Source organism: Salvelinus alpinus, chromosome 11 (genome assembly GCF_045679555.1).
Source record: "Salvelinus alpinus chromosome 11, SLU_Salpinus.1, whole genome shotgun sequence".
Taxonomy (NCBI): domain Eukaryota; kingdom Metazoa; phylum Chordata; class Actinopteri; order Salmoniformes; family Salmonidae; genus Salvelinus; species Salvelinus alpinus.
Window position 1 is genome coordinate 28,834,120 of NC_092096.1, and position 110,887 is coordinate 28,945,006.

Here is a 110,887-nt window from a genome sequence, read left to right on the forward strand (position 1 = left end):
ATGGAGGAGCAAAAACATCAAATAAAAGGCCCTGACCGCACCTCCCCCACTTGTACTATGTCATACCTGGACCACCTGTTGAGATGTGCCTTTTGTTAATTAAGTAAATTAGGTGATAAATTATGTGAAAAGGAGACTGGCGTGCCACTTTTACAAGATCTTTAGGGTATTCTGAATGCAGAAGAAGGATACTTATAATATTTAATCTAAGTAGATGTTGTTCAACTAGTCTATTTCAGAAATATATTCAAGCAAAAGGATCATAAAGAAGTCTAGAGAGAAAGTTCCTCACCTGGAAGAAATGCTCCCTCTCAGAAGGGTCTTCCAGCAGGGTTTGGACCAGCTCCACAAAGTTACACTCTGCAGCCTCCAATTCATCACCATGACTCTGTCATTAGGTGCAAACAAAACATCAGACAAATGTACAGGAGTTTATCCCTCAGAAATAATGTTCTCCAGTGTCTCATTCATAATGTGTTGCCTATTTAACTAACCTCTTTGTGTAAAGACTTTTCTGTCAACGTGTGGATTATGTCCAGGTGGGCCTGGATGGTCAGCAGGTCAGCTGTGTCCTTACTGCGACACAACTCTAAAACCAGCTGGAACAGAGGTGGATATGTGAAAAGCAGGACTAGGGACAGACGTGCAGTAATTGCCGCCAGTAGCTGCCCATCGTTCGTTCCATCATAAGACTCTTCCCATCCCAACCCTCAACATGTCCCCCTCTCTCACCCTTGCTCTCAGTCCCAGAATGAGCTGGGTCCTCTGCCTGGAACTCAGCAGCTCTGGAACCATCTCTGTCACCAAAGTAACAAATTCCTCCAGCTTCCCATACTGCATCACATTACGCTGTTGAGTCACTTGCCACATGAAAGCGCACATCAGGCGTAGAGGTGGAACCAGGAGACGCAAGGAGAACAGAGGGAGATCTGCCAGCGAATTGAAGAGAGCAATTAACAATTAAACAGATAAACAAATAATAAATGCAAAATCGACTGATCCCATAACTCAGCTAGTTAGTAATATTACAAGCTATGTGTAGTTAGACTATAGGACATATTTGAATGATCCATGTAAAAAACAAAAGAAAAATGTAATGAGTCATGACATATCATTTTCTACATTTAACTACTGCTATGTGATAAGCAATGCATGACAAAGCAGCAAACTAACCTTGTTCTGATGCTGGATCAATAATGTTATCCATAGCTAGTTTGCAAAGCAAAAAGCCCTCGAAACAAGCTCGCTAAAGAGTTTGATGTTAACGTTAGATAGTGCGACCAAGCTTAGAATATAGGTTATATTAAAGCGATTGCAACGTAAATAAAAAGGTTGACATATGTACTCACGCTAACAATACCCTAGTTAGCTAAGATAAATAAAACCGTTTTGTACAGAGGTTGCTATATCCAGCGTCTCGACAGCAACACTAAAAAGGTACTTCCAGGTCATGGATTTCGAAATTCTTTCTAAATAAAAGTCCCCCACGTTACGTAATAGTAGAAATGCGTCAATAACCAGTGATTATTAATGATATATGAAAAATAGTTGTCTGAACATGAACAATGATTAAAAAAAAATCATAATTAAGGGACATTTTGATTAAAAGTGGGTTTTAAAACATTGCGGATCACTGTATAAGGAATACATATTGGCTTATATAACAAAAACTATTCAGTAAAAGTAATGTAGGTATTGTAGGGAATACTCCCTTCAATACCCTACGGAGTATTCCCTACAATACTTTTACTGAATAGTTTTTGTTATATAAGCCAATATGTATTCCTTATACAGTGATCCGCAATGTTTAAAAACAGTGTATTTCATGAGACTCTGAATAATACGGAGTGTTGCTGGCTTTTTACTGTGTTCAAACAGCTTAAGGTGGGTTGCCTGGACAATATATATTGTACAAATATAGCACTGTACAGGAAAAACGATTTATTGTGTGTCCATACAACCAGGGTCCAGACAACTCACTTGAGTCCCTAGAATACAAAACAGGTGAGTTTGAACAAAAAGCTAGGTCATAGGAAGCTTTATGTTGACATTTGAACAGTGATACACATAAAAGCTCCATGGACAGCTATCCTTTTAGAATGTTATGTTGTCACTGTCAGCCTAGCTCCAAACATGTGGCAAATATATGTCTCAAAAGCATATGAATATAATTAAAGATTTTAGTCAGTGCAAGACCACACACTGGTTAAGAAAAAACGTTACTACTGGTGTCAAATAAACTGGGGTGGAAAATACTTAGTTGGGATTCTACTAACCAAATATGTTCCGTTTTTGAGGGGTTCTGTGTCAAACAGCCTGCTGGTTATTTCTCTGTCTTTCTTGTCATGCATACATTTAATGCTGCATGCTATATTAATTGCTACATGCTATATTAACCTCAACAATTTGTTTTTTCTTACCCTGGTGTGAAGTAAAATAATTCCATACATGACTTTCATGCACTCTTGCTTTGCGCTAATGGAGTTGCCAAATACCAATTATTAGCAAGTGATTAGTTATTAAGAAGCCGACTGCAACAACGATGGAGTGTCATACCTGTATGACTGACATATTTATACATTGTATTGCTAGTGACAACAAGGTGAAATGAAACAAAATGGTACAAACAGAGAATGTAAATGAGGCTCAGGTTCAAAACCTCTGGCCGCTGGAGAGTTTAAATGAGGGAATATCAACTGCTCAGCAAAGACCCTCAGACATACTTTTGAGGATAAAGAACATGGTTCTAATTTTCATCCTGATGTAGCCAAGAGTTCATATGAGGAAGTGTCAGTGGTGCAGCTCAATCAAATCTCAGACACCCAAGATATTGGGAATGAATACTACCACTTACAGACAGCAAGTTATGGTAGTGGTTTATTGGTTGAGGAAATCGTAAGCTCTATGACAACTAGCATGTAACTGCAGAGGTTGACGTGGAAATATGCGAGGATACACTGAAATGTGTTTTGTCAGACGCTTTTATGGCCTACCACAACTGATGTTGTATTGCAGCCACCAATTGAACGGGGGTGAAATAAATTCCATTACGGATAAAGGAAAAAAAGCTCTGACGAAGGCCGTGAGGCCGAAATGTAAGCTTCTTAAAGATCAGTGATGCTATCGAGAGCAGTGTGCGGTTTCCTTTTTCCCTCATCTTGTCCAACTGTTGCCATGCACCTGCAACAAAGATTGCTCAGATGTGCGAGTGCCTTTTGAATGTTGAATTACGGATAAAGGAAAAAAGTACTTTGTTCACAATAAAGAGAAAGATGCAAACCTCAAATATGAATCTCTTTGTATCTAGTCATTCCAATATATAATTTAGTTTAATTGAGGGTTTATAATATTGCACAGACAAATCACAACAAGAAATGACACATTACAGACATAAGAAATGTAAGAGACGAACAATGGTTTCCTAACTGTTGGATAGCTCCACTTCAGTAATTCAAAAATAATTATAACGAATTAAATATTAATGTTTATTTCTCAAATGTCAACAAAAGTACCATTACTCTCATCCTGCCATCTTACCAAGAAAGTTAGAGCGCTCATCATTGTGCTATAGGCTTGTCCAGACTGCTTACCTTGTCAGACGGAGGTCAAAGTCATCTGCAGTTTTCTGGGGACACAATAGGGGAGCTGTCTCTCAACCATCAACATTAATTAATAGGGATGATAATGTCTGACCTGCGGCGACATCTGCCTATTATTCCCTCAAGCCGAGAGAAAACAGGGTCCCTCATATTTCAGCAGCTGATTAATGTTCTCAATGACATTTAGATATGCTGTCTCTTGGCAAATGGAGAATGATCATACATCAGTCTGTTACACAAATTAATAATGAACAGTGGGCACACACGTGAGTGGGTATGCAACTTCCGAGCTAATTCTTTTAATAGTATGTGGTAACTTGCCACAATGGAAATATTCAATAACCTAGCTGCATACAAGCAATGTATTATTATGTAAATGAATGAAGCAACAAGCCCTGCATACTCAAGCCCAGGTATGTGCTGTAATCAACACTGATAGATAGCACATAGAATGTCCCAGCCAATGTCTGCTGTTTGGGAGCATCCCTGTAGTGGATAGGAAAATAATTGAATGGAACAGGGACTTTAGTTTTGGTAGGATATGCCTACAGTATACTGTAGCGTGAACATTTTCTCAGAGCGTATAGGAGCTGGCCCAGCAACAGTGAGACCGATGCTGTTCTGTTTGTTGATTGGTTTTTGCTGTGGCCCTCCAGCTGCTGGGACACAGTTTGGCATGAGTTGTGTGGTGTCACATGCTGCCAAGTGAGCTGGCCAGATGGAGACAGCTGGACTGGCAGCCCACCATCCCTATAGCCTCTTCTTTTGGAGTGGGGAGGGACACTGTGAGTCTCAGAGAGGATGTGATGGGTGTGTGTGTATGTGTTCGCGCTTGCGTGCGTGTGTGTGTGAGAGACACAGAGAGACAAAGAGAGACACAGAGAGAAAGAGATAATGAGAGAGAGCAAGAGAGAGAGAGAGAGTGGGAGAGAGAGGAGAGAGAGAGAGAATGAGAGATTTTATGTGTGTGGAGGGTCTACCAAACAGAACCATGTTCATAGCCCAAATCCAAACCCAAGCCTGTGTAAGTTACCCTGATTTTTCCTCTCTGCAACTTGTGTCTTCTTATTTTCCTTTAACCTACTAAATCAATGGCTCCATCTTTCCATTTTGACCTGCCTAATACAGTTTTCGACTGAGAGCTATGACAGACCTATGGAACCATGTCCAGGTGGTCATTGGGTTTAGCAGAAGGGAAGCTGGTTGCTGCTGGCCTGGTCTCTGATTGGCAGTTTAGGCCCAGTGCAGCTGCTACCACCACCATCTGCTGTCAGGATATATTGATCATCTAATGAAAAAATTGGGTTTAGAATGAATCTCAGTGAAATCAACCCCCTTCCTTTCAAAGGGCAGTGACTTTAATCAAGTCCCTACAGGGAAGCCGAAACTCATCAACTGAGCCCCCTCCTACCCTCCCCCCTCCCCCACAATTGCAGGAGATAGATGGAAAACTACGGGTCACTGATCCCCCGGTAAAATCTCTGCTAGATTTGGCCACAGCTCCAGCATTTTTAGGGTGCCACAGCGGACCTCTTAACTCTCTATCTTAACGATGTCTTCATGTAAATGTAGTACTGTAAGTAAAAACAACTTCATGGAAATATAAGGCTGGGATTCAATCAAACCTGCACTATGGGGTGGAACAGAGGATCAAAAGCTGGCAGTGTTTTAAATGATATGTTTACATGAACATGAATATGGTTGGTATTGTCCTCTTCTGACTGCTGCTTTACAAGCTTCCCCACTGCAGTTGATATATTGAAAGTTATTTTCTTGGGTATTGATATTTTTGGGCTTTATTCAAAACATGCCTCAGAACTCACTACAGTGAAATACATTTCAGACTCTATGAAAAGGGTATGTGTCAACACCAAGAAGGACAGCCTCTGGCAAGACATCTGGACATTTGAATATCAAAGTATTCCTCTGCTCATTGAAGTGCCCATAACCCATTCAGTATCTCTGCATATTCTAATCAACAATTAGAAGGTTTGGTGTGACAACAACGTCAAGGCCTTAGTCAATAACAACTGGTATCCAGCAACTGGTTGAGTCTGGTTATTAAAGCGCATGTATTTTTATACTCCACAGACATGTTTGAGCCAGGAGGCCTTTTCTCACAATAAAACATTTTGATCTCCATAATTCAAACTATTATTGACTTGGAAACCTCATAAACAAAGTCTGCAGTTTAAATGTTTATCTTGGTGCATCTATTAATCATCTGGCTGCCATGTTTTGACCCCCAACCACTTCCTCCATACCATAGGTCACCTGTATGGATTCAACTATTGCGTTATAAAATGTTTCTTTATTTGTTCTGAGAGTGAACACTGCTTGCTGATGAATTACACAGAGAGACAGAAAGAAATGGGAATAGGGACAGACAGAAAGAAAGAAAGACAGATAGAGGGAGAGAGATGGAGATGGAGTTAGAGAGGTCCTAATTGACAGCTTGTCACTGCATCTTTTTTATCCTGGCGGTTTGCAGTTTGCAAAGTTAAATCATGTTTCCTGGATTGCAATTTGCAGAGGACAGGAGGCAGGTAGGATAATAGTGTCTGATTCCCTGGAGTCAAGGGATCTCTTAAATAAAATGTTATCGATCCTGCCCAGTTCTTTTGAACGGGACACACCGGTAACTATGGTTACGGGGCTACCCTCTCGCCGAAGAAATTGTTTCCTCAGGAGAGCTGAATGGCTGTCGGCGTGACAATTGGATGTGAAACAGCTTTCTAATAGAAAATGCGGTCCAAGGTGTCCATCTCACTGGACTACAGATAACATGGCACAGTCCTCTTCCTCAAGCCTGCTGAGTAGATCTCCTCAAGTGAACTCCTCACTTTGCTCAGGGACTGTCTGTGGCCTTGGCAACTTCCAAAGCCATTGTAAATCTGGATGGATAGGATAAACGATCAGAGATGGAAAAAGTCTAAAACAATGGGAATAAAATATAAACTATCCTTGTAGCACACTGTTCCCACTGGAGCAAGTTTTCCTTTTAAGTGTTTGAAGTTTTACAATTATGTCCACAGTTGGGGGGTGGGGGAGGAGCTGCCGGTCATCTTTCTTTAGAGTGAGTGTTTTATTAAAGGATCTTTAATAATAGGCAAATTAATCAACTGGAGATGTGGACGTCAAGCCAATCCCCTGTCAAGTTATAATGAGCTTTCTGTGAGTGGGTGGGTGGGTGTGTGTATGAGGGAGAGAGAGCTCGCGAGAAAGTGTTTGCGTGTGTTTCAGATATATATATATTTACATTGACAGAGAACTGTGCCTGTGAACACATTCCATTCGAATGGGATTATTTAGTTCTTCTGTATCTAGGTGGAATGTGCTTTTTGTGTTTGTTTGTATGTGTGTGTGTGTGTGTATGTACGCGTGAGCATGTATATGTGTGTGAGCTGCATGTGTAATTGCTTGTGAGAGAGATAGGGAATTTATATATGATGGCAGTCTTCCTTTTCATCTAATGAGTATACTGCTTCTCTAATAGAGGTCTAAATCTAATGATCCCTCACACCTCAGGGAAACAGAGTGGAACAACAGCCTGGCTGTTATCTTCATCTCACTACTTGATTGGCGGGAAGATATACTGTGCATTCAGTAGTACCATGCATAGCTGGAAATAGCATTCGGCACTATAGGCTGTGAGTTTTAGTCACAAAAGTCGTTTCGGCTTTTGGTAAGAATCCTGTGACACAAAAAGAGTGACAGTGAAAATATATCAATAGAAAATAGATCCTATGTTATTTTTTTAATAATACACGATTGGTATTTGGACATTATTCTATGAAGGGAAGTAAGCACTGTCATACTGTGACAAAGTTAGCATTTTCAGAGTCAATAGACATGGTTTAAGTGATTACATGAATACAAACATGCACTCTTGCAGTACAACAGGAATGCTTTCATACCCCACAAACCCAGACAACCCATTTTGTGAGAATATTGCCTCATAGGGAGCTGAAAGAGATCCAGATTTCTGGTCCTACCTAGTTCATCCTCTAGGGGGCAGGCTGGCCCAGCATAGGCACACACAATATACTATGCCAACACTATATACATATACTGTACCACAATTTTTACTTCAAGGTGGACTTTCTCTACCTGAAGTTAAAAGTCCCCAAACAGGAACACAATGTCACATCTCTAAACTCTGGTGTTGGGATAGTCTCTAATCCCTGGTGTTGGAATGGTCTCTAATCCCTGGTGTTGGAATGGTCTCTAAACCCTGGTGTTGGGATGGTCTCTAAACCCTGGTGTTGGAATGGTCTCTAAACCCTGGTGTTGGAATGGTATCTAAACCCTGGTGTTGGAATGGTCTCTAAACCCTGGTGTTGGAATGGTCTCTAAACCCTGGTGTTGGGATGGTCTCTAAACCCTGGTGTTGGAATGGTCTCTAAACCCTGGTGTTGTAATGGTCTCTAAACCCTGGTGTTGGGATGGTCTCTAAACCCTGGTGTTGGGATGGTCTCTAAACCCTGGTGTTGGAATGGTCTCTAAACCCTGGTGTTGTAATGGTCTCTAAACCCTGGTGTTGGAATGGTCTCTAAACCCTGGTGTTGGGATGGTCTCTAAACCCTGGTGTTGGAATGGTCTCTAAACCCTGGTGTTGTAATGGTCTCTAAACCCTGGTGTTGGGATGGTCTCTAAACCCTGGTGTTGGGATGGTCTCTAAACCCTGGTGTTGGAATGGTCTCTAAACCCTGGTGTTGGGATGGTCTCTAAACCCTGGTGTTGGAATGGTCTCTAAACCCTGGTGTTGTAATGGTCTCTAAACCCTGGTGTTGGGATGGTCTCTAAACCCTGGTGTTGGGATGGTCTCTAAACCCTGGTGTTGGAATGGTCTCTAAACCCTGGTGTTGTAATGGTCTCTAAACCCTGGTGTTGGAATGGTCTCTAAACCCTGGTGTTGGAATGGTCTCTAAACCCTGGTGTTGGGATGGTCTCTAAAACCTGGTGTTGGGATGGTCTCTAAAACCTGGTGTTGGGATAGTCTCTAAACTCTGGTGTTGGAATTGTCTCTAGTGCCTGGTGTTGGAATAGTCTCTAATGCCTGGTGTTTGATTAGTCTCTAAACCCTGGTGTTGGGATAGTCTCTAAACCCTGGTGTTGGGATAGTCTCTAAACCCTGGTGTTGGGATTGTCTCTAAACCCTGGTGTTGGGATTGTCTCTAATCCCTGGTGTTGGGATTGTCTCTAATCCCTGGTGTTGAGATTGTCTCTAATCCCTGGTGTGAGATTGTCTCTAATCCCTGGTGTTGGGATTGTCTCTAATCCCTGGTGTTGAGATTGTCTCTAATCCCTGGTGTTGGGATTGTCTCTAATCCCTGGTGTTGAGATTGTCTCTAATCCCTGGTGTTGGGATTGTCTCTAATCCCTGGTGTTGGGATTGTCTCTAATCCCTGGTGTTGGGATTGTCTTTAATCCCTGGTGTTGGGATAGCTAAATGAAAACAGGTAAGGGTTGACTAGGGTCCACTGAAACATACTAGACTTCAAACACAGGTCTGTTGCAGACAAAATTACTGAGACTACCCTACAGTCAGGGGACATGGGTCTATTGATTGGTCTGTGCAGTTTAATGAGAACAGGGAAGTAATGGGGTGGAGAGTTTAATGAAGTGCTATGGTACAGCCAGACCATTTCTATAGAGTTTAGACACGGTTCCAAAGCATCTAGCAGGTTTATGGTGGAGATGTGACAAACGTTGTCGTACAATGTCATACAATGTAAATTGTCATTACAGTAAAGTCAACTGTCAACTGTTGTTTAGGACAACCTTGTGTATAGATATGAGGACAAATTGAACATTCAAATAAAAGTGTCAAAGACACAGCTATACTCTAGAGTTTGGGTTTATCAGGAATAAACATAGGTACTGTATATATGTGTTGCTGCATGAGGATTTAACTTAGTAGACACCCTACACACAAATCTGACCATAGCAGTAGGTCTCCCAAAGGCGATGACTCAGCAAGACTCATTAAAGGCTATCTATTTCCCTTCGGGCTCAGTTGGAATAACTGTAGCATGGCTGTTTCCGCCAGGCTTTTATCTTAGCAGAGAGCTGGTGCATGGCTGTTTCCTCAGGGCTTTTATCTTAGCAGAGAGCTGGTGCATGGTTGTTTCCTCAGAGGGCTAAATTGGAGCAGCCAAAGCATTTCTCTTTCCATCAACATGAAAACCCCTCCAGAATGTAATTGAATTGATATACCCTAGCACTCTCTCTCTCTCTCTGTCGCTCGCTGTCTCCGGTTCTCGGCCACTGCCATTGTTTGCGCGAGGAGCAGGAAGCAGAGAGAACAGAGGTTAGCGTGAAGCACCTCATTTATATGGTAATGGAGGAAGAGTCCAGGTGGCTCGCTCAGTGTTCTGAGTCTTCTGACAGGAGAGAGAGAGAGAGAGAGAGAGAGCGAGTGAGAGAGAGAGAGAGAAAGCGAATAAGAGTCTGTGTGTGTGTGTGCGTGCGTGCGTGCGTGCGTGTGTGTGTGTGTGAGACAGAGAGACAGAAAGAGACTGAATGAGAGAGAGAGAATGAGAGACAGAGAGACAGAGACAGAGAGACAGAAAGAGACAGAGAAAGAGAGAGCAAGAGAAAGAGAGACACAGACAGACAGAGAAAGAGAGAGAGAGAGAGTATGCTGAGTGCTCACCCTCTGATATGGTGAGAATGTGGTCAGGTCCTCTTGAGTCACTCCAAAGGCTGATGTGGGATCAGAGCGCCTCAGTGTCCAAAGTCCTCACGGCTCATTACCTGTTGAAAGTGTAATGAAAAACACACCAACTGAACTGACCCCAGGCGACTGATTCATTAGTGCCCAGGGAGCAACTTCAAAAGCAACCCCTGAACTGTCTGTCTCATTATCTGTCTATATAATGCTCATACTGTGCATCTGTATCATCTATCTGTGTATCTTTCTGTGCAGCAAATTAAAATCACAGAGACTTTATGGTAACATTTCAGTCGGTGGGTTCTGTATATTTTTTTCATATCTCCAGTTGTTGACTAACAAGCACTTAGGAATTGTTGTGTTTTATTAATATGTCATGTATTGCTTACTAAATGTGTTAGTTCTAATGTAGGACCTCCTGCAGTAAAGCATAACGTATTCAGTGTGTTACGTGAGTGGTGTGTGTGTGTGTGTGTGTGTGTGTGTGTGTGTGTGTGTGTGTGTGTGTGTGTGTGTGTGTGTGTGTGTGTGTGTGTGTGTGTGTGTGTGTGTGTGTGTGTGTGTGTGTGTGTGTGTGTGTGTGTGTGTGTGTGTGTGTGTGTGCGTGCCTGCGTGTGTTAATCTATTCCTTGGTTAATAAGTATTTTTTTTGACTATCACAGCAACTTCGCTGAGAGAAGCTTTCTGCCCTAGGGTAAAGGTTCTCCTCACTAACAAGGCTAGATGGTGCTCTCCTATTGCATTTCTCCCTCGTTCCATTTCTCTATGCTTGTGCTGCAATATGTCTGCAATGGAATAAGGTTTTGCCCTAGGAAGTCTTATTGGAAAGGCTAGGGACAATGATGTAGCATGTGCCACATGATATGCCATAAATACTACATACAACTCCCTCTGACCTCTCCCTGAGGATTTAGCTTCTGTAATGTTTTGTAAAGACTTGAGTGCAACATCACACTTGGTCAAACCAAGGTCTCACAAAAAACACTTGTGGATACTGTCACAGATTGAACTTATTCTAACTTTAGATATATTCGCTGTGTGTACACTGTGCATGTAGCTCTGGCCTATTAGTGTTTTGGAGCAGTGTGCTCTGTTTCTTCACTGTTCAGTCCTTTTAGTTGGGCACAGATTGTACACACTTCCATAGCTGCAGTCGCGCCTCTCTTCTCCTCCCCTCTCAGCCCGCGCCTCATTTGTTTTGTGTTTCATCACAGAGTGAGATCTAAAGGGGACATATCTTTGATGTGTGATCACAACCCTCTGTCATCCCTTCCACAACCCTCCACCAACCCGCTGTCATCTCTTCCACAACCCTCTCACAGAGAAAAACGCCTAAATACACCCTATTTTCCCGCAGTGCTGCCATGGTTTCTACAGACACTTTGAGGAGTGATTCCTCACTCACTGAAAAGCCTCACAGGCAAATCCCATGTTGACAGGGAAAGTAGATTGAAGATCTTCAGATGGAAGGAGTCCTAGCGTTTCAAGCTGTAGTCTGACCAAAGACAAACAATCTTTCCTCTTTCTTGGGTCCTTTTCCATTATGTGTGTATCCTACTGTAGAATGAGGTTAAAGTTCCATAAAAAGCAAGCCTCTTCCAACACTTACTTTACGGAATTCAAAATTACAATGCTTGTCTTTCATAATTTGGTCAGATATACTTGGATGTGTAGTGTCAGCGTTTGTTGCTGGCATGTCATGCCTAAGTTTGCTAATCTTGCCTATGAACAAAATGATTAAAGTAGTTGGCAATATCAGTGGGTTTTGTGATGAATGAGCCATCTGATTCAATGAACGATGGAGCGGAGTTTGGTGCTCCAAAGCTTTTTACTATCATTCTTTATGTCATTTATCTTTGTTTCATAGTGTAGTTTCTTCTTCTTTTTATTCAGTTTAGTCACATGATTTCTCAATTTGCAGTATGTTTGCCAATCAGTTGTACAGTCAGACCTATTTGCTATCTCTTTTCCTCATCCCTCTCAACCATACAACTTTTTCAATTCCTTATCAAACCACAGGGATTTAACAGTTTTTACATTCATTTTCTTAATGGGTGCATGCTTATTAGTAACTAGGATAAGCAATTTCATAAACGTGTCAAGTGCAGCATCTGGTTGCTCGTCATTACACACCACGGACCAACAAATATTCTTCACATCAACAACATAGGAATCAATGCAAAACTTATTGTATGACCTCTTATACACAATATTAGGCCCAGCCTTTGGAACTTTGGGTTTTCTAGATATGGCTACTAAATTGTGATCACTACTGTACATCCGATGGATTAGGAAACTGCTTTCAAATAAATTTCTGCAGCATTAGTAAAGTTATAATCAATACATGTTGATGATTTCATTCCTCTACTGTTTCTAACTTCCCTGGTAGGTTGATTGATAACCTGAACAAGTTACAGTTTGAAGCTTTCTCTTGAGTGGGCAACCTGATGAAAGCCAGTCAATATTTAAATCACCCAGAAAGTATACCTCTGTATTGATATCACATACATTATCAAGCATTTCACATGTTATCCAGATACTGACTGTTAGCACCTTGTGGTCTATAGCAGCTTCCCACAAGAATGGGGTTTAGGTGAGGCAGGTGAAAAGTATTTAACATGAGATCCTTTCTAAGCTTTAGAGGAATGTGGTTCTGAATATAGACCACAATACCGCTCCCGTTGGCATTTCTGTCTTTTCCGTAAATGTATTGCTACCACTGTATCATCAAAAGGCATCATCTAAGTGAGTTTCAGAGATGGTCAGAATATGAATGTCATCTGTTACAAGCAAATTATTGATTTCATTAACCTTTTTTTCTTAAGCTACATATTTTAACTTGGGCTATTATTAACACTTTTCTGGAATGCTTGATTATTTTTATTGTTTTACTGGGAAGCTTAGCAAAGGTAGACATACTCTGGTTAGCTTTATTAGTGCAGGGTGAGCTGCACACAGTGGACTTCCTACTAGGGCACAACACCTCAGTGCTAACAGTATCTGTTTCATAGGCATATGATTACTGCATACAATAGCTGTAGGATCAGCAGAGGCATTCAGGGCAGTAAGAGGGACATAAATTATGTTATTTACATTGTGTCTTCCAACGCCCCTGGGATAATGTTCATTTGCTGAAGCATTATGACAACTCAGCGACACAATGGTAGGGATTAAATGAGCTGGACTTGGGTCATTGATAAGTCCTTGGTCTCAACACAACCCTATAATGCTGTGAAAGGATTCAGGAACCCAAACTAATTGGGTGGCCTGTCTTTCTGGTCCAGCAACCACAGGCTAGACGGTCGCTCTAGAAGGCTCTGGAGTGCTCATTCACCATTACCAGCATGGTACAGACAGCTGTCCAGTGAGGATGGAAGGCTGGTTTGGAGGCAACAGTCCCAGCCAACCAGAGCTAATCACAGCAGGACAGGTGATGGTCTTGTCCAGGAACAACCTCTGAGTGCAACTTTAGCATTATACATTAGTGGGTTAGACTCACAATATTAGATGAAGAGGAGGCTCATAGTTGATTCAACTGTGGATGACAGCTTACTAGTCAGACACAGCAGGAAAGCAGGGTTGTGTAACGGATGATTTTTACATACTGCACTAATAAAAACTGATTTAGCCAGGACACCTAAGGGAAGTCTATGTCTATGCAATTTTAATAGACTGACTAACATAAGGACCAATTACAAAAATACCTTACATTTACATTTACATTTAAGTCATTTAGCAGACGCTCTTATCCAGAGCGACTTACAAATTGGTGCATTCACCTTATGATATCCAGTGGAACAACCACTTTACAATAGTGCATCTAACTCTTTTAAGGGGGGGTTAGAAGGATTCCTTTATCCTATCCTAGGTATTCCTTAAAGAGGTGGGGTTTCAGGTGTCATTAATACCTCTCATTAATGATGCCATGTAGCCAAGTCAAGTCTCAGTTTATTTAAAGTGCATTGAACAATGTCTCAACACACTTCACAGAGAAAAGTAATAAATAAAAACAAGAAACATATTGCCTATATTTTCGCCCAAGAAGTTGATTTACCACCTGAAATGATCGACCGGTCTAGGCTTGTGGAAATTTACTTTGCTAATGTCATAGTACTACGCCTATATGATGTGGCCACACTCATATACGGCTCTCTCTCTCTCTCCCCCGATCCCAATCAAACGATCCATGACTTCCTCTCTGTACATTCTCATTATCTCACCCTTCTCATTATATTTCTATTGTATTGACATTTTGTCAGGCAATAGTGAAACCACCACACTGCATGCATGTTAATATGAGGAAATGCCAAAGATCACTGAAATGAGCCGTGCCTCTGCGGCCGATGCTGACAGTGATAATTGGGTTGTTGTCTGAACATGGTGCAGAGAAATGAATTGGCTGTTGTGGATAATGAGGGATGTTTGCACCCCCACCCCTACCCCCCTTGCTCTTAGACGGGAAGAATGGCCATCGGGGAATGCAGGGAATATGAATACACATCTCTCTGCTGGGAAGTAAGATCATTTTTATAATTATGTATCATGTCCCAAGATAGTTTAATGGTTAATGAGTATATGTTTGCTGTTTTCTCCCCTTAACGTTAACGTTGTTGTCTCAAGTGAATGTCGTGGGAACTATTACAAGGTTGGCATGGGACATTACAATTCTGTAAATGTTCTGTGAGTTCAGGAGGCAAGGGATTTCTACCTCTTTTCAGAAGGTAGATAGGCCTATAAGGCTCAAGGGGAAATAGCTCAGCCAAGCTATTTTATACAAAACCCATGTGTGTTTAGATCAGGGCAATTCAATTCCACTCCCTGAGGCCTGAACTGATGACATTTTATGTTCTACCTGGGAGTTAATACATAGATGTTCTTGAATGGCTAGAGAGTCCACTCACCTGGCGTCCCATGCAGGTCTGACTCAGTCCCTGAAAGGGAAAGAACGGTCACACTTATTTTGCATAGTACGGATTTTCCATCTGTAGATGCCCTACAGATGGTCATACTATTAACACATGATCTGTTGATAAGCAACCGCTTCCTAAGGTTAGGGTTGGGGTTAGGGTTAGAATAAGGGTTAGGGAAAGGGTTAGGGTTAGAGCTAGGGTTAGGTTTAGTAGATAGTTAGTTGAAATGTTACTGATAGTCTGTAGAGCAGGGACTTTCCAAATCAAGTGTTACTGAAAGTCAACAGTGAACAGGCCATGAACAGACTACTTTCTTCACAGCTCAGACCCATGTTCCTTTTTCCTCATCATTATATCACTTTCACTACTTCCTGCCTTTCACTACTTCCTAACCTGCCTCGCCACCAGTAGCACTATTTCTTTCAGTGAATCTACATCTATGTTAGTCGAGGCTGGTGACTTGAAAAATTGAGGAGGAGAGGAGACCCACGGTATAAGTGTGGCACGCACGGAGACGTCAAAGGGTGTTTAAAAAATATTAAAAGAGTAATTATTTTAACATAAAGCATTTAATAAAGACATTATAGTACAATATTATGGGGAATGGGAATGAGGGGGCTATTTACAGTACACAGTGTTGGGAAGGGATTGTGATTGAATGAGAGTATGATGCATGAGTTGAGGTGTTCAGAGGCTTGACTTCAGTGCAGGACAGGATTTGACTGGGAAGACAAAATACAATAACACAACACATTACACAGTTAGACAAAAGAGCTAAGAATGAGTTAGTCCAAGCAAATAGTAAAATCATTGATGTGTAATAATGTGATTGTGTTTGTGTATGTGATTGACTCTACATACAGTAATGAGAGAAAATTGATAGGGGTACTCACAGTGCTTGGAGGGGAAACATTCAATGTGCCAGTGGATGAGCGGCACATGAGACGTGGCTTCAGTTAATGTCAGGAGAGAGTTGACAATGATAGTGGAGTGGAGTAGTCATCACCTCTTAAATCAGGGAACATGAGGGGGCTTAGCTGGAAATACAAATAGCAGATACATTCCATTACAGCTGCGCCATAGTTGGTTTGAACAACATGTTTCTCCATGAAGTTAAACACAGACTGCTCATCTCCCCCACTTGACACATCAAGTAGCTCAAGAAATGTTCCTGAATAAAGCCCTGCTCATCCACATATCTGATGATAACTGACAACTGCAAGCAGACTGGTGGCACCATAGGTCCCAGAGTGGGGGGGTCAATTTTTACTCCCTGGGGCCTGGAGTTTTTCCTTATCTGTTAACCTAACCAGGAAAACCATGTCAAACTGCAGAAACCTGTTCATATGAATTATATTTAGACTAGATCAGGAGGGGGATTTCCTCTACCCAGACACAGAGACAACAACTGATAGACAAGCTCACAGGGCTGAGCTTGCTTCATGCATGTTTGCATCATGCAAGTCTAAGCAACTGTAGGCCTTGTAAAAAATGTACTCACATTTGTCTAGTTTTCATCCAATACAACATGTCAGATCTCTAATGGGGCAGAGCCCCACCTGTTTTGAGCACCACACTTTTAGGTACATTTAAAATATATATTTTTGCTTGTTATTTTGGCATTAATACATGTCACATTTAAGTTGGCAAACAATGTAAAAAAAAATGTCATTGAGTTAATAAAGCCGCATACAAACATGGTCTCTTTTTTACATTCTTGAGTAAGGCAGCTCCAAAATGCAGGTGTTTCAGCCTAGCTCAGTGTTTTCTGTGGTGGTGGGGCTAGCCAGCAGAAAATACAGAGCGTTGCGCCTGATAGGCTCAGTTTTCTGTCATGATTGGCTCATTTTTCTGTCAGTCATGGGACAGTACGTCATCCCCAATTCTAAGGTTAGAGCTCGAAAATGTTAGCCCCTTGGGTTCTTGTAAGGACCGACGCTGGAGAAGAGAAGCAGGTACGGGGAGTAGAACATTTAACATGGAACAGACATCAAACAGGACATAGACAGTGTCAGAACCGGGTATGCAAAGACAAACAAACATTAATCCTGAAGCAGGGAATAGAGCTTGGGAATAGACAGGTATAGGGGAGATAAGGACACAGGTGATTGAGTCCAGGTGAGTCCAATAATCGCTGATGCGCGTGACGGGGAAGGCAGGTGTGCGTACTAATGGTGGCAGGAGTGCATAATGCTGGGGAGCCTCGAGCGCCAGGGAGCTGGAGTGACAGTTCTGCCATAGAGTTATATTAGAAGTGCCCATCCAAGAAGGCTCAAGGCTCATTGGCCACAGATAGAATTACATTAAATCACGTTATTTCTACGGTAGCTTTGATTGGACTGATCATGTCAACATCTTACTTTCAAAGTCTTAGCTAGCAGTCATCATCAGTTGTCATGAAGTCGACAATCTACTGGCAAATCCTTTTTAGTCCTTGTCATATGAAGATAAATAACGAAGAGAAATTATAGATAAAACGTATCGGTGCTCATTGGCCATTGTACATAAAGATTACACGACAAGTTGGAAATCGCAAATTCAACAATGAGTCGTTTGGAAGGAATCAGTGGCTAACTGCAATCATTGCAAAGAAACCACTCGTTAGCCTGCTATTCAATGGAGTGGCTGTGTTTTTTCCCCCGAGTTCCCACCATAAATCCAGAGAATGCCAGACTTTGATGATGAAGTTTGATGACAAAATTTGCCAACAACGGACTGCTGCGCCACCTTCACAAGGTGAGTCCAAAAATGTGTTGTATGCTGCTGCATAAATTATGTAATATGCAAGGGAGAAATGTATACTGTAGCTAAGAACATAATACTAACTGTATGTTGTGTAGTAAGCTGTTAGTAGCCCATGTGCCTCAACCTAATAATTTGGTCTATTGTAAACACATAACGTTAGTAGTTGTGGTGCTTAGTGTAAGAAATTGTATTAGATATTGGTAACTTGTTTTAACAACTTCTCAACATTAGCTATAGTTGACACAACATGCACACAACCCCTCTTTCTCTTGGACATATGCTGGTCTCATTAGACATGACAACCATCGACACACACAACTCCCCTCCCCCATGACAAATCATAGACACACACAACTCAAGGTTGGAGCACAAGACAAAGGACTGAGGGAAGAGCCAATGGAATGTCGACATCAGGCCCGGACAGGACAACCCACGACCCAGATCAACCAATCGGAAGGCCAGACTTCAAGATCAACCTACTTTGCTAGTTGCCTATATAATCTGTATGTACTGTTTAGAGCGCTCTCTTCTCCGACGATTCCATAAGAATCAGACAGAAAGGGGCCGTGCTGCACGCTTTGCCTGATATCTTTACACTTGAATAAAACGGCCTTATTATAAAATTATCCACCTCGTCCTATGTCTCCACTTGGTCTCCTGTCTCCAGTAAACGTTTTATCAACATTAGCTTGCACGTGGAAATTCAGCACACACAACATTCTATAGTAGAATTGTGTTATTTGACATGTCAAATTTATAGCTTATTTAACACGTCAAATAGTGTTATATGACGTATCTTTTTTGACACGCAAAGACCCAAACGTAGCTCAATGTGCCTCACCCTAATAATTTGGTCGATTTTTCACCTCTTAATTTCATCTACTGTTCTAACTTGGTGGTGCACAAATAGGCTATCACCTGTTTTAGAGAAATGTAACCATTGAATATTGCAAGGGCTTTCATTGTCTGTTTATATGCCCTATTTAGGCTCCGCTGAAAGCCAGGTTTAGCAGTGGTAAGGTGTTAGGACTGCTGTTGGGACAGCTTTATGTAGGCCCTAACAGTTTGTGGGCACGGTTTGTCACCGTTATAGTCCAATTAATGTATTGTTTAGTGTTGTGTTGTGTAGTGGTTTTGGTGGCATGCATCCCACATTTTTGCTGCTGCAACATTCATGTAATGAGTTTTTGCTTGTGTCTGTCCGGAGTGATTATGTAATCATTTTTGCTAAATAAATACCGGAGGAAAGTGGAAAGCCTACTTGAGCGTGCACAAAAAATCTGCTGCGTCAACCTCTCGCTTTCAGTGTTGCCAACTTAGGGACTTTGTCGCTATATTTAGCGAGTATTCAGACCCCTCTAGCGACACATTTTCAAAAAAGCGACTAGCAACAAGTCTAGCGACTTTTTCTGGTGTTATTGGAGACTCTGACGTGAAAGCATGTATCGTTCTTACTCTTCTCAACGAGCAGCGGGTGTTCACCCCTCCGCGACCAGACTGCAAAGGAATCACGCATGCGGGAAGCCGCCGCTGGCTGATACCGCCCTGGCTTACATATATATATATTTTTTAACCTGAATTAGGGCCAGACTAGTTACCATAATTTTCTCACATTGCCATTGACAGTTTTTTCTATTGTCTCTTTATTGGTCCATTTAGATTGTTAATGTAGATTGTATACACATTTTCTTTTTAATGTTATGGTTAAAAATTTTCATGTTTTACTGAGACTTGTTGTAGGCTCCTAAGTGGACCATAAGGTTAAAAACCAAACCAAATTAACTTGTTTTGGATAGGGGGCAGCATTTTCACTTTTGGATGAATAGCGTGCCGAGAGTGAACTGCCTCCTACTCAGTCCCAGATGCTAATATATGCATATTATTATTAGTATTGGATAGAAAACACTCTGAAGTTTCTAAAACTGTTTGAATGACGTCTGTGAGTATAACAGAACTCATATGGCAGGCAAAAACCTGAGAAAAAAATCCAAACAGGAAGTGGGATATCTAAGGTTTGTAGTGGGATATGGGTTATTTTTCACTTCCTACGGCTTCCACTACATGTCAACCGTCTTTAGAACGTGGTTTCAGGCTTCTCATGTGAAGGGGGGCCGGATGGGAGATGTTTGAGTAAGGGGTCTGCCTACAGCCTAGGGAGGCGAGCAGGCCAGAGGTGGATGAATGCAGTGCCCTTGTTTGGGTGTAGGGCCTGATCAGAGCCTGAAGGTACGGAGGTGCCGTTCCCCTCACAGCTCCGTAGGCAAGCACCATGGTCTTGTAGCGGATGCGAGCTTCAACTGGAAGCCAGTGGAGAGAGCGGAGGAGCGGGGTGACGTGAGAGAACTTGGGAAGGTTGAACACCAGACGGGCTGCGGCGTTCTGGATGAGTTGTAGGGGTTTAATGGCACAGGCAGGGAGCCCAGCCAACAGCGAGTTGCAGTAATCCAGACGGGAGATGACAAGTGCCTGGATTAGGACCTGCGCCGCTTCCTGTGTGAGGCAGGGTCGTACTCTGCGAATGTTGTAGCGCATGAACCTACAGGAACGGGTCACCGCCTTGATGTTAGTTGAGAACGACAGGGTGTTGTCCAGGATCACGCCAAGGTTCTTAGCACTCTGAGAGGAGGACACAATGGAGTTGTCAACCGTGATGGCGAGATCATGGAACGGGCAGTCCTTCCCCGGGAGGAAGAGCAGCTCCGTCTTGCCAAGGTTCAGCTTGAGGTGGTGATCCGTCATCCACACTGATATGTCTGCCAGACATGCAGAGATGCGATTCGCCACCTGGTTATCAGAAGGGGGAAAGGAGAAGATTAATTGTGTGTCGTCTGCATAGCAATGATAGGAGAGACCATGTGAGGATATGACAGAGCCAAGTGACTTGGTGTATAGCGAGAATAGGAGAGGGCCTAGAACAGAGCCCTGGGGGACACCAGTGGTGAGAGCACGTGGTGCGGAGACAGATTCTCGCCACGCCACCTGGTAGGAGCGACCTGTCAGATAGGACGCAATCGAAGCGTGGGCCGCGCCGGAGATGCCCAACTCGGAGAGGGTGGAGAGGAGGATCTGATGGTTCACAGTATCAAAGGCAGCCGATAGGTCTAGAAGGATGAGAGCAGAGGAGAGAGAGTTAACTTTAGCAGTGCGGAGCGCCTCCGTGACACAGAGAAGAGCAGTCTCAGTTGAATGACTAGTCTTGAAACCTGACTGATTTGGATCAAGAAGGTCATTCTGAGAGAGATAGCAGGAGAGCTGGCCAAGGACGGCACGTTCAAGAGTTTTGGAGAGAAAAGAAAGAAGGGATACTGGTCTGTAGTTGTTGACATCGGAGGGATCGAATGTAGGTTTTTTCAGAAGGGGTGCAACTCTCGCTCTCTTGAAGACGGAAGGGACGTAGCCAGCGGTCAAGGATGAGTTGATGAGCGAGGTGAGGTAAGGGAGAAGGTCTCCGGAAATGGTCTGGAGAAGAGAGGAGGGGATAGGGTCAAGCGGGCAGGTTGTTGGGCGGCCGGCCGTCACAAGACGCGAGATTTCATCTGGAGAGAGAGGGGAGAAAGAGGTCAAAGCACAGGGTAGGGCAGTGTGAGCAGAACCAGCGGTGTCGTTTAACTTAGCAAACGAGGATCGGATGTCGCCGACCTTCTTTTCAAAATGGTTGACGAAGTCATCCGCAGAGAGGGAGGAGGGGGGGGAGGAGGATTCAGGAGGGAGGAGAAGGTGGCAAAGAGCTTCCTAGGGTTAGAGGCAGATGCTTGGAATTTAGAGTGGTAGAAAGTGGCTTTAGCAGCAGAGACAGAAGAGGAGAATGTAGAGAGGAGGGAGTGAAAGGATGCCAGGTCCGCAGGGAGGCGAGTTTTCCTCCATTTCCGCTCGGCTGCCCGGAGCCCTGTTCTGTGAGCTCGCAATGAGTCGTCGAGCCACGGAGCAGGAGGGGAGGACCGAGCCGGCCTGGAGGATAGGGGACATAGAGAGTCAAAGGATGCAGAAAGGGAGGAGAGGAGGGTTGAGGAGGCAGAATCAGGAGATAGGTTGGAGAAGGTTTGAGCAGAGGGAAGAGATGATAGGATGGAAGAGGAGAGAGTAGCGGGGGAGAGAGAGCGAAGGTTGGGACGGCGCGATACCATCCGAGTAGGGGCAGTGTGGGAAGTGTTGGATGAGAGCGAGAGGGAAAAGGATACAAGGTAGTGGTCGGAGACTTGGAGGGGAGTTGCAATGAGATTAGTGGAAGAACAGCATCTAGTAAAGATGAGGTCAAGCGTATTGCCTGCCTTGTGAGTAGGGGGGGAAGGTGAGACGGTGAGGTCAAAAGAGGAGAGGAGTGGAAAGAAGGAGGCAGAGAGGAATGAGTCAAAGGTAGACGTGGGGAGGTTAAAGTCACCCAGAACTGTGAGAGGTGAGCCATCCTCAGGAAAGGAACTTATCAAGGCGTCAAGCTCATTGATGAACTCTCCAAGGGAACCTGGAGGGCGATAAATGATAAGGATGTTAAGCTTGAAAGAGCTGGTAACTGTGACAGCATGGAATTCAAAGGAGGCAATAGACAGATGGGTCAGGGGAGAAAGAGAGAATGTCCACTTGGGAGAGATGAGGATCCCAGTGCCACCACCCCGCTGACCAGAAGCTCTCGGGGTGTGCAAGAACACGTGGGCAGACGAGGAGAGAGCAGTAGGAGTAGCAGTGTTATCTGTGGTAATCCATGTTTCCGTCAGTGCCAAGAAGTCGAGGGACTGGAGGGAAGCATAGGCTGAGATGAACTCTGCCTTGTTGGCCGCAGATCGGCAGTTCCAGAGGCTGCCGGAGACCTGGAACTCCACGTGGGTCGTGCGCGCTGGGACCACCAGGTTAGAGTGGCAGCGGCCACGCGGTGTGAAGCGTTTGTATGGTCTGTGCAGAGAGGAGAGAAGAGGGATAGACAGACACATAGTTGACAGGCTACAGAAGAGGCTACGCTAATGCAAAGGAGATTGGAATGACAAGTGGACTACACGTCTCGAATGTTCAGAAAGTTAAGCGTACGTTGCAAAAAATCTTATTGACTAAAATGATACAGTACTGCTGGCTGGTGGAGTAGGCTAGCTAGCAGTGGCTGCGTTGTTGACTTTGTTTGAAAGTGTAGCTGGCTAGGTAACCTCGATAACTGGCTAGGTAACCTCGATAACCTCGATAATTACTCTAAACTACACAATTATCTTGGATACAAAGACAGCAAAGACAACTATGTAGCTAGCTAACACTACACTAATCAAGTCGTTCCGTTGTAATGTAATAGTTTCTACAGTGCTGCTATTCGGTAGAAGTTGGCTAGCTGGCTAGCTAGCAGTGTTGACTACGTTAGAAGGACGAAAATAGCTGGCTAGCTAACCTCGATAATTACTCTAATTACTCTAAACTACACAATTATCTTTGATACAAAGACGGCTATGTAGCTAGCTAAGAAAAAATTGCTAAGATCAAACAAATCAAACCGTTGTACTGTAATGAAATGAAATGAAATGTAATACTACCTGTGGAGCGAAGCGAAATGCGACTACTCGCTCCAACCCGGAAGTTTTCAAAAGTTTTCAAAACAGTTTTCAAAACACCATAGTGCTACCCCAGAAAGTGTTGTTGAAGTTACTATAGACCTTCATTGCAAAACAGTGTGTTTTAATCAATTATTTGGTGACATATGAATATATTTAGTATAGTTGTATCTATAAAGGATAACTTTTTTAGTGTTTCACTATTTTTATGAAATTTCACTGAGGAGAATGGTCCTCCCCTTCCTTCTCTGAGGAGCCTCCACTGGTCTATGTCTATATCAAGGCCCCAGCTAATATATTGAAGAAGCCTTCTCCATAGAAATGGTCATACTGCAAGCTCAGTGACCAGGAACACCTGCATGCATTTTACTGGGTTGGTTGCTCTTGAATGGGATCAAAACTAATAACCAGAGAAGAGGACATGCTGTATGTGGGAGAGGTGTGAACGTAAAAACATATGCTTTGAATTCGCCCATGTTACCTATATCGCATATAAAAACCTGCTGTTCTCTCTCTTATTACAAGACAACACCCACCCACGACATCCCTACTTCCTGCTCTCTCTCACACCCTCCCTCTCTTCCTCTCCACCAACTCTTTCCGTCTTGTTCCCTCCTTCGCCTATCTCTCTTTATCTACGGAGAAGGCTGAGAGACAGGCAGGCAGACAGGTGCGAGATCTCTGAAAAGACTGCTTCATCTCCTTCCCCCACACAATTAAAACAGTGTTCCCTCCATTAAACCATGGCCTTCTGCAGGCCAGACGGGAGGGAGACCCCTTAACCCTGCGCCAATTATCTATAGGTGGCCCAATGTCCCAGTAACAAGCTTTGGGTTTGCAGTGGTCTGTGTGGCAGGTCATTTCTTTTGAGCTGCAAGTCTGACCTAAGCTCACCTTAAGTCCCAGTGATCCACTTGCCCTCTAAAAATAACGCCATAAGAAACACTGTGTGTATCTCTATGTGTAGGCTACAGTATCGTGTCCATGTCTGCAGGTGTTAGTATGTTTGTCTGTATGTTACGGCCCTGCTATGCCACGTTGCAGGCTACATGTTTCATACATGTGGCTTAACCAGATGCATTGTATGCTGACCGTTAGTGGAGAAGCTAAATGGAACGCTCACAGCCCTACAGTATAAAACAAAACAAAAAATACATTTTTCTACACTGCCATGTGTTTTGGTGAAACATTTATACTGCGTACATTTGCTGTTGCTGTGATACAGAAGCATAAAAACAGGTTTGTTGATTTGTTCAGGGTTCAGATTTTCACAAGTGTGTGTTGTCAGTCACGTCCATATGTGGGTGAGTTGGATATTATCTTTGTGTGTACAGTATGGGAGACATATGGAGATCCGTCTGAGAGTGACAGGAGGAATAGCTGAGGCTTTATTAGCTCATCCATCTCTATCTCTCTGTATGAAGATGGAACACACTCCCATCCCCCAAACCCTGCCAGCCCTGAGCCTGAAGATAACACAATAATGATGCAACGGTCTCAACGTACATTACACTAGTATTTCCACATGGGTGTACCTCACCAACCTCAATCCAAGGTTTTTATTCATGAGAAATGAGTGCAGATGATTGACTATGTTTCTTTGAGCAGGTGATTGTGTTCGCCAAATGTAATTGTGCGTGTGTTGGTGTGTGTGTGTGTTTAGGGGTTCCGGGGATTGAATGTTTGTAATGTGCATTTCTGTGTGTGTGTGTGTGTGTCTATGTGCTCGTGTGTGTGTGTGTGTGAGTGTCTATGCGCTCGTGCTTGTGTGTGTGTGTGTGTGTGTGTGTATGTGTGTGTCTATGCGCTCGTGTTTGTGTGTGTGTGTGTGTCTATGCGCTTGTGTTTGTGTGTGTCTGTGTGTGTGTGTCTATGCGCTCGTATTTGTGTGTGTGTGTCTATGCGCTCATGTGTGTGTGTGTCTATGCGCTCGTGTTTGTGTGTGTGTGTGTGTGTCTATGCGCTCGTGTGTGTGTGTCTATGCACTCGTGTTTGTGTGTGTGTGTGTGTGTGGTTGTTTCCTCTCTCTGAGTCTGGAGCTGTCAGTAAATGGCCCCTCAGCCCCACTCCTGTGTTTGTTTATTCTCTGCCGGGCACAGGGGTGGTGGCAAACAGATGGGCATCCATGAATTATGGAAATTCAGGGGTTTAATTAACCACTACACACACGGCTGGATCACAGAGCTTCGTCTGAGGGGTGCGGGCCGTCATGGGTTGTTGAGCCGTGGAGGGAACCGGGCTATAGTGATATCCCTGGGCTATGGAGCTGACTGAGAACGGGGGTAGAAACCCAATGGGGTGCCAGCTGCCGGGGCCGTGGGTTAAGACGTTAATACTCACAGTTCAACTCGGAAGAAGGGCATTGGGTCACACTTTATTTGGATAGTCCGGGTTTGTCATCTGTAGATGCTCTACAAATGGTCATACCATCAACAAACTAGTATCTGTTGATAAGCAACTTCTGTTAGGGTTAGGTTTAGAATAAGGGTTAGGGTAAGGGTTAAGATTAGGGTTAGGGCTAAGGTTAGGGTTAAGTTTAGGGTTAGGATAAGGTTAGGGCTAGGGTTAGTAGATCGTTGAAATGTTACTGATAGTCTGTAGAGCATCTACAGATGGACTATCCATATAAGGTGTTACACTGCATTGAGGGACCCAAAACAACCCCAGGTCATAGTATGTGCAGTATTAGGACACATGTCAAGTAACAATGGGTTTGTAGTATCTGATTGATGATGCTCTCTGACTTAAAATTATTGAGGACTTTCAGTAAAGTATTATCAAATACATTTGCATGTGCATAGTTAAAGTTCTTAATCGGACTGTTTATCCATACAGCAAGTGAAGGAATGATGTCTCTGAGCATTTTTCTCAGGCCCCGTCAGTGAACACTGATACACCCTCCATCCCTCCACCCCACCACCTATACCCATCCACCCTAGCTTCCTCCATCCTGAGAAATGAGAAGGGACAGCCTTAGTCAGGGACCAGCACAACAGGCAATTAAAAAGGAATTAAGAGCGTGCAGGGGAAATCAGATATGATACACAATGCCTCGTAAATGTCAGCGTTATTATTGTGTTGTTGATTCTCCATTTCTCCTGCTGCTGTTGCCGTTTCAGAAGCAGGGACGTATAATCCAGCAGACTTAATGAAGCTGCCGGCACCGGCGAGGGTCTTGGCGAGGGTCTCGACACCAGAGGCGAGCGCCCATGACCTTTCCCTTCCTCAGAGCCTTCTCTGGGATGCCTTGGCTCCGGAGAAGAGGCGAACGCTATTAGCCATGATGTATTACTGTCTGCCTACGTGTAGGATTTTTGTGTTGGTCTGTTTGCCATCATAAAGTCTGTTCTGACTGCTTGCTTGTCTATATGTCTGTTTGTCTGTGTGTGTTTTTTGTCTGGTTTTGTTAACTCTGTTTTCATGTTTTCCCCATTGTCAGTTGTCTGTAATGATAACAACATAATGGGCTTGTTTGACATTGCAGTTGACAGTGCAGGGGACTGCGAATGACTGATCTTCAAAGAACCTTGCATCATAAATACCTCATCATTATTATTTGTACATCAGTCAGTCAATTTACCCATGATACATTGTGGATTTGATCCTCTTGAACCGGGGCAATATATTTTTTTGTTTGTCTCATTGTGGTTGATTTTCAAACCTCTGTTTAGCAATTCCCCTTTTCATCTTTTATTTATTTAACCTTTATTTAACTTGGCAAGTCAGTTAAGAACAAATTCTTATTTACAATGACGGCCTAGGAACACTGGGTTAACTGCCTTGTTCAGGGGCAGAATGACAGATTTTTACCTTGTCAGCTCAGGGATTCGATCTAGCAACTTTTCGGTTACTAGTCCAACGCGCTAACCACTAGTCTACCTGCCACCCCAAAACTACTGTATGTTTGACAGTCTTTCTAGTCTAGTCTATTGCTTTTGGGCGACCAACCTGACTATCTGACGTGAAATATTTAACTATGGGCTTAAGGATTCATGATTTGTTCCCTCCAAATGAATTCCCTGCATTGGATACCGATTGGCTACCCCTGTGGCAGTCCCTGAACACCCTCTCCCCCACCGCCATCTATTCCATTTAGAGGAATAGCAGTCAAATAAGTCCAATGAACAGAGGAGAAAATAAAATGAAAAATTGTGAGGGCAAAATGAAAAGCAGGACAGGTCAAATGAACAGCCTTGGGTGGACAGTAGACACACAGATCACACCGTCCGAATATAGAACACTCAGATCCCTGGGCAGAAATAGAAAGGGATAGCCTCATCCACAGGTTATTACGTATGGCTTCAACATGACAGATATGCTATATTACATTCCCCAATGGGTTCTACACGGGCCAGGTAAACAAGGCTCTCTAATACATTCATCTCTTCATAGAGGCTTTTAGAGACAGAGCTATTGGAAGCATGTAGAAATCCATAAATCAATGTTGGGGCCGAATGGACTCTAAACTGAACAACGAGGAGCATTTTTCAAAAGTGAAATGTACATTGCAATGTTTCATGAATAACCTTCGTGTTATGTTAAGGTGTGAAAGGCTGTTATTTATGATAAATGTGAAAGGTATGCTGCCATTTTGTTTTTCTGCATAGTGTGTAGAGAGCGAGAGATGTTCACGAATCAAGGCTTATCAACTCCAGATAATGGCAAAGACATTCTGATATCACAGAGACATTGTGATGGTCATAAAGGCATTTTGAGGTCACAGAGACATTCTGAGGTAACAGAGACATTGTGATGGTCATAACCCCAATTGGTAGTTACAGTCTTGTCCCATCGCTGCAACTCCTGTACGGACTTGGTAGAGGCAAAGGTCGAGAGCCGTGCATCCCCCGAAAAACAACCCCTCCAAGCTGCACTGCTTCTTGACACAATGCACGCTTAACCCGGAAGCCAGCCGCACCAATGTGTCGGAGAAAACACCGTCCACCTGGCGACCGTGTCAGCGTGCATGTGCCCTCCCATAACCCTGACAACGCTAGGCCAGTTGTGTGTCTCCTGGTCCCGGCCAGCTGCGACACAGCCCGGTATCGAACCAGGATCTGTAGTAGCGGAGCTAGCCCTGCGATGCAGTGCCTTAGACCGCTGCTCCACTTGGGAGGCCCTATCACATAGACATTCTGAGGTCACATAGACATTCTGAGGTCACAGAGACATTCTGAGGTCACAGAGATGCAGCTCATCCACATTTACCTGGAAGAAGGTAAAACATTTCATTGAAGTTTCCCAGACAACAAATGAAGTAAACAAGCTTGGGATGCCCTTGCTTGACGCTTGCTTGACTGGCTTTCAAATTACCTGAGCGGTAACAAGAACAAATATAAGCTCTGTATCACACTGCACAAGAACATACTCACACGCGCATGCAAGTATACAGACACAGACACACACACACAGCAGTGATGTGTAGACAACACCCTGAGACACTAATTGTATCCTCTTCTGCCAGAACTGGAAAATAATATTGGAGAGAGCAAAGAAGAAAATGGTGTGTGGTCATACTGTAGGTGTGTGTGAGATGTGTGTAAGGTGTGTGGTCATACTGTAGGTGTGTGTGAGATGTGTGTAAGGTTTGTGGTCATACTGTAGGTGTGTGTGAGGTGTGCACTGTTTTTGTGTATGCATTCTAGCAGAAGTGTGTGTGCAGACAGTATGTGAGTCCTTAGGCATGAGTGTGTTCCCTTGTTCTCCATCTCTGTCTCTGAGTCAGTCCTCAGTTTGTCTTTGCTCATCTTCTGTATAACTGAATTGGATGACAGCCATCTGACATCAGGATGAAAGACACTATTACCAGCTGAGTTTCTGGCCTGTGACATGACCTGAATGAAGACTGGAGCACACACACATACACACACACACACACACACACACACACACACACACACACACACACACACACACACACACACACACACACACACACACACACACACACACACACACACACACACACACACACACACACACACACACACTCACCAAATGTCATATCCATATACAGTACCAGTCAAAAGTTTGGACACACCTACTCATTCCAGTTGAAATGTTTACTATTTTCTACATAGTAGAATAATAGTAAAGACATCAAAACTATGAAATAACACATATGGAATCGTGTAGTAACCAAAAAAGTGTTAAACAAATTTAAATATATTTTATATTTATATAAGTAGCCACCATTTGTCTTGATGACAGCTTTGCACACTCTTGACATTCTCTCAACCAGCTTCACCTTGAAGGAGTTCCCACATATGCTAAGCACTTGTTGGCTTTCCTTCACTCTGCGGTTCAACTCATCCCAAACCATCTCAATTGGGTTGAGGTCGGGTGATTGTGGAGGCCAGGTCATCTGATGCAGCACTTCATCCCTCTCCTTCTTGGTCAAATAGCCCTTACACAGCCTGGAGGTGTGTTGAGTCATTGTCCTGTTGAAAAACAAATGATAGTGCCACTAAGCGCAAACCAGATACGACGGCGTATCACTTCGGAATGTTGTGGTAGCCATGCTGGTAAAGTGTCTCAAATTTGGACTCATCAGAGCAAAGGACAGATTTCCACCGGTCTAATGTCCATTGCTTGTGTTTCTTGGCTCAAGCAAGTCTATTCTTCTTATTGGTGTCCTTCAGTAGTGTTTTCTTGAATTCTGTGAACCATTTACTTGGGCTGCAATTTCTGAGGCTGGTAACTGTAATGAACGTATCCTCTGCAGCAGAGTTGTCTCGGTCTTCCTTTCCTGTGGTGGTACTCATGAGAGCCAGTTTCATCATAGCACTTCATGACTTTCGTGACTGCACTTGAAGAATCTTTTAAAGTTATTGAAATTTTCCACATTGACTGATGGACTGTCGTTTCTCTTTGCTTACTTGAGCTGTTCTTGCCATAATATGGACTTGGTCTTTTACCAAATAGGGCTATCTTCTGTATACCACCCATACCTTGTCACAACACAACTGATTGGCTCAAACGTATTAAGAAGGAAATAAATTCCACAAATTAACTTTTAAGAAGGCACACCTGTTAATTTAAATGATTTCCAGGTGACTACCTCATGAAGCTGGTTGAGAGAATGTCAAGAGTGTGCAAAGATGTCATCAAAGAAAATGAAGAATCTCAAATCTAAAATATATTTTTATTTGTTTAACACTTTTTTGGTTACTATCTGATTCCATATGTGTTATTTCATAGTTTTGATGTGTTCACTATTATTCTACAATGTAGAAAATAATAAAAACTAAAGAAAAACCCTTGAATGGGTAGGTGTGTTCAAACTTTGGACTGGTACTGTGTGTATGTATTATACACACACGCACTCAAGTGCCTTCAAACACGCACACACTAGACGTAGATCGTTTTTTCACAGGGATTTGTCTTTTTTCACCTTCTTCAACGTTGTATCTGACTGTCCTTTTTATCTCTGTGCCTTGTTTTGTGTCTCCCGTCATCCCCTATCTCTGTGCCTGATTGTGCGTATCTACGTTTCTGTCCACCTTCTATCCTCGTTCACTGTGTTTGTGTGTTTGGTTGGTGTCTGTCCTCTGTTTCTCTGCACATCCCCCCTAACTGATATCTTCATAAAGCTGTTGTCTGACTCTCTCTCCATGTTGTGTCTGTGTACAACACAATATCCATCTCTCTCCGTCTGTAGTGCATTCTCTGTTCCTGTTTCAGGATCTCCCTGTGCTCTGTGATCTATGTGTCTCTGTCTCTGTGCGTGCCTGTGCACTGAGTGCGGGTGGCAGAGAGAAGCACCTGCACAGGCAGCATCCTTCCGTGCTCTGTCTCCATGCCCTTGAGCTGTAATTGGCTGAATCTCACCGATAACCAAGGCTTTAGGGCAGAGAAACCACAGCTCCCAATCAGCCAGCTGTCAATCATTCCTGCTGCCAAACTAATACCTGGGATAACAGCAGAAGAGTCCAACAAGTTCATCCTAGAGATAGAGTTGTGGTTATTCTCTCAGAGGCAGACAGGGTCTGGTACTCTGAGTACAGCACCGTGATACCGCCATAGACATACTCTGAGGGCTGGTTTCCAAGACACACATTAAGCTGAGATTAAGGAAGTGCTTTCAATGGAGAATCTTTAAAAAGAAAATGAAGGCAGGTGGGATATACAGTGCCTTGCAAAAGTATTAATCCCCCTTGGTGTGTTTCCTATTTTGTTGCATTACAACCTGTAACCTGTATTTTTATTGTGAAGTGAAAAAAAGGAAAATGGTACGTGCATATGTATTCACCCCCTTTGCTATGAATATTTTTTATTTATTTAACCTTTATTTAACCAGGTAGGCCAGTTGAGAACAAGTTCTCATTTACAACTGCGACCTGGCCAAGAGAAAGCAAAGCAGTGCGACACAAACAACAACACAGAGTTACACATGGGATAAACAAACATACAGTCAATAACACAATAGAAAAGTCTATATACAGTGTGTGCAAATGAGGTAAGATAAGGGAGGTAAGGCAATAAATAGGCCATAGTGGAGAAATAATTGCAATTTAGCAATTAAAACACTGGAGTGATAGATGTGCAGAAGATGAATGTGCAAGTAGAGATACTGGTGTGCAAAAGAGCAATTAATAAATAAATAAATAAATAAATAACAGCCCCTAAATAAGATCTGGTACAACCAATTACCTTCAGAAGTCACATAATTAGTTAAATTAAGTCAACCTGTGTGCAATCTAAGTCACATGATCTGTCATATGATCTCAGTGTGTATATATACACCTGTTCTGAAAGGACCTAGAGTCTGCAACACCACTAAGCAAGGGGCACCACCAAGCAAGCTGCACCATGAAGACCAAGGAGCTCTCCAAACAGGCCAGGGACAAAGTTGTGGAGAAGTACAGATCAGGGTTGGGTTATAAAAAAAATCAGAAACTTTGAGCACAATTACATCCATTATTAAAAAATGGAGGGAATATGGCACCACAACAAACCTGCCAAGAGAGGGACGCCCACCAAAACTCAGAAAAGGAGGGCATTAATCAGAAAGGCAACAAAGAGACCAAAGATAACCCTGAAGGAGCTGCAAAGCTCCACAGCGGAGATTGGAGTATCTGTCCATAAGACCACTTTAAGCCGTACACTCCACAGAGCTGGGCTTTACGGAAGTGTGGCCAGAAAAAAGCCATTGCTTAAAGAAAAAAATTAGCAAACACATTTGGTGTTCGCCAAAAGGCATGTGGGAGACTCCCCAAATATATGGAAGAAGGTACTCTGGTCAGATGAGACAAAAATTGAGCTTTTTGGCCATCAAGGAAAGAGCTATGTCTGGCGCAAACCCAACATCTCATCACCCCGAGAACACCATCCCCATCATGCTGTGGGGATGTTTTTCATCGGCAGGGAAACTGGTCAGAATTGAAGGAATGATGGATGGCGCTAAATACAGGGAAATTCTTGAGGGACTCCTGTTTCAGTCTTCCAGAGATTTGAGACTGGGACGGAGGCTCACCTTCCAGCAGGATAATGACCCTAAGCATACTGCTAAAGGAACACTCGAGTGGTTTAAGGGGAAACATTTAAATGTCTTGGAATGGTTGGAATAGTTACGCACACTCAAGTTTTCAGCTTTTTTGTTTTATTTCTTGTTTGTCTCACAAGAAAAAATATTTTGCATATTCAAAGCAGTAGGCATGTTGTGTAAATCAAAAGATACAAACTCCCCCAAAAACTATTTTAATTCCAGGTTGTAAGGCAACAAAATAGGAAAAATGCCAAGGGGGTGAATACTTTCGCAAGCCACTGTACCTTTAATGCCCACGGGCTTTAAATAAAAAAAGCTTTTGTGGGATTTCACATTTTTGATTATATGTTCCAGTTAGGAGTTTCAAAACGTCAAGATAAGATTGCGATCACTCTGATCCAGATTTTCTGGTGGTCGTCCAATCTGACAATCTGTCATAAATGCAGCAACTATTTATTTTTTCAGATTTCAAAAGTGGAGGTTGAGATCCTTTTGCTCCTGTATATTGGGATAATTAGGATCCAACTCAGGGAGAGGATTTGGACGTGTTAATGCTAAATCAACAGTTTATTTGACATAACTGGTATTGCATGTCTGTTTTCGTTACATTTGACATTGATGCCAGAGAAAATGCTATGACTAATTTAAAAGCAAATCTTTTTAACACAAGTCAAAACAATCTTTGCATACAGTATTTCTCAACTACATTCCCTTAGTTCCTTCACTCAACTACAAAATCCCTTCTCTTAGGTCTCTCTCCTTCCCCATCCCTCCCTCTCTTCTCTCTTTCCCTTTGCAACCAACTCTTTCCCTCCCCTTTCTTTCTCTTTCTCTCTAGCCTGTGTACTTATTCTCTCCCCTCTGCTTTTCCTATCTTCCTCCCTCATCTCTCTTCCTTTTTCCCTCTCTCTGCCCCCCTGCCACACTCCACTCCCCTCCCCACTCCTTTGCTCTTGATTATGCCGAGCCTGAGAGGGGGAAAGAGTCACTATGGAAACAGGGGATGAGGCAGTGTGTGAGAGCTCTCTTTCGTAGTGAAGGGAAGAGCACAAAACAGAGGGGGGTTGAAGGTGGAACACCGACTGCAGTCAGAGTCCAGGGATGATCTCACCCGCTCTCCCTCTGGCACTGATAATGGCAGGGAGAGCACTTCACCTTTTCTGCCATCATCAGCTCAATCCTCTGAGTGTGTTTCTGTGTATGTGAAGAGATCACTCCACTACTCTACCATTCAACTGCTACAGTGGCCATAAGCTTACCTGTGTGTGTAATGTTTGTATTTCCTCTTCCACAGTATATTGGAGCATTGGCAAAAAAATTAATGTTTTTGTGCGTGACAATCAATAGGCATTAAACAGCAGAGTTCACGGATGATGGCAAGAGCTCACACACACACACACACACACACACACTCACACTCACACTCACACTCACACTCACACTCACACTCACACACACACGGCACACCTCAACCTGTTTCTAGACTTAATTCATTGTTCCTAAACCACACACACTCAGGCTTGGACAAAGGGGTTCCATCCTACGTACGCAGATTGACAGGTGATACTTAGTCAACTCCCTCCATTCAGGACATCTAAATAATCCTCAAATATTCATAGAACATCAGAATTTCATTGGGATAAAAGCGATTCTAAAGATTGAGAGGAGTAGTGTTGTGTAGGGAGGGAGAGAGAGACAAGTAAAGAAAAAGGTGGGCAGAGTAGGAGAGAGAGAAAGAGTGGGTTAGAAAAGGGGGGGAATGTAGAGGGGGTAGAATGAGGGGAGGAGAGAACGAGGGGAGTAGGGGAAGGGAGGGAGCGAGACGTAAGGCAGAGAGAGTGGGGGAGCGAGTCAGAGAGAGGGAGGGAAGAGAGGAAACAGCTCCTCTCCCGTTAAAGGATGTCAAGTCTTCAGCTGAGAGCCGTTGAGGAGCACTGATCCATCCATCCTTCCTGCTCGTCCAGATGAATCTCACCACTGCGACTCCACAGCCTCGGCACAGCCTTGTAGGTATGTACCCCTCTGCTCTACTCTCTCCGCTCTACTCTCTCCTCTCTACTATCTCCCCTCTACTCTCTCCCCTCTACTCTCTCCCCTCTACTCTCTCCGCTCTACTCTCTCCGCTCTACTCTCTCCGCTCTACTCTCTCCGCTCTACTCTCTCCGCTCTACTCTCTCCCCTCTACTCTCTCCCCTCTACTCTCTCCGCTCTACTCTCTCCGCTCTACTCTCTCTGCTCTACTCTCTCCGCTCTACTCTCTCCGCTCTACTCTCTCCTCTCTACTCTCTCTGCAGTGTTCCCACCATGTCCCTCAGCTGTCCTGACTGCCTACACTTAGCTCAGATCAGACTGGCTCTTGTGTGCTTAGCTCTATAGCAAGGGAGTGACAAACTCTACAGAGTACAAAGCAGGCTAGTCAATGGCAGGTTTCGAGGAATGTGTGTGTGTGTGCGCACGCACGTGTGTGTGTGTGTGTGTGTGTGTGTGTGTGTGTGTGTGTGTGTGTGTGTGTGTGTGTGTGTGTGTGTGTGTGTGTGTGTGTGTGTGTGTGTGTGTGTGTGTGTGTGTGTGTGTGTGTGTGTGTGTGTGTGTGTGGGAAAGAGAAGGTGCTTTATGCAACCTGGAGTATTGTGCAACTATTATGTCTACTTCTGCATGAACCCCCAAAATGTGCTGTTGATAGTGACCCAAGTGAAGAAACTGTGTGTTTGTCCGCTTGTGCAAGTGTGTCATAAAGGAAAGTTTGCCAGGTGCGCTTTTTTAGGAGACAATTTGAGTCGGCTAATAAAAGAGAGCAGATTGTCTGTACTTTCTGCATTACCTCAACAACAAAGGAAACAGGTTTTACAGGTGGTTTACAGGAGTTTTACAGGAGGTTTACAGTAGGTTTTGTTGGTGTCTGCATCATTTTCAGCTATTGTGTTGGGTTGCGTTCAAGAGAGACATGGTAAGTTCGAACATTACGTCAGCGGTGTCTCTGCATCTCTAAGCCAAGAGAGAACTGATTTGACTTCTAACTGATATGCTTGCTGGTTTATAACCTGTGTGATTGTGGATATATTTTGTGTACATTTTAATATGAACAGGATGAATGCTGCTATATATAATACTAAACATATATTACTAAATAGTCCACGTGGTTGTTTCCTTTGTGGTCTTAGGTCAAACATATTGATAGATTTCATATAAAGTTGGTCGAGCAGTGACAAAAACATTTGTAAAAAAGATATGAACCAATGTGCATATTTGCGGAGTGAGGCTATTCACATAGCTAGCTCATTGACATTAACCGTCCTCCTGCGGCCAGGTTGCTATCCTTCCATGTTGTTCTACCTAAGTGTGGATGAATTTACGTACATGTATGCTCTATTCATCAGCTCTATTCTTTATTTGTATTCATCAGCTCCAGCTATATGTCCAAGAAAATCCTTGTGGCGGTTTCCAAATGGACAGTGATTGTACTTTGTGAAAAAAATATAATAATTGTCATAGCATTTTGTTCATGTTGTGGCAATATTGCAGTAGTTCAAGTTCCTATATCACAGTGAGAAATATGAAATGCAACTCTTATTTTAATATAGTCGTGATACCTTTCTATCAGTCGTTATGGAAACTGTTCTACAAGCGGTCAAATAATTTGCCAACACAATCCCACAGCCATCATAGGGCACAGTGTAATTCAGTGGGTGGACAAAACATCAAATCTCATAGTTTCCCTTTGAAATTCAACGTATTATGGATGAAAGTCTATTTTGTAAGCATTAATTCTGCGTGGGTACATGGGTTAATTCCGTGTGGTTACAGAGTTACAACAGAAACAACTCTAAGGTTAATAGTTTAGGCATTACTTCTGAGTGGTTAAGGTTAGGGCTATGGTTTGGAGCAGGAATAAAACAAAATAATAAATAACAATGCCCTGTTTCCATCAACTATCATCAAGTATTCTCACGGCCTGCTAGAGCATTGTGAACTGACCATTGTGAACTGACGCAGTGGTCGAAGCAGCGCGCTCCGGCTCTGAACATGGTGAGTTTGTGTCCATTGCTGGGCGAGCGCAGAAGAAGGCAGATATCCACGCTTTCAGGACCTTTTCACATCCAAGTCTATTTCTAGTGATCAGGCTGGGACAAAAGCACCTCATTAGTCTTGTGAAGGTCATGTAAACACTGAGGAATATGTTGAATATAGCTGTACGGAAAGGAATCAATTCACATATTTGAAGTTCAGAAGAGAGACAAGAGCACTGAAGATGCCAGTGCCTTGGGAGAGTATTATATATAGTGCTATAAAGGCCTTATCACATGAGTTACTGTTTGAACATAGTGAGAAACTAATTCAAAATCTAATTCTTTAAGAGGTATACTAAAACAGTGGAACGTTTAATATACATATATAGGAATTTGTGTCATTTTGTATCAGGCTCACATGTGGCTTATGTTTGTGTGAGTGTTTGTAACGAGTTTGTATTTAGGTATGTGTTTGTAGTCTGTGTGTAGATGTGTGTGTGTATTTAGGTGTGTGTTTGCTCAATCTGTTACGTCTGTTTCACTGCCCGTCTCTCGTAATGTGATCATGTGTAACTGTGGGTCCCTTGAGAAAGGTTTTCCTCGCTCTCTGTAGACAGCTCTCTTCATTAGCGCCAGTAGGAAGTGGCTAACGTTATTCTGAAGATTGGCTGTATCCATCTCCAACCTCTCCCTCTGGGAGCAATGGACGATGCAGCTGCTGATCTGAAAGCAGCTTTTCAGTAATTCTCGATTTAACATCTTAACAAACCAAGTGTCATATATTGTATTAATGAGTTAAGATGCTTTTAACACACTGATCAATTGGTAAGTTTAAAGAGTAGGACTGGGGTAGGGAGAGATTATCCTAGACATGTATTTAGGCATAACTTCCACCTGGGGTATATTCCTCAGAGCTGATCCTAGGTCTGTACTTAGGGCTAACTTCCAGCTGGGGTGTATTTCTCAGAGCTGACTCTTTCTTATCTCCTGTCGTTCTCCGGGGGATCATCCCTGGAGGGTTTCCCATGATTCACTGTAGCATCTCTAGAAAAACGATCGTTCCTAGCAGGCTGTATTATAGACCGAAAAAAAAGTGTGTGGTCAACACAGTATTCACATTTTTTGTAAACCTTGTATACTACTGTAGCCCCGCCTTCCCCCGCCTTGCCCTGCCCTGCCCTTATTTGTCCAACTCATGAGATCATCAGATTTACTCATACTACTTGGAACACAGGCCTGCACACCCAGTAGCTCTTCAGGACTTGTCATATGGAGAAACTCACCACATCGTAGAACCCATCTGGGTTATGCATGACAGCCATTTTGTGCCAGAACTCTCACCACATATCCACTGTCACAGTGAAGTGGTTATGCTAATTTGACACTGGAGACCAGGCTACATGGCCACGATGGAGTGAGGGGCCAGGTTTGGAATTTAACCAGGAAACGGATTAACAACGCTCTTGCGATAAGAGCGTTGTTAAGAACTTGCACTTGTCTTGTTTTCCATGAGCATTTCCAGTCGTAGATAAAATACATTTAATACTACCAGCATGGTTACCATAGCACTGTTGCAATGCCCTCTTTTTGAATAGGTCAAATGTGTTTTACAGCTCTCTACTTTGCTTCTGAGTGAATGGGACTGTGCAGTCAATATTACATGGGTGACCACAATTTGGTGAGCACTCCCTGTGAAAGATATGTTTTGACATACAAAGCACACTCAAGGTGCTATCAGAAACAATGAAAGAGCCATTTTGCATCGAGACCCATGATTTGTCCTTGAATTTCTCTTGAGAATGTAAGACATTTATCTAACTTCACATACAAGGCTGAAAATGGTGCATCGTATTACTTTAGCGAGCCAGGCCCAGGGGAAATAATTAGCTTATTCAATTTGACGAACTAACTAGACTTACTGAGGTTATTTGGTCACTGGAATAGGGTGTTCTCATAGGGTGTTCTCACAGGGTGTTCTCACAGGGTGTTCTCATAGGGTGTTCTCATAGGGTGTTCTCATAGGGTGTTCTCATAGGATGTTCTCACAGGGTGTTCTCACAGGGTGTTCTCACAGGATGTTCTCATAGGATGTTCTCATAGGGTGTTCTCATAGGATGTTCTCATAGGGTGTTCTCATAGGATGCTCTCATAGGGTGTTCTCATAGGGTGTTCTCATAAGGTGTTCTCATAGGGTGTTCTCATAGGGTGTTCTCATAGGGTGTTCTCATAGGGTGTTCTCATAGGATGCTCTCATAGGGTGTTTTCATAGGGTGTTCTCATAGGGTGTTCTCATAGGGTGTTCTCATAGGGTATTCTCAACTAAAACCTTGATTTGTTTCTAGGCTTGTCAAATTAGATTGACCTCTTATTTCTGTTCAGTCTTTGTGAAGCAATTCCAACCAACACCACAACCAATGGTTACAACAATGTGAAATATGTACATAGTCCATAACAATAATTTGCCAATGTGTATGTTATGAGGTATGACACGAGATATAAAGAGAGCATGAGAATGTACTGAGTATAAAATAAAATGGAGTCATGCAGAGGCTACAGTTAATGAGGTTTACAGGTTTATAAATGTCTGATAGTGGGTTATATTGATTACACCCCTTGGCCTGGATAATGTCATTCTAATGCACTGTAATAACTGATTGTATTGATATGACTAATTAGCCTGATTTCCAGATTGTATTTGACAATAAACCTTAATTTAATAGGATTATAATAGATGTATTATTTCAATCTTCATGTTTTTTTGTAGATGTTGTCATCATAGTTTGGGTTGGTTAGAATTACAAATGAAGTCAGAGACCTATTTCAATTCTAGGTTGAAATTTCTGCAAAATTGACTGCAATAGAGAGCAATAGTAATGGCGTCTTTTTGTAGGCACTAACTCTAACTGTAGGCATGACTTGTTGGTCAAAGCCTATGGGGAAATGAATGGAGTTTTTCTAGGGCTTTTGGATGAACACTGAAAATAAGGTCTGTGGTTAACACAGGCTTAAGAGATCTTATACGTTTTTGTTCTATGAGATAATCTTCATCAGCTAAAGTCACAGATTTTTTTAGCATTTTTGTAATAAAAAAAAGCACATAAAGGCTTCATTCATAATTCATAAAGTTCATGTTAACTGACTGATATTATCTCATAGAACAAAACGTAGAAGATCTCCTAAGCCTGTGTTTACCACAGACCTTATTTTTGATGTTTATCACAAAACCTTATTCTTTACTCATTCATTTCCCCCATAGGATTGGCTGAACAAACCTGAGGTGACTTATTTCTGTTTTTTAGCACTACAAGTCGGCGCTCTATTGAGAGTTAAAATAACCAATCACTGCAAATAAAAATGTACATTTACTCTTTCAAACCAATTAATGTTCAAATAAGCCAACTTCTTCCCATTTTTATTTCATTTAATTGCTAGATATTACGAAGTTGAAAGGGCATAAAGAAGTAAGTGAAATATAATATAATATATATAGATGTGGATCTGAATAATATCACTGATATTAACTAAACCGAAATTATTTACGAGCAACTAGTTTTCCTGCTTTTTCTTTACTGTGTTTAAATAAAGCAATGACCCCGCGCAACTACGGTAATTCGTTACCGTAAAGACTTGTTGATTAGTTCTTTGTGCCAATATGATGTAAGAGTAAATTAACAAGGCACTTGTCACAGCTGTACTGTTTCTATTACTATGTTTGGCATAGTGGGGTGTCTACATAGAGGTTGTTCACTTGTGTTTGATGTTTCATCACAGACTCAATCTACTTCATGCGTAGCTGTGCATGCCCGCGGGTGAGAATGAACGTATGTGTTCGTATGTGTTTCGTATGTGTTTTGTATGTGTTTTATATGTGTGTGGGGGTGCTGCAGAGAGAGAGAGTGTTTGGAGATCAATGTGAGCAGCTGTTCTCTCCTCACTTCAAACACCGCCTGTGTTGTTGGTGCGGCTGGGCTTCCGACAGCCTTCGCAGGGGGATCAAAGGGTAACGAGACAGGCAGCGCACACACGCCCGACAGCCCCATGAATATTGATACGGCTTGGGAGAGAGATGGAGGCAGAGTGTCTTCAATCGCTCATCAACCTCCACCGATGAACAGGAGAGGGGGGTCGTGGATAGGTGGGTAGGGGGTGGCGGTGGGGGCTGAGGTATGGGACAACATCTGCGAATAGCTCTATTTGGCCGACAGACTGACACACCCTTAACTTGGGCAGTCGAGTTAATTGAGGTGAGGGATATATTAATTCCTCCTTCCTGTTTACCCTTTAAAATGGAGTCTTCTTATCTGTCCTATGTGACGTCCATTCTAACACAGAAAATGACAGTTTGATTACTCAGACTCCTCCAGGGCAGGTACTTTAACCTGAGCTATGTTGCATATTAGCCTTGTTAAATGGCAGACAGACAGACACTGGAGGGTGGACAAGCGTGGAGATGGGGAGACTGGTGTGAGCATCAGGCTAAGCCCCACTGGAGGCAGGTCATTTGTGGGGGCGACTGTGGTGGATGGGGGTGCCTCAATCTTGGTACTCCTGTCATAAATCAAGCTACCTCTCCGGGGCTGTTATCGTCAGTCTCAGGCCCCAGGATGGCTTGTTCTGTGGACTGCGACCGAGGGCGAGGCGGATGCGGCGGTTGTCACAGTGGTTATCGATCGTGTGGGATGAGTGTTGCCATGGGATTCCTGTCCTGGCTCGGTCACTGACATATCTCCTATCTAGAGCCTAGTCGACACAGTCTAACGAATGCAAAGACACGAATACAATACAGACACGGGTCTGAGTGCTCACTCAGTTTAATTACGACATCAATCAAACATCAACCAAACACTATTTTGACTTGCATCTTAATTAACTGAACTTAACTTGATAGCCCAAGTTGCCAAAATTATTTTTCAGAAGAATTGACAGTGATGTTAGACCACCAGGATCTGGCATATTTTGTAGTTATTTGCGAGTCGAGGAGTTGAGGCTCATTGGAGGGAACCTCCCAGATGGTCGTGGTGACTTGGATTGCCTGCGTTGGTGTCAAGTGAAACATCAACCCGATCAAGCCGATATAAACTCAAACAAAGTCCCCCTCTTCAACAGCCATTTAAACCATCATCCTGTTAGGCATCATCAGAACCTCCTCGTTCTTTGTTCTCCAGCAGACAAGTTCAGGAGCATCACCTCATGTTGGGTATCTCTGACTGACAGAATAGTTTCTGAAACTCTACCTTTACCGCTGACAAGAGCTTTGCCACTCGGGGAGGCAGACCCTGAGAGCGTTAGAAAGCAATTTCCCTCTAATCAGGTTCACTACAAAGCCCTCACATCCAACCACCCTGGTATACCACCATTGTTGCCGCTGTTCTATTCCTCTAGGCTCATATTGTTTTTTTAATGAGCGTTGCATGGTGCAGACTGTCGATTGAAGTTATCAGAGATTTTTTTTCTCCCATTGCCTTTATGTTCACAGTTCTTTGAAGATGGGGATTAATGCCGGCGATTGACTTCATATAAAAACCGTGTTTCGCCGGATAGCGAGACCCCAGCAAGTCTTATCAAAATGACACACTGTTGAAGTCAATCGCTACAGTGATTCACTTCATAGCTGAAGATATTCCTGTTGTTGTTCGTCTCTGGGCTGTGGTGTTGACAGAGCACCACCTGACACTCTTGGAAACAAAAGTGCTATCTAGAACCTAAAATAGTTATTCAGGTGTCCCTATAGGAGAACCCTTTAAATAACCTTTTTTGGTTCTAAACAGAACCTTTTTGGTTCCGGGACAGGTATAACCCTTTTGGGTTCCATGTAGAATCCTTTCCAAAGAGGGTTCTACATGGAACCCAAAAGGGTTCTCCTATGGGGACAGCCAAAGAACCCTTTAGGAACCCTTTTTTCTAAGAGTACCACTGAGCCAGTGTCAAGTTGGTTTTAGGTTTGATGTTGAAGACCTCTATTGGTCATGTCATAAAAAAATTAGAAAGTGAAGAGAGAGAGCGTGAAGTTAAGCCTTCATTAATGTATTCTTTATGATTGTCCTTCAGGTGGAGGAGACGAGGAGCTGCTCTGTGTCATGAAGACGAAGGTGAAAACATTCTCCTGCCCCAGGCTGAGTGGAGTGCACTGCATACAAAGGTGTGCCATTCTCCCTCCTGTCAAATTCCCTAATCTCGTTGATGACTAGCTTCAGCCAGGATCGTCGGGTGTCATTGTGATGACTCCAGCCGATGTGTTACACAGCTACTACTGTTGGGCCTTTAACACTCCATTAAGGTGTGTGACTGACATGTTCCCAATGGGATTATAAAGCAGGGTTATCTGTGATCACCTGTTGGCCTGGGTTAGAGTGCATTACTGGGATGCCTCCTTTCCGTGGGTGTGATGTCACCACTTGTTCCATGCTGTATTGTTTTGCGCTTCCTTCCCCCCTGTTGCTCACTGGCCAGACTGCACTGCTAGTGTAAAATCTCACCCGTAGTGTGTTACTGAGACGGCCGTTGGCTGAGTCACACTGTGATATTTACCAAACCATTGCAGCAGTAGACATCACAAGACAGTGCTCTGATTCCCTGGCAGAAGGATGGAAGACCTTCACTTAGTGCTCCCTCTACTCATCTGCATGGGTTTCAGACCTCTCTCTCGCTCTCTCTCTCGCCTTCAGTAGTGCCAGTTGCTCTCTACGATCGACAGGCTCGCCGCCCCATTCTCGGTTTGTTTCGCAAATGTTAATTAAACCCTCTAATTAGCTTTCCTCGCTAAAAGGTTGAATTAAATCAGACCCAGAATGGCAAATGATTCCTGGCATTAGCATAATTGTGTTTTTGAAGTGTAAAGATCTAGGCATTAGGATGCCGGCAGCAGGCGTTGTGCAGTGATTTGTTGTGTTTGTGCTGAGGCCCCAGGGGATTGTGGGATGGCTAAGTGACATGGGAACGGTGCACTCTGACCCTGCAGGGGTCTTTAACGAGACCTGTTCCAAGACCTGTGTGTGTTTGTGTGTGTGCGCACTCAACAGTAGGTGACTAAAGCCCCAAGAACATATACCGCACTGCAGGTTTACTAAAAATGTTTGTCAAGATGTATTGTTAGGACTGATGTTGTTTTGCCTCAATATCCAATGACATTGTTGGTGGACAGCTTGCAGGGTATGCTGTCTGAATGCAGTCAACACCCCTGATATAGCATAAACATTCTAAGTGAACTTGCAGTGCGGTTTGCATCCACCTGGTAATTGATTGTCGTGTGCCTGAAAGAGGACGTGAAGTAGCAAGAAGCCAACAGCGGGGAGAAAAATAGAGAGATTGGTTTGTGAATAACGATTGGTGTGTGTGTGTGTGTGTGTGTGTCACAGGAGGTTGACTTAATTGAGAAGGATGGGCTCGTGGTAACGGCTGGAGCGGAAGTGGTGGAATGGTATCAAATACATTAAACACATCGGTTTCCATGCGTTTGATGCCATTCCATTCACTCCATTCCAGCCATTATTATGAGCCGTCCTCCTTTCAGCAGCCTCCTGTGGTGTGCATGTGAGTGTCTGTTTGTGTGTGTGTGTGTGTGTGTGTGTGTGTGTGTGTGTGTGTGTGTGTGTGTGTGTGTGTGTGTGTGTGTGTGTGTGTGTGTGTGTGTGTGTGTGTGTGTGTGTGTGTGTGTGTGTGTGTGTGTGTGTGTGTGTGTGTGTGTGTGTAAGTAACACAAGACTGGCTTCTCTGCTCTTTTTGGAATCCTGACATTCATTTGGTCAGTGTTCCCCACTGTTAGATTGGTGGCAGGAGTGCTCTAACAACAGAGAAACCAAGGGCAACGCCACAGAGCTGCAACTCCACTCTGAGAAAAGCAAACAGCACAGGACAGAGACTGAGAAAAGGTCAGAGAGGTCCAATAAAGACGACCGATGGAGAAAGTCAGCTGAGACGATAGAGAAGATTGGAGTGCGAAGACAAAAAATGAATCAAAGAACTAAACGAGCTGAAATGCAACAGGAAAAGGAACACGTTCATGTCCAAATCCATTCGCACCACTGACATTATAAGCATCGTAACAGCTGATCTGTATGACAACAATACTCCTCTAACACATGAACCCCCACACACATAATATACGGTGTCTTCAGAGGGTATTCAACGCCTTGACTTTTTCCACATTTTGTTGTGGTGAGAGACTATAAAAAAAGGTTTTCAGTAATTCAGTGGAACGTAAAGGAAATCACACTGCAAAACATCACCCTCATGCACTTAAGGAGATCACGAATATCATGGACACATTGGAACTAATGGTTATATTGTATGGAGGTTAAACGACCCTGACCTAGTCAGATATACAGTACTTTCAGAAAGTATTCACGCCCCTTCACTTTTTCCACATTTTGTTGTGTTACAGCCTGAATTTAAATTGAGATGTTTCATCACTGGTCTACACGCAATACCTTGTCATTTCAAAGTGTAATTATGTTTTTCAAAATGTTTACAAATTCGTAAAAAATTCAAAGCTGAAGTGTCTTCAGTCAATAAGTATTAAACCCCTTTGTTATGTAAGCCTAAATAAGTTCAGGAGTAACAATTTGCTTAACTAGTCACATACTAAGTTGCATGGACTCATTCTGTGTGCAATAATAGTGTTTAACATGATTTTTTAATGACTACCTCATCTCTGTACCCCACACATACAATTATCTATAAGTTCCCTCATTCGAGCAGTGAATTTCAAAAACAGAAATGCTCGAAAAACAGAAAATTCAACCACAAAGACCAGGGAGCTTTTCCAACGCCTCGCAAAGAAGGGCACCTATTGGTAGATGGCAACAACAACAAAAAGCAGACATTGAATATCCTTTTAAGCGTGGTGAAGTTATTAATTAGACTTTGGATGGTGTATCAATACACCCAGTCACTACAAAGATACAGGTGTCCTTCCTAATTCCAGAGAGGAAGGAAACCCCTCAGGGATTTCACCATGAGGCCAATGGTGACTTTAAAATAGTAAAAATGGCTGTGAAAGGAGAAAACTGAGGATGGATCAACAACATTCTAGTTACTACACAATACTAACCTAATTGACAGACTGAAAAGAAGGAAGCATGTACAGAATAAAACATATTCCAAAACATGCATCATGTTTGCAATAAGGCACTAAAGTAAAACTGCAAAAAAAGAGAAAAAAATAACTTTCTGTCCTGAATACAAAGTGTTAGGTTTGGGGGTAAATCCAACACAACACATCACTGAGTACCACTCATCATATTTTCAAGCATGGTGGTGGCTGCATCATGTTATGGGTATGCTTGTCATCGGCAAGGACTAGGACGTGTTTTTATGATAAAAATAAATGGAATAGAGCTCAATTCTAGAGGAAAACCTGGTTCAGTCTGCTTTTCACCAGACAGGACAATAACCTAAAACACAAGGGCAAATATACACTGGTTGCTTACCAAGATGACATTGAATGTTGCTGAGTGGCCTAGTTACAGTTTTGACTTAAATTGGTATGAAAATCTATGGCAAGACTTGAAAATGGCTGTCTAGCAATGATCAACAACCAGCTTGACAGAGCTTGAAGAATTTTTAAAAGAATAATGTGCAAATATTGCACTATCCAGGTGTGCAAAGCCCTTAGACTTAGAGACTTACTCAGAAAGACTCACAGCTGTAATCGCTGCCAAAGGCGATTCTTACATGTACAGTATTGACTCAGGGGGTTGAATACTCATCTAATCAAGATACAGTATATTAGTGTTTTATTTTTCATTCCACTTTGACATTAGTGACAAAAAATGGACAACTAAATCCATTATAATCCCACATTGTAACACAACAAAATGTGGAAAAAGTAAAGAGGTTTCTGACATTTTCTCACTACACACACACACACAACACACGCACAACGCACACAAGCATACATCTCCCCGAGGCCTGATTGAGTGTGAGTGTCTGCGCTGCTGGTCAAGGTCAGCTGATAATGGGAGTGATTGAGAACGGGGAGCAACAGTCTCAGGTAATGAGATTTACGACCCTGAGCCCCCCTCCACCTCCCCATGTCCACCCTCCACCTCCCCCTGTCCACCCTCCTCTCCCACTAACATGATTTATGGCTCTAATAGAAGTCTACGCTCCCCAGATGGAGGCTTCACTGCACACATTACCACTGAGGGAAACTCATCCTTCCACAATGAGTGGGGGACCAGAGAAACAACTCTACCAGAGGCAGAACTAGGTTAGAGCTGGCGAGGTGCTATAGCCAAAACCACACTGCGTAGCCTCTCTACCCTATGTTAACTACCAGTATAGCACACAGGAAGAGCTTGCCACCAGGATACTACACAAGTAGAACACCGACGTTGATATTTGCAATATCCCAAGTGTTTGGTGACCACATAATGTCAGCACATCTCGAGTTTGCTTTTATAGTGTATACTGTAGCATACATAGTCATAACTTACCAACGGCATACTGCTGTTACTGCCAGGCTATACCAGATTGCATCAGACATCAAAAGGACGTGTCCAGATTTATCTAAACATTGACGCACATTCTAGGCTGTTACTTTAAAAAATATATATCATACACATAAAATAGTACATTCTTTGTCTATTCTGCTTTTGTTAAGAGAGGCTTCTGGAAACCAAACGACAGCGAAACAGTCAGATAGCATCCCACTAGTTGTGATGCTAATATTTGCTGTGGCTCAAAACACCAACTGTACGTGTTCAAAATGAAGGTGAGTGGGATTTGGCTTCTTGTTCTGTTGTTTGCACTGAGCCGGTCTCCAGGCTCGTTGTTTTAACGTAGGAAATGAGACCCTGTTATAAGCTCCTCTAAGCCGAGGTTGGCAGTTATTGACGTGCCTTGTCCTTGGCTGGAGGTTTATTTTGTTGATTTTCCCTCTGCCAATCAGAAAAGTCGCAAGTAGCAGTCACTTTGAACAGCCTGTTAATCTATAATCTCATATCACAACACCCTGGCAGGGAGTGGGTGGAGGGGGCACTGCATCGAAAGCAAACAATAGCTGATGGTGTAGCTAGCCTATGACTGTTGATGTTATGTGTGATGTGGTGACTGTTGATGTTATGTGAGATGTGGTGACTGTTGATGTTATGTGTGATGTGGTGACTGTTGATGTTATGTGAGATGTGGTGACTGTTGATGTTATGTGTGATGTGGTGACTGTTGATGTTATGTGTGATGTGGTGACTGTTGATGTTATGTGAGATGTGGTGACTGTTGATGTTATGTGAGACGTGGTGACTGTTGATGATATGTGTGATGTGGTGACTGTTGATGTTATGTGTGATGTGGTGACTGTTGATGTTATGTGAGATGTGGTGACTGTTGATGTTATGTGAGACGTGGTGACTGTTGATCTTATGTGTGATGTGGTGACTGTTGATGTTATGTGAGATGTGGTGACTGTTGATGTTATGTGAGACGTGGTGACTGTTGATGTTATGTGAGATGTGGTGACTGTTGATGTTATGTGAGATGTGGTGACTGTTGATGTTATGTGAGATGTGGTGACTGTTGATGTTATGTGAGACGTGGTGACTGTTGATGTTATGTGAGATGTGGTGACTGTTGATGTTATGTGAGATGTGGTGACTGTTGATGTTATGTGAGATGTGGTGACTGTTGATGTTATGTGAGATGTGGTGACTGTTGATGTTATGTGTGACGTGGTGACTGTTGATGTTATGTGTGACGTGGTGACTGTTGATGTTATGTGAGATGTGGTGACTGTTGATGTTATGTGAGACATGGTGACTGTTGATGTTATGTGAGATGTGGTGACTGTTGATGTTATGTGAGATGTGGTGACTGTTGATGTTATGTGAGACGTGGTGACTGTTGATGTTATGTGAGATGTGGTGACTGTTGATGTTATGTGAGATGTGGTGACTGTTGATGTTATGTGAGACGTGGTGACTGTTGATGTTATGTGAGACGTGGTGACTGTTGATGTTATGTGAGATGTGGTGACTGTTGATGTTATGTGAGATGTGGTGACTGTTGATGTTATGTGAGATGTGGTGACTGTTGATGTTATGTGTGATGTGGTGACTGTTGATGTTATGTGAGATGTGGTGCCTGTTGATGTTATGTGTGATGTGGTGACTGTTGATGTTATGTGAGACGTGGTGACTGTTGATGTTATGTGAGACGTGGTGACTGTTGATGTTATGTGAGACGTGGTGACTGTTGATGTTATGTGAGATGTGGTGACTGTTGATGTTATGTGAGATGTGGTGACTGTTGATGTTATGTGAGATGTGGTGACTGTTGATGTTATGTGTGATGTGGTGACTGTTGATGTTATGTGAGATGTGGTGCCTGTTGATGTTATGTGTGATGTGGTGACTGTTGATGTTATGTGAGACGTGGTGACTGTTGATGTTATGTGAGATGTGGTGACTGTTGATGTTATGTGAGATGTGGTGACTGTTGATGTTATGTGAGATGTGGTGACTGTTGATGTTATGTGTGATGTGGAGGACTCTCACTTGGTCATCTTTTGGTATTTCAGAAGCATGTTGGTCTGTTGGTGACCAGACCTGCGTTTAAATACTATTTAGCGTATTTCAATTACTTTCAAAGACCTCTGGAAGTAAGTATTTAGATATTTTTATTTGAAAAGTAGTTGAATAATGGAATGTATTTCTAAATACTCAAATAGACTAACTCAACTACACTCCCATGCATTTAACCCAAGTATTTTAAAAATAGTATTTGAAATAAGTCTTTGAAAATACTTAAAAATACTTCAATAGAAGTAGTGGATTCGGGTCACATTATCTGTAAATACTCAAACACACAGAAAATAAGTATTTAAATAACAGAACAAGTAGTTGAACCAATGTCTACTGCTGACTTTTTAAGACAATAAACCACAATCAAACGAACTATTTATTTACATGGTCGTTTTATAGACAGCTACAGTTTAGTTATACATTGTTACACATTAATACCTGTTTGCATCATGCATCCTATTTCAAGGATTTACAAATTAACTCACAATCGTAATTACACTCAACATGGTCTGAGGGACACTTATTGTAAAGTGGGACCAGCTTAGACAGAGACAGGCCGAAATTGGCCAAAACACAATTTTCTTTGAAATAGGACCTCCATGATTTTTTAAATGTAATAAACACTTTCATCTAATTTCCAGAGTCACGGGCCTATAGCGGGGGAAGGCTAGAGGCAGATAAAAATAGAATAGTTGAGAGAGAAAAAAAGTGGAGGACCAACCTCCAGTCTCGATGGGACCTTTTAAAGGCAGTACATGTATGTCACTCCTGTGTGTCTCTAAGGGCTTCATTAGGAGAGCCCCATGTCTCCTCTCTGTGAGTCCTCGTAAGGTCTCTGCAAGCCTCTACCTGGCTTTGGGAGCCCCTGTGCTCTGGACTGTTTAAACCAGCTTTAGAGCCCCCATGACCTAGAGGGGGACAATTTCTGCTAGTTTTATTGTCTCTAGTGAGGGAAAAGCATTCATGGGAGGTAATGCTATTGCTAAAAAATCTGCCTCTGTTTGGACTAACATCCAGATAGGTATTTGTCACAATCTTTTGAATTATTAAACAATGTGAAAAGGAACTACTAACTTGGACAGTAGGTCTACCGATTATGACCAGATTGTCTGTACAAAATCCACTCCATCACCAAAATGAATTGTAGAGAATAGATTTTGTGGCAGTGTTTAAATTTTTTAAATAAATGGGGTTACATGTCATAAGTGATGAAGAGCATGACCCCATTCATGATACCAGACTGGAGATGTGCTAATATCTTCTCCATGGTCTCTCCCGGGAGTTACAATGGTGTTAAGTTGAAAGGGCAGTTTTAATTCTCTGTACAATATATGCGGCTTGCTGTGGCTGCTTTGATGCTCAAACTCGACTGGTTAGAGAGAAACTCCCATCATCTCACATTGACTGCAGGGTACTTGATGCTGCCATGTGTCAGAACGGCTGAGGATGCACTGTAGTTGATTTGCCACCTGTCAGCATCAAACGTCGAGAGGAAAGTCAGTAACCTCACACACCTCCCTGCTGAGCTACAGAGTATGTTCTTCTCATGCTGGAGAAATGCGTGTTTGGATATTTCAGTCATCTAAAGAATGTTCACTACGCTGGTATCGGTTCAAACGTACTATTATTGAGTCTGTGCATGGTCCATGTATTGCTCTGCTTTGAATATTACACCCACATTTGTTGAGGTGTTACGATCATCATCACCACCAGTCTTAAAGCTTTTCATTGAACTTAACAATAAACGTGGACAGTCCCTGAACCAGTAACTATTTCACTGGGAGTGACTTTGCCTTTTGTAACCGAGCCATCATGTTAGCGTCACACAGATCCCAGTACAGCTTGAGTTTGGACCGGAACGAGGACCAACAGACGGGAGAGAAACGACTAGTTGGATGACTCAGTCGGAGGCAGCAGCTTGTTAGAGTGGAAATGGATTAGCCGTGGTACAATGGGAGTCTTAGGCGTGTCTTAGGCGGCTGCGCTACAGCCTGCCTGTGTCACCCGGGCTGCTAGACTCATTTGTGCCCAGCGGTGCATGCACCAGCCAACTCACACACTGTTTTTCTAATTGCCATAGTTTCACTGTCGGCATCAGCCAAAGCTCAGATTTACCCTACGGCGTCTCGATCTCATTCTGTCTGTGATGTGAACAAAATGTTTCTTCTTGAAAATGGCACCTTTGCCAAACATTGCTCCTTATTCAATCAGAACGGAAATGATTATGGGGATATCATAAAAATGACTTGACATGAGAGAAGCTTTTTATATTGTATACTAGAATGATAATGTCTCTTTCACCTAAACCCATACATACACTGCCATGTCTCTTTCACTGAAACCAATTTGCACCTGCTCTACCACTGGAACTGATCTGCACATCATTTATTATACATTACTTGCAAACTAATGCATATTGCAAATTGCTATAATACTTACATTGTACTTAGTTACAGCTTATACACAATCTAGCAGTTACTGATACACAAGCTGATCCTGGATTTGCAGCCAGTGAGAACTTCTCCTAATCATCATCAGTGTCTATTTAAGCAATAAGGCCCGAGGGGGTGTGGTATATGGCCAATATACCACGGCTATGGGTTGTTCTTAGGAACGACGCAACTCAGTGCCTGGACACAACCCTTAGCCGTGGTATGTTGGACATATACCACAAACCCCTGAGGTGCTTTATTTCTATTCTAAACTGGTTACCAACATAATTAGAGCAGTAAAAATAAATGTTTTGTCATACCCGTGGTATACTATCTGATATACCACGGCTGTCAGCCAATCAGCATTCAGGACTCGAACCACCCAGTTTATAATCTTAAATATGTCATGACAGTCAACTGTTTGTCATTAATCATCATCAGCAATGAACAAAACGACAGACGAGAAACTAAACATGCTGTCATCATCAATCAGGCACAGGTTTCTATGACAGTCTTAACATATTGCCATAGTCAGGTAGGGACAGGCAGACAAATGGCCATGCAAACATGCTGTCAGCAGCAACCAGAGAATGAGATCCAAATCGACTCGCATCCTCCCTTTGAGATAGATGGTAGGATAATAGCACTTGCTAGATAACGTGTTCTGAATTTACATGGAAGGGATTGTGGAGTATACAGTTTTTATGATAAAGATAAGAGATGTCTTACTGTCTTTGATAATGGGTCTCTTCTGTTTTTGTTATGCAGGTAGACTGATGTTCATATTCTACTATGGACGGTGTGTGGTACAGACTGACATCGACTGGAGCAGAACAGGCCACGAGGACGATTCAGCTCTACCATAGGTGTGTCATCATGTGTGTGTCTGTGTGCATCAATACTGAAACCATTAGTCTGTATATATCCACCTACTGCATCATCTTAACTCATTTTAACTGTGAAGAATGTTTGATTAGGCTGTGTTTAGCCAGGCAACCAATTCTTATCTTTTAATCATTAATTTGTCTTTTGACAAATCAGATCAGCTCTGAAAAATATCTGATGTGAAAAGATCTGATGTTATTGGTCAAAAGACCAATTAGTGTAAAAAATATCAGAATTTGTCTGCCTGTGTAAACACAGCCTAAGTATCCACCTTTTCCTGGTGGATCTGTGCTTACTTAAAAAAAACATATTTTTCAGTAGAGATGTGTGCATGCATACATTGTAAAGTTTTAAAATATTCAACTTTGAATTGTGTTCTTGTTGCTGCATGAAATTAGATATTCTAATCAAGTAAAGTTGTTAATTGTCTAATCTCTGAAAGTCATTGGATAATATGGTGCTTAAAACATTTAAAATATTCCATTTATAATGGTAAATACTCAAGAGAATGCTTCATAAATATACAAAATTCTATTTCCTCTCTATTACATGCCTCCCAAAAGACCTTGCAATGTCAACCCTTTGTGAGTCTGTGTGATGAATTTGTTTGCTGGCTGCTCGAAAGCAACCAGGTTTGTATTGTAAGGCGGATATAATCTCTAGATCACCTTGCTTGGATCAAGGACTACAACTAAGGGAAATGTGCAAAATAGAGGTGTTCAGAGCTGGTGTGTGTGTGTGTGTGTGTGTGTGTGTGTGTGTGTGTGTGTGTGTGTGTGTGTGTGTGTGTGTGTGTGTGTGTGTGTGTGTGTGTGTGTGTGTGTGTGTGTGTGTGTGTGTGTGTGTGTGTGTGTGTGTGTGTGTGTGTGTGTGTGTGTGGCTGAGCAGGGGGGAGCTAGCGGGAGCTGGCGGGAGTGGGAGTGTGTGGACAGCCCAGGTAAATTGTGATTGACAGGCCCTGAAGCCCTCAACAGCGAATAGATGAATAATATAATATCCTGTGGTGCCAGCCCCCATCCAGAGCTTGGAATGAGACACATAGCCTTCTGAGCTCTGACAGATTCTGAGAATGATTCTCTCTCTCTCTCTCTCTCTCTCTCTCTCTCTCTCTCTCTCTCTCTCTCTCTCTCTCTCTCTCTCTCTCTCTCTCTCTCTCTCTCTCTCTCTCTCTCTCTCTCTCTCTGTGTGTGTGTGTGTGTGTGTGTGTGTGTGTGTGTGTGTGTGTGTGTGTGTGTGTGTGTGTGTGTGTGTGTGTGTGTGTGTGTGTGTGTGTGTGTGTCTTCTCATTTTGCGACCAATCTTTTACTTTGAGACACCCAACCACATACCTTGTCTCAACCTACCCAGGGTTGGGGCTGTTAAAGACAAGTGTCTTAGGCTGACTGAAACCACCATCACCCTTCCAGGAAGAGGAGAGAGACTTATTATGATAGATTCTAAAAGATGTTGGCAGGCTCTACTTGGACCTTTGTGATTCCGACCACCTGAGCTAAGACCACATTGGTTCTGCTGTGTGAGCTCTCTAGGAACATGGTGATGAGACGTGAGTGGGAGTCACTCCTGTCTGCAAGGCACCAATCAGGGGAGGGGGTTTCTTGGCCCTGACAGTGTAGTGTCAGTCTGGGAGGTGGTCTTTAAGGTGCTCCGTGGAGGCCCTGAGACAGAGAGAGAGACATGCCCAGAGACCTGGTACCAGATGGCTAGTAGAGCTAAGGCTTAGGGAAGAAGGAGCCACATACATACAGAGATACAGTTATATAGCCGCACTGCCAAACCCATTGGCCAAATGCATTACTTACCGGTTCCCTATGGCCTGCTCACTCAATTATTCAGTCACGTGCACACACACACACACACACACACACACACACACACACACACACACACACACACACACACACACACACACACACACACACACACACACACACACACACACACACACACACACACACACACACACACACACACACACACACACACACACACACTGTCTGCCAGACCTGTGTGGTTTCCCATTAGTTGGGGTGCAGTGTGCTGGAGAGGCGCGCTGGGGCGAGAGACATCAATTTGCTTCCTCTAATGCGCTCGCTGCCCCCACAAGACATATTGATTATTTTTTCCCCGCAAAGTGACAAACAGCATTTTCTGGGGCATAATGGAGATGGATGGTGGGTTTATGAGCAGCCCTGGGGAGAAGGTGTTGGGGGGGCACCCCTCCTTCATTCTCTCCAGACCCCCCACCGAAAAACGGCTGAAAACAAACATAGCTAACAGGGAGAGGAAGAGATGGAGGCGATGGGGTTGCTGCGGCAGAGGGAGGGGTGTAAACGGGGATGGGGGGAGGCAGATGTCGAGGAGCGATGTTCCTTCATTAGATACCTCCTCTCTGGAGAACCCCCTCGATCACCCTCCCCATCTTAATGGCCGCCTCACTGAGAGTTGCAGCTGCTTCAATATTAACTCTGCATCAACACCAGCCTCGGATAGGTTTACCTTACATCTAGCCCGGCTGCAGTGGAATTTACTTACTAAACAGCTGAAGAGTGATTGAATTTCTTTTACATTTATATGTTGTAGGCTTCATTTAACATGTGTTTAGACTTTCAGTTGATTCATAGTACAATTTTCTTTCGACGTGATATTTTACTATTTTTAAGTCTTTTGATATTTATTTAGTCCCCGTCCTGTCAGGAGATAGTGGTGTTTGCTACACCAATCTAGTCATGCCTAGCAGTGATTACCTCAGGGAAAGGAAAAAGGAAGGGTGCATTTTAAATGTTTTACACAGAGCTCCGGCCAGGGAATGGAATGAGGATAGCAAGAAATGTTAGCGCTTTGAGACACCATGAGATCGGACATCAGGTAGCCTAGCGGTTACGAGGGTTGGGTCAGGAACCGAAAGGTCGCTGGTTTGAATGTCGGAGCAGCCTAGGTGAAAAATATGCCGATGTGCCCTTGAGCAAGGCACTTAACCCTAATTTCTCCTATAAGTCGCTCTGGATAAAAGTGTCTGCTAAAAATGACAATTCTTTTTTTTTTTTTTTACTCACCAACCGTGCTCTCCATCATAGATAAGACCTTCAGTTGGGATTTTGCTTCCCACTGGTAAGGTGAAAGGATGCCGTCTTTGATCATAATTCTGATCAATACTCTGCTGACAGATCATCATCACCTGAGCAAACCTTGCTTTTTGACAGCTCTTTGAAATATCTGAATTCCCTTTCTTTCCCACTACCGTATTTAGTTTTAAGAAGTGTCTTTAACATTTTTTGAAATGGTTCGTTTGACAGAGCTGACTGGTTCTCCACACTAGACATTTTCTTTATTTAATTCTAATATCACAAAACTTTGCGATATTGACCTTTGACTCTCTGTCTTTTCTACTCTACCTCCTTTCCCTCTTCACATCTTAACAAATCCCCATAATTGATTTGTTCACTTTTAATTCCACAGAAAAAACCCTGTGTTTGGTAATTGGAAATGCCTTAACTGTCACTCAAAGAAATGTTCTCACATTTGAATGATGCATAATGTTAATAGTGGAGTTAAAGAGAGATACGCCAAGAATTTGATATGTTCCGAGCATTTTATAATTGTAATTGTAGCCAACTGGGCATCCAAACCCATCCCCATGTCATTGTTGAAAATAGAGAGCATGAGACTGTGTAGCATTAACCTTGTGCAGGACTTTTTTTTTGTCATTCACAGACACAAACATCTCAGATACCTGAAAATACATCAAACAGAACAGCCCCAAACTGAAAGGAGTCTGACACACGGCAGACAGAACAGGAGAGTGAGCTTAACATATACATACTGTCACCACACAGAGCAGAGCCAAGCTGTCAGGGATCACAACAGACGCTATATGGGAGGGTTATTACTGGCCCAGTCTGATAAGCGGAATGATCTGCAGTGCTGATAAAACCGTCGGGTGGGATGGAGGGAGGAGGCGTCTGCTGGCTATTATCCTGCATCGATTTACTCCAGTCAAGGTTGGCTGGGCACGCAATGAAGTGTGGGATCTTGGGATGGCGTGCGTGCTCGTCTGCACCATATAGCTTTTTGGTGATATTGGGATTCTACGAGAGTTGGCGTCCGGGTGTGTGTGAGTGATTGTGGACGGGAGAGGAGGTGTTTTCTGCAATCACACCTTACTGCACAAATAAAGTGTTTTCTCTTGCATCCTGTTTGATTGATTGAATGCTTGCTTGTTTTTTTGATTGATTAAAGATTGTTGCTACCTTTAGCAACAATTCAGTTGGTCAGCCCAGAGTTCACTGAACGACTGCAAATGGTATGTGATTGTCCCTGTGTAGAATTTCCACGACAGGTATAAGGTAGAACTCGCCTTCAACATCCTTTTCATTTTCTCTCTAGGCACCTCTCTCCCTCTGACTTTCTCTCTCTCCCTCCCTGCCTCTCCCTCCCTGCATCGCTCTCTCCCTCCCTGTATCTATCTATCTCTATCGCTCTAATCCATGGCTACAGATTCTCTTTGTACTGCTGTCTGACAAGTCGGCTCATTCTCCAGCTCTAAGGGCTGCCCCGGTGCTTGGGATAATGGGACGATATGCTGGGTGCCGTGGCGCGATAAGCCCGGAGGATGCTGGGAAACACACAGAGAGTGTCACCCAAAGCGATAAAGCTCTATTGTCTTCTGTGTCTGCAGAGCCGGGATTATGGTTTTATGGACGGCTTTAGCGTTTCGCAGAGCCTTTTGGAGAACGGCATGCAGCACAGACACCATGGCCGCTCAGGCAGACTGCGTGAGCATGAGACAGACGTCTACAGCACGTTTTCACATCTGTCTCATCCAATCGTCCTCTCTGTTTCTCGAAAGACTCGCACCCTCCAATCGTGGCATGTGTCTGTATGTATGAAATCACCTCACCCAATAGCCTTGACTGATGACTTTTTGCTCAGGAAGCTCTCATCCAATAGCTTTTGTGAGAAATACACAATGGTATCTATGCCGTTATCCAGTTATCCATCTCTGTCTCGCGGTCTTCGATGCTATGGCGCAACAATCAGGCTATGATATTGATCTAGCCAGTAGACAATTTATCAAACTGTTTTCTTTCAGTAATACCACCCAAACCGTCTGTTTGCTGCAACACTATAGGAACTGTTCAATTTGCAAATAAGTGCTATTGTGTGGCTCCAATTCCCAAGTTACTTTTTCTTCTGTTCTCTGGCTTGCAGAAAGGTGTGGTTCAGCACCGGAGGTAGCTAAAGTTCTATTGAGTATGCATCCCGAAGGAGCTTGATAATGTACTTTCTCTTCCTCTATTGCAAGAGCAAGCATTTCACCAGCCTGTCTTGAAATGTATCTGGTTGTTTAGATAGAGAACAGACCAGTGTAAGAGGATATGTAATATACATCTATCAAGATAATGCACAACTTGTGTATCAGATAAGGTTAGAAGAAAAACCAACTTAGACTAAGTGCAGATGAAATCTTGCCTCAACAACCCTAGGAATACTGTTATATGCATTCTGAAAGAGCATTGGTTTCAGAGAGATAAACAGGTGATTCTGCTTAGGACCATTGCAGTATTGGGATACAGAGACTCTTAGTGAGACTGGTAGAGTGGTCAACCAGTTCTAGCAGAGATTGATATCAGAGATCGATAAGCTACACTGATGAGCACAGTTCTGCTATAGATAACTGATCCTGGGGGTGCTTTAAGTTCACTGGGCACCGCCGTGCCATTTCAAGCCATCATCCTGGATTTTCCCATTAGGCTGCGGTTCACCCACTCCTGACCCCAATCTCAGAGACATCTCGGCAGAGACATGATGAGGGGGGGGGGGGGGTTGGTGGAGATTCGTGGGCACCTTTTCTCAATATCGCCTACCACCCATCCCTTTGACACAGCCTTAACAATTGAGTAGGGGAGCAGTGGGCTGACCTTGACCGCTCAGATGACGGAGTGGGGGAACGCCTCATGTGAGCAGATCCCCTAAAAATAGCATAGGCGGCAATTAAGCGCCAATCTAATCATCCGCCTGCGTAAACGAGCCGACGATTCCGCCCTCATATTCCCCAGGCTTTCCAGACCGTTTCCTCATCATCTTTGGCTATCTGTTTAATTACGCCCCCGTCAGCCCCAGATGAGGGAGCGATAGCCTTATCACCACGGCTCATTTCCAAATCCATGAAATTAATCACGCTAACCTCCCATCAGCAGACTTCTATGGCTTGGTGGCTCGGTGACATAGTGGCATAGTGGAGTCAGTGTGAGAACTTAGCTAACTGGAACTTTAGTTCTTTTCCCAGGGAACAGAGGATGTTCCTAGACCTGGAGCAATGATGTTCCCCAAGGTGCTCCTTATGCATAGTTCACAAAATATTATCATGTTGCCTTGATTAACCTGACCAATTGTAAGGTATTAGTGAGTACCTTTACAAAGTGGCATCAGTGGCAGTGCAGCTGTTCCAGCTGCCCACCCTCCAGAGGAAAAGACAGTGCTCGGCCAACCAAAGCCAGGCTGAGTTTCTCTTCGAGGTGCGCTCCATTCTGACAGCCAGGGTCTCAGACATCGATTTTGGAAGCGAAGGTTGGGCGGATCCGTCACCACGTCGGGGGCTGGCAGCAGAACCAGACAGGCGGATGGAGAGCTCCCCCTAGGTTTGGGCCGTCATTTATCTCTAAATGACAGCAGATGGTGGGCTTGGTGCCGGTGCCATCCTCTCAATCTCCCAAGGTGCATTTCTCTGATGGATGTGGATGAGGGGAGGGCTGGGAAGTGGCTATGCACATCTGTGCTTCTCGATAACGGGGGGCTAAGTGTGTCTGTGTGCTAGCCGTAACTTCTCGCATATTAATCAAAGCACCTTCCTCTGAGTTTATTCACTTCTTAGCTACATCTCTCACCGCTTGTCCCTCTCAAGTGGTGAGAGAAGCCCTCCATTCGATCCTGTGGAGGAATTCTTACCAACAAGATTTCACACTGTTACAGCCCAATGGACACTAAATTCTGTTCTGAAGATTAAGTAATCCTTAGTTTAGTTTTAATAATATAACACAGGGTATCCCAAACTTGGTCCTCAGGAGCCCAAGGGGTGCACGTTTTGGTTTTTGCCATAGCACTACACAGCTGATTCAAATGATCAACTAATCATCAAGCTTTGATCAAGCTGTGTAGTGTTATGGCAAAAACCAAAACGTGCACCCCTTGAAGTCCCAAGGACCAAGTTTGGGATGCCCTGTGTTATACCATTAAAACTGAACCCCTTGGGGACCTCCCGGGTGGCGCAGTGGTCTAAGGCACTGCATCGCAGTGCTAGCTGTGCCACTAGAGATTCTGGGTTCGAGCCCAGGCTCTGTCGCAGCTGGCCGCGACCGGGAGGTCCATGGGACGGCGCACAATTGGCCCAGCGTCGTCCAGGTTAGGGAGGGTTTGGCCGGCAGGGATATCCTTGTCTCATCGCGCACTAGCGACTCCTGTGGCGGGCCGGGCACGGTGCACGCTGACACGGTCACTAGGTGTACGGTGTTTCCCCCGACACATTGGTGCGGCTGGCTTCCGGGTTGGATGGGCATTGTGTCAAGAAGCAGTGCGGCTTGGTTGGGTTGTGTTTCGGAGGACGCATAGCTCTTGACCTTCGCCTCTCCCGAGTCCGTACGGGAGTTGCAGCGATGAGACAAGACTGTAACTACTACCAATTGGATACCATGAAATTGGGGAGAAAAAAGGGGTGAAAAATAAAATAAAAAAAAATGGAACCCCTTGAAGTCCCAAGGACCGAGTTTGGGATACCCTGTGTTATACCATTAAAACTGAACCGCTTGGGGTCCCAAGGACCGAGTTTGGGATACCCTGTGTTATACCATTAAAACTGAACCGCTTGGGGTCCCGAGGACCGAGTTTGGGAACATGTATCAAATGTATCACATGTATCATGTATCATGTATCAAAGATGATTGTGTTTGTAACACATGAGTTGTAATATATTCTGAGAGCTGTAAGGCCTCAACATTCTGTATTCCTTAAAACTGCTCTCTCTTTGTCACTCACACAAACACGTAAAACACGTAGTAGACAGCAGGTGTATTTGGACAGTAGAGGCCCTCCGTCATTAGCTGACCTCCTTGTTAGGGTCATCTCATGGTGTTAATAACCCTGGCCTCTTGCCAGAACCATTAGAGTGGAGATAACGGCATCATTAGCCCATCCACGTCCTAACGCTCACATCTCCATGGAAACCCTGGGCTCTGGCTGCTCCGCGAGGCGCCCTTGGGATGCTCCCTGCGCCGTCATGGGGTGGCAGCTCAGGAGTGAAAGCTGATTTAGCGGCTGCATCAGGGAGCTGGCAGATTAGTGGCAGGGAAATAGGGCCCAGCAAACAGTCAGCAGGGTGATTGGCTCAGCAATAACAGAACACCCCTTTGCCGACAGGGACCGGCACTATGCGGATGCAATGACAAAAAAGACAGTTAGCGAACTCCGTCGGGGCTTTACGAGGCGTGACTTGCTTTCACATAGCCTTGATTGTAGATGTGCCATTATGTAGATGTGTGATTATGTAATGATTGGAAACTGTTACAGAGGATTTGAAGAAGTAAAGGGCACGACACATTGGTTCTTAGGGTACATTAAGCATGGCATAATGTCCATCTTAATAATACCGTACATAAAACTTACATGCACCTTAATGTTGTACTCATTGTGTTCTTGTACTTGTTATTCAGTGCTGTCAGCATGTTATAAACCTGCTGCAGCCTATCAGAAATGGTCCCATTAGATACCAGTACATCTTTCAACATCCCTCCGTCTGCAGTGGGTGGATGAAGAAATTATTTAATGAATTGAGTCATTCATGCCCAAATAAACAAATCAATTATTATGTTTGAGAATGACACTGTGCTTTATTGCGAGTTCAAAGGAGTATCAAACTAGTCCTTGTATTTCCTTTCCAAGTCTGCTGGTTCAGGCTGTTTGATCACACTTTGGGCAAGGCAATCGAGCAGATTGTCTTGACAGATTGGTGTGGAGGATGAATCTGGAACAAACGTGTGGGAAGCAGAAGATTCTGTTGGATAATTATCCTCCTTACATCCCCTCTCTTACTAAAATATATCAGTGTAATATACCAATGCATACACTTTGGGGGCCTGCAAGCCATAGCTTTGCATTCAGCTCTCTATATGCTTGTAAAATAGTAGGTGTCTAACATAAAACATGAATTGAATAATGGGGACTATGTGGTGTGTTTGTTTAGTGAATCATGAACGCTCCAGACGGTTTACAGAGCTTCTAGCAAAGCTGACACTCACTTAGCCCCAAAAAACATCTATATCTAGTCAAGATCCCCCACTGCCTCCTACCATCGATCCTCAGCACAGAGAGAGATGGCTCAGGTCTAAATATTGTCCTTTGTGTGTAAATAACGTCTCTTAGCGACAGACCCAGTTACAGAGGCTTTCCGGTGTACTTGGCCTGAATGTGTTATTGCTGTTACTCTGTGTAGACCACATCATCACTTGATGCAGACTGATAAACTGCTGAAGGACAGTATTCTGAAACAAGATGTAAAGTATTACACATTCAAAGACAACAGGAAGACTGCTGTATAGCTGGCTCTCAACAGGGAGTCACTTTCAGTTGAAAACTGACATTTAATGTTATTTGTCAATGGGACAGAACATGCAAAGACAGTTTGTGTCTTTGGAAAGGGCCTTTGCAACTATGTATAAGCAGTATTGACAGAGCTTTGGAAGTTCTAGCGCTGTAGTGGTTCAGCCACACAGTTCTGAGGACCTTTGGGCAGAGTCGTGGAGTAGAATAGCAGCACTAGTTTAGCACCTGTTCTCCAAGGGAGCTGACAGGGTGACCTGCAGAGTATATGGCTGGACGGTTTTCTCAAGGTTAGAGTGTCCTCTTCTGCCCTTGAGATCACACGCAAACACTCCGGGAAAGTTTTTACGTTGCGCCTGCCGCCTGCTCCTTGTTGACTGGCAGCTCATTAGGGCAGCGACGCGCCATGCACGTTTTTGCTCCCAGACAGGCCGCGCCACGGGCTGCATGCTAATTGGGGAGGCGTAGCCGGTGTTGAAACGACCTTGTGTCCGCACCAGGCTCTGATTGTGTGAGGGGGGCGGCTTGGCGGGACGCCCACGCGGGCGATTCGCAAACACGTTTTGTTGTCTGCCTAGCAGGGGGTCTCTCTCCTCCTCCGTTCCGTCTTGCTACTCCTCACCCCTTCTTCCTCTCGTGAAGCCTTCGTTCTAATCTGACCTCCAGGTTTCATAGCAAAGTCAGCCAACTCTGACCACTCATCCAACATGAGAGCCGTCAAAGGAAAGAGAGACTGAGATAAATGAAAGAAAGAGAGAGATGTGAGAGGATAAGAAATAACGTTGAATAAGGACAGACATACACGAATGCTGGAAGAATAGAAGAATGGTGTAGAAAATAATTCTACAAAGTTAGACTTTTCCAGTCGGAATCAATGCAGCATGTACGGTTATGTTAGTTGTAACCTAATGCTATACTTCTGCCGAGTCATTCACCAACAGGCAGAGAAATGTAAAGGTGCACTATGTAGAATTTAATCTGCCATTTCCTGGTTGCTAAAATTCTAATAGTTCGCCTAATTTCAGTTTATGTGACAAAACAATTGTACCATCTAAATCGTTGTGAAATATTTTTTCAATAACCAAAAATATTGTATTTTCAGCTGTTTGAAGCTGGTGTACAAAACCAAAAGTAAAAGAAGCAAAAATGACAGATCTATAACTAACATTTCTATGTGAATTTAATCCAGTCGCCCAAAAAGTTACATATTGCAGCTTTAACTGCAATATTTTTGTCTTTCATAACACTGTCATCATATGGTAGATATATCATAGCAGGGCTCTCTTCTCACAATGCAGGAAGCAGGCTTTCAGAGTAAAAAATTATGACTGGAGTAGGCTGAATAAAGGGCAATCAATGATCCACAGTCGCACACACACACACACACACACACACACACACACACACACACACACACACACACACACACACACACACACACACACACACACACACACACACACACACACACACACACACACACACACACACACACACACACACACACACACACACACACACACACACACAGTCTTGTACAGCTAACCTTGTGGGGACATACAATTCAGTCCCATTCAAAATCCTATTTTCCCTAAACCCTAACCCTAAACCTAATCCTAACCCGTTGTCAGGGTTGTGTGCGGCGAAGTAGCAGAGTCAAATGCAGGACACCAGTGTTGAGCGAAACACAAAACGTTTACTCAAAATCTCAGCAAAATTCCACAACGGGAATAATTACAAAACATATAAGAAAATACAACAACCACTAACGTAACAAACAATCACGGACAAAACAGAAATGAAAGCCAGAGGGTTAAATAGGGAACATAATAGGGGAATTGAAACCAGGTGTGTATAATACAGACAAAACAAAACGAAACAGAAAAATGGATCGGTGGTGACTAGAAAGCCGGTGACGTCGACCGCCGAACACCACCCGAACAAGGAGAGGGGCCGACTTCGGCGGAAGTCGTGACAGTACCCCCCCCTTGACGCGCGGCTCCAGCAGCGCGACGACACCGGCCTCGAGGACGACCCGGAGGGCGAGGTGCAGGGCGATCCGGGTGGAGACGGTGAAACTCTTGTAACATAGAAGGATCTAGAATGTCCTCCACCGGTACCCAGCATCTCTCCTCCGGACCGTACCCCTCCCACTCCACGAGGTACTGAAGGCCCCTCGCCCGACGCCTAGAATCCATGATGGCTCTTACGCTATACGCCGGGACCCCCTCGATGTCAAGAGGGGGCGGAGGAACCTCCCGCACCTCAGACTGCTGGAGCGGACCAGCCACCACCGGCCTGAGGAGAGACACATGGAACGAGGGGTTAATACGGTAATCAGGGGGGAGTTGTAACCTATAACAAACCTCGTTCAATCTCCTCAGGACTTTAAATGGCCCCACAAACCGCGGACCCAGTTTCCGGCAGGGCAGGTGAAGGGGTAGGTTTCGGGTCGAGAGCCAGACCCGATCCCCCCGGTGCATACACCGGGGCCTCACTGCGGTGGCCGTCGGCACTCGCCTTTTGTCTCCTGATGGCATGTTGTAGCCGTACGTGGGCAGCGTTCCAAGTCTCCTCTGAGTGCCGAAACCATTCATCCACCGCAGGAGCCTCAATCTGGCTCTGATGCCATGGTGCCAGGACCGGCTGGTAACCTAGCACACACTGAAAAGGTGATAGGTTGGTAGAGGAGTGGCGGAGGGAGTTTTGGGCCATCTCGGCCCAGGGGATGTAAGCTGCCCACTCCCCCGGCCGGTCCTGGCAATAGGACCTCAGAAACCTACCCACATCCTGGTTTACTCTCTCCACCTGCCCGTTGCTCTCGGGGTGGAAACCTGAGGTAAGGCTGACCGAGATCCCCAGGCGTTCCATAAACGCCCTCCAGACTCTAGACGTAAATTGGGGACCCCGATCAGAAACTATATCCTCAGGCACCCCGTAGTGCCGGAATACATGGGTGAACAGAGCCTCCGCAGTTTGTAGAGCCGTAGGGAGACCGGGCAAAGGAAGGAGACGGCAGGACTTAGAAAACCGATCCACAACGACCAGGATCGTGGTGTTACCCCACGACGGGGGAAGATCCGTCACGAAATCCACCGATAGGTGTGACCATGGTCGCTGTGGAACGGGAAGGGGTTGTAATTTCCCTCTGGGCAGATGTCTAGGTGCCTTGCACTGTGCACATACCGAACAGGAGGAAACATAAACCCGCACGTCCTTAGCTAAAGTGGGCCACCAGTACTTCCCAGAAAGGCAGCGCACCGTCCGACCGATACCAGGATGACCAGAGGAGGGTGATGTATGAGCCCAACAGATCAAACGATCGCGGACATCAAACGGAACGTACAGACGCCCCGCTGGACAGTCATGTGGAATGGACTCTGTACGGGACGCCCGTTCGATGTCCGCGTCCACCTCCCACACCACCGGTGCCACCAGGCGAGAGGCTGTAATTATGGGAGTGGGATCTGTGGACCTCTCCTCTGTATCATACAGCCGGGACAGTGCATCTGCCTTAACGTTCTGGGAACCTGGTTTGTAGGTAAGGGTGAAATCAAAACGGGTGAAAAACATGGCCCACCTTGCCTGGCGAGGGTTCATTCTCCTCGCTGCCCGGATGTACTCCAGATTGCGGTGGTCAGTCCAAATGAGAAAAGGGTGTCTAGCCCCCTCAAGCCAGTGTCTCCACGCTTTCAGAGCCATGACAACAGCCAGCAACTCCCGGTCCCCCACATCATAGTTTCGCTCCGCCGGGCTGAGCTTCTTCGAAAAGAATGCACAGGGGCGGAGCTTTGGTGGCGTACCCGAACGCTGAGACAGCACAGCCCCTATCCCCGCCTCGGACGCGTCCACCTCAACTATGAATGCTAAGGAAGGATCAGGATGAGCCAGAACTGGAGCCGAGGTAAACAGAGCCTTCAGGTGACCAAAAGCCCTGTCCGCCCCAGCTGTCCACTGCAGTCGCACCGGTCCTCCCTTCAGCAGTGAGGTAATGGGAGCCGCTACCTGACCAAAACCCCGGATAAATCTCCGGTAGTAGTTGGCAAACCCTAAAAACCGCTGCACCTCCTTTACCGTGGTTGGAGTCGGCCAATTACACACGGCTGAAATGCGGTCATTCTCCATCTCTACCCCTGACGCTGAAAAGCGGTACCCTAGGAAGGAGATGGATCGTTGGAAGAACAGACATTTCTCAGCCTTGACGTACAGGTCATGCTCCAACAGTCGACCAAGCACCCTGCGCACCAGAGACACATGCTCGGCGCGTGTAGCGGAGTATATTAGAATGTCATCTATATACACCACTACACCCTGCCCGTGCAGGTCCCTGAAGATCTCATCCACAAATGATTGGAAGACTGATGGAGCATTCATTAACCCGTACGGCATGACTCGGTACTCATAATGCCCAGAAGTGGTGCTAAATGCTGTCTTCCACTCATCTCCCCCCTTAATACGCACCAGGTTGTAAGCGCTCCTGAGGTCCAATTTTGTGAAGAAGCGCGCCCCGTGTAATGACTCGGTCATACTGGCTATGAGTGGTAGCGGGTAACTGTATTTTACCGTGATCTTATTTAATCCTCGATAATCAATACACGGGCGCAAACCTCCATCCTTCTTCTTCACAAAAAAAGAAACTCGAGGAGACAGGTGAGATGGAAGGCCGAATGTATCCCTGTCCCAGAGATTCGGTGACATATGTATCCATAGCCACCGTCTCCTCCTGTGACAGAGGATACACGTGACTCCTGGGAAGTGTAGCGTCTACCAAGAGATCTATCGCACAATCCCCCGGTCGATGGGGTGGTAATTGAGTCGCCTTCTTCTTACAGAAGGCGAGTGCCAAATCGGCATATTCGGGAGGAATGTGCATGTTGGAGACCTGGTTTGGACTTTCCACCGTAGTGGCACCTAAGGAAACACCTACACATCTACCTGAACACTGACAAGACCATCCCTTGAGAGTCCTCTGCTGCCACGAAATAATCGGATCATGAGAGGCCAACCAGGGAAGACCCAACACCACAGGAAACGCAGGAGAGTCGATCAAAAAGAGACTAATTCTCTCCTCGTGATCCCCCTGCGTTCTCATAGCGATGGGCGCTGTGACCTCCCGAATCAGCCCCGACCCCAAAGGACGACTATCTAAGGCATGTACAGGGAAGGGAACATCAACAGGAATAATAGGGATCCCTAATCTATGTGCTAAAGAGCGATCAATAAAATTCCCAGCTGCGCCTGAATCTACTAGCGCCTTATGCTGAGGATGCGAGGAAAACTCAGGAAATTCTATATGTAACCACATGTGCGCAACAGAAGACTCTGGGTGAGTTATGTGCCTACTCACCGGAGATGACCCATCAGTGCTCCGCCTGCTACCTCGACTTCCAGGAGAAACACCCCAGCACCGGACAGCAGTGTGTCCTCTGCGTCCACAGTTGGTGCATGGAGTGGTCCTCCCTCTGGTCTCCCTACTAGCAGCCCCTCCTAACTCCATCGGTGTAGGATCCAAGGGGCTGGGTAATGGAACGGGCGGACCCCGATCTAGACGTCCGCGGGAGGCCAACAGGTTATCCAGCCGGATAGATAAATCCACCAGCTGGTCCAGGTTAAGAGTGTTGTCCCTGCAGGCTAACTCCCTACGAACGTCCTCTCGTAGACTACACCTGTAGTGATCGATCAGGGCCCGCTCATTCCATCCCGCACCAGCGGCCAGAGTACGGAAGTCCAGGGCGAAATCTTGAGCGCTCCTCATCCCCTGTCTGAGATGGAACAAACGCTCTCCCGCCGCTCTCCCCTCAGGTGGATGATCAAAGACCGCCCGGAAGCGGCGAGAGAAGTCATCATAGTCATCCAGGGTTTGACCCTCTCCTCCCCAGATGGCGTTGACCCACTCCAGGGCCTTACCAGTCAGACAGGAGATGAGGGCGCCCACTCTCTCTCGTCCTGAAGGGGTCGGATGAACAGTTGCCAGGTATAACTCCAACTGTAGGAGGAACCCCTGACACCCGGCGGCTGTACCGTCATACGCTCCTGGGAGCGAGAGCCGAATCCCACTGGGTCCTGACGATGGAGGGATGACCGGTGGAGTAGGGAGATGCGTGGGTGGGGTTGATGGGGTATGATTTACCGGGAGACCTCCTCTCTCCCATCGGTCCATAGTCTGCAGCACGCGATCCATCGCGGTCCCTAAACTGTGTAACATGGTCGCGTGCTGTTGAACTTGCTCCTCGACTGGGAGAGAGGGGCTGGCTGCGCCTGCTGACTCCATTTGAAGTTTGGTCCGTGATTCTGTCAGGGTTGTGTGCGGCGAAGTAGCAGAGTCAAATGCAGGACACCAGTGTTGAGCGAAACACAAAACGTTTACTCAAAATCTCAGCAAAATTCCACAACGGGAATAATTACAAAACATATAAGAAAATACAACAACCACTAACGTAACAAACAATCACGGACAAAACAGAAATGAAAGCCAGAGGGTTAAATAGGGAACATAATAGGGGAATTGAAACCAGGTGTGTATAATACAGACAAAACAAAACGAAACAGAAAAATGGATCGGTGGTGACTAGAAAGCCGGTGACGTCGACCGCCGAACACCACCCGAACAAGGAGAGGGGCCGACTTCGGCGGAAGTCGTGACACCCGTACTCTTACCCTAACCCTAACCTTAACCCTAACCCTAACCCTAACCCTAACCCTAACCCTAACCCTAACCCTAACCCTAACCCTAACCCAAAAACCTAAACTTTATCCTAACCCTAAACCTAACCCTAGCTCCTAACCCTAACCCTACAACTAACCCTAGCTCCTAACCTTAATATTTTACTTAATTCTAACCCTAACACTAATTCTAACCTTAACCCTAAACCCCCTAGAAATAGCATTTGACCTTGTGGGGACTAACAAAATGTCCCCAGCTGGTCAATTTTTACTTTGTTTACTATTCTTGTAGGGACTTTTGGTCCCCACAAGAATAGTTAAACATGTCCACACACACACACACACACACACACACACACACACACACACACACACACACACACACACACACACACACACACACACACACACACACACACACACACACACACACACACACACACACACACACTCACCGTGGAGAGGGTTGCCAGCCAGAGTGTTTAAGTGCCATCAGTCCTCCTCCATTTGAAGTTTGGTCCGTGATTCTGTCAGGGTTGTGTGCGGCGAAGTAGCAGAGTCAAATGCAGGACACCAGTGTTGAGCGAAACACAAAACGTTTACTCAAAATCTCAGCAAAATTCCACAACGGGAATAATTACAAAACATATAAGAAAATACAACAACCACTAACGTAACAAACAATCACGGACAAAACAGAAATGAAAGCCAGAGGGTTAAATAGGGAACATAATAGGGGAATTGAAACCAGGTGTGTATAATACAGACAAAACAAAACGAAACAGAAAAATGGATCGGTGGTGACTAGAAAGCCGGTGACGTCGACCGCCGAACACCACCCGAACAAGGAGAGGGGCCGACTTCGGCGGAAGTCGTGACACCCGTACTCTTACCCTAACCCTAACCTTAGCCCTAACCCTAACCCTAACCCTAACCCTAACCCTAACCCTAACCCTAACCCAAAAACCTAAACTTTATCCTAACCCTAAACCTAACCCTAGCTCCTAACCCTAACCCTACAACTAACCCTAGCTCCTAACCTTAATATTTTACTTAATTCTAACCCTAACACTAATTCTAACCTTAACCCTAAACCCCCTAGAAATAGCATTTGACCTTGTGGGGACTAACAAAATGTCCCCAGCTGGTCAATTTTTACTTTGTTTACTATTCTTGTAGGGACTTTTGGTCCCCACAAGAATAGTTAAACATGTCCACACACACACACACACACACACACACACACACACACACACACACACACACACACACACACACACACACACACACACACACACACACACACACACACACACACACACACACACACACACACACACTCACCGTGGAGAGGGTTGCCAGCCAGAGTGTTTAAGTGCCATCAGTCCTCCTGCCCTGCCCTGCCCTCGTAGATAAAGAGGGACCTGCCATCAGCCACACGGCCGTCTCGTTCAGTCCTCATTAAAAAGCCATCGTATTAAGAAATCATTTCAGCTTGTCCTGATGAGCCTTTTATTGCCTACTCTAAAATCTTTTCACTTATCGAGGAGTCGAAGGGAGTGGGAGTGCTATGGAGAACGAGAGGTAGAAAGAGAACGAGAAAGAAGCTGAATGGAAGATTGCAGGGGAGGCCAGATTTGATTTTTAAGAGCATTTTATCATGACATTCTGAAGGCTATTTCATCCTCAAGGGTGAAATGCTGGCTTTAGCTTCTCCAACATCAGATATGGCTGCCCTATCTTGCTGCAGGGAAAGACTCTTCAGAGAATTGTTGGCTAAGTTGGGAAGGGGTCTTCAGGCCAGGTCTTGGTTGTGTTGAATTATTGAGTGCAGACGTCTGTGTGAGGAGTTGCTCCATGATTTCTTGGGACTTACAGTATTAGGGCAGTTTTCTGACTTGGATGTGTTCTTTGGTCTTTAGCTCAATGGGTGTATCATCATGAAACGTGTCGTAATAGCTGGAGAGATGCTGGTTATTAGAAAGTGTTGAGGGGAGCCTTCTTCTACTAACATCTCCTCTTCTCTTGCATGCAGTTTGGTTTGGTTTTGGGGTGTGGCTCAGGGGCAGCCATTACAGCAGTAGCCCATTACTCATCCTCCTAGCTGCTGTCTCGGGGCTCCCGCTCCAGTGCTAATGCAGATTACAGGTATATATGAGGGCTATTTTCTTCTCAGTGGGGTGGGAATGATCACTAGCAACCGTAGCTCTCTCAGAAGCACGAGTATACATCTGTTCCCACTGTGAAATCGCACCCAAAGATCCATCAGAGCCAGAACCCAATCAAATCTGTGGATAGTACATAAATTACACGTTAATTAGCACTTTATAGGAGTTTAATTATTCATGTACAACATGTTAATAGATGGCAAGGCCTTTGCAGTTTGGGGTAGTTCCAGAGTCCACTTCTAATGGTTAGAGTGAGTCATTATTCATCTGTTGTGTAAATAGCCCATTTGTCATGTAGTGCTATTGGAGCTAAAATGTTTGAGCAATCTGTCTCTCCAATAGCGCCAGTTTGAGGCAGATCAATCGATCTTTTTACAATAAATATGTCACTGCTCATTGTGTGCCATGTAACACTGAACCATTTGGAACAAAATTGAGACAGGAAAAAAATAGGACACTTTGAAAAGAGAACCAATTTTTTGGACATCTATCAAATGAGGTCCATAGGGTCTTATAGGAGGCTTCAATTGTGCCGCTAATGGCAGTACTAATAACTAAATTTTTACTGCTGCCATTAACAATAGTGATGTTTAGTAATGGTGATAGTAACTGTCACAGCATTACATTTATATTATTTTATATAATAATTATAATAATCTATCCCTCCGTTCTTCTTTCAGGGCCCCACAAAATCATTTGAAGAAGTTGTTTCAGCGACCAACATGTCAGCAATTAACAGGTGGGTTGGCTGGTGCCACCATCTCACATACAGGTTAGTAATGTCTTCTGAAGACATCTATTATAGAGATAGAGCGAGGTTATCAGTCTATATAATACTTTACGCATTGACCATGTCCATAATTGTACCTGCAATTGTGTAACCCCCCATCCCCCCTCTTTCTAAAACAGGTCACAAGATGTGCTGGGCTCACCCTCCATGAATCCCAAGAATCCCATCATGCCCTAGGAGTTTAAAAGCTCCAATCCAGCTCGAACTCAACCTCACATGACTCCAGTTCCCATCACCAACTTGACTCCAGTCCCTTGTTGTTCAGTCCTGCTGTTTCCACCCAGCGGTCTAGTTGTGACAGTGGCTTTCAATGAGAATCCAGTTGGCCTTCCCTCTCTTGTACCCCTCATTAACGTTGGCCCCCATATCAGAGCCCTGGGCTGCAGAGGGGAAGGCTCTCATGGTGTCTCTGCTGTACGGAGAGCCAGGTCTGATCCCAGCCATGAGGAGCCCACAGGCGGAGAGCCCTGTTTAAAATTCCGCTCTGCAACGTGTCGGCTTTCCAATCCACCGGGATTGCATTATTAAACTTACACAAGCTCATTTCCATACAAAGCAGGATATCAGCGGCAGACAGTCATGCATATTTATTGCCGTGTGCCTGGCTTACGCACGAATACACTCGCACAATAACCCGCACGCAGGCATAACTTAGTCGTGGTACACAAGTGAGGAAGGAAACCGAGGTGCATTCCTAATGGTTTGAGCATGAGAGGTCCTGAGTGAGGATGGTCAGTGAGATCTACATGTCAATCACCTGACAAACCGACACATAAACAGGCAGTTTCTCACACGCAAACAGGGGAGATGAGTTACACTTTGAGATCTGACGGGAAGTGTTACTGATAATCTACACGCAGAGTCATGCACACACGGTCCAGCCAAGCCTCCACTTGTCCATTTTGACTGTTCCCTGCTAGTAGCTAGTTCCCTTAATGTCCCTGTCTGTGTGTCTCCCCCCGTCCCTACGTCCCTGCTGCCCCACTGTTCTTCTCCTCCTCCACTAGTTTCCGAGCACCGGTTTCTCCTCTCCTCCTCCCCCTCTTTTCTTCCTTGCCCTCCTTCAGGTGATGTCCGTCCCTCCTCCTCCTCCTCCTCCTGTGAGATTGCTGCTGTGTCTTATGGCTTTTTATTCCTACGTGAGGGTAGATGTGTTCATGTAGGGATAGAAGCCACTAAACACACGGTGAGAGGTCAACGTGCAGGCCAGTAGAGCCAAGGCTTCCTTTTCCACACAAAGCAAATATCCTGCGGTGAAGTTATGGTGGAGTTTACTATCTAACTCTAGACCTACATGCAACCGTTAAGTTACTTCTAAACGGGCCTCCCGGGTGGCGCAGTGGTCTAAGGCACTGCATCGCAGTGCTAGCTGTGCCACCAGAGATTCTGGGTTCGAGCCCAGGCTCTGTCGCAGCTGGCCGCGACCGGGAGGTCCATGGGACGACGCACAATTGGCCCAGCGTCGTCCGGGCTAGGGAGGGTTTGGCCGGCAGGGATATCCTTGTCTCATCGCGCACTAGCGACTCCTGTGGCGGGCCTGACACGGTTGCCAGGTGTACGATGTTTCCTCCGACACATTGGTGCGGCTGGCTTCCGGGTTGGATGTGCGTTGTGTCAAGAAGCAGTGTGGCTTGGTTGGGTTGTGTGTTTCGGAGGACGCATGGCTCTTGACCTTCGCCTCTCCCGAGTCCGTACGGGAGTTGCAGCGATGAGACAAGACTGTAACTACTACCAATTGGATACCACGAAATTGGGGAGAAAAAAAGAGTAAAAAAAAAACTAGTTCTAAACAGAAATGCCAAACACATAGGCCTAAATAGAATGGCAACTCTCAAAGACCCACCAACAAAGGCCCAGTACTAAAGGCTGTAACAAAGCCAAAGAAGGTCCTAAGATATAGTCCAAAACAACCTTGTTCAAGCAATCCTTAAGAAAAGGGATGACATTTCTCTGCTGACAAATGGATGGAATACTTCAAGCTAAGGTAGGTGCACTACAGCCATCTAAACTGAGGTGAGTTTCGTCGAGGTTCCCAACCCCAAATAGGATGAACATTAGAATACCGAGATGAATCATTGTAAAGCGTGAAATGTTATTCTATGTGCTTCATAAAACCTACTTCTAGCTGCCATCATAGCTGACGTGTAATAATTCAACACCCTCACTAATGTACATGAATGTTCACACTATAAATCTACATCACAACACATGATAGGAGCATCAATTATTGACAGTGTTTTCTATAGACCTCAAAGCTTTCAGGGAGAATGTGTTGGAATAGATTACTGCCAATGGATTCACTGCCTGAGGCTGTGTGTGGCTGTCTGTTTTCCTGAGTTGAGTTGATGCATTAATATAAAGTCTTTGTATTTATATACATGCATCTCTGTCTTTTAAGAATCTATCTCCTGGCAGACTTCGATTTTGCTGTAATAAATAATGCTCTTTTGTGTTTTGTCTTGTTGCCGTTCTTCATTTGTTTTCATATTTTCAATGGTGCGAATTGATTAATAAATTATGCATTCAGCCAACCTTCTGTACCGATCTCTTTCTTTTGCTCATCTGCACTGTTATTTAAATGATACACACACACACACACCAAAGCATTGTTTTCGCAACACCTAGACAAACTTGTGTTCTCAAATGAAATGCTGAAAGGCTGCCGCAGGGGTTGAAAAAGTCTAAACTCCTACTCATTTCGTATGTAAATAGCAATTAAAAAACACACCCAATCATGACCTTTGACCCCTAACACCTGTAAGAGCACTGTGTTGAATCCTTTCATCAATTGTCAAAGGAAAATTTTGATACATTTGTGCCAATGTGTTGTCGTAAAAAACAATCAAGGGTTAAAAGTTGACACTGGTATGGCAAACTATATTTCGGACATGATTGTCAGGGAAAGCCTGAGAGAGTTTGAGTGATTGCAAGGACAGGTGAACCGTGACAGCAGAGTGGAGCGGAGCAGTCTGGAGTGAGTGATTGAGTTAAAGTGGAAACTTGATAGAAGACCAGCATGTTTTTCTTCTTCACTGTGGTTGGTAGCAACCCGCCCACACACACCAGCCATTTGTCTGGGGGATCCAGTTTGTGGTTTCATGATGAAACTAGAGGAAATCTGACTGCTGCCGGCACACCACACATTCTCTTTTCTATTTCTTCTCTCCTTTCTTCAACAATTCCTCCCTGTAGCCTTTCCCCCGAGCGCTGCTTCCACTTCTTATCGCAATTAGCGGAACGCAAAGAAGCCCACTTGTTTGTCAGCACGGAAATAAAATGGTAATTGGATAATCCGTGGAATTTCGGCAGTGTGTTCGGGGAGTTTGTAATTAAACCTGAACTTCTGACAAATATTGATTCAGATGAGCCCAGCGAGTGAAACGCATGCTAAACAACTGCAGGGTGAGCCAAAGGTATCCTAAACTATGCCAGTCAAAGAAGGATTAAGCTGTATTTACACAGGCAGCCAAATTCTGATCTTTTTTTCACTAATTGGTCTTTGGACCAATCAGATCAGCTCTGAAAAAGATCTGAGGTGATAGGTCAAGAGACCAATTAGTGGTAAAACATATCAGAATTGGGGTGCCTGAGAAAATGCAGCCAGAGTCATGTGTATATTTGTTTCCCCATTAATTCAGAAAGTGATACTCAATGGTCATGTCCAAAATCTGTCTTGCCTACTTTTTACTAAAACGGCATACTGTATAGGCTGTTAATCGTAATACACACTATTTTGAATGTACTGTTTAGTAAAAATGATGCAGTAAGCAAAACATGTCAGCATACTAGGACTCACATATACTGAGAATGTGTCATCTAATGCACAATTGCATTCCCCGCCAATTGTTCATTTTTGGTACAGCCTGTCCTGCCAGCAGATTGTCAGTTGTTGTCAAACACACATGTGTCTGAAAAGACGATTCTCTTCCTCAATAGCATGCAGCCAATTCTACTAAATGAAAGGCCTAAATTAGTTTGACATCTGGCGTTTAAACAATGACTGACAGGGGGATGCTGTTTGGAAGCCACCACATAGCCATTTTGGTACTCCTCCATTGTAAAAAAAGATTTATGAAGCTACAGAAATGCATTTATTAATGTCTACAGTAGTTTTGACAAGTATATTCTAATACAGACACCTTAATGCATACTTTACAATTATATTATGTGAATAAGACATAAACATGAATAATATATAAAAACATATTCCTTAAAGTAGTTTTTAGAGAGTGCTAATGTTACTGTCCCAACTACAAGGAAATACTTAAATACATGTAATTATGTCCTTGAAACATTTTTTGTGAAATACTATAGCATTCCATTCATTCCTATGACTGCGCCTTCTGAGGAGTACCAATATTTACATTTTTATTTATTTATTTCACCTTTATTTAACCAGGTAAGCTAGTTGAGAACAAGTTCTCATTTACAACTGCGACCTGGCCAAGATAAAGCAAAGCAGTGCGACACAAACAACAGCACAGAGTTACACATGGAATAAACAAGCATACAGTCAATAACACAATAGAAAAAAAGAAAGTCTATATACAGTGTGTGCAAATGGCGTGAGGAGGTAAGGCAATAAATAGGCCATAGTAGCGAAGTAATTACAATTTAGCAGATTAACACTGGAGTGATAAATGAGCAGATGATGATGTGCAAGTAGAGATACCGGTGTGCAAAAGAGCAGACAAGCAAATAAAAACAATATGGGGATGAGGTAGGTAGATTAGGTGGGCTATTTACAGATGGACTATGGAATATGGCGACCAATGCCTTCATAGCCTCTCATTGGCCAATATATAGCATCAGCAATCCAGGGTTTATACACATTATTTGATTTAAAGCGTACTCAAATGTTGAAATTGGCTACTACAGTATTTATAACTCAAGTATACTGTAGGTATGGGTATTTGGACAAGGCCAGTATATGCGTCCTCAATACCAGTAGTTTAATTAGTCATCTTTGACCTATAGTGAACCTTGCTGCTGAGTCTTATTGGCTAAATAAGTCTTAGCAAGACATATCACACAATAACGCTTCCTTATCCCAGGTCCTCAAACAAGTGTGTCAGCAATCTGGTGGTGATCACAGTGGTTATGACTTTTTAATGGTTTGTTAATGGTCTTTTCTGTGTTGCATCCCAGCTGCCCAAACAACATTAATTACTTAAATTGCTGCTGCTGAGTCCAGTATCAAGCTAAACCTGTAATTACTGAGAATGTTTGAGTTTTGCTCAGTCAACAACTGGATAATGTTGGCTAGAAAATAATTCCATTCCTGATAGGAATGGCTATATTCTCTCCCCACAACCATCCAGTGTAAGGTTCTGCTTTTCTTTTCTTAGTCAACCTTGTGTTCTTTTTCTTTGTGTTCTTGAACGTAGCCCTGTTTCTTTGTGTTCTGGAACGTAGCCCTGTCTTTCATTTTTGTTCATTGATTTCACCTGCGTTTGTTTCTCACCTGGTCTCATCAGCTCCCTATTTAGTTCAGTTCTTTCTTTCTCTTTGTATGGTTGTGAGGTACTGTTTGTTTTTGACTGCCTACCTGTGTTTGACCATTGCCTGCGACCACAATTCCTGCCTTCTGTGAAGGCTTAATAAACATCTGCCGCACTCTGCCCGTGAATCTACACCTTTTTCCCATGAGTATTCATTACATCCAGACAGGGTTGCATACTATATCTGCTGCATTTCTATAGGGTTATATTTCTATAGGTTTATATTTCCATAGGTTTATATTTCTATATGTTTATATTTCTATAGGGTTATATTTCTATAGGGTTATATTTCTATAGGGTTATATTACTATAGGGTTATATTTCTATAGGGTTATATTTCTATAGGGTTATATTTCTATAGGGTTATATTACTATAGGGTTATATTTATATAGGGTTATACTATTATAGGGTTATATTACTATAGGGTTATATTACTATAGGGTTATATTTCTATAAGGTTATATTTCTATAGGGTTATATTTCTATAGGTTTATATTCCTATAGGTTTATATTCCTATAGGTTTATTTTCCTATAGGTTTATATTACTATAGGTTTATATTACTATAGGGTTATATTTCTATAGGGTTGTATTTCTATAGGGTTATATTTCTATAGGGTTGTATTTCTATAGGGTTATATTCCTATAGGGTTGTATTCATATAGGGTTGTATTCATATAGGGTTATATATATATATGTTTTAGTTACAACAAATAATCCCACAATCTGCATTTTCCCCAGGACTTGAATTACAGCATGTATGTATATCCTATTAATGGTCAGTGAAGTGAATGGTATTACTGCAACCCGACATTGCTATAAGAGCTACACAGTTCCATTTGATGAACCCATCGTATCTATGAACAATGAAATATGATTGTCTACCTGTCTGAATAACTTAAAATATCAGGTCACAGCGAAGCCACAATTGGTGCAATCCAGTGTTGTGGTCCATGTTAAATAAAACAAGCCAATAGGTACTCCAAAAAGTTTTTCCTGCAAAGAAAATTGCATTCACCATTGAACAGGTGCTTGAAGATAAATGAGAACTGATGAGAACTGTCCAATTGAAGACAATTCGTCCCTTCGTGCCATACACATACAACCACCTACCTACAGCATGGACTAATGTCAACATAGATCCCCAACACTGTATATTAGGGTAGTGCATAAGTAAAGCAGCTCAGTGATCACACCTGAACCCAATACTGGGTAATGACTGAAATAGACACAGCACCCCCTGCTGCTGGCTGATTCTGCAACACCCACTCTCTTTACATGCCACTGTACACTCTTACACTCGCTATCTACAACCTAAAATGGAGAATCCTTTGAATTACCCTTTTTGGTTCCAGGTAGAACCTTTTTTGGTTTCATGAAAACCCTTTCCACAGAGGGTTCTGCATGGAACCCAAAAGGGTTTTACATCAAACAAAAAAGGGTTCTCCTATGGGGACAGTCAAAGAACCATTTTAGGTTGTAGATAGTGAGTGTAAGAGTGTACAGTGGCATGTAAAGTGAGTGGGTGTTCTACACTCAAAAATTCTAAGAGTGTAGAATAAACCTTTCTGAATCCATACATGATAAACACAATCAGATTGTGTTACCTAGAGTGTCAGCCATTCCAAAATGCCACAGGGCAAACTTAACCATTGTGGAATTAAAGGAGCCACAATGAGTCCCAAATGATGTGGTTGACCTCATATAATTTCACAGCTGTTAGCCTACATATGAGCATTTTCTTGTCCTATTTGGACTATTTACGATATACTCTCTGGTTTCTGCAATCGATCTGAAACAAAGTGAAAAAATACAAAATGTACTCTCAAACTTTTCGTAATGCTCATGGCAGTGTATGAATGGGTTTGACTTTCCTCTCACAGTGGGCTATTGATTGTGTCTGTGCACCAGCTGAAGTCTTCCCAATTAGAAGATGCAATTGCTACGCTCGACAAGTGTTCCTCCCTACAGGTGTCATCTGATTTAGCATGGTAGAACAATGATCAACAGTGCTCACAACTGGGGTCTACTTCCATCCCCTCCTTGTACACATTTGATTAAATTAATTAGTGTAATTTGCTCTCAAGCATTCAGCGTAACACAGAACCCCTACTTTTCTCCACCAAGATCCTGAAAAGTCAGAAGTGATGCTATGTTGCAATTGGGTGGTTTGTAAATACAGAGAATCACTATCATACATAAAGAGTGGGATTAGTTAGATGGGAGTGTCTCACTGATTGGTATCATTATGGGAATGCCTGCAGGAGCACTGACTGGGTGTGCAGCCAAGGACATAGAGGAAGTTATTTGTAGAACTTTTCTACCACGGTAAATGTACTCTCTGTTCATGGAAAACCAATTTAAAAATTGACAGAGACATGGTGCTTCCTCGGAATACTAACAAGAAGTTGAAGTTATATTCTCAAACATTCATTCTATATTATCAGACTGTTTTTTTATTATAAATATTTTTTGACAACGAGCCAGATGCTTCCTTAACACAAGAATGCAGTCATATGCCGTGTTCACGTGGTGGTCGGAACTATAAAACTCAGACATTTTTGACTTACTAAATGGTTGAACGCGGCACGTGTAGAACTACAACCAGTTAGCAAGTCGGACATTTCTAAGTTTCCTATAGTTCCGACTAGCACGTGAACACGGAAATAGGCTTACTTGTAAAATCATAATTTCCGTTGCCTGGTTTCAAAGACATTATCTTTTAATTTTATTGGTAATCAATAAGTATATTTCCTCCCTCATTTTCTTACTCCAAGCCTATAAAAAGTGCCTGACAAAAGTAGAGTGGAGGGCCTCATCAAACAAAAGACACTAAAAAGAAGCCTGTGTTATGTTCAGATAGCAACAGGTTTTCAGTGCAACCAGCAACACAGTACGCACACACCAGTGCAAACACACACACACACCAGCCAGGTCACCTGTCATACAAGTCAGTATTCCATGTCCATCCATGTCTGAGGACGTCGGGAGATGACGTGGAAAGCGCCACTAGGGGCAACAGTGAGCGCTGTTATCTTCAAGTAGGTTTTGGTTTTGCTAGGGCGTTGTGGACGGGGATGGTGGATGGGCGTAAGCATCTGCCTCTGATTCCAAAGATTGCACGTTTGAAGCATCTGCCTCTGATACCAAAAGGTTGCAAGTTCAAAACCAGCAATAGAACGTTTTTTTTAAAGATTATTTTTAAGCCTTTCCCGAACTTTAACCCTTACCTTGAACGTTTGGAGTTAATGCCTAACATTAAGATTCCGGAGTTAATGCCTAAACATAACCTTAAACACTTTGAAATGTGACATTTGGAACAACTTCGAAATTAGATTTTTGAGAAACATGGATGAACGTCTAATTCTGACGTGAGACTGTGAGAACTAGTTGACACACACACACACACACACTGTTGCCGTCTCCATGATGCCAAGGATTAATTAGCACAGCAGACTATCGGCCCATCTCTTGCCAGAGAAAGCTTCGTCCCTTGATGAAGTTGGCTGTGCCACCTGTCTCAAATATGCTTCTTCACCACGTTCCTCCGCTTTTCATTCATTCCCCCATTCGTTACTCATTAATTTAGCAGCCACCCTTTATCCAGGTGGGTTCACCATCGCTTAGCGACAGGGTTAAAAGTACGATGTAAATCCACCTTGTTCATATGCTTTCATTCTTCCTGAGGACACTTGGTCACGTTAATGAGGGAAATGTCAAACGTTACCGTGTGCAATTAGAGCAGTATGCCACATTTGACTATAACGGACAAATGTTCCATTGACTGATAATGATAAAGTCCTTTATTACAGTTTGACTTTTGGGCTCTTTCATTCTAAATGTCCTGACAAACATCTCAAGTGTGTCTTTGGAGGAAACTGTATTGTCATTATCTTATAGTTTAGTTGATTATTTTTACACAACTGTAAAGTGTCAATACAATCAGTGGTGATTTTAGCAAGTATATCTTGGTGGGGCAAACTCCCACCAAATGTTTTTAGATGCATGCCAGTAAGGACTACCTGGCATGATGACTCCTTGCTGTCCCCAGTCCACCAAATGTTTTTAGATGCATGCCAGTAAGGCATGCCAGTAAGGCACACAATACAACACTAAACAATACATTAATTGCACTTTAGCAGTGATAAACGGTGCCCACAAACTGTTAGGGCCTACATAAAGCTGTCCCAACAGCAAAGTCCCAACAACAGTCCCAACACCTTACCGCTGCTACACCTGGCTATCAACAGAGCCTTGTCTGGCAGTGAAACAGTTAATTCAGCCTAATTTATTGCCTTTAATGCATGAGGGGGCGACGAGCGGAGAAGAGGCAATTCGTCAGGACAGTAGGCAAAATTCTGAGGGGAAAAAGGACCAAATGATTAGGGAGAGGCACATGGGCTACTAACAGCTTACTACACAACATACACTTAGTATTACTTTCTTAGCTACAGTATACATATCTCCCTGGCATATTACATAATTTATTGCAGCAGCATACAAGACATTTTTGGACTCACCTTGTTGTGCTGTGCTCACTTGAACAGGAATGTGGCGCGGCGGTCCTTTGTGGACAAATTTTGTCATCAAACTTTGTTATCAAAGTCTGGCATTCTCTGGATTTATGGTGCTTTCAAGGTAACTAGGAACTCTGAAAAAAACAAAGTCGAATCATGATGACGTCAGTGATCTTCAGGTCAGAGTTCAAAGAGTTCCCGACTTGCAATTCCAAGTTGGATGATCGTTCAAAACTTATTTTCCCAGTCTGAGCTTGTTTTTTTCCAAGTTCCCAGTTGTCTTGAATGCACTGAAGTCTGAGATGTCCCAGTTCCGAGTTTGTAGTTGTTTTGTGCGCGGCTGGAGTCATGCTGAATTGACAGCATGGCCAATGTTGAAGGTTTATCCTTTTAAGCTTGGAAAAGAGACCCTTAAACCCAGACTTGGACCACACACACACTCCACTGAATAGCAGACTAGTGATTGCTTTGCAATGCTTGCAGTTAGCCACTGATTCCTTCCAAACCACTCATTGTTGAATTAGCGATGTCAAACTTCTTGTGTAATGTTTATGTCCAATGGCTGATGAGCACCGATACGTTTTATCTATAATTTCTCTTCATTATTTATCTTCATATGACAAGGATTAAAAAGTATTTGCCAGTAGATTGTCGACGTGATTCCTGATGATGACTGCTAGCTTGCTAGCTAAGATTTTGAAAGTATGATGTTGACATGTCAGTCAAATCAAAGCTACTGTAGATATAACGTGATTTGACTGGGATTCTCTGCCTCTAACCCTATTACAGGGGCTGAGTCACTGGCTTACTGGTGCTCTTTCATGCCGTCCCTAGGAGGGGTGCGTCACTTGAGTGGGTTGAGTCACTGACGTGATCTTCCTGTCTGGGTTGGCGCCCCCCCCTTGGGTTGTGCCGTGGCGGAGATCTTTGTGGGCTATACTCGGCCTTGTCTCAGGATGGTAAGTTGGTGGTTGAAGGTATCCCTCTAGTGGTGTGGGGGCTGTGCTTTGGCAAAGTGGGTGGGGTTATATCCTTCCTGTTTGGCGCTGTCCGGGGGTATCATCGGATGGGGCCACAGTGTCTCCTGACCCCTCCTGTCTCAGCCTCCAGTATTTATGCTGCAGTAGTTTATGTGTCGGGGGGCTAGGGTCAGTTTGTTATATCTGGAGTACTTCTCCTGTCTTATCCGGTGTCCTGTGTGAACTTAAGTATGCTCTCTCTAATTCTCTCTTTCTCTCTTTCTTTCTCTCTCTCGGAGGACCTGAGCCCTAGGACCATGCCTCAGGACTACCTGGCATGATGACTCCTTGCTGTCCCCAGTCCACCTGGCCGTGCTGCTGCTCCAGTTTCAACTGTTCTGCCTGCGGCTATGGAACCCTGACCTGTTCACCGGATGTGCTACCTGTCCCAGATCTGCTGTTTTCAACTCTCTAGAGACCGCAGGAGCGGTAGAGATACTCTTAATGATCGGCTATGAAAAGCCAACTGACATTTACTCCTGAGGTGCTGACTTGCTGCACCCTCGACAACTACTGTGATTATTATTATGTGACCATGCTGGTCATTTATGAACATTTGAACATCTTGGCCATGTTCTGTTATAATCTCCACCCGGCACAGCCAGAAGAGGACTGGCCACCCCTCATAGCCTGGTTCCTCTCTAGGTTTCTTCCTAGGTTTTGGCCTTCTAGGGAGTTTTTCCTAGCCACCGTGCTTCTACACCTGCATTGCTTGCTGTTTGGGGTTTTAGGCTGGGTTCCTGTACAGCACTTTGAGATATTAGCTGATGTACGAAGGACTTGATTTGACGTCATTTTAGCTGTGGCCAATGACCTTGAGCCTTCTTGGATGGGCACTTCTAATGTAACTCTATGGCAGCATCCAAAGGGCTTGAATTTTTGAGCTCTACCGTATATTTTGCAGTGACGTAGTATCCCCATGAGTGGCTGAGCCAACACTGAGCCAATCAAGGCACAACTAGAGAACATTACCAACCCCTACACTCCGTATTTTCCGCTGGCTACCCCACCACTACAGAAAGCACTGAGCCAGGCTGAAACACCTGCATTTTGGAGCTGCCTTACTCAAGAAAGCAAAAAAGAGACCAAGTGTGTATGCAGCTTTATTAACTCAATGAATGTTCGTTTTTTTTAACATTGTTTGCAAACTGATATGTGACACGTATTAATGCCAAAATAACATGCAAACAGGTGCCCCACCTGCACTGAATGACGGGTCGCCACTGCATACAATATAATTAAAATTCAAATTGGCTTAGTAACAGAAGGCATCTCAGAGCTTCAGCCTGATCTGATCTGGCTGCAGAGTGTATTATCGTGCCCTGATCAGTCTGGAGCTGCTGCTAATCTAACCTCAGAGAGAGGGAGCGGAGCGGCAAGGAGGGAGGCTCCCTATCAGTGCCTGAGTCGTTGAACCTGGTTAAATATAGAAGTGGACGAGATGGGCATCGATTTTTTGAGTTGACGGCCCAGACTGACAGCGCTGAATGCAGCAGGCTTCACAGAGCCGTCGAGGGAATTTGCCAGACAAAGGTGATGAGATGAGATGGAAAGATCACGGCTACAAAGCTGCACAGCTACGCGCTCCAAGCTCCCTCCACCCCAGCACAGCGACGGTCTCCCCCAAAGTAATTACTGCACACACCCCCACTCTCCAACTCTGCAATAGGATTTTGGCTGGCTGAGCACCAGCCTGCCTCATCGCACTCCTTTTGCCAAAAAAATAACCTGTGCGCGCGCACACACACACACACACACACACACACACACACACACACACACACACACACACACACACACACACACACACACACACACACACACACACACACACACACACACACACACACACACACAGACACACACAGACACACACACTACACACACACACTACACACACTCTAACACAGTCTCAGTCATCCTTATGTCTCTTTCCCCCCTCGAGCTATACACCCCCTCCCGTTTACAGACAAATGCTTGTGTAGTGACACTGTAATTATGATCTCTATTCATCTTGTGTGATTTAAAAAACGCTCAACTCAATTGCTATACAATTACTAAACTATTGTGCAACAATATGTTAATAGGCCTACATTTATTGTTGTTACTAGTGTCACCAAAAAGGAATTATTCTGATATCAGGATATCATTTTCTGTCTCCTACTGTATGTAAAAACTGTATGTAAAACTGTATGTTTTAGCCCTGCTTTCTTTCAGCAGGAAGTTACAAAGTCTTCTGAATCTGCCTGTAGCACAATGAATGCTCCCCTTGCATCCTAATACACCTCCTCCCCCTACAACCGTCATGGTCAGCCACAGAAGATCTCACTCTTTGATTGGCTTGAAATGTCCTCAATGTTCAGGAGGGCACTAGGGCAGAGAGGCTGTTTGCAATCTACCGTGGCCAACAAGGGAATCGATGACCTATTTTCATCCCAGTGACCTGGGCGAGATAAACCGCAGCTTATCATTTTACCTGAGATTGATTGAGGCCAAGTGCAAAGACCCAACTCTGCTGGCTTCCTGACATGTAGAAAGACAGAAAGTGTTTTAATCTAGACAGCCCTGTCAGTAATTCAATAGCCCATTGGGCAATCAGGAGAATGGTCTGTTTAAGTCTATGGTGACTCATTTGAAGTCATAAGGTCCTAATCAACCAAACTTGGGATTCTGGGTTCTAAAATATTACCGCTAGGCCTGTAGCTCGGGTCCTTAATTACAACATGCTGTCATGCTGTCGTTCAGGCAACATATTGGTACTGCCCATGGACTATGAACAAATGTGTCGAAAAATAACTAATGACGCATTGTCCTGTTAAATAAGTAATCTAATTAACAACTAGATTGGTGTATATTGAATAGTGGCCTTGCCTTGTCTTATAATTTCTGACTCATTTTACTACTGGTATGTTGAATCAAATCAAATCCTATTTTATTTGTCACATGCGCCGAATACAACAGGTGTAGTAGACCTTACCGTGAAATGCTTACTTACAAGCCCTTAACCAACAATGCCGTTTTAAGAAAATAGAGTTAAGAAAATATTTACTAAATATATTAGAGTAAAAAATACAATACAAAAAGGTAACAATAAAATAACAATAATAATGTCACTCATTTAATTTGTTATAGTTTAATTTAGACTTCGATATTATCTCTTTTGAAAATTCCCTCAATATCCCCGACATAAAGTGGTGTGAATGAAAATCCTCTACCAGTTTCACAATTGTGAAATGTATTTAATCAGAATCCTGTACTTTTAATTAAACTATTTTTTTAGGTGGTACTTTCTACCTTTTTCTATCAAATGTCACACTTCTAACTATGGAACACTACATGACCATTTCATAATATGAGGACAAAATAGAACAGGTTTTTAAACAAATTTAATGAGCCTTTGGAGGCCTTGAGACATTTTGCCTAATGAGGCATTCAGGTTCGTCTCTCGCTCTTCCTGCCCTTGTGATCTGTCCACCCCTGGTTAAATTGTCTGAGTATTGAGACAGATCTCTTTCTTTTGTCTCATCGCTCAATTATAACCCCAATCAATTGAGATGGGGACATGAGTCAGACACACAGGTTGACGGTAGGTCCGCAAACTGACAACACTACTCGAATACTGATCTATGAAACACATAGACCAATCTAACATAACTCATGAATCAGAAATAGCTGGCAATACCAATACATTCATAGTAATTCACTGGATACACAATATGTGACTACAGATCCTTTCATGGACGAGCCAACGTGTCAACAGTGGTAGATGCTCTGTTCCATCTTTTAACAAGTTATCTCTTTCAAAAGTGACTGTTCAAAGTGATTATCCTATTAACCTGTGTGGGTTCTGTACTGTAACGTGTAACAATGTTATTACTAGTAGCAATGTTCTTGTATGTAACCATTTCACTGTAAGGTGTGTGACAAATACAATATAGCTGTTGTATTCGGCACATGTGACAAATACAATTTGATTTGATTTTAGCTGTATGAATGTATGGGCTTCCGAGTGGCATAGCTGTCTAAGGCACTGCATCTCAATGGTAGAGGCGTCACTACAGACCTTGGTTTGATTCCAGGCTGTATCACAACCGGCCGTGATTGGGAGTTCCATAGGGCAGCGCCCTATTGGTCCAGCGTCGTCTGGGTTAGGGTTTGGCCGGGGTGGGCCGTCATTGTAAATAAGAATTTGTTCTTAACTGACTTGCCTAGTTAAATAAAGGTTAAATAAAATAAATAAATAAAAATGTCCATCCCTAGTCGTCTTGCCACAGACCATATCTATCATTCTCTCTATACCAAGGTATTTGTCTCTCTCTGGTGGTGATTACGGGTAAAAGTAAGCCCTGTCAGAGCACTATAAGGACCTCAAAAATATACTATAGTATTGTGCATCAAATAGACCAGTGGTTCTCAAACCTCTCCTCGGGGACCCCCAGCCGTTCCATGTATTTGATCTATTCCAGAGCCAGCAAACCTGATTCAGCTTGTCAACTAATCATCAAGTCCTTGACTAGTTGAATCAGGTGAGCTAGTTCAGAACGACAAAAGAAATTGAAATGTCTGGGGGTCCCTGAGGAGAGGTTTAAGAAGCACTGAAATAGACAACAGAAGTACAAATGGCCGAACATGATAACACAAATTAAAGTAACTACCTGAACGGACACACATTATACACAACCCAACACACACAAAAAAGCCTACACAACTTCTACTGTGAATGTTGATCAAACAGTCCAAAACAGAGCATTGATCAACAAACAACATCACAACAGCTGAGCTGTTCCAAAATGTACTGCTTATTAAAACAACTCAGCACATCACACAGCAGTGTATAGGCATGCTTATGCCACATCACAGTATTAAGGTGTACACAGACTAACATTTAATTGACTGGTTTGCTGGCCGTGCATTACGCCAGGGATAGCCTATGCCCCAAAGCTGGACAGATAATATTCTGAGATAACTGTATACTTCAGAGTTCGTACAGTTAGAGACACTTGAAATGTGCATGTACTGTAGGCTATGCCTAATAATCCCCAGTGTACAATTGGCTCATTCATCCCCCTCCTCTCCCCTGTAACTATTCCCCAGGTCGTTGCTGCAAATGAGAACGTGTTCTCAGTCAACTTACCTGGTAAAATAACGGTAAAATAAATAAATAAATAAATAAAATGCAGATGAATTTGATCACTCTTTTGATGCTGAGAATTTTCCTGCGCAATGCGTATGAGCTTCGGGATTTACATAAATTACTGAGGTTATATTAACAGTTTCCTACTTTTCATGTAGCCTCATTTTGACCAGCTAATAACTTAACCACCAATCAAGCAACATTGTGGACCAAACGTTCAAATCCTGATGCTGCAGGATTATTTTGCTGCGACAATACAGGTCAAATGAATATCCTACACCTGTAGACCTACCTAACTCGACAATGAACAAAACATATTAAGGAACCCGAAATGCAAGAGCTAAATCTTAATGTTTATCTATGTAAACTCACAAACTTACCGATCCTGCTATGTGCTAGAAAGGCCTGCCTTTGAAGTTACAGCAGGAAGCCTCGCTGGAGAGGGTTATCGAAAACTTCCAACGCCATTCATGCTTCATCCAACTGTATTTAAAAATATATATATATTTAACCTTTATTTACCTAGTCAGTTAAGAACAAATTCTTATTTCAAATGATGGCCTACTGCGGCCAAAACCTAACACGGGTGACGCTGGGCCAATTGTGCGCTGCCCTATGGGACTCCCAATCACGGCCAGTTGTGATACAGCCTGGAATCAAACCAGGGTCTGTAGTGACGCCTCTAGCACTGAGATGCAGTGCCTTAGACTGCTGCGCCACTCGGGAGCCCATGAAAACTCAATAAGGTTATGTTCCCCATAGAACAAATGTAATGGTGCATTCAAGGGAACTCGGAACTTGGACAAAACAAGCTCTGACTGAGAAACATTGTTTTGAACGGTCATCCAACAATTACAAGTTGGAAATTCGGGCATCATCTAATGCCATGTTTAAGACAACATGGAACTCAAAAACTCAGACATTTTCAACTTGGAAACTTGTTGTAGAAAGTTGAGGCCCAAGTTTCCCACTTGGGAAATTTCAGAATCAACCAAGGAAGCTCTACGCAAATAACTTAGGTTAATTTTAACTCAGAGGTTCTGAGTTTCTGAATTGTCTTCAACGCAACACTAGAGCTCTGACTTCTCCGACCTGAAGATAAAATAAAATAAAAATGTATTGGTCACATACACATGGTAAGCATATGTTAATGCGAGTGTAGCGAAATGCTTGTGCTTCTAGTTCCGATAGTGCAGTAATATCTAACAAGTAATCTAACAATTCCCAACAACTACCTAATACACACAAATCTAACAAGTAATCTAAGAATTCCCAAACAACTACCTAATACACACAAATCTAAAGGGGTAAATGAGAATATGTACATATAAGTAAATGGATGAGCGATGGCCGAGCGGCATAGGCAAGGTGCAGTAGATGGTATAAAATACGATATATACAGTTGAAGTCGGAAGTTTACATACACCTTAGCCAAATACATTTAAACTCAGTTTTTCTCAATTCCTGACATTTAATCCTAATAAAAATTCCCTGTCTTAGGTCAGTTAGGATCACCACTTTATTTTAAGAATGTGAAATGTCAGAATAATAGTAGAGAGAATTATTTATTTCAGCTTTTATTTCTTTCATCACATTCCCAGTGGGTCAGAAGTTTCCATACACTCAATTAGTATTTGGTAGCATTGCCTTTAAATTGTTTAACTTGGGTCAAACGTTTCGGGTAGCCTTTCACAAACTTCCCACAATAATTTGGGTAAATTTTGGCCCATTCCTCCTGACAAAGCTGGTGTAACTGAGTCAGGTTTGTAGGCCTACTTGCTCGCACATGCTTTTTCAGTTCTGCCCACAAATTTTCTATAGGATTGAGGTCAGGGCTTTGTGATGGCCACTCCAATACCTTGACTTTGTAGTCCTTAAGCCATTTTGCCACAACTTTGGAAGTATGCTTGGGATCATTGTCCATTTGGAAGACCCATTTGTGACCAAGCTTTAACTTCCTGGCGGATGTCTTGAGATGTTGCTTCAATATAGAATTTTCCATCCACATGATGCCATCTATTTTGTGAAGTACACCAGTCCCTCCTGCAGCAAAGCACCTCCACAACATGATGCTGCCACCCCCGTGCTTCACGGTTGGGATGGTGTTCTTCGGCTTGCAAGCCTCCCCCTTTTTCCTCCAAATGTAACGATGGTCATTATGGCCAAACAGAAAATAATGCACAGGAGGCTGGTGAGCGGTGGAAGGTTCATAATAATGTCTGGAATGGAGTGTTATCAAACACATGAAAACCATGTGTTTGATACCATTCAATTCATTCTGTTCCAGCCATTACTATGACCCCGTCCTCCCCCATTATGGTTCCACTTTTGATCCCAATGTGATAATGATGGCAAAGGCAAACAAACAAAAATGGCACAAAAGTGATCCATTAAAAATGATAAATGAAATGATATATTGATACAAATTCCAAACAAAACGGTAGATAAACACAGTTGAAACCTGTGTCTCTGCTTGGCATCTATCACAGTCTATCAGTATCACTTTGCTGGTGCAATACAGGTAACTTACCAGGTATCACAATAAACAAATATAAGGTTTTTTAAATGTATTTTATTTACATTCCATACACAATTTCAGCACATTTTATTTTCTATCAAAGTGGCTATAAATTTACTTAAAATATTTCTCTGCTGTCTGAATTTTAAGAAAACGTGTACAAATAAATGCATGTCATTTTCACCTTGAATATTTAAAACCACAGGGGGGAGATGTGCTCAGACTTGATCATGTGCATCTGTCTACGTGCTTTACAACTCATATCGTGCTTTACAACTCATATCACCTCTGGTCAGACAGACGGTGCTCACAAGCACCTTGGAACTCTGTCAGTAACAGGTGAGACAGACAGCATCTATTGACCTGTTGCCTTATAGGATAGACCTACACAGATTAAGGATTTACTATACAGAATAAGAATTGATACCGAATGGAATTTGAAAAACAAAATGAAGTTTGGATTGATTCAGATTATGAGGAAGAGGAAACAGGTGAGTTTCTCTCTATTTCTTGTTTTGGATCAGTGTTTCTATGGTTTCTGATGAAGGTTATTCCCCTCAGGAGTTTAAAGGAAATTCCAAATAGAGAAGTTAAGCTTGTCTTTACTATCAGGTTTATTTATTTATGGGAATTTCATTTCCCTTGCTTCCTGGATTGAAATACTGTATGAGGACCATAATTCTCAAAAGGAGTTAAGAACAACCGTGTTATCTACTATAAGAAGTATAAGGCCCTCATCCTGACACCCACATGTTTCTCTCTCCCAGGTGATTCCTCTGATCGGCTGCATGGTATTGTCTACTGCTGGAGCCATCTTTGCCTCACTCTACTTCCTATTTACAAAGAATGATGTCATGTGAGATTTGATGTATACCATTTAATATGGATTATATTTGTTTGTCTTGCTATTTGTTTTGTTTCTAGTAATGTGAACTAGAAGTACTAACCTGACATTTAAAACAACTTTTATCTAAAGGGAATTTGGTTATCAGTCTCTGACAGGTCTGCCGGTCTTTTACTTTCTCATTTGATAAAAGACCAACCCTGGCATAGCAGGCAGGGATATATTCTGTTTTAATCATTTGTCTTCAACTTTCTTTCAGTTTAAATAAAAGTAGAAACCCTGAACCCTGGGAGGGAGTGGACTCATCTAAACCACAGAAGGTGATTTATAACATTATAAGCACTATTTCTATGTCTATTTCTGTCCTCTCTACGTTGGCATTGGCATCAGTAGCCATTTGTGTCAGTGGTTCCTTCTCTATTCTGCTTAGTCACACAAACAGAGCAGCATTGCCAAGTATAACTATAACTCACTCATCGTGGGCAGGATGTATCTATCCCATTTTAACTGTCATCTAAACGTCATTTAAACTGTAATCTACACGTCTGTATTCATGGGTTATTCTCTGCATGGGTACCTATTGGTGAAGGAGGCAGGCGCCAGTAGTGTTACATGATGGGTGATTCATTGACTGTGGATGTAGTGAGAAGCTAGCAGTGTTGGGGAAGCTACTCTGAAAATAAAGTTTACCAAGCTACCAATTACTTCATACTGAAAGAAGTTAAGCTACTCTAATGCTACCCCTGTGAAAAATATAGTTTACTTAACTAAAGCTGCGTTGAAAAAGTAGTTCACTACATCGTAACTACTTCGTGAAAAATTATCATATGTAAATCTGAAAATTATAGGTATGTAATTTAGCCTATTAAACACAAAAATTATGTTTCAAGTGAGAGTTAGGTAAGTCTTATTCTGAAAAGGAAAGGAAATGATTGCTTACTTCACCCATATTTAATTTTCTTTCTGCAAATAAAGTAGTTTGTAACTCCAGTAGTTAGCTACACCGCTACATGGTAAAGAAGTAGTGTGTAGTTCCAGTAGTCAGCTACACCACTACATGGTAAAGAAGTAGTGTGTAGTTCCAGTAGTCAGCTACACCACTACATGGTAAAGAAGTAGTGTGTAGTTCCAGTAGTCAGCTACACCACTACATGGTAAAGAAGTAGTGTGTAGTTCCAGTAGTCAGCTACACCACTACATGGTAAAGAAGTAGTGTGTAGTTCCAGTAGTCAGCTACACCACTACATGGTAAAGAAGTAGTGTGTAGTTCCAGTAGTCAGCTACACCACTACATGGTAAATAAGTAGTGTAGTTCCAGTAGTTAGCTACACCGCTACATGGTAAAGAAGTAGTGTGTAGTTCCAGTAGTCAGCTACACCACTACATGGTAAAGAAGTAGTGTGTAGTTCCAGTAGTCAGCTACACCACTACATGGTAAAGAAGTAGTGTGTAGTTCCAGTAGTCAGCTACACCACTACATGGTAAAGAAGTAGTGTGTAGTTCCAGTAGTCAGCTACACCACTACATGGTAAAGAAGTAGTGTGTAGTTCCAGTAGTCAGCTACATCACTACATGGTAAAGAAGTAGTTTGTAGTTCCAGTAGTCAGATACACTACTACATGGTAAAGAAGTAGTGTGTAGTTCCAGTAGTCAGCTACACCACTACATGGTAAAGAAGTAGTGTGTAGTTCCAGTAGTCAGCTACACCACTACATGGTAAAGAAGTAGTGTGTAGTTCCAGTAGTCAGCTACACCACTACATGGTAAAGAAGTAGTGTGTAGTTCCAGTAGTCAGCTACACCACTACATGGTAAAGAAGTAGTGTGTAGTTCCAGTAGTCAGCTACACCGCTACATGGTAAAGAAGTAGTGTGTAGTTCCAGTAGTTAGCTACACCGCTACATGGTAAAGAAGTAGTGTGTAGTTCCAGTAGTCAGCTACACCACTACATGGTAAAGAAGTAGTGTGTAGTTCCAGTAGTCAGCTACACCACTACATGGTAAAGAAGTAGTGTGTAGTTCCAGTAGTCAGCTACATCACCACATGGTAAAGAAGTAGTGTGTAGTTCCAGTAGTCAGCTACACCACTACATGGTAAAGAAGTAGTTTGTAGTTCCAGTAGTCAGCTACACAACTACATGGTAAAGAAGTAGTGTGTAGTTCCAGTAGTCAGCTACACCACTACATGGTAAAGAAGTAGTGTGTAGTTCCAGTAGTCAGCTACACCACTACATGGTAAAGAAGTAGTGTGTAGTTCCAGTAGTCAGCTACACCACTACATGGTAAAGAAGTAGTGTGTAGTTCCAGTAGTTAGCTACACCACTACATGGTAAAGAAGTAGTGTGTAGTTCCAGTAGTCAGCTACACCACTACATGGTAAAGAAGTAGTGTGTAGTTCCAGTAGTTAGCTACACCACTACATGGTAAAGAAGTAGTGTGTAGTTCCAGTAGTCAGCTACACCACTACATGGTAAAACAGTTGTTATCTACTTAATAAAGAAATCTAAATAGACAAAGTACATGTAGTTCAGTGGAAGCTAACAGGGTTGGTATCAATTCCATTTCAATTCAGTCAATTCAGGAAACTGACATTCTAATCAAGCAATGAGGAAAAATGTCATTTTGCATTGTGAATTGACCAAATGTAAATGGAATTGACCCCAACCATGGTGAGTATTTGTAGTAAAATGTGATCAGTAGTGGTGCTTGTTGTTGTACGTGTTGCTGTTGTTCCTATTCTGAAGCTGGTCACTATCAACCAGAAGCGGAGGCCGATTGAAGAACTGGAACAGGTGAAGAGCATGACCAAGTGATCTCGCAAGTGCGGGCTCTCTTTCTCTCTCTCTCGCTCTCTCTCTCTCCACCCTCTCCCTTTCCCCTCCCCCTCCATCCTGATTGGGAGCCCACCAAGTTGCCTGCCTCCCCTTCCATCAGTCGAGCGGAATCATTTCTACACAGACTAGATTCTCTGATCCTGCAGTACATTTGTACTGCACTATAGCTGACTATAAGTGTGACCAAAGCTATTTGTTTGTGAAACATAATGTATGTGTGAGGGTGAAATAAGTTATTGCAATTGAAAATGGGCATGGCTCGTGTTATTAATGATTAATGAGGAGTGTGTGCCTGTGTGATCCAATCTAAAGCAATGGCTGTAGGATGCCAATGCCACCATCAGAAAAATTGCTTTAATAAAAAAAAGGTGGTCCTTCCAGCTAAATATATTGTACTATAATAATGCACTGATAGTTCCTTCAGAAAGTATTCATACCCCTTGACTTAAGCAACATTTTGTTGTGTTACAGCCTGAATTAAAATGTAAATTAATAACTTCCCCATGCCCAAACGGATATTCAATATCTGCTTTTTATAATTTTTACCTCTCTAGCAATAGGTGTCCTTATTTGCGAGGCATTGGAAAACCTACCTGGTATTTGTGGTTGTATCTGTTTTTGAAATTCAGTGCTCGGGACCTTACAGATAATTGTATGTGTAGGGTACAGAAAATCATGTTTAACACTATTATTGCACACAGAGTGAGTCCATGCAACTTATTATGTGAATTGTTTAGCAAATTTCAGCTTTTCATGTTTTATTCATTTGTAAAAATTTCATACAACAAAATTTCACTTTAAAATGATATGTGTGTAGGCCAGTGACAAAAAATATATACATTTTATAAATGTTTAATTCAGCCTGTAACACAACAAAATGTGGAGAAAGTCAAGGGGTGTGAATACTTTCTGAAGGCACTGTATTATCTTATTATAAAATAATTGTTTAAGGAAAACAACCATGAGCACTGATCTGACCTATGACCCCTAAAATGCCGATACTGCAGTCTGCCTTTGTATGACCTTCAACAACTAAACTCATCAAAAAAAGAAACGTCCTCTCACTATTCAACTGCGTTTATTTTCAGCAAACTTAACATGTGTAAATATTTGTATGAAAATAACAAGATTCAACAACTGAGAAATAAACTGAACAAGTTCCACAGACATGTGAACAGAAATTGAACAATGTCTCCCTGAACAAAGGGGGGGTCAAAATCAAAATTAACAGTCAGTATCTGGTGTGGCCACCAGCTGCATTAAGTACTGCAGTGCATCTCCTCTTCATGGACTGCACCAGATTTGTCAGTTCTTGCTGTGAGATGTTACCCCACTCTTCCACCAAGGCACCTGCAAGTTCCCGGACATTTCTGGGGGGAATGGCCCTAGCTCTCACCCTCCGATCCAACAGGTCCCAGACGTGCTCAATGGGATTGAGATCCAGGCTCTTCGCTGGCCATGGCAGAACACTAACATTCCTGTCTTGAAGGAAATCACGCACAGAACGAGCAGTATGGCTGGTGGCATTGTCATGCTGGAGGGTCATGTCAGGATGAGCCTGCAGGAAGGGTACCACATGAGGGAGGACGATGTCTTTCCTGTAACACACAGCGTTGAGATTGCCTGCAATGACAACAAGCTCAGTCCGATGATGCTGTGACACACCGCCCCAGACCATGATGGACCCTCCACCTCCAAATCAATCCCGCTCCAGAGTACAGGCCTAGGTGTAACGCTTATTCCTTCGACGATAAACGCGAATCCGACCGTCACCCCTGGTGAGACAAAACCTCGACTCGTCAGTGAAGAGCACTTTTTGCCAGTTCTGTCTGGTCTAGCGACGGTGGGTTTGTGCCCATAAGCGACGTTGTTGCCAGTGATGTCTGGTGAGGACCTGCCTTACAACAGGCCTACAAGCCCTCAGTCCAGCCTCTCTCAGCCTATTGTGGACAGTCTGAGCAATGATGGAGGGATTGTTCGTTCCTGGTGTAACTCGGGCAGTTGTTGTTGCCATCCTGTACCTGTCCTGCAGGTGTGATGTTCAGATGTACGATCCTGTGCAGGTGTTGTTACAAGTGGTCTGCCATTGCGAGGACGATCAGCTGTCCGTCCTGTCTCCCTGTAGCACTGTCTTAGGCTTCTCACAGTACGGACATTGCAATTTATTGCCCTGGCCACATCTGCAGTCCTCATGCCTCCTTGTAGTATGCCTAAGGCACGTTCACGCAGATGAGCAGGGACCCTGGGCATCTTTCTTTTGGTGTTTTTCAGAGTCAGTAGAAAGGCCTCTTTAGTGCCCTAAATTTTCATAACTGTGACCTTAATTGCCTACCGTCTGTAAGCTGTTAGTGTCTTAACAACCGTTCCACGGGTGCATGCTCATTAATTGTTTATGGTTAATTGAAAAAGCATGGGAAACAGTGTTTAAACCCTTTAAAATGAAGATCTGTGAAGTTATTTTGGATTTTTACGAATTATCTTTGAAAGACAGGGTCCTGAAAAGGGGACGTTTCTTTATTTTCTGAGTTTATATTGGTAATGCAAAAGCAAAGTGCACTATCTAAAAATCTAAATGTGTTTATCCAACTTTCTTGGCTTTCTCATAGTGTGTGTGTGTAAGGGCGTCATGATTGGGATAGCCTGAACTCAGGGCCCGATAGAATATCAAGGCAAATCACAGTAACTTCAGTGAAAACATGGTGGAACAAAGCCAGAGTGCACTTAGTAACTTCATTTACTGCTATTTGCCTTGGTTTTTACTTGGATTTTGTAGTTACAGCAAATTTGACCCAAGATAAACCGATACTACAAAGCCTGATTTCAGTTTTAACTCAATTTTGACCAAATGTGTAGTTACTGCTCTTTTCAATTGTAATGTTTTTTTGTCCATTGTGTATTTCCGTTTGCAGAATGTTTAGATAAAGCCTGGAATAAAAGAAAAAGGGATACTTAGCATTAAAAATATTTAGCTTCTATATGTGGTAAATGGCACATGTGTACAGTATATAGATTGTGTATAGGCTTGTCTCCCATAGTGGGTTCAAATGCCTTCTGGTTCTTTTTTTCTGTATTTCTTTATCTGTATATGTTATGTATGTATGTATGTATGTATGTATGTATGTATGTATGTATGTATGTATGTATGTATGTATGTATGTATGTATGTATGTATGTATGTATGTATGTATGTATGTATGTATGTATGTATGTATGTATGTATGTATGTATGTATGTATGTATGTATGTACAGTACCAGGCAAACGTTTGGACACACCTACTCATTCAAGGGTTTTCTTTATTTTTCTATTTTCTACATTGTTGAATAATAATGAAGACATCAACACTATGAGATAACACATATGGAATCATGTAGTAATCAAAAAAGTGTTAAACAAATCTAAATATATTTTAGATTTTAGATTCTTCAAAGTAGCAACCCTTTGCCTTGATGACAGATTTGCACACTATTGGCATTCTCTCAACCAGCTTCACCTGGAATTATTTTCCAACAGTCTTGAAGGAGTACCCACATATGCTGAGCACTTGGCTGCTTTTCCTTCACTCTGCAGTCCAACTCAATTAGGTTGAGGTCGGTGATGGTGGATAAAAAAGTGGCCTTTTATTGTCCCCAGCACAACGTGCACCTGTGTAATGATCATGCTAGTTTAATCAGTTTCTTGATATGCCACACCTATCAGGTGGATGGATTATCTTAGCAAAGGAGAAATGCTCACAAACAGGAATGTAAACAAATTTATACACAAAGTTTGAGATAAATAAGCTTTTTGTGCATATAGAACATTTCTGGGATTTTTTATTTCAGCTCATGAAACATGGGACCAACACTTTACATGTTGCGTTTATATTTTTGTTCAGTGTAGTTGAAAACTATGTATTTGCTTGGTGTCTATCAATGACTGACTGCACCATATTCATTTGCTGGTCCAATACAGGTAACCACCAGGTATAGAAAAGTAGAAAAGTTTTCTAAACATATTTATTTTCCCTAAATAATAGTCTCTTCACATTCCATCAATTTAAACACATTTTATTTTCTATCAAAATGGTTCTAGCAATTATATTTACTTGAAAGAGTTCTCTGCTTTCGAGGTGCTCAGAAAACATGCAACAGAAATGCACTTGGCATTTTCACCTTAAACATTTGAAACCACCGGGGGCGATGCGCTCACACTCACAGAGGAAAGTTGATCAACCGCCGGCTCAATTGAAACACTGTGAAGGATTTCGATAGCGAATATATCTACGTGCTTTACAAGTCGTATCACCTCTGGTCGGATAGTAGCCTACTTCAATAGATCATCAGGATGCTCTGCTCACAAGGACCTTGGGACTCTGGCGGCAGCAGGTGAGACAGACAGCATCTACTGTATAGACCTGTTGCCTTATAGGATGGACCTACACAGAAAAAGATTTGCTAGACAGAATAATACTTTTTACCAAATTAATATTCGACTCAATCATTTAAAACAATGCTATGTGTTTTCTTTTAAATACCTGAAGGGAATTTGAAAATTAAAATGTAGTATGGATTTATTCAGATGCTGAGGAAGAGGAAAGAGGGGAGTTTCTCTCTATTTCTTGTTTTGGATCAGTGTTTCTATGGTTTCTGATGAAGGTTATTCGTTCTTCCTATCCTAGCAAGGTTATTCCCTTCAAGAGTTTAAATTAAATTCCAAATAAATCATTTAAGTTGTATTTATTTATGGGCATTCCATTTCCCTTGCTTCCTGAATTAAAATATGTAGACCCCAATTCTCAAATGGTGTTAAGACCAACCATGCAATCCACGTATAAGAGTATAAGGTCCTTATCCTGACAGCTACATGTTTCTCTCCCCCAGCTGATCCTCTGATTGGCTTTGTGGCATTGGCTGCTGTAGGAGTCACCTGTGCCTCCCTCTACTTCCTATTTACAAAGAATGATGTCATGTGAGATTTTATGTATTTTATCATGTATTTGCTGTACATTTTTAGGGCTGATTTCCTGGACCCAAATAAACCTAGTACTGTACTAAGCATTTTTGTGGAGATTCTCAAATTAGTATTTTTAGTCCAGGGTAAGATTTAATCTGGGTCTGGGGAATCTACATTTTTTGTTATTGCATGCGCATTATATTTCCTTGTCTGACTATTTCATTGTGTTTCTAGTAATGGGTATGATTAGAAACTTGAAGTACTAACCTGGTATGATCTCGCTTTAACTGTAGCCCCATGCTGATTTCCACATTTGTTTATCAGTCTCTGACAGGCCTGCCCCTTTAACTTTATATTTTGATAAAGACAAACCCTGGCATAGCAGGCAGAGATATATTCTGTTTTAATAATTTCTCTAACTTTCTTTCAGTTGAAATAAAAGCACAAACCCTGAACCCTGGGAGAGACTGGGCCCATCTAAACCACGGAAGGTGATTGATAACATTATAAACACTTTTTATGTCTGTCTATTTCTTACCTATCTATGTTGGTATTGACATTTCTTGCTTTTTTTGGCTTAATTAGTGTGCTGTGTATGCTTTACATTATAAACACTCTTCATATGCCTCGTTATTTCTGATAGAGGACCACTCTAAATTGATATTGGTATGGGTATTGAGACCACTCTGTGGGTAATGTTATGGGTATAGGTTGTGTGCCAATGCAGTGGTTCCTCCTCTATTCTGCTGAGTCACACAACAGAGAAACGTTGCCAAGTAGGACTATAACTTACCACAAAGGGCTGGGCACCCATCGGTGGGCGGGACGTCTCCTATTTCTACTGTCATCTAAAAGTAATTTAATCTGTTATCTAAACATCTGTATTCACAGTTGATTCTTTGCATGGGGACCTATTGATAAAGGAGGCAGATGCAGTAGGGATGATTTGATGCCCTGTGGGATTGATTGACTGTGGATGTAGTATGAAGCTAGCAGGGTTGGTGTCAATTCCATTTCAATTTTGTCAATTCAGGAAGTTGACTGAAAGCCCTTGTGTGAAACAAATCGTATGTGTGTGTGAAATAATAATTATTGCAATAAAACATCACCATTGCTCGTGTTATTAATGAGGAGTGTCTACATGTAGTTAAGTACGTCCATTCTGGTGGTTGTTTTCAAAAACTTGTGTCACCAACTATCATCAAGGTAACTTTATCACAGATCTGTCTGGCTTGTCTCTGTCCCCAGAAGTGTGTCTGATGGAAACATTAACCTGTGTAACGAAAGCCCTTGTGCCAAACTGTCCATAAGGTGACATCATAGTTCTGTCTGGCTTCTGTCTGTGTCCCAAACTGTCAGTCTAGAATTAGTATTCAGAAAACATTATCGGCAATGCATTGTCTTGACTGATGGAACAGTCCTAATGCACCAGACTGGGCTGCTTGGAGCCAATCCCTCTCTTAACATGATTACTGATTACACTGAGGCAGAGGGAGAGCAGGATGGGGATAGAGTTACCCTCAGGACACTGTGTGTCTCTGTTGTGAACGCATTCATGCACCTTTGTGTTGCTCTCCTTGTGTTTGGCATTCAGAGACAGTCCTCTTACTGGTTGATGGAGCAATAACACCTACATGTCCCTCTCATAAAGCGTTATTATTATATCACCACTTACTACAAGTATACACTGAGTGTACAAAACATTAGGAACACCTGCTCTTTCCATGACATAGACTGACCAGGGGAATCCAGGTGAATGGTCCCTTATTGATTAACTGGTAAATCCACTTCAATCAGTGTAGATGGAGGAGACAGGTTAAAGAAGGATTTTTATGCATTGCGACAATTGAGACATGGAATGTGTGTGTGTGCCATTTAGAGGGGGAATTGGCAAGACAAAATATTTAAGTGCCTTTGAACAGGTTATGGTAGTAGGTGCCAGGCGCACCGGTTTGGGTGTGTCAAGAAATGCAACGCTGTTGGGTTTTTCATGCTCAACAGTTTCCCGTGTGTATCTAGAATAGTCCACCACCTAAAGGACTTCCAGTCAACGGCAGGCCAGTGGTCATTGATGAAAGAGGACAAAGGAGGCTGTGACACAAATTGTGCAGAGCAACAGACGGGCTACAGTTAGTCAATTGACAGTCCAGTACAACATTGGTGCCCAAGGACCTATAAAAGAATGCACAACTCGTCATACATGAGTGGGAAGCATTGGAGTCAACATGAGCCAGTATCCCGGTGGAATGCTTTCGACATCTTGTAGAGTTCATGCCCCGATGAATTGAGGCTGTTCCGGGGGAGAAAAGGGGTGCGTTCCTAATGTTTTGTACACTCAGTGTATGTGTGGGGTACAGAGATGAGGTAGTCATTCAAAAATCATGTTAAACACTATTATTGCACACAGAGTGAGTTCATGCAACTTATTATGTAACTTGTTAAGCACATTTTTACTCCTGAACTAATTTAGGCTTGCCATAACAAAGAAGTTGAATACTTATTGACTCAAGATATTTAAACTTTTCATTTTTAATTAAATTGTAAACATTTAAAAAATATATATATTCCACTTTGACATTATGGGGTATTGTGTGTAGGCCCGTGACACAAAATCTCAACTTAATCCATTTAAATTCAGGCTGTAACACAACAAAATGTGGAAAAACTCAAGGGTGTGAATGCTTTCTGAAGGCACTGTAGCTGCCATTACCACAGATGAGCATGTGTCATTTAACCACAGGGTGAGCCTGGACAGGTAGACTTCCTGTGAGGCAAAGTCTGAACTCTTGTTACCTCGGTACCCATATACAGTTGAAGTCGGAAGTTTACATACACTTTAGCCAACTACATTTATACTCAGTTTTTCACAATTCCTGACATTTAATCCTAGTAAAAATTCCATATCTTAGGTCAGTTAGGATCACCACTTTATTTTAAGAATGTGACATGTCAGAATAATAGTAGAGATAATGATTTAATTCAGCTTTTATTTCTTTCATCACATTCCCAGTGTGTAAGAAGTTTACATACACTCAGTATTTGGTAGCATTGCCTTTAAATTGTTTAACTTGGGTCAAACGTTTCGGGTAGCCTTCCACAAGCTTCCCACAATAAGTTGGGTGAATTTTGGCCCATTCCTCCTGACAGAGCTGGTGTAACTGAGTCAGGTTTTATAGGCCTCCTTGCTTGCACATGCTTTTTCAGTTCTGCCCACAAATTTTCTATAGGATTGAGGTCAGGACTTTGTGATGGCCACTCCAATACCTTGACTTTGTTGTCCTTAAGCCATTTTGCCACAACTTTGGAAGTATGCTTGGGGTCATTGTCCATTTGGAAGACCCATTTGTGACCAAGCTTTAACTTCCTGACTGATGTCTTGAGATGTTGCTTCAATATATCCACATAATTTTCCATCGTCATGATGCCATCTATTTTGTGAAGTACACCAGTCCCTCCTACAGCAAAGCACCCCCACAACATGATGCTGTCACCGCCGTGCTTCACGGTTGGGATGGTGTTCTTCAGCTTGCAAGCATCCCCCTTTTTCCTCCAAACATAACAATGGTCATTATGGCCAAACAGGTCTATTTTTGTTTTATCAGACCAGAGGACATTTCTCCAAAAAGTACGATCTTTGTCCCCATGTGCATTTGCAAACCGTAGTCTGGCTTTGGCAGTTTTGGAGCAGTGGCTTCTTCCTTGCTGGGCGGCCTTTCAGGTTATGTGTATATAGGACTAGTTTTACTGTGGATATAGATACTTTTGTACCTGTTTCTGGGATTGATTTGCACTTTTCGCACCAAAGTACGTTCATCTCTAGGAGACAGAACGCGTCTCCTTCCTGAGCGGTATGACGGCTGCGTGGTCCCATGGTGTTTATACTTGCGTACTATTGTTTGTACAGATGAACGTGGTACCTTTAGGCATTTGGAAATTGCTCCCAAGGAAGAACCAGACTTGTGGAGGTCTACAATTTTTTCTGAGGTCTTGGTTGATTTCTTTTGTTTTTCCCATGATGTCAAGCAATGAGGCACTGAGTTTGAAGGTAGGCCTTGAAATACATCCACAGTTACACCTCCAATTGACTCAAATTATGTCAATTAGCCTATCAGATGCTTCTAAAGCCATGACATAATTTTCAGGAATTTTCCAAGCTGTTTAAAGGCACAGTCAACTTAGTGTATGTAAACTTCTGACCCACTGGAGTTGTGATACAGTGAATTATAAGTTAAATAATCTGTCTGTAAACAATTGTTGGAAAAAGTAGATGTCCTAACCGACTTGCCAAAACTATAGTTTGTTAACAAGAAATTTGTGGAGTGGTTGAAAAATTAGTTTTAATGACTCCAACCTAAGTGTATGTAAACTTGTATGTAAACAAACTTGTATGTAAACAGACTTCAACTGTATCAACAGATATTTCTCTATAACCATATCAATTTGATATCTCAAGTAAAAAATACTCTCTTTATTACCACAGAGACTAAATAATCCATCCTCCTCTCTTTGAGGTAATCAATGATCTGATATGACTGGATGGGTGAAAGCTATACAACAGAACCCTTGCTTACACTCATTTGATTGTGTGAGATCTGCACTTACCTAGAGGAAAGAAGAAAGAAAGGAAAGGTGCACATGTAAAGGGTTTGAATAGGGTCAGTGTGTGTACGTGACAACATTCTCACATACACACATCCTGCCACTCACACCCCTGTCTTGTGATCGGGAAGTCTAGCTCATTGTGACCACTCCACTCCATAATCAGAACACGGACTGTGTTTCCTCTTGGTTATTGGGATAGGCAGGGTTTGTATCCGTTCTAAACTGATCACCCAGGCCAAGAGCAGAGTGCAGTACTAAAGTTCTAAACCAGGCTAGTCACAGTGTGGTGGTTATTAGTATAGAAGAAAAACAGGCTAGTCAAGTGTAGTGGTTATCAGCATGAGTGTATGCTTCACTTCTTCCTGACTGTGACACCTAGGCTCAAGTCTGGACAGAACACACCATACTGCTGACAACTACGCCATCTAGTGGTATTAGTGTAATACAACAGCAGAAACAGGATCTCACCACTCTAGTCTTCCATAGAAGCAGAAGAGACCACAAATAACACTCTTGTCCTGTAATATATCAGTCAATGTCAAAACCCAGGTTAACATGTATGACCTCTGTCATTGCCATATTATAACTAAACATGTTAACCTGACTCACGTCTCTCTGCCTCTTCCCACTGGGCACACACTGGTTGAATCAACGTCGTTTCCACGTCATTTCAATTAAATCACGTTGAACAAACATGGAATTGATGTTGATTTGAAATATGTGCCCAGTGGGGTCCTTGTATCTAATAACGAATCAACTTTTTAGGTGAGTTTTCAAAATACTATATTTATTATTTCAGAATGTACTAACAGGTTCTTCATTCACATGCTTCCAGTCAACATATATTCCAGGTGAGACAGTGACTGACAGTTATGCTGCATTGTTTAGTAAAAGAAAGCGTGAGTGACAGACACAAAGACAGATCTCACTCTCTCTGTCTCAGTCTAGTGATAATTTAACACAAAATTGATAACCAAGGATCCTTCACACACAAACTAACAGCTGATCATTCACACACAAACTAACAGCTGATCATGTGATCAATGACCGGCCAGTACTGCATCCTGAGGTTAGGAAGGGAACGGAGGAGCCTGGTGGGAGGAGCTATAGGAGGACAGACTTATTTTAATGGCTGGAATGGAATAAATGGAACTGAGTCAAACATGTGGCTTCCATACTCTCCTTCCAGACTCACATTAAGCATCTCCAATCCAAAATTAAATCTAGAATCGGCTTCCTATATCGCAACAAAGCATCCTTCACTCATGCTGCCAAACATACCCTCGTAAAACTGACCATCCTACCGATCCTCGACTTCGGTGATGTCATCTATAAAATAGCCTCCAACACTCTACTCAACAAACTGGATGCAGTCTATCACAGTGCCATCCGTTTTGTCACCAAAGCCCCATACACTACCCACCATTGCGACCTGTACGCTCTCGTTGGTTGGCCCTCGCTTCATACTCGTCACCAAACCCACTGGCTACAGGTTATCTACAAGTCTCTGCTAGGTAACGCCCCGCCTTATCTCAGCTCACTGGTCAGCATAGCAGCACCCACTCGTAGCACGCGCTCCAGCAGGTATATCTCACTGGTCACCCCCAAAGCCAATTCCTCCTTTGGTCGTCTTTCCTTCCAGTTCTCTGCTGCCAATGACTGGAACGAATTGCAAAAATCTCTAAAGCTGGAAACACTTATCTCCCTCACTAGCTTTAAGCACCAGCTGTCAGAGCAGCTCACAGATTATTGCACCTGTACATAGCCTATCTAAAATTTTGCCAAAACAACTACCTCTTCCCCTACTGTATTTATTTATTTATTTTGCTCCTTTGCACCCCATTATTTGCACCCCATTACTTTGCACATTCTTCCACTGCAAATCTACCATTCCAGTGTTTTACTTGCTATATTGTAGGCCTTTTTTTTGCCTTTACCTCCCTTATCTCACCTCATTTGCTCACATTGTATATAGACTTATTTTTCTACTGTATTATTGACTGTATGTTTTGTTTATTCCATGTGTAACTCTGTGTTGTTGTATGTGTCGAATTGCTATGCTTTATCTTGGCCAGGTCGCAGTTGCAAATGAGAACTTGTTCTCAACTAGCCTACCTGGTTATATAAAGGTGAAATAAAATAAAATATACTGTACAATTCCATTTATTCCATTTCAGCCATTACAATGAGCCTGTCCTCCTGTAGCTCCTCCCACCAACCTCCTCTGGAAGAGAATAGCAGTCTCTGTTCTAATGTCCATACCAGTGTACCACTTAGAATGCATGCCCAATACATAGGCTGCATCCACATTTTTTAGGCTAGGCGGTGGACTCTCTGCAGTTTGTGCACGTGTGTGTAGCCCTGTTCCTGTGAGTCAGGACCTGCTCGATGCAGCTGGTCAGGCTGTACTGTAGGTATGGAGCAACAGGTGTCGGGCCTTGGCCTGCACTGACACTAGAGGGCACTAGAATCACAATACACACAGAGAGAGCGTTAGGACATTGTCTGCTTCTCAATTAATCTTTCCTCGATTCCTCGCATCCTCTCACCTCTCTTGATGCCTCCTTGACCTTTTCTCAATTGGATTTCCTCGATTCCTTACTTCCACTCCCTCCTTCCTCTCCTTGCCTCCTTTTGAAGAAGTTCAAAGGTAATTGAGGAGAGGAGGCGAGGAGAGGAAACATGGAAACAAATTTGCTTGCATAAAATTAGACTCTCCTTCTCCACTAGCACAAATTATGTTTACATAATTGCATGCATGCTTTTCTCCTCCTGGAAAACAAGATACAATAAGCGTTTATTTGACATCAACACATACACTGAGTGTACAAAACATTATGAACTTGTTCTGCTATTTCCATGAAAGCCTGACCAGGTGAATCCAGGTGAAAGCTATCATCCCTTATTGATGTCACCTGTTAAATCCACTTCAGTCGGAGTAGATGAAGTGGAGAAGACAGGTTAAAGAAAGATTTTTAAGCCTTGAGAAAATGAAGACAGGGATTGTGTGTGTGTCATTCAGAGGGTGAAGAGGCAAGACAAAATATTTAAGTGCCTTTGAATGGGTATGGTTTTAGGTGCCAGGCGCACTGGTTGAGTGTGTCAAGAACTGCAACGCTGCTGGGTTTTTCACGCTCAACAGTTTCCTGTGTGTATCAAGAATGGTCCACCACCCATAGGACATCCAGCCAACTTGACACAACTGTGGGAAGCGTTGGAGTCAACATGGGCCAGCATCCCTGTGGAACGCTTTCGACACCTTTTAGAGTACATGCCCCGAAGATTTGATGTTTTGTACACTCAGTGTATAATGGTCATGGAATTAGTATAATTAATTTTAATTGACACAAAACTTAGCCCAAAAAATGCCTGCACACTACACAGGTAAAGTAGTGCATGAGAGCGCTTTTGAGAACACCGAACGTGAGACTTTCAAGATGGTGACACGGTAGAAATGTTACAAAGTAAACAGTATTTTATAGACAAACTGAGCAAGGTAATGATTACGTCTTTAGCATGAATGTAAAAAAGCACTATTGCTAACACATACAAATGCGAGCTCTCATCTGAACATGAATTAATAGAGATTCAGAAATACAAATGGACCTATTCCATTCTAAGATCACTCTGCTGAATGACAATACAAGAGGCATGTATTGTCATTCAGTGTTATACTGTAGTACCTGGTGGTAGGTTATGTGCAAAAGTGTGTTCATAGCCTATGGCACACAGCATTTACTTGCTACAGATAGCCTTGGAGATCTGTTTAGTGGGAGTCATGCACCATGGCCTATTTATGCATCTACTTATATGCATCTACTCACCGGCATACCCCCACCCCAGAGAGAGAGGGTGAGGAAGGGAGCCTCTGAGTCAGCACTCTGCACAGCCTTAGTGGAACATGCCCTCAGATTGCAGACACAGCAACCCAGATAGAAAGGCAATGATGAGTCCACCTCTATGTCTCTTCTTAGGTAACACACAGGTTCCTGCTTGATGTGTGTGGGCTACTCCATCCTAACGGATGGCTTTCACAAGTGTTGTGTTGATGTGGCTAATAAGATTCAGATTCAATTCAAACACAATAACAACAACAAAGTTTCTTGTCAAAGTTTCCAACACAACAACTTGTACTACACATGTTCTGCAACTTGACATGGTCACATGTCTTTTGTGCTGTTTGGCTGAGCTAGCCAAAGAAGCTGTGACTACTTAGTTTTCCAGCTTCAAGGATGACGGCTTCTGGGCCTCTTTCTGTATCTAGACTATACTCTTTGGCTGCAAGGATGCACTGTAGGCTACTTGGTGAGTGAAAGGAAGACGTGCAGCTGTGTAGTGAGGCCTAACACTACTCAAGCAAACAAAAGACACTGCCGTGTATCATACAGCTGCTTGGTGTGAGGCAACTGACATTGATTGTTTCTCACTTTGACACATACACACATACACACATACACACACATTTAGTGTCAGGTGGCCTTTTACTGAAGCTGTACCCTGGGAAGAGGCAGGTTGCCAGATAAAAGTGACTGACTGGTGGCCCTTTTTGACATAAGATGAACCCATAGTCTTGTTTAATTCATTTCAAATGACTTTGACAACGTTGTAGCTCATCAGAAAATATGTATTGTGTTTCACAGAAATTAGAGGTAAACTTCTCCCACTCTTTATGGGTCCGATGGTGCGACAGTGCAGCTGCTAGTGACCCCAAAAAGTCTCTTCAAAATGTACTTTGAAGAGAGATAACTGTTTCGTGGTGAATAATAACATTGAACGTAATTGTGTGAAATACACTCTTAGAAAAAGGGTTCCAAAAGGGTTCTTCGGCTGTCCCCATAAGAGAACCCTTTTCGGTTCCAGGTAGAACCATTTTTTGTTCCAGGCAGAACTCTTTTGGGTTCCATGTAGAATCCTCTGTGAAAAAGAGTTCTACATTAAACTCAAAAGGGTTCTACCTGGAACCAAAAAGGGTTCTTCAAAGGGTTCTCCTATGGGAACAGCTGAAGAACCCTTTTAGGTTCTAGATAGCACCTTTTCTACCGTATACACTGATATGTGAAGTACTGATTGAATTCAGCATAAGAGAAGCAAAGCATATGGCAGCATAATCTGCCAAACATTAAAAGACGGTTTTCCAGCCAAAGATTTAGCCTACTAGTCCTGAATTTAAAAAGTACTTTACTCAGAGATTCTCCATTGAGCATGCTTTAAGTCCAGGACTAGGCCAAAACTCCACCCATGCAAAACCTGCGGAAATTTCAGGCAGCCTTTTCAAACAGCTCTTACACTAAAAGGGCATTATCATAATTTTCACAATTTCACAGTATTATTTCAACCTCACAGTGTGGAAATAGCATGTAAACACAGGAAAATCAGGTTTTTGACTGCACTGGCCCTTTAAAACAGCCCAGCTCTAACTTTCTATCATTTTCCCCCTTTTACATTGAAAGATGTGAAGGTAAAGCGAGGGATACTTTCAGAAGTTCCCTGCAAAGGCGAAACCCTAATTTCAAGTCCCCAGGTCCTTCATCTTATGTTTGTGAATGTAGAACACGGCATTGAGGATATCGGCCTTTGAGTAATGACCTGACGGATTTGGGCTATTTCCCCTGGGCAAGAGGGCCTTTCTCCACAGTGCTGTGCTTTGCTGAGGAGCTTTTCCACCCAAAGTTGACAAACACGCACACAAAAAATTATGAAACACGCTCCACATTTTTCCAGTATTTTCCTGTTTTAAGATGTTGCAATGCAAACTGTGTCCTATAAATTAGTTTTTTATGCCCATGCTGAAAATATATTTTAGATACCTCCATGTTCGGTTTAGACATCGATTTAGCTGAGATTCCACTTCACAGCATCTGAGCAAGCATATAATGTATCGCGCACATACTTTTCATCGCTGCACCGAAAAGTTTTATCCTAGTTTTTAAAGGACTCTTTAAGTGCAAGTGACCAACAATTTTTTTTAACAAACTTGAAGGAGTCAACATGGTGTTTTTAAGCTGTACAGGGTGGCAGAAGCTGCTATATCATATCAATCTGTCATTCTGTACTACATGAAACTGAATGGTGGAGCAGAAACATGGAAACAACATTTGTCTTCTTGACCCAAAAGACCTTGACCTTAGCCTACGTAGATTTGCTGATGAACCTCTTACTGCAAATTAAATTCACATGGACATTTTAGGATACGGCCCCATGATTTTAATGGATTGGTTGTGGATCATATCAAACTTACAAGCATTTCCCTACACCCGCAATAACATCTGCTAAGCACGTGTATGTGACCAATACAATTTGATTTGATTTGATCACGACAGGTGTGTTGTAGACATCCTGTTGAACACCAAAGATCAGTTCCTGGTGATCCAGGATTATACCATTTTCATCACACCACTCCACAGGTCGATAAACACTGGTATTCCTCATTGGGTAGAATCATTTGAGAATTTGATTGCATAAGTGTTTTGGAACAGTTGCATGATAAACAGCTCCCTCCAATGTGAAATCCTGACTAAAATATTGAGACTCAAGGTTATAGCACAATCTGACAGTGCTGAAAGATGCCGTGTACCAGCTCTGCACCTAGCTGTTTATCTGTGTTAATGATAAAAGCCAGCTGTACTCACTGTACCATGCAAACCATCCACAATGTAGAGTTTATGTGTAATGCATTAATCTACTTATATTTGACTGCTGATTCATTCATACATTTTTATGTAGACATTTTGTGCAGGATAATCCCCTCTTTGAGAGTCCTTAATTGCATGTAGCCACAGATCTACAACAATAATCATTTGGTGGGTGCTTATAATTATTTATCCTATTTTTTTGTGCATATGCCAACTACACCTGAGACACCCTCAGAGTGGTATCACGGGTTACCCTATCCCTACATTCGGTTGAAACCTCAAACACTGGCATTAGAACTAGTGAAATTAAATAGGCTACTTCATGCCGCCATATTTTTCTATAATAGCATTATACACACAATGT

The 110,887-nt window shown here is 43.0% G+C and overlaps 2 protein-coding genes and 1 long non-coding RNA gene across 6 annotated transcripts in view; 2 read left to right on the forward strand and 1 right to left on the reverse strand.

Annotated features, from left to right (window-relative positions):
- The window catches only part of LOC139533864 (zinc finger protein 558-like), a 6,347-nt gene extending 4,915 nt beyond the window's left edge, over window positions 1–1,432 (reverse strand). The window contains exons 1-4 of one of the 2 annotated variants that reach the window (XM_071332311.1): window positions 1,174–1,432; window positions 733–929; window positions 495–599; window positions 293–388 (exon numbers count right to left, since the gene is read on the reverse strand). In XM_071332311.1, coding sequence (XP_071188412.1) covers window positions 293–388; window positions 495–599; window positions 733–929; window positions 1,174–1,207 — 432 coding nt within the window. In that variant the 5' untranslated portion in view covers window positions 1,208–1,432. The remainder of the gene's footprint in view (window positions 1–292; window positions 389–494; window positions 600–732; window positions 930–1,173) is intronic. The other variant, XM_071332312.1, reaches the window with a different exon arrangement.
- Window positions 1,433–34,758: 33,326 nt separating this feature from the next.
- LOC139533877 (uncharacterized) lies at window positions 34,759–74,521 on the forward strand. Its single transcript, XR_011666873.1, has 5 exons — window positions 34,759–34,949; window positions 42,995–43,085; window positions 52,665–52,762; window positions 71,881–71,972; window positions 72,110–74,521. It is a non-coding gene; the product is annotated as an uncharacterized lncRNA (long non-coding RNA).
- A 16,403-nt stretch (window positions 74,522–90,924) lies between these two features.
- On the forward strand, window positions 90,925–97,330 carry LOC139533878 (normal mucosa of esophagus-specific gene 1 protein-like). Of its 3 annotated transcripts, none has more exons than XM_071332330.1 (4): window positions 90,925–91,170; window positions 91,447–91,535; window positions 91,783–91,843; window positions 94,266–97,330. In XM_071332330.1, exons 1-4 carry the CDS (start codon window positions 91,129–91,131, stop codon window positions 94,332–94,334), a joined length of 261 nt encoding a protein of 86 aa, XP_071188431.1. In that variant the 5' UTR covers window positions 90,925–91,128; the 3' UTR covers window positions 94,335–97,330. The 3 variants fall into 3 exon arrangements, with proteins under 3 accessions (XP_071188431.1, XP_071188433.1, XP_071188432.1); XM_071332332.1 differs by having other exon boundaries at window positions 94,287–97,330; XM_071332331.1 differs by having other exon boundaries at window positions 90,926–91,170; window positions 94,284–97,330.
- The last annotated feature ends 13,557 nt before the right edge of the window (window positions 97,331–110,887 follow it).

Coding starts and splice junctions, on each gene's coding strand:
- LOC139533878 (XM_071332330.1), top strand. CDS start 91,129: ATGAAGTTTGGATTGATTCAGATTATGAGGAAGAGGAAACAG. Junction 91,171..91,446: donor TTATGAGGAAGAGGAAACAG/GTGAGTTTCTCT, acceptor TCTCTCTCCCAG/GTGATTCCTCTGATCGGCTG. Junction 91,844..94,265: donor ACTCATCTAAACCACAGAAG/GTGATTTATAAC, acceptor CCTATTCTGAAG/CTGGTCACTATCAACCAGAA.